This window comes from Pongo pygmaeus, chromosome 13 (genome assembly GCF_028885625.2).
Source record: "Pongo pygmaeus isolate AG05252 chromosome 13, NHGRI_mPonPyg2-v2.0_pri, whole genome shotgun sequence".
Classification (NCBI taxonomy): Eukaryota; Metazoa; Chordata; class Mammalia; order Primates; family Hominidae; genus Pongo; species Pongo pygmaeus.
The window spans coordinates 71,238,948-71,383,126 of record NC_072386.2 but is presented as its reverse complement, the minus strand read 5'-3'; the positions used below and the strand labels follow the sequence as shown (position 1 = coordinate 71,383,126).

Below are 144,179 nucleotides of genomic sequence, written 5' to 3'. Positions count from 1 at the left end.
TGAGCCGAGATCGCGCCATTGCACTCCAGCTGGGCAACAGGGCAAGACTCTGTCTAGGAAAAAAAAAAAAAATCCGTGGTTTAAAAAAAAAAAGAAAAAGAAAAGCTAACTAACACAAACAAACAGGACAAGAGACATATCTAAATAGACAAGTAACAGAATTCCCAAATTCCCATGCCTCTGCACGCAGGACCTTGCTAATAAACCTCCCATTTGGAGTCCTACACCTCAAGGAAGATTACTAAGAACTCAACTTCAAAAGAGCTTGGAGTGCTCACTTTGGCAGCACGTATACTAAAACTGGAACAATACAGAGGAGATTAGCATGCCCCCTGCGTAAGGATGACATGCAAATCTGTGAAGCATTCCTTTTTCTTTTTTTTTTTTTTTTTTTGAGACAGAGTCTGGCTCTGTCACTCAGGCTGGAGTGCAGTGGCGCGACCGCCACCACGCTCAGCTAATTTTTTGTATTTTTAGTAGAGACGGGGTTTCACCGTGTTGGCCAGGATGGTCTTGATCTCCTGACCTCGTGATCCACCCACCTCAGCCTCCCAAAGTGCTGGGATTAGGGCATAAGCCACCGCGCCTGGCCCATATTTTTTTAAGAAAGTTTTTTTAAAGAAAAATAAAAAAATGAAACAGCTTGGAAAACATCAGAGAAAGCCAGCAGACGATACAGGCCACTGGATCCTATTCAGCCAAGCCTGGGATCCTGCCCCTGTGCAGCTGTGTGCCTGGGCCTGCAGCTCAGCAGGAGAGGGACCTTGCAGGACTCACACCTTGGCCTGAGAGGGCAGAGTAATAAAATTAGGATTATTTATGATGCAGAAGTGATTTAATAACATTTTTCAAGAACCTGAAGGATTTATGTAGAGGAACTGCTGTTCTACTAACTAAACTCTTTTGGGTGGACTCCAAGATAAACCAGGTTTGTTTAGCTTCCGCCCTGAGCCCCTCCACTTCTTCCAGTTGCTCTTGGCAAATAATCTCTTCCACTTTACTGGAGGGTGATGGTCAAGGAGATGACCTTCTTGGCTGCTTTATCTACTCTCCTCCCCACCTCAAAATATCTCTCAATATCTCTCTTTGTTCCTTCACTTCACAAAGGAAGAATCAAAGGAGGAGGGAGCTAACATTTATTGACTGCCTGCTATGTGCCAGCAGCTTGCAGAAACATCACCTCATTTAATTCCCACAAACACCCTGTGAGGTAGGCATAATTATCCCTGTTTTGCTTGTTAGAGAATGGAGGAAATCATATTCTTTTAGTAGCTGGTATGAGAATTTCTCTTGGGGGCGAGGCATGGTGGCTCAGGGCTGTAATCCCAGCACTTTGGGAGGCCGAGGCAGGTGGATGACTTGAGGTCAAGAGTTTGAGACCAGCCTGGACAACATGGCAAAACCCATCTCTACTAAAAATACAAAAAATTAGCCAGGTGTGGTGGTGCACGCCTGTAATCCCAGCTTCTCAGGAGGCTGAGGCATGAGAATAGCTTGAGCCCAGGAGGCAGAAATTGCAGTCTGCACTCCAGCCTGGGTGACAGAGCAAGACTGTCTAAAAAAAAAAAAAAAAAAAATTTATCTTGGGGAGAGAATCATCTTCATGGGAAAATGCCTTGATCAGCCTCTTTGGACAATGTGGGGGGAGGGGAGAGAGATGAGGAAATATGTGTGGAATGGGCAGGGTGAGGGGATGGTGGGCTCCTCACTCAGAAAGAAGAGGGGAGGGGCAGAGGCAAGAAAAGAGCAGGAGCTTTAGAGAAAGGCTTTGTGTGGCACAATATGCCCCTACCCTCAAAAGCATAAGTCTTAAAATCTCAAGTAAATTTACTAAGCTCATGAAATGCTGAAAGAGAATTTTTGAATGGGCTTTCTGGCATAGGGTGAAACAGAAGCCACATGTGTTTCACCTGAGATGGTGACAGGCAGTACCATAAAGGAAGTACATTTCCTAAATTCAAGAGCAGGAAGGCCCCCCACCCCCACCCCTTGACATCTGAGTTCCATAGAGAGGGGAAAACCGAGGTTCAGAAGTTAATCAACTTTACTAAATTCACACAGCATCACTAACAAAGGGAATTGATCCCAGGTCTGTTTATCTCGAATGCCTATTGTTTTTACTCTATTCCACGTGCTGCTCGAAGAAAGATAGCTTTTTCCTCTCCCAGGCCAACTCTTCCTCTGTTGTACTCCATCTAATCATAGTAATTAATAGCAGTGAATATTTATTGAGTGTCTACCATATGCCAGACATTGTTGATGCATTAGCTCATTTGCTCCTCACAACGACACTATATATTTGACCATATAATTATTCACATTTTATTATATGGAAACTGCTGCTCAGAGAGGTTAAGACACTTGCTCAAGGTCCCACTGCTATAAGTGGTGAAATCAACATTTGAATCAGAGCCCATGGTCTTAACTCCATTGCGTTCTCTCATCTCATCCCTTTTCACCTCTTGAAAGAATAGTTCCTCAAATTAACCCATCTAATTAACCTGTTCTCTCCCTACCGCTCGTAGGATAGGACCTGATGGGGTTTGCAGAGGTCACGCAACACTGAACAGGGAAGGTGTTCTGATGGGCTTGGGTCAAAGCCACTGTCACAGCTCAGACTAATAGTATAACTTGGGGGTTGGTAAATTTTTTCTGTAAAGGGCCAGACAGTAAATATTTCAGGCTTACGGGCCATATGGTCTCTGTAGCCAACTACTCAACTGTGCTGTTGTAACATGAAAGTAGCCATAGTCATAAGTGAATGGGCAGGACTGTGTTCCAATAAAGCTTTATTGATGGACACTGACATTTGAATTTCCTAAAATTTTTATGTGTCACAAAATACTATTCTTCTTTTGTTTTTTTCTCCAATCATATAAAAAGGTAAAAACCATGCTTAGTGTAAAAGTTACATAAAAACTGGAAGCAGGCTGGATTTGGCCTGCAGGTGACAGTTTGCTGACTCTAGTTTTACCAAACCTTCCCTTCTTTTGGATTCTACATCCAGCTGGGCCAACTCCAGACTAAACAGCTTCTAGGCCGGGCTTTGAGCCTGCTCTCCTTTGCCTGCTCCTCTCACCTACGAAACCACACAGGTCCAGTCCACAAGCCTCTGCTCATCACTGCCCCATCAGGAGCTCTCCTCCAGTCTTCCAGCATCTCCTGACCAACCACAAGCAGTTGTTCTGCTGTCCCTGCAGAAGGTGGCCATAAAGAAAGATGGAACTGCCATCATTTAGACGACCCTGGTGAAGCAAAGCCCCAAGGACAGGTTAAAAGGGCATCACCCAAACACTATGACAAGGCTTGCAAATAATATGCTTCAAATAGACTGAACATCATAAAAGGAAATCTCTAGGAAAGGTGGAGAAGACATTGCTAACAATCTGGGTCCAAGGAAGGAGTCCTGAAGACAGAAATGGAAATGCCTTTCTCCTCCAGGAGTCCAAGGCCAGAGGACAAGATATGGAAGACAGGAGTACACCAGGGTCAGAGGACAGTTTAGGTCTAGTACCACAGAGAGGACTAAAAAGCACTTGACAGCTGGTCGTGGTGGCTCACGCCTGTAATCCCAGCACTGTGGGAGGCCGAGGCGGGTGGATCACCTGAGGTCAGGAGTTCGAGACCAGCCTGGCCAACATGGCAAAACCGCATCTCTACTAGAAATACGAAAATTAGCCAGGCATGGTGGCACATGCCTGTAATCCCAGCTACTCAGGAGGGAGGCTGAGACAGGAGAATCGCTTGAACCCAGGAGGCAGAGGTACAGTGAGCTGAGATTGCGCCACTGCATTCCAGCCTGGGTGACAGAGCAAGACTCTGTCTCAAAAAAAAAAAAAAAAAAAAAGAGGCCAGGCGCGGTGGCTCACGCCTGTAATCCCAGCACTTTGGGAGGCCGAGGTGGGTGGATCATGAGGTCAGGAGTTCAAGACCAGCCTGGCCAAGATGGTGAAACCCTCGTCTCTACTAAAAATACAAAAAATTAGCCAGGCGTGGTGGCGGGCACCTGTAATCCCAGCTACTCAGGAGGCTGAGGCAGAGAATTGCTTGAACCTGGGAGGTGCAGGTTGCAGTGAACCAAGATCGTGCCACTGCACTCCAGCCTTGGCGAGAGACCGAGACTCCGTCTCAAAAAAAAAAAAAAACAAAAAAGCACTGACTAAGGAAAGGCTGAGAATAACAACACAACAACAAACTGCTAACATTTATTTTTTATTAAACACCTACTGTGTTCTAGGCATACGTTGCCGGTTTTTAAAAAATAATACTCTCATTTAACTCTTTCAACACTCTGGCAAAATAGTCATTTAAAAAATCTTCTTGCATTCACTTTTTTAAAATAAATATTGTGCATCTTTTATGTGGCAGACACTATGCTAGATGCTGAGGATAAGCAAGTAAGCAAAAATAGACCTTGTGCTTGCTTTCATGGAGATTATACAGGGATTGGCAATTTTTTTTCCATAAAGGACCAGATTGTAAGTATTTTAGGTTTTGTGGGCCATAAGGCCTCTGCTGCAACTACTCAACTCTGCCACTGTAGTGAAAAAGCAACCACATACAATATGTAAAAAAGTAGGTGTGGCTGCATGCCAATAAAACTTTTTTATAAAAACAGGCTTCAGGCCAAAATTGGCTATGGTTTGCTGACCCCTGTTCTAGTAGGAGACAAACATTAAGCAAATAATTACACAAAAAGCAATCATTAAGTGACATCAGGTAGAAGTTCCTGATGCTAAAAAACACTATAATCAGAGAGATTTAACCTATTCAAGGAGATCAGAGGTTTCCCTGAAGGAGTAGGTCTTAGATCTAATGTAGTAGTTAATTAGTGAGGTGAGGGCAAGACTATTGCAGACAAAGGAAACAGCGTGTGCAAAGGCCTGGGGCAGAAAGGAGCACAGTAAACCCAAGTTAAAAGAGGTTTATAGGCCGGGTGCGGTGGCTCACGCCTGTAATCCCAACATTTTGGGAGGCTGAGGCGGGTGGATCACAAGGTCAGGAGTTCAAGACCAGCCTGGCAAAGATGGTAAAACCCCGTCTCTACTAAAAATACAAAAATTAGCTGAGCGTGGTGGCGGGTGCCTGTAATTCCAGCTACTCCAGAGGCTGAGCGAGAGAAGTGCTTGAACCCAGGAGGCAGAGGCTGCAGTGAGCCGAGATCTTGCCACTGCACTTCAGGCTGGGTGGCAGAGTGAGACTCCGTCTCAAATAAATAAATAAATAAATAAATAAAAGAGGTTTATGTAGTTGGGGCAGAAAGAGTCAGTGAGTGTGAGCTCAGGCTGAAAACAGCAGGGAGTGCCGGGCCCTATAAGATCTTGTGGGTCTTGTTAGGGGATAAGGTCCCTATTTAAATACAGAGACAGCTGCACACGGAGTTAAGTAACATGCTCAAGGCCATGTAGCCTGCAAAAGGTAGAGCTAGGAGCCTTATCTCTAGACCCATGTATTCTCTTAGTGTTCACATTTTGGTTCTGTGTTTGCCCAGTGTCTTTACAAATTTCCCTCTATGAAATTCCCAAATCATTCAACGAAATTAAAAGGAAAGAGAAAGCCGAGTCCTGCACCTAGGCTAGGAGGCTAGCAGGGCCCTGGTACCAGCGGGAAACCAAAGTGAACTGGGCAGATAAGTCCTACCATGGAGGACCTAGAGGTCTGGGGAGAGCTGTGTTCCTGCTTCTCCTTTTTTCTCTGATGACCCCTTATATGGAGTCTTAGCAAAGATTCCTCTGTCCTCAATGTCAAAGAAGCCTTCAGAATATCACCCAGACTCCTCCCCCTGCGTTGCCATGCTCTCTGGATTTCGCCCTGCCCACCTCTGCACCCTGTCCTCACTGCCTCACTTGCATGCTCCCCTTGGGGACACTTGCACGGCTTGCTGCTCTGTGAATACTCCACATCCCCTCCTCAGTTCCACGCTGTTCTGCTGCTGGAAGAGCACATGCCTCGCCTCGCCCTTTGTCTGGAAACCTTCTCTTCTTGAAAAATCCACAAAAATGTGACACATATACACAATGGAATACTATGCAGCCATAAAAAAGGATGAGTTCATGTCCTTTGCAGGGACATGGATGAAGCTGGAAATCATCATTCTCAGCAAACCAGCACAGGAACAGAAAACCAAACACCGCATGTTCTCACTCATAAGTGGGAGCTGAACAATGAGAACACATGGACACAGGGAGGGGAACATCACACACTGGGGCCTGTGTGGGGGTGGGTAGGGGGCTAGGGGAGGGATAGCATTAGGAGAAATACCTAATGTAGATGATGGGTTGATGGGTGCAGCAAACCACCATGGCACGTGTATACCTATGTAACAAACCTGTACATTTTGCACATGTATCCCAGAACTTAAAGTATAATAAAACAAAACAAAACAACCTTCAAAGAGGAATCTCCAAAAGCAAAAAAAAGCAAAAAAAAAAAAAAAAAAAAAAAAAGAATCCACCCAGGAGGCCGGGCTCAGTGGCTCACACCTGTAATCTCAGCACTTTGGGAGAGAGGTAGGTGGCAGGTGTCTGTAATCCCAGCTATTTGGGAGGCTGAAGCAGGAGAATTGCTTGAACCCAGGAGGTGGAGGTTGCAGTGAGCCGAGATCGTGCCACTGCACTCCAGCCTTGGCGACAAGAGCAAAACTCCATCTCAAAAAACCAAAACCAAAAACAAAACAAAACAAACAAACAAATTCACCCAGGAATGGTTCTGATGCTTCCAGGTCTGCAGGAAGCTGTGCTCCCCTTCAATGCCCGCACAGTTCTTGGTGTGAATGGCTAACATCCTAAACTACTGTTCACGTCGGCCTCCCACACTGCACCTTGAGCTAGCAAAGGGCTTATGTGATGGGCGTTTGGCACTTTCCATATGGAGGTTAACCCGTTTACTTGTTAACTCCACTTATTCCCACCTCTTAGGCATCTGCATATTTCTATCCTTCAGATTTCCTAGCACTGATAGCAGCAGTTCTCGAAGTGGGGTCCCCAGACCAACAGCATCGGCATCACCTGGGAACTCTCTAGAAATGCAAATTCTAGAGCCCTCCTTGGACCTCTGAGATCGGAAACTGGGGGCGTGCAGCGATCTGTGCTTTCATAAGCCCTCCAGGTGACGCTGATGCAGGCTAACATTTGAGAACCACGGCCTCACCAGAAGTTATTGCTCATTAAATTGTTGATTCCCTGAGGATGGTAACTGGTTATTTTCAGCCTAGAAAAGAAAAAGAGTAACTGAGAAAATGACAAGAAAAGCTTTTACTAGGCTGGGTTTTTAGAAAAGAAATTTTCTGACATGGTATTTCAAATATGGGACTTTCAAAGAAGGCTCTGCTTTGTAAGCATTGAAAAACAAGATAGAGTCTCCTCTGTCTGGTTTGGGTGTGGTCTTGCTGAAGGGCAGGGGTTTGGATGAGATAACCTTGCCACATGCCCTCCACTGCTCAGATTCTCTGCTTCTGGATATTCCATGCTCTAGGAAAGAAATATAAGTTAGGGAGCAGGGCATTATTGCTAGGGGACTTTGGGCTTTCCGCCCACAAGGAAGTATATACATTTTTCCTCTTCTAAGGTGAGTCTTTGCCAGTCTATACTCATAAAAAGAGATGACCAGGACTTTTGAGAAAGGTAATTGTTTGTTTTTAGGTCATAAAAATGAATCCTTGCTTTGTTTTCAAAGGAACATGCTCTTCATGCAATCTATACAATCTGAATGACAAGTAGGTGAGGTCCAAGATTGGAAAGATAAAACTTCATTGTTGGTTTTTGGCCTGGAGCTGAAACAATGGGACAAAGGAGTGGCTTATTGGTATAAGCTCTATAAAACACAATAATATTAGTCATGTAAACAGGAGAAAATAGGAGAGGTTTAATGAGATAAATTACACCGAGTCACCACATTAGGGATTAAAATATTCTGATTAAGCAAATGCTAAAGGTACAAAAGAAAGGATAAAGGGAAGAGTGGTAACTAGTTTTAGAAAACAATGGGTCCTTCTATCTCGGGTGCTGTTTGACAAGGGGAGCTTTCAGAGGCTGCCTGAGCCGACTGTGAGCGTCCATTAAGATCCCACTTTTCATTAAAAAAAAAAAAAAGAAATCATCCTATACTCAAACCAGGGCTCACAAAGCCAACACATTCTTCTTTTCTTCCTTATTCTTTTTTTCCCTCTTCACAATTGCAAAGCAATCTATTTTGCTAGATGAATCTGTGAAGGGAATAAAAGCACTCCAGGTTTCTGACTCTATTTGCATTCCCAGATTTGCTGGCCTAACTTCCAAAGTGTGACTGGCTGTTCTTAGGCTAAAGGGGAAAACAGCCAACTCATTGATGTTTAAGTTTGCCTGTGTACCTGTGAGAACAGCCACTTTTTCATAACTATTTTTATAAGGACATTTGAACAACTGAAGTAGAGGGTACAGATGTGTACTATTTCAACTAAGAGAGCTGCTGAGCCTTGAGTCAGTATTACATGCTCATCATGTAGCTGTATTAAAGTGCACATCTACAAATCAGAAGATATAAAACTCTGTCAAAACGTAGAACTGGGAAACTCTCACTGGTTCACACTTTCACACACTTCTTGGCAATGGTAATAAGTGCAAGGTTGCCAAAGGCCAGCGAGCCTTTATATACATGTATATTTTGAGACAGAGTCTTGCTCTGTCACCCAGGCTGGAGCGCAGTGGCACCATCTCGGCTCATTGCAACCACTGCCTCCCAGGTTCAAGCGATTCTTGTGCCTCAGCCTCCCGAGTAGCTGGGATTAGAGGTGCGTGCCACCACAACTGGCCTGGAACAATTTTTTTTTTACATAAGTGTAAAAAATAAGCTCCCAGAAGCAGAATTGCTTTCAAAGGGTAGGAATATTTTAAAATTTTTGACATTACTTACACATGCCTTTCAGAACAGTGATACTAGGCCAGGAACGGTGACTCACGCCTGTAATCGCAGCACTTTGGGAAGCCAAGGCTGGCGAATCACTGGAACCCAGGGAGTTCAAGACCAGCTGGGCAACATGGGGAAACCCCATCTCTACTAAAAATACAAAAAATTAGCCGGGTGTGGTGGTGCACACCTGTGGTCTTAGCTTTGGAGGCTGAGTTAGGAGAATCACCTGGGCCAGGGAGGTACAAGCTGCCGTGAGCCAAGATCCTAGCCTGGGAGTGCACTTCAGCCTGGGAGTGAGACCCTGTCTCAACAACAACAAAAGAAAAGTGATACCAAATTCATTTCTACTAACAGAGAATGACTTTGCTTATTTCCTTGATTTCCCTGAGCCATACTTTTTCATACAAGTATTTGCCAATCTGAGGAGCTAAAAATGACATTCCATTTTTGTTTTAATAAGTATTTCATATTCATGTTCTATATATAGAGAGAGAGAAAATTGTTTTTTCTTTTTTCTTTGGGAATTGCGTATTCATGTGTTTGCACATATTTTTTAGTGAAATAGCAGTAGTTTTCTGCACGGATTATAGAAACTTCATATATTAATGATACTACTTTACTTGCTCATATATGCTGTAGGATTTCCCTCTAATTTTTCATTTTTTTCACGGTGTTTTTGACATGCTGAAGTATTTAACATTCACGTAGTCAGATCTGGAAATGCTTTGTTTTCTTCCTTTGCTTTTAAGCTTACAAAATTCTCTACTGGCTAGGTATGGTGGCTCAAGCCTGTAATCCAGCACTTTGGGAGGCTAAGGTGAGAGGATGGCTTGAGGCCCAGAGTTCAAGACCAACCTGGGCAACATAGCGAGACCCCATCTCAAATTTTAAAAATTAAAAACTTTAAACATTAAAAATAAATAAGTAGGGCCAGGCGTGGTGGCTTACACCTGTAAAACCAACACTCTGGGAGGCTGAGACAGGAGGATCACTTGAGCCCAGGAGTTTGAGACCAGCCTGGGCAACACAGCAAAACCCTGTGTCCATGAAAAATAGAAAAATTAACCAGGTGTGGTGGCGTATGCCTGTAGTCCTAGCTACTCAGAAGGCTGAGATGGGAGGATAGCGTGAGTCCAGGCATTCAGGGTTGCTGTGGGCTATGATCATGCCACCACCCTTCAGCCTGGGCAATAGAGTGAGACTCTGTCCCTAAATAGTAAATAAAAAATAAATAGAAACAAAGTTCTCTCTCTTGTGAACAGGTGAAAAATGTACTTATATATTCTTTTTTTTGTTTGTTTTGAGACAGAGTTTCGTTCTTGTTGCCCAGGCTGGAGTGCAATGGCATAATCTCAGCTCACCGCAGCCTCCGCCTCCCAGGTTCAAGCAATTCTCCTGCCTCAGCCTCCCGAGTAGCTGGGATTACAGGCATGCACCACCACGCCCGGCTAATTTTTTGTATTTTTAGTAGAGACGGGATTTCTCCATGTTGAGGCTGGTCTCGAACTCCTGACCCCAGGTGATCTGCCTGCCTCGGCCTCCCAAAATGCTGGGATTACAGGCGTGAGCCACCGCGCCCGGCCATGTACTTATATATTCTTCTGTTATTTTACGGTTTCTCCAAATTTTTTTTTTCTTTTTTGGTTTTGTTTTGTTTCGTTTTGTGTTAAGAGATGGTGCTCTCTCTTGCTATGTTGCCCAGGCTGGAGTGCAGTGACTAGGTGACTATTCACAGGCGTGATCGTGGCCATCATGGTACACTGCAGCTTCAAACTCCTGGCCTCGAGTGATTCTACAGCCTCAGCCTCAGGAGTAGCTGGTACTACAGGAGGGCCCATCACGTGTGACTGTTGGCATTCCTTGTTACATTTATGCCCTTGTTACTTCTCCTGTCCTCTCAGTGGCACTCCACAGGGCTCTGCAGGGAAGTGCTGTTCCTTCCTGGGAAGCACAGAATGCCCTGGTTCCCTCTTCTGCTCTTGCGTCTCCAACTCTTCTCAGCTTCCCATAGTGGCTCTTGCATTTCACAATCCCTTAAATAAGTATTTATTTTTATTTATTTTTTTGAGACAGGGTCTCGCCCTGTCACCCAGGCTATAGTGCAGTGGCAGGGTCATGGCTCACTGCAGCCTCGACCTCCTGGGCTCACAAGATCCTCCCACCTTAGCCACCTAAGTAGCTGGGACTACAGGCATGTGACACCATGGTGGGTGTCTTTTGGGCTGGACGTGGTGGCTCATGTCTGCAATCTCAGCACTTTGGGAGGTTGAGGCAGGAAAATTGCTTGAGCCCAGGAGTGTGAGGCCAGCCTGGGTAACGTGTTAAAACCCCATTTCTACAAAAAATACAAAAATTAGCCAGGTGTGGTGGTACACACCTGTAATCCCAGCTATTCAGAGGCTGAGGTGGGAGGATCGTGTGAGCCCAGGAAGTTGAGGCTGCTGTGAGCCATGATCCTGCCACTGCACTGCACCTGGGTGACAGGGTGAGACCCTGTCTCAAAAAAAGATTTAAAAAAGAAAAGTAAGTATTTCTTAAGCTAATGTGTGCTTTAAAAAGTCACTTGGAGGCCGGGCGCGGTGGCTCACGCCTGTAATCCCAGCACTTTGGGAGGCCGAGACCGGCGGATCATAATGTCAGGAGATCGAGACCATCCTGGCTAACACGGTGAAACCCCATCTCTACTAAAAATACAAAAGAATTAGCCTGGCGTAGTGGCGGGCGCCTGTAGTCCCAGCTACTCGGGAGGCTGAGGCAGGAGAATGGCATGAACCCAGGAGGTGGAGCTTGCAGTGAGCCGAGATCACGCCACTGCACTCCAGCCTGGGCAACTGAGCAAGACTCTGTCTCCAAAAAAAAGTCACTTGGAGGCTGGGCACGGTGGCTCACACCTGTAATCCCAGCACTTTGGGAGGCCAAGGCGGGTGGATCACCTGAGGTCAGGAGTTTGAGACCAGCCTCACCAATATGGTGAAACCCTGTCTCTACTAAAAATACAAAAATTAGCTGGGCGCGGTGGCAGGTGCCTGTAACCCCAACTACTTGGGAGGCTGAGACAGGAGAATCGCTTGAACCCGGTAGGCAGAGGTTGCAGTGAGCCAAGATCACGCCACTGCACTCCAGCCTGGGCAACAGAGCAAGACTCCGTCTGAAGAAAAAAAAAAGTCACTTGGAGAACATCAGAACATCTTTAAAATGCAATTGCCTCGTCCTCTGAGGTGGGACCTAGAAATCTGCATTTTCACCAAGCATCAGAGAGAATTCTGCAAGGTGGCACAAGAAAATTTTCAACATTGATTATCTGATTTGATACATAGGTATAAATCGACATCCACATCTGTATAGTACCACTGATCATCTCCAGCTGTACATCTCCCTGGTACCTACAGCTCAATCCAAAACAGAATTCAACACCTCTCTACCCAAAACTGTTCCTCCTCTAAGTATCATTTTCCTTTCTGACACACACCATGAGGTTTCCTTGCCCCAGATCTGAATCAGCCATGTCTCCAAGGAGCTCTGGTACCTTCTCATGGGTAATGGCATTCAGATACTAAGATATTGGCACTAGGAATCATTAGAATTCTCTTGTCTTAATTTGAATTGTTTTCTCAGGATGCAGTTCCAACAGTGGGATTATTGAATTAGGAAAGGTAAAATATTTTATGGCTCTTAATTCAATATTGACAAAGGTACAGCCAGTCCACTGTTGGGCTCTGTTGGGACTGTATTCCTTTGTCTCTCCTTCGCCTATTAGTGTCAGTCGCTAATATTAAAGCAGTAGCATTGGCTGACAGTGTCCTCAAATATGAGAGATTCAGAGAAGAGTTCTGATGCACAGCTCCTGTCATTCCCTTCTCTGGTCCTCTAGGGATCTTTGCTGAAGAGAGGCATTCTGAACTAGAGCCAGAGGGAAAGAAAGAACTAGCTTGGTAAGTGTATAAACAGCTCGACTTCTACCTCCTCCCCAAATTAGTGCAGCTCTGGTTAATTTTGTGTGTGTGTGTGTTGAGATAGAGTCTCACATTGTCACCCAGGCTGGAGTGCAGTGGCCTGATCTAGGCTCACCGCAACCTCTGCCTTCCGGTTTCAAGCAATTCTCCTGCCTCAGCCTCCTGAGTAACTGAGATTATAGGCACCCACCACCACGCCTGGCTAATTTTTGTATTTTTAGTAGAGACAGCATTTCACCATGTTGGCCAAGCTGGTCTCGAACTTCTGACCTCGTGATCCGTCCGCCTCAGCCTCCCAAACTTCTGGGATTACAGGCATGAGCCACTGCGCCCGGCCAACTCTGGTTAATTTTTAGGAGAAGATATGGCCAAGGCCGGAACTCCTGAGCAGGGCATTCCACTTCTGTTTCTTTCCTGAGTCTAAGCAGCATCAGAATGTACAAGGAAGGCTAGTCTGATCCTTTGGGGTGGCAGGAGGTAAGAAAAAGTAAAATGGAATGTGGTTTCTCAACTTTAACGAACAGTAATGACACAGGCTGATAAATGTGGCCCAGATTAGTATACTGAGGGGAATGCAGGGTCGTGAGGGAGTAGTCAAGAGGAAGGTACAAAGGGGACAGAAGTATGAGGGCAAAGAGGGCTCTGCTACAGCCATTTTAGATGTGCAGGAGAAGAAATTCCCTCTCCCAAATCTACTGCCAGGCATACCCTCCAGCCATGTTTACCTCTCCCTTCCGGTAAAGCCCACCGAAACTAACTCCAAAAGAGACTGAGAACCCTAGAAAGAACAGGTCTTGCTTCAAGCTGTTTCAATATCTTTTTCCTTTTTTTTGAGAAGGAGTCTGGCTCTGTCGCCCAGGCTGGAGTATATGTTGCAATCTTGGCTCACTGCAAACTCCACCTCCCAGGTTCAAGCAATTCTCTGCCTCAGTCTCCCGAGTAGCTGGGATTACAGGCGCCCACCACCACGCCCGGCTAATTTTTGTTTTAGTAGAGACGAGGTTTCACCATCTTGACCAGGCTGGTCTTGACCTCCTGACCTTGTGATCTACCCACCTTGGCCTCCCAAAGTGCTGGGGTTACAGGCGTGAGCCACCACACCGGGCCTGTTTCAACATCTTTAAGGACTAGAAGTGAAGAAAAAGATGTTAGGTAAGAACCAGAGCATATATTGTTCAACTTGACAAATCTTGTACTTATCTAAAATGTGCTAATACTATGTTGCTTCTACTGTCTGTGAGCTCAAGAGAGAGAGTGCTTCCTTCACAGGCTTTTCTGGTGCTCCTGGATAATAGAGATCCTAATATCTTCTGATTGACCTTCTCTTTTAATTCTATTTATTTATTTATAATCTAATTTTAGAGACAGGGTCTCACTTTGTCTACAACCTTGAACTCCTGGGCTCAAGCCATCTTCCTGTGTTAGCCTCCCAAGTAGCTAGAAATATAGGCGTGTGCCACCAAACTCAGCTAATTTTTTTTTTCTTTGTGTAGAGATGAGTGTCTCACTCTATTATTGTCCAGGCTGGTCTTGAACTCCTGGCCTCAAGTGATCCTCCAGCCTTGGCCTCCCAAAGTGTTGGGATTACAAGTGTGAGCCACCTCACCTGGCCCAAATTAGGTTAACAAATAGAAATTTTAAATTTAAATTTTCATGCCATAAGTTTTTATACCTTTAGTGCTAATAAGTATTTGGAAAGAATTAATACGTAGAAAACAAGTATTATTGGAAAAGTTCAGAAACAGTTGCTTAGGCCTAGCACAACGGCCAGATTATTTTTCATGAAGATGTCCGTGGCTTTTATTTTAGACTGCGTAGATAGGAGAGCCATTTTCCACGAGTAAAATTGTCTTCATCTGGTTGTGCTCTTCCAGGAGCACAGCATCAAGACTCAGTGACACTCGTGACACCATTTCAAGTCACATGGCCTCACTAGTTCATCCAGCGCTCTCTGAAGCTAACCCTTATTTGAGTCATAGCATATATTCTGTGATAGTCTTTTACTATTACTTATAATTTAAAGTATGAGTTTTGGATTCCAAGCTATCCTGTATGTTTTGAGAGAAGAATTAACATTTACGTAATAGTTCCTTATGTCCTCAATACCTAGAAGAGAACTGTATTTTTTGGTAGATCTAAATAAACATATTGGCTGATAACTTGTTACCTGGAACAGATTATGCTTGAAAACTAACTTTCATTAACGCACACATGCCCATCCTTGAAAGTGGATATGGGGCAGCTAAATCTTGATAAGTAAGGGATTAGACAATGTCCACCTACTAAGGACCAACAGCCCAAGAGTTTGAATTCTATGAGGACCATGAGAGGTGTACAGCTGGACTTTGATGAGAAGGCCATTAGCCCCTAAAAGAATTGTCATAGCTTTTGGGGAGAAAATGCTTCACCAAAGAAATTCTATTTATTTTATGACGAGATCGGGCGCATTCAGGATGGTATGGACTATTTATTCTATTTATTTTAAAGGCTTGCTGGAAGCCATCTAGCCACTAGCAAACTGCAAACTATTTGCACTTTTCTGGGTCCCAAAGCCAACTTAAGAAGAGGCTGCTTCCCTACCATTCCTTTTACCTGTGAAAGAACTGTTTTTTTTTTTCTATACAGACCTCTGAGCTAAACTCAGTGAAACTAATTCCAACTTGGGATTCTTACTAACTATCTGTTGAGATTGTAGAACTAGGCAGTGTCCTATCAGAGTATTTTTCAAGAACTGAGAATGATAGTATTCACAAAACACATCAGGCTCTTTTTGCAATGGAAATAACAATTCTCAACATTAATCCCTTCCACCTGCCACCACTACCACCATCACTACCTTCCCACCTTTTCCTAATACCATCTTGGCTGCTATCTTCAACCCAAAAGGATGATGGGAAGAGAATATTCCCTCCTTATGAAAGAGCTTCCTAGGTCTGGGTGCAGTGGCTCATACCTGTAATCCCACCACTTTAGGAAGCTGAGGTATGAGGATCACTTGAGCCCAGAAGTTCAAAACCAACATAAGCAATATAGTGAGACTTCATCTCTCCAAAAACTTTAAAAATTAGGCCGGGTACAGTGGCTCTACACCTGTAATCCCAGCATTTTGAGAGGCCAAGGTGGGTGGATTGCTTGAGTTCAAGAGTTTGAGACCAGCCTGGACAACATGATGAAACCTCGTCTCTACAAAAAATACAAAAATTAAGCTGGGCGCGGTGGCGCATGCCTGTAATCCCAGCACTTTGGGAGGCTGAAGTGGGAGGATCACGAGGTCAGGAGTTCAAGACCAGCCTGGCCAACATAGTGAAACCCTGTCTCTACTAAAAATACAAAAATTAGCTGGGCGTAGTGGCACGTGCCTGTAGTCCCAGCTACTCAGGAGGCTGAGGTAGGGGAATTGCTTGAACCCTGGAGGCGGAGGTTGCAATGAGCCAAGATGGTACCACTGCACTCCAGCCTGGGCTACAGAGTGAGACTCTAACAACAACAAAAAAAATTAGCCAGGCATGGTGGTACACACGTGTGGTCCCAGCTACTTGGGAGGCTGAGGTGTGAGGATCGCTTGAGCCCAGGAGGTCGAGGCTGCAGTGAGCCATGATTGTGCTACTGCACTCCAGTCTGGGTGACAGAGCAAGACCCTGTATATATATTTAAAAAGTAGGCTGGGCATGGTGGTTCATGCCTGTAATCCCAGCACTTTGGGAGGTCGAGGCGGGCAGATCACAAAGTCAAGAGATAAAGACCATCCTGGCCAACATGGTGAAATGACATCTCTACTAAAAATACAAAAATTAGCTGGGTGTGGTGGTGCGTGCCTGTAATCCCAGCTACTTGGGAGGCTCAGGCAGGAGAATTGCTTAAACCTGGGAGGCGGAGGTTGCAGTGAGCCAAGATTGTGCCACTGCACTCCAGCCTGGTGACAGAGCAAGATTCTGTCTCAAAAATAAATAAATAAATAAATAAAATAAAAATAATAAATAATAAATAAAATAAATAAAAAAAGTTTCCTAGTTCTAGCCTGGTACAATCGTGGACCTTCCAGTCCATGCTGTTCCTAATGCCTGCTAATGTATTATTATGTGAATATACATATTGAAAAAAAAGGAATATATTCCAAAGAATGTATCTGAAAACACTGGATAACATTTAACAAACTGCAAATCCTAAGGATGCCTCCCTATTTGACACTGAAGAAATTCTTAGTAAGTGAAATTTAAGAAGAAACTAAATACCACCTTTTCCTCCTCCTTGTTCATTATTCCTTTCTCTTCTCCCCTCCTCCAGCTCTGAGAGCTGGGCGCTGCTTACAGCATAAAGATAGGCTTTGTTCTGTCTTCCCAAATAGAACTTTTCTTAAATGGCTGCAATGGGGAAGGAGAGTAATAGCAATGTAAAAGCTGGTAGAATTCGTCTAGGGATACAGCAGTGCTAAGTAATCTATGGTTTTTGTTTGTTTTGTTTTTTGCTTGAACTGTGTAGCCAAGATTGATTACCTGATGGTCTAATATTTCCTTACTGAAAAAAAGCTAAATCTAGAGAGAAAAATCCCTTCTCCTTTTCTTTCATTTTTCACAAATGAAGGTTTTGTATTTTGATTTTTTTTTTTTTTTTGTCTTTCTAAAGTAGGCCTGATTTCAAAGGAAAGATTTCAAATGAAAAAAGACACATAGAAGAGGTTCTAGGAGTCTCCTGGTAGACAGAGAATTGTTAAATTAAAAGATAATTGGGTTAGGCCAGGCGTGGTGGCTCACACGTATAATCCTAGCACTTTGGGAGGCTGAGGCAGGTGGATCACTTGAGGCCAGGAGTTCAAGACCAGCCTGGCCAACATGGCAAAACCACATCTATACTAAAAATACAAAAATTAATCGGGCGTGGTGGTGCATGCCTGTAATCCCAGCTACTTGAGAGGCTGAGGCAAGAGAATTGCTTGAACCAGGAGGAGGAGGTTTGAGTGAGCTGAGATCCCACCGCTGCACCCCAGCCTAGGTGACAGAGAGAGACTTTGTCTCAAAAAAAAAAAAAAAAAGATAATTGAGTTTGACTTCTACCACATAGCAGCAACCCATAGCCATTAGAATTCTTATTTAACCGGGGCTCATCAATTCTCACTAAACCTTATCCACAGATTTGAGAGACCTCAGCCATCACTAATAAAATTGATGTGAAAGGAAAGTCTCCAGGAGGAAAAATGGAAGTTCCCAGTTCAAAACTAATACTAGACCAAATCATATTCCTTTTTTTTTTTTTTTTTGAGACAGGGTCTCGCTCTGTCACCCAGGCTGGAGTGCAGTGGCGCGATCTCGGCTCACTGCAAACTCTGCCTCCTGGGTTCATGCCATTCTCCTGCCTCAGCCTCCCGAGTAGCTGGGACTACAGGCGCCCACCACCACGCTCCGCTAATTTTTTGTATTTTTTGTAGAGACGGGGTTTCACCGTGTTAGCCAGGATGGTCTCGATCTCCTGACCTCGTGATCCGCCCACCTTGGCCTCCCAAAGTGCTGAGATTACAGGCGTAAGCCACCATGCCCGGCCTCAGATCATATTCCTGAAAAGAATCCAGCTGATATCTCATTGACTTCCTAATTTCTATATGTGTTTCTCAAGGTCTTTCTAACATACAACTTCACATTCCTTGGGTGACATTCATTGGATGGCCAATATTCACTGGATGGCATGACATTCAAGGAGAGCATATGTGAGACCTGATTCCATTAACCTCTCACCGATTAGCACCATTTTGTTCTTATTATTTAAATGGGCAACTCAGGGCAGTGGCCACCAAAAACAGCTGATGTATATTGTTCATTATTTGTTTTCATAGCCCTCTCACCCAAAGTTTGAAAGTTTGCATTTCTAGTTCCAAAAAGATATGTTAGTGCTGCTTTTTCTTTTTCTTTCTTTTTTCTTCTTTTTCTTTTCTTTTTTTTTTTTTGAGACACGGTCTTGGCTCTGTCGCCTTGGCTGGAGTACAGTGGCACGATCTCGGCTCACTGCAACCTCCGCCTCCTGGGTTCAAGCAATTCTCCAGCCTCAGCCTCCTAAGTAGCTGGGACTATAGGCATGCACCACCACGCTCAGCTAATTTTTGTATTTTTAGTAGGACAGGGTTTCGCCTGTTGGCCAGGCTGGTCTCCAACTCCTGACCTCAAGTGATCCACCCACCTCGGCCTCCCAAAGTACTGGGATTATAGGCGTGAGCTACCGCGCCTGGCCTCTAGTGCTGTTTTTTCATGAGTATGAAACAGTCGATGAATGGGTAGGGGGTGGGAGGGCATTCAAGGTCATTGGCTCCTGCCTTTCCCTGAGATCCATTTATCCTGCCCCCTAGAAATACCATGATGATGTCTTTCTTGGACCCTGGAGTTTTGGGCCATGACTGGACTAGAGTTTCACAGAACATTTGGAGTCCATGCTGCCCTGTGATTGTCCAGGATGCATCTCCAGTCAGGGTGTTATTTTCCCAGCACCTGCTGACCTCAGACAGGGCCTTCAACATGCCTCAGGCAAAAAAGGGAAAGGGAACAATGTTCACAAAGTTAAAACACTGTGTTAATTACTTTACTACCCTATCTCAGTTATCCTCTTTCAGTCCAAGAAACCACCTTGAGAGACTGTGTTATTATCCTCATTTTATAAGTGAGGAAACTGAGGCCCAGAGAGCAGCAGTGGTTTGCCCATGGTCAATCTAGTAAGGGGTAGGGAGGAATTCCCTTCAGGACCCTCTGTCTCCAAGCCTGGTTCTCTGTTTTTGGACCACTCTAGGCTTGGGGTGAGTAGATGGGCAGGGAGGCAGCTGAGAGATGCCATGAGATGTGGCAGACAGGATAGGGGTGCTGAGATTGGGGGTTCAGGTGGGGGCCTCAAGGCAGAAAAGAGCCAGCAGGGAAGGGAGCGACTACAGAGTTATTCAGAAATTCTCTGAAGAGCTTTGAATCCTACTGATTTGGAATTTAAGGTTAACTTCACCAAAGGCAGGGTTTACGACTTCTCATTGCAAAAGGGATAAAGGAAAGAAAAATCTGTTCTGACATTATTGAGCAGACTATGTTGCCATTTTTCATGAGAACATGGTTTTGAGGACAATAACTTTCCAAGCTAGAGGGTTAATAATCAAATTGAAAAATCCTATAGCATAATTTAAAGCAATGTTTTAAAACTGTGTGTTGCAACCTGTGTGTGTATATGTGCACAAGACTTGTTTGAGATGTTTAAAATGTACTTTTTTTTTTGACACTAAGTCTGGCTCTGTCACCCAGGCTGGAGTGCAATGGTGTGATCTCGGCTCACTGCAACCCCTGCCTCCCCAGTTCAAGCAATTTTCCTCAGCCTCCGGAGTAGCTGAGATTACAGGCACCTGCCATTATGCCCGGCTAGTTTTTGTATTTTTTGTAGAGACAGGGTTTCACCATGTTGGCCAGGCTGGTCTTGAACTCCTGACCTCAGGTGATCCGCCCGCCTCGGCCTCCCAAAGTGTTGGGATTACAGGAGTGAGCCACCGTGCCCAGCCTAAAATTTACTTCTTACTACAGTTCATGGTTAAAGATCTTTAAAACTATTGATTTAAATAGGGCATTGCAGGCTAGAAACACATCCATTGACATCTAGCAGACCAAATGTTTCCAAATGTGACATTAGTACTCAGACTACATGTCTACTATTACCAAGATCATCCCAAACCATTGTTAATTACAGAACTTTAGATAGAGATAGATAGATAGATAGATAGATAGATAGATAGATAGATGACAGATAATCTTCTGCTTTTCCCCCCTTAATTGTAGCATTTACCAAGTTGTAAATCAGCCTTCCTTTCTTTGTGGAACTGCAATTTAGGGGATGAATTGGATGTTGCCAGAAAGCACACAACTGAAGGTGGCCATGTTTTTCCACTGGCAGACACAGTTCTAGAGCCCTGAGGCAGCTGTTAGTTCTATTTGCAGGAATATGAATTCTTAAAGTATCAACTTCACCTCAAAAGTACCAAGAGAAATCCTATGAAGCTTGTGGGCAAAATACATATACACATTTTTCTATCAGTAGATCCATAGGGAATGTGAGAACAGAGGAAGAAATGGCACTGGAAGAATAGCTAAGAAGTCAGCTGTGGCTACTGGCTGCTAGTGAACTCTCTAGAGCACCAGGATGGGACACCCAGCTCTCCTGCTTGTGACTCTAACAAAAGTACTGGGCCCCACATGCCTTTTCAGTGAAATAGGGAATGATAACAGTGCCTACCTAATAGAAATGATGTGGGAATTGAACAATGAGAACACTTGGACACAGGATGGGGAACATCACACACCGGGGCCTGTTGGGGGGTGGGGGGAAGAGGGAGGGATAGCATTAGGAGATATACCTAATGTTAAATGACAAGTTAATGGGTGCAGCACACCAACATGGCACATGTATACATATGTTAACAAACCTGCACATTGTGCATATGTACCCTAAAACTTAAAGTATAATAAAAAAAATGATGTGTACAGTAAATTACATCACATTAACATGTAAACTACTTAGAACGGCATCTGGCACATAGTAAGTGCCCAGTAAAAAATTATAGGCCAGGGGCTGGGCATGATGGCTCATGCCTGTAAACCTAGCACTTTGGGAAGCTGAGGCAGGAGGACCACTTGAAGCCAGGAGTTTCAGATCAGCCTGGGCAACTCAGAGAAAACCTATCTCTACAAAAACAAAACAAAACAAGATAAAATAAAATAAATCTTTTAAAAATGTCATGCAGGCCCGGCACAGTGGTTCACGCCTGTAATCCCAGCACTTTGGGAGGCCAAGGCGGGCGGATCACCTGAGGTCAGGAGTTCGAGACCAGCCTGACCAACATGGAGAAACCCTGTCTCTACTAAAAATACAAAATTAGCCACCATGGTGGTGCACGCCTGTAATCCCAGCTACTCGGGAGGCTGAGGCAGGAGAATCGCTCGAACCCAGGAGACGGAGATTGCGCCAAGCTGAGATCATGCCATTGCACTCCAGCCTGGGCAACAAGAGCGAAACTCCATCTCGAAAAAAAAAAAAAAAGTCATGCCATGCATAAGTTTAGAAAATGAATAGGGGCCGGGAACAGTGGCTCACACCTGCAATCCCAGCACTTCGGGAGGCCGAGGCAGGTGGATCACTTGTCAGGAGTTCGAGACCAGCCTGGCCAACATGGTGAAACCCCGTCTCTACTAAAACTACAAAAAATAAGCCAGGCATGGTAGCATGTGCCTATAATCCCAGCTACTCAGGAGGATGAGACAGGAGAATTGCTTAAACCCAGGAGGCAGAGGTTGCAGTGAGCCGAGATCATGCCACTGCACAGTCTGGGTGACAGAGTGAGACGTTTCAAAAATAAATAAATAAATAAATAAATAAATAAAATAAAAAAGAATTGGATGAGAATCCAAAATAAAACTGGCACATGAAAAAAGGAATCCAATTTTTTTTTTTTTTTTTTTTTTAGATTGTGGTAAAATATAGATAACATAAAATTTACCATCTCACTTTTTTTTTTTTTTTTTTTTTTGAGATGGAGTTTTGGTTTTGTTGCCCAGGCTGGAGAGCAATGGCGTGATATTGGCTCACTGCAACCTCTGCCCCCTGGGTTCAAGTGATTCTCCTGCCTCAGCCTCCCGCGTAGCTGAGACTACAGGCATGCGCCACCATGCCAGGCTAATTTTTGTACTTTTAGTAGAGACAGGGTTTCACTACGTTGGCCAGGCTGGTATTCAATTCCCGACCTCGTGATCCGCCCACCTCGGCCCCCCAAAGTGCTGGGATTACAGGCGTGAGCCACCGCGCCCAGCCTAATTTAGCATCTTACTAATTTTTTTTTTTTTTTTTTAAAGACATCTCATTTTGTCATCCAGGCTGGAGTGCAGCAGTGTGATCTGGGCTCACTGCAACCTCTGCCTCCCGGGCATGAGCAATTCTCCCACCTCAGCCTTCCCGAGTGAGTAGCTGGGACCATGCACAGCCAATTTTTGTATTTTTTTTTTTTTTTTTTTTGTAGAGACGGGTTTTCGCCATGTTGGCCAGGCTGGTCTCGACCTCCTGGTCTCAAGTGATCGTGCCTCGGCCTCCCAAAGTGCTGGATTACAGGTGTGAGCCACCGCGCCCGGCCATCTTACCCATTTTCAAGCATACAATTCGGTGCCACTGAGTGCATTTACGTTGTTGTGCAACCATCACTGCCATCCATCCACAGAACTGTTTCACCCGGCAAAGCTGAAGCTCCATACCCATTAAACAAGAACCCTCCGTTACCCCCTACTCCCAGCCTTGGGCAACCACCATTCTACTGTTGCCTCCAAGAATGTATTACTGTAGGCCCCTCATGTAAGTGGCAGCATTTGGCATTTTCTTTTTGTGACTGGCTTATTTAACTTAGCATAATGTCCTCAAGGTTCATCCATGTTGTAGCATGTGTCAGAATTTCCTTCATTTTTTGGGCCTATTGACTTTTAATCTGTCAATTCTTTTTTCAAATTTTCAGAAAGTTAAGATGTAAATATGATAATCCTCTCTTCTCTCCAGCAAAGGCAAAAATCACTTCTCTTCAAACACGCACTGCATTTACCTGCACATAGAAATGCGAATTGAAAACTGCTTTTCTTAAGAAAGGTATCATTCCTTGAGGCAGGCTGTTTACATTAATCAACGTTTCTCTAATACTTGTCAGTGTTTTGTAACGCTTTTTCAAGTGCCAATTGCAACTTGCTAGTTCTTCTGAAGTGTGGAGGCTGCAAATGGGGGAAACCAGGATGGGAACTCTGTTCCCCTGGGGCATCTACTGCCATGGAGAAGCATCAATTCTTTTCATGGTTTCGTTTTACATAATAATTAGTTATGTGGATGGTGGCTCGAAGTATTGGATGGCTGGATTATCACCGTGTGTGAAAAGTCCTGGTTTCCCAGTATTTTCATATTTGCCTCCCTAAACACTCAAATTTTACATCACAAATAGAGGATTTAATCTGTTCACTCGCTAACTAGAATCTTGTTTACTAATGTCGCAGAAAGTTTTCCCTTCAATAAACATAACAGTGATAGGAAAAACACAACATACTAAATAGTTATGATTAAAGGAAAAAAAATCAATAGATGGGATATCCCAGCTGTCATCTCCCAGATTATGCCTTGTCGTTTTTCACAACTTTTCTGCAAAACTGCTTATTTATTAGCACATCATGAATATGTGTCCTTGTGATTCTGCATGAGCACAACTTCAGTGTCCAAGATTTAGTGCTATTTTCATTTCTTTTCTTTTTTTGAGACAGAGTCTCGCTCTGTTGCCCAGGCTGGAGTGCAGTGGCGCCATCTCTGCTCACTGCAACCTCCGCCTCCCAGGTTCATGCCATTCTCCTGTCTCAGCCTCCCAAGTAGCTGGGACTACAGGCGCCCAACACCACACCCGGCTAATTTTTTGTATTTTTAGTAGAGACGGGGTTTCACCATGTTAGCCAGGATGGTCTCAATCTCCTGACCTCGTGATCCACCCGCCTCGGCCTCCCGAAGTGCTGGGATTACAGGCATGAGCCACTGCGCCTGGCCATTTTCATTTCTTTTCATGAGTAATATTTAAAGCTTGGTACACACAATATCTGCATTGGCATTACATTTCAAAATATTAAGGAACTTTAAAAATCAAACTAACAATTTCTAAGTTTCACTGCTAGGTCAAATGATGAAAAGGCTAGCAAAACAATTATTCATAATAGAAATAAAGGGGCTGGGTGCGGTGGCTCATGCCTGTAATCCCAGCACTTTGGGAGGCCGAGGCGGGCAGATCACCTGAGGTTGGGAGTTCGAGACCAGCCTGACCAAAATGGAAAAAGCCCGTCTCTACTAAAAATACAAAATTAGCCGGGTGTGGTGGCGCACACCTGTAATCCCAGCTACTCAGGAGGCTGAGGCAGGAGAATCACTTGAACCCGGGAGGAGGAGGTTGCAATGATGGTGCCATTGCACTCCAGCTTGGGCAACAAGAACAAAACTCCATCTCAAAAAAAAAAAAAGCCGGGCGTGGTGGCTCACGCCTGTAATCCCAGCACTTTGGGAAGCCAAGATGGGTGGATCATCTGAGGTCAGGAGTTCAAGACCAGCCTGACCAACATGGTGAAACCCCGTCTCTACTAAAAATAGAAAATTAGCTGGGTGTGGTGGCACATGCCTGTAATCCCAGCTACTTGGGAGGCTGAGGCAGGAGAATTGCTTGAAACCAGGAGGCAGAGGTTTTTGCCGAGATCACACCATTGCACTCCAGCCTGGGCAACAAACAAGAGTGAAACTCAGTCTCAAAAAAAAAAAAAAAAAAAAAAGAAAGAAAGAAAAGAATAAAGGAATTAACATTTATTTGCTGTTGCCTTATTCTTAACATAAAACAGTTTTTCTCTTTATTTTATAATAGATTTTCTAGTGATTCTGAGATTTATGGATCATAAAACAATGCTTTAGAGGATTATTAATGTAATAACCTAATGTATTTAAAGATTTTCATTTTATATTAATTGGTAACTAATGGACATTTGGGACTCCTGAAGAAAACCAAACAAAAATAAAATATCATAAATAATAAAATAAAACTACTAAAAGATCCAGAGCAAAAACACTGGGTAATACTTTGGTTATTAGTATGACAGCTTTCCCATGATCAGGGGAAAAAATCATTTTTTCATACATATGTATATATATATATATATATATTTTTTTTTTTTTTTTTTCCGAGACGGAGTCTTGCTCTGGCTCTGTCACCCAGGCTGGAGTGCAGTAGCACGATCTCAGCTCACTGCAACCTCTACCTCCTGGGTTCAAGCAATTCTTCTGCCTCAGCTGTCGAGTAGCTGGGATTACAGGCACCCGCCACCACATCCGGCTAATTTTTTGTACTTTTAGTAGTGATGGGGTTTCACCATGTTGGCCAGGCTGGTCTCAAACTCCTGACTTCGTGATCCACCAGCCTCGACCTCCCAAGTGCTGAGATTACAGGTGTGAGCCACTGCGGCTGGCCTCATACTTTTTTTTTACTAGAAACATTACAAGTAAATCTTTTAACTATGAAGTGAATTCCATTATAATACACGAAAAAAAGAGATGTAGACAATGAACCTAGAATTGTTTTCCCAGACTTTTCATCATGAAAAATTTTCAAACATAGAAATATTGAAAGAATAGTGTAAAATGAATAGCTATAGACATTATCCTGAAATTCTGTAATGGTTAACACATTGCCAAATTCGCTTTCTTTTTCTCTCTCTATATACACTTTTTATTTGCAGTTGCAGGTGTTATTTGAAGTTGTATGCTTCACCATCTATCTTCTCAGAATAACATCCTCCAAATAACCACAATATTCTAACATCAAAAAAAAGAGAACCATAATTCTATACTATCTATAAATATCCAGTCCAAATTAAAGTTCCCCAAGACATCTTGCGTGTTTTTTTTTTTTAATCCAGGAGCCAATAAAGATTTACACATTGCATTTTCATTATATATCTTTGTTTTTAAGGAATAATCCTTCCCCACTTCTCTCCTCTCTGTCTCTCTCGACATTAACTTTTTAAATAGCTCAGGCTAGCTGTCTTGTAGAATGTCCCAACATTCTGTATTTATTCTATTTAACTTGCTCATCTAGACTTAAACTTTCTATTCTGGAAACGTGAAGGTATCTGGAACATACACTTGCACTCTAGTCCCCTTCCCATCCCGAGAGTTCACCTGCCTTCAGCTCTGAAGAACATCTAGAGATCATCAATTAGTTGAACTCAAGCTTTAACTCTTCAATGATATGGCTGGCTTCAGGAACAAAAGTTATTTAAATGATACTGCCAAAGTGAAAGCTTTTAAAGGAAAAGGAAAGATGTCTCAGTTTAAAGTTGATTTCCTAGCAAGTCTTTGGCCTGCAGCAAAGGTGGCTCAAACAGAGAACATTAAGGAGCCCAGGTCTGCTCTTGTTATGTGAATATGTAGGAAAGAGCATCAAAGGTGCTTCCTTTACTTTTTTCTTTTTTCTACCAAATGCTCTTCAGCTTCAGTCGAGCTAAATGCTAAACTGAATGAATTTTTTGAAAAAGTGTATGATCCCAACTTTTCTCAGACTTTAGAACTGGTTTAAAAAATAAAAAGAAGGCCGGGCACGGTGGCTCACGCCTGTAATCCCAGCACTTTGGAAGGCTGAGGCGGGTGGATCACGAGGTCAGGAGATCGAGACCATCCTGGCTAACACGGTGAAACCCTGCCTTGACTAAAAATACAAAAAATTAGCCAGGTGTGGTGGCGGGCGCCTGTAATTCCAGCTACTCGGGAGGCTGAGGCAGGAGAACGGTGTGAACGCAGGAGGCGGAGGTTGCAGTGAGCCGAGATCGCGCCACTGCACTCCAGCCTGGGCGACAGAGCGAGACTCCGTCTCAAAGAGGGGGAGGACAAACTTCACTGAGATCTTTTATTATGGTCTGAACTCCAGGCAGTGTTTCATCAAGCCCCAAAATACTGTTCTTGCTTTTCCGGGGCATCTCGCTGGCAGACAGGGAAAGCTCTGGCAGAAAGGCCCTCTGCTTGAACTACTTCAAAGAAACTAATCATGAATATATACTATTGGTGTGAAAATCCCAAATTAATCAGGTAACATTAACACATAGGAGTGTGCCGTACATGTGCATTAGTTGTAAACAGACTTAGTCGGGTGTGGTGGCTCACGTCTGTAATCCCAGCACTTTGGGAGGCCGAGGCAGGCGGATCATGAGGTCAGGAGTTCGAGACCAGTCTGGCCAACACGGTGAAACCCCGTCTCCACTAAAAATACAAACATTAGTCGGATGTGGTGGTGGGCGCCTGTAATCCCAGCTACTCGGGAGGCTGAGGTAGGAGAATTGCTTGAACCTGGGAGGCGGAGGTTGCAGTGAGCTGAGATCGCACCACTGCACTCCAGCCTGGGTGACAGAGCGAGACTCCATCGTGGGGGGAGGGGAAAAAAAGATGTAAACAGACTTAAAAGAGGCATTAACAGGCAGAAGAACGTGGTACAATGGGATTTATATCTGCACTGCTATGATTGCTTATAAACACATGCTATTTTGGACTGATATCTTTCTCGAAATATAGACTTAAATAAACAAAAGTTCGGCCGCAGCTGAGGTGGTGTTCTTCTGCAGGCCTCAGACACAGTCAAGCGTTTTTAAAAAAGTGATTGGTGGGCTAAGAAGTTTATCCACCTGGTTCCTCAAATTCCCAAACAGTTTATTTGAATACTGAGTGAATAGCTAATCTTGTACAAGTTCTGGGGCTTTAACAAGGTAAACTAATGGGTGGGCTGTGAAAGTAAACACTGCATTTCCTCCCAGGCTCACCCTAGCTTCCAAAATTCCTCTCCCTCACTCCTTTCACTCTCCCCAGCCTTCTAGTTCCCAAGCTTGTTCTCTCGTATCCTGTAAAAGTACTGAAATTGCAAAGGAGACATTTTTAATTAGAAGTACTACAGTAATGAATTCAAGTACACTCGTTTATCATAAAGGGCTTTCCCATCTGTCTCTAAAGTATACTTAAAAATGCTGTGTATTTGATAACATTAGCACCAAGCATCTTCCACATGTTAATATCCAGCGTTTTAGATGTTCGCTCCCCCCACCTCAAAAGACCGCACAGTGCTGGTTCCAGAAAGAGCACATTTATCTCTCCGTGTTTGGGAGTGCCTGTGTGGTCTCTTCCTAATTTATTTGCACTCCAATCCTTGGGGATCTCATCGCAATCCCCTTAGGCAAAGGGAGATTAGGGAATAGGGCTGTCTGCTTCTCCCCACTCTGACAGAGAAGGGAAAACAACTTCCCCAAGTCCCTCAAGTTCTTCTGGCCACTGTACAAATTGTTCTTGAGCATGGAGGGTTTCCAAAAGCCCTAATTAGCAACTCACAGCAAACATTTCTTTGCATTAGCTAATGATCCGGCTGCACTTGTAAGCAAACAGAACCAACATATCTAATCAATGCTGAAAAACCAACCAAATGCCTATTAAACATCTGGATGTAATTTTCTAGTTAGAACAAAATGAAAACATATGCAGGTTCCTTTGATCTTCGTCTTAACAAAGAAATTGTTGATAAAAAAGCATACTGGTCAGTCAATGTGTCATTTTCATAAAGTCTGCTCATTTCTCTTCAAATGCTGCCAGTTTAATTTAGTTGGTTTCCTGCAATCTCTAATTTTACCATATTGTGTGAAACTGCAAGAGATTCTTTGGAAGTGATTTTATTTGAGGTTTTACTGCTGCATGGATCTGCTACTGATTTTTTTTTCCTTCTCTGCCTTCTTCCCTTCACCTCCACATCCATCTCGCCCTTTTCTTTGGTAAAGGAGTGGGGGAGAAAAAGATTACAAAGCAATGCTGGGAAAAATTCTTCTGGACCCTACATTCTTAGGTTTAAGAAAACTCTCAATTTAAAAAAAAAAACAAAAAAGGTGGGGCGGGGTGGCTCACGCCTGTAATCCCGGCACTTTGGGAGGCCAAGGCAGTTGGATCACCTGATGTTAGAAGTTTGAGACCAGCCTGGCCAACATGGTGAAACCCTGTCTCTGCTAAAAATACAAAAATTAGCCGGGCGTGGTGGTACACGCCTGTTATCCCAGCTGCTCAGGAGACTGAGGCACATGAATCGCTTGAACCTCGGAGGCGGAGGTTGCAATGAGCTGAGATTGCACCACTGCACTCCAGCTTGGGCGACAGAGCGAGACTCTGACTCAAAAAAAAAAAAAAAAAAAAAGTCAAATGAGGAAATGTATGAGCAATAATTCTCAGCTAAAAGGAAGAGAACACAACAAAAGTGGTCTGTTAAAAACTATAATTATTGGCCAGGCGTGGTGGCTCATGCCTGTAATCCCAGCACTTTGGGAGGCTGAGGAGGGCGGATCATGAGGTCAGGAGTTCGAGACCAGCCTGGCCAACAAGGCGAAGCGCCATCTATACTAAAAATATAAAAATTAGCCGGGTGTGGTGGCACACGCCTGTAGTCCCAGCTACTGGGGAGGCTGAGGCAGGAGAATCTTGAACCGAAGAGGCAGAGGTTGCAGTGAGCTGAGATGGCACTATTGCACTTCAGCCTGGGGGACAGAGTGAGACTCCATCTCCAAAAAAAAAAAAAAAAAAAAAAAAAAATTACAATTATTATTTCAAATAAAAAAGTAATAGATTTAAAAGATGTCTAGTTGCTACGGTCAGCATCCATAAGTTTTCCTTTTTTGTTTAGTATCTGTACTAGATAATATCTAGCTTTTGTAATTACTTAGGCCATTGCTGAGTTGAAAATTTGATAATCAGCAACAAATGAATGGGAATATACCCACATATGCATCAAAAGAAAATGAACAAGCTGACAATCTTTCTGTTTCTCTGCAGAGCATAAAAAAGGTACTGTGTTTTTCAGAGAAAATTTCCAGTGGAAGCATCGTACATTTCACGTAAAAACATCATTGACATATGAATGTTAAAGGTAAAGAAGATTATGGTTAACAGGCTTTAAATGGAAGACCAAAATTATAGATTTCATGAGGAGGACTATTTTCTTTTAAACAGGCTGTAGGCAATCTGCACATATATTATTTATTTAAAACATAAGATTAAAGCTACTTGACTGTTTAAACACCATCATTTGTAATGCAGTTTGATGAGAGTTTTGTAGTATAATTATTACAGCATGACAATCATGGAGAAAATATGACCTTGAAAAGGGCAGAGCCTTCTCCCACTCTGACAGATGATGCTCTAAATGGGGAAAAAAAGGCTTCAAAAACCAAAACCAACCATTTTTATGCACACAATTAAAGGCCTTTCAATTTTAAATTCATAATGCTCTGTAGATAATATAGATACTACGTTATAAGGAAATCAGAAGGCCTGGTGTTTCAAACTCTATTGGCAAGGAAAGACTAGTTAAAAGAGAATTTCTAGTGTTTACTCATGGCAAACTGGGAAATATGGTGAGCAGACACATTGTCTGTGAGTAGTTATATTAGAGAACATTTAAAGATGCCTTAGAACTGATTTTGAGGGCAGCGGGGTGGGGAAAGAAGAGAAGTAGCAACACTTTTGCCCCGTCTCAAAGCATATTTTAATGGCTCTGTTTAAACTTAACGGGAGTGTGCCAGTTATTCAAGATACAGGCACCACGTAAAGCCTGGGTAAGCCGGGGAGGAGTATCAGTTGCTCCAGTTGTCACAGCATGTATACAAGCATACTTGTGGCATCCAAGCACTTTCTATCCAGTCCTGGAGCTGATTATGGGATGAACTGGCCGCAGACTGGTATATGTGGCTCAATCACTAGATGATTTCAAGGAAAACAGGTTGCTAAGGCCCTGGGATCCTATGATTCCAAAAAGTCCTGTATGTCGAGCAAAACTCTCATCATCACCAAATTTAACCAAGGAAAGTGAGGCAGTGCTTTCTTCTTCTTTGTTCTCCATGTTAGCAAAATGAATAATACAGCCGCCTTCCCAACTGTACTTAATGAGAACACCACAAAGCTACAATGCCCAACTTGTTTAAGAATTTACTATGGCTTCGTACAGACTGGCTAAAATCGCTTTTTTATTTTTTCATTTATAATTGATATTTGGGAGTGATGCAATTATAGACAAATCAATATCATACATATTTAAAAACAACTCCAACACTGAAATGTATTGTCTAAAACGACTTATAAAACTATTTCAAGAAAAAGATCTCTGTAAAAGCACATCTTTAAATAAAATGTATGTCTGTTGAAATAAGCTCCTTCCCGTAAGTCTCTTGAAGGTAAAATAATAAAATAGTAACGTGGGGGTTATTAATACCAAAAACTTAACTAGTTTCCAACATAAGATAAATACTTGTCCAAGATGTGCCCTTGTGGAAGAAGTTACCACCGTTTGGCTAAACCAGCATTATTCACTCACTGCTCATGTGGAAGTGTTCTTCAAACAAAAGTATAAATGCGGCAATACTGACGGTTTTCTGCTGTGTATTTAGAGACATACACAAAAACCGAAGACTCTCAGCATTAATTATACAGCATGTCTTGATTATTACAATCTCAAAATCCCTTTTAACTCAAGTTCCACTTCATAAGAACCTTAGCCACGTCATTTACCTAACTCTTCCCATTTAGCTCTTCACACAGCTCAGCTCAGGAGTACCACCCAGACTACGGGGGTGGGGTGTGCGGGACAGGTTTTTCAGGTCTCAGTGCTGGTTTATTACATTGTCTCTCTTTGTTCCCAGGAATTGGAAACAGACTCGTGGTCTTGCAGCTGAGAGGCTCCTAAAAACCTCAGCCGCTCCCCTCCTCTCCCAACACAGCGAAGTCAGGACTTTCAAGACGAAGACCTGGGATTTCGCGCCCCGGGCAAAACGTCTCATCAGCGGACACGCGTGCCTTGTTCTGGCAGCACCCTGGGAATCCTTCCCGCCAAACGGGACAGGACGATCTTTTTGAAAAGTGGCTTGAAATCCTGCAATAAAAATCAAATCCTACCACTTTGGGTGCAAAGGGGGTGGGTGCGGTGGGAGGAAATCATAGTCGTCTTTGCTGGTGTACCTACGCCAACCGTGGCGTTGCTCATTTGCGCATTTCCACCTAAGTGCACAGTCCATTCCCTCTCGTAAATCCGTAAAAAGGCAGCTCAAGGAAAAACAAACCTCAGATAAATTTTTGAATGTGGCCTCACTTTTAGAGTAGCATCAAACAAGGGGTCCAACACTGAAAAACACATTTGCTCGAATTGCCAAAAGCCCCCCTCCACCTCCAATAAGAAACTCCGCAGCTAGTCTTTGAGTTACTTTCACTTAGATCTGAGGATTTTCATTAAAGGGAAAAGTGAGCAAGTGTCAGGATTTTTGCTAACTCGAGCCCCCAGCTTCCTCGGCTGCACGCTCGCCAGTCCCTCCCGCTAGCGCGCGCCCGCGCGCTCTCTAGCCAGCCCCACGTTACTTTGATTGACAGCCCAGCCCCGCCGCTCTCCTTCCCACCGACCTTCCCATCATCAGTGCCAATCTCCGCGAATCGCCGCTTCCCATTGGCTGGTTTTGGCGTCCCGCGGCTCCTCCAGGAACAGTTCCTCACCAAGCCCGGGAGGACGCGGCTGGCGGAGGAGGGGCCGGGGTGGGAGGGGAGACCGAGGAGACGGCGGAGATGGAAGCAAGAGGAGGGGGGAGGGAGAACGCCCCGTCCGGCGCTGCGCTACCATAGGCTCCGGGGAAGAGCGCGTCAGTGCCCCACGTTGGTTGCAGCGCACGCGATTGGCTGATGTGGGCCTCCTGCCCACCCCTCCCCCCCCACCAACCTCCCGGGCCCACGTCCCCCGCCGGCTCCGCGCTCGCGCCCCCCGCCCGAGCCGGGGCTGGGCGGGGCCGGCGCTGGTTAGCTCCGGAGTGTGAAACCGCGTGTTAATGTAACCGGCGCGAGAGGCGCGGGCGGCGGCGGCGGTGGGAGCGGCGGCTGCAGAAGCAGCAGCAGCAGAAGCAGCGGCGGGTATTCTGTGCCCCGCGTCCCGGAGGCAGCCGACTGCGCCACCCCACCCTCGCACGGCCGGGCGGGACCCGCGCCACCAGCCCGGACCTCCGTCGTCCCGCGGCGACCAAAACCCCCGCTAGCCCCACCGCTGTGACTACTCCGGACTCGCCCGCAGAGTTTGCCCGCTGGGGAGGGTGGCCGATTGGCGGAGCGCACTCCTGCTGTTTTCCCCACCATCTCGTGGATGTCGTCCCTCGGATGGTGAGAGAACTTTGCAGTGGGCTGGAGCGCCTTTTCAGGAGAAGCACACGAAGGTGAAGGAAGGAAAGAAAGAAGACCCAGGAGAAAGGGGCTTGGAAGAAGGGTCCGGAGCGGCCGGGCCGGCCGTGCAGGGCGAGTGCGCGCGAGGCGCGGCGCCCTGATGCTCCCCGGGCTCGAGGAGCAGCGGGCACTTGCGGGACTGCTCTCGGTGGAGTAGCCCCGTCGGGCCCGGAGGGTTTGTGCAACCGCGGAGAACACCGAGTGCTGGTCGCACGGGGCGTGCCGAGCCGCCTCCCGGCGCGCCCTCCGCAGTTTCCCCGCCTCGTCATCCCTCGCTCCCCGGCCAGGAGCCTCCGCCGTGTCTTCAACCTCGCTCCCCTTTGCGTCCCGGGAGCCTGCGAGCACCCGGCCGAAGGCGCAGCCGAATCTTGCGGGAGTCGCCCCGAAAGCGTCGGGTTTGTGTGGGGTTAGCGGGGGCCGCCGCGCCACCTGCACCTCGCCCGCCGCCGCCTCGGGGAAAACCCGAAGAGGAGGCGGACCAGGAGAAGAGCAAAGAAAAGCAGCCCGTCTGGATTTGTTTGCCCAGGACTGGCGCCGCGCACGCGGATCGCCGAGGGGAGTGCGGTCGGAGTCACCGCGCCCCCGCCTCCCTGCCCGGGCGGCTGAGGCCGGGGGGTTGGAGTGCTGCCCCCGCGCGCAGTCCCCGAGCGCCCGACGTCTCCGCGCAGGTTCTTGAAGCAGCTGGGCCTGGGGCGCCCACTAATGTGGCCCTGAGGGCCGGAGCCCGCACCGACGGGAGCGGGAGCCGGAGCAGCTGCGGACGCCGAGTGGCCAGTGCGCCCGGCCGAGCGCGCCTGCGTGCGTGGCCAGCGCGCTCGCCGCTTCTGCTTGGCTTTCCGGCTTAATTTTCCTCGGCGGGATTAAAGTTGGAAATTGACCGAAGAATTGAGTTGCCGGGGAACAGAGCCCCGGCCGCCGCCAGAGCGATGTTCCCGCAGAGCCGGCACCCGGTGAGGCGCGGCTGGGTGGTGGGGGGGCAGGACCGTTGGGGAGGCGCTTCTCCCGGGCGGTAGGGAGACTGGTGGCTTCTGCGGCCGGGCGGACCCTCTCGCCCTCAGCGGTGTAAGGTTGGGGAGGTTTGGGGCCCTCTCTTCCTGGGGTGAGGAGTGGGCCGAAACTCTTAATTTTCTCCCTCCCTTTGGGCTCCTTCCTACTTGACGTCTATACCGAGAGGACAGGGGCGCTGGGGAAGGCTGGGGTTTCTCTCCTGCAGCCATATCCCCCCGACCTTCCCCGAGTGGGGGCAGGGCGCCCCCCCCTTTGTTTCTCCTCTCGCCTATTTACATGTCAATGCGGCCCCGGTTCCGGTGCGTCTGGAGGTGGCCTCGGCGACTCTGGGAATGGGGAGCTTAAAGGAGTTGTTTTTCTCCTCTGGTCCCCGGGGTCATTATCGCCCCCGTGGGGGAAGGGGCGGCGACACCGACAATCTGGCCTGGTCTTCCCTGGCCGCCGGGGAGCCCCCTTCCCTTTGGCCTGGTGACCCGGGCGCACTTAGCGCAATCCGCCCTGGAGACTGTGAAGAGCTTCCGAGCCTCTTTAGAAGCCGGGGCCCGGGGAGGGTCCACTTTCCCCCTCCCCAAAGTGAAGGGCAAACTCGAGTTTGGGGCCTCGTTTTCAGCCACTTCTAACTTTATTTTTTGTTTATGTCACACCCGTTCTTGCCTTCTCTCACTTACTGCTTTATTCATCCGCCCGCATTCCCGTCCCTCGGTCCCCCTCGCTGGTCGCCCCCAGACGCCGCACCAGGCTGCAGGCCAGCCCTTCAAGTTCACTATCCCGGAGTCCCTGGACCGGATTAAAGAGGAATTCCAGTTCCTGCAGGCGCAGTATCACAGGTGCGTGTCCGGCCGCGCCAGGCGAGTGGTCGCGGGCGTCCAGGTGCCCCTTGCACCCAGCCGGGTGGCGGCGGCGCCTGTACTTAGTTCTTGCGTCCAGGCGGTGGCGTGTGGAGTCTCAGTTAAGACCTGTCATTCAAGTTACCCCCTTTCCTGGTTCTTCCCGGGCCGCCTCTTCTCTTGTCTCCTCCTCCTCCCATTGTTTCCCTTTTGCCGGTTTGCACTGTTCCAGGGAGTCCTTTTTCATGTCTTTGGGAGTTGCATGAGAATCGTCAATATTTGCACTTCATGTATTTATTTTTCAACAGACTGAGCTGAAACATTGGTTCAATCGATGTCTCAGTCCTGGAGTGTGGGTTCAGGGAAGCAAAGCCATGTTGAAATCGCTGTTTGCCATACTAGAAAATTGGGTTTTCTGAGGCAAAGTCCATTAAGGATGCTTATAACATTGCCTATCATTGGTGATGGTGAGGGAGGTGGGTATAATAGTATGCAGAAGGAAGCTCACCTGCTTTGGCGTCATTTCGGATTGGTTTGGGTAGGATGAGAGAGTGGAGTCACATTTATATCCATCTCAGTCTTAGTTTCTTCAAGTAGTGAGACTTACCTTCAAAGGACTTATAAATTTTTGTAAAATACTCTGCCAATAGTGAACTTCCCAGAAAGGTTAGTTTCTTTCCCTTGCTCCTATGAAGTTTTACCTGATTCTAACTCAGAAATAACTGTATTGACATATTTTGCTTTTGTCATGCTTGAGAAAAAGCACACAGATGAGGCGAAGTGGCTTGGGTGTGAATTTTCTTACTTTGTCAGGGGCTTTCTCATTATTGACCTTTTGTCTACTTGTAGATAATATCTCTGCAGCTTGAGGCATACTTGCACACACGGTGTTTACCCAGCAGGGAGAACTTCAACCCACTTTATTGCAGTAGCGACTTGACATATTTTGGCAGGGATTTAAAAACCAAAGGTTTTGAAAGGGACCAGCAATTGTAGGAGTAACTTAACAGATAGGATTTTCAAACCTAGAGACTGTTTGAGTTGGCAAAGATGGCACAGCCTATGCCTAAGAGTGAAGATTGTGCAAGGGCCGGATTTTGGTGGAGTCCAGAGAAACAAACTGATGGAGGAAGGTAGGGAGCAGATGACCATGAGGAGGAATCAGTTAGAGGTCTGACAGATTTTTTTCATTCTTGTCATCTAACCAGATAGGCACCAAGAAGAATGGTAGCTGAATGGACACCTTGTATTGTTCACATTATTCCTTTTCCCTATTAAATGCAGGGACAAAGCTTTTGGGTGTTTACCTAGATAGTTTATGGCTTTTCCAAATTGGTCTGTGTTTTTACTTGAAGTGCAAATATGTGAGGCAGATGTTAAAACAAGTGACATAATGTTTACATTAAGTTGCCTGTTTTGTTTTCGTAGCCTTAAATTGGAATGTGAGAAACTGGCAAGTGAAAAGACAGAAATGCAGAGGCACTATGTGATGGTAGGTATCAAAGATTGGACTTTTTCCTTTTTCATATGATATTAGCAAACGTATTAGAGTATAAAAAACATGAGTTAATGAAATGCTTGATTCTTTTTTCTCTTTACAGTATTATGAAATGTCATATGGATTAAACATTGAAATGCACAAACAGGTAAGCTTTAGTTGAACTTCAAGCTGAAATGAGACATCCGTTCATATGATTTAATAATACTGGCTTTGTTCTCAGTGGTGGGCTCTAGGGGTGGGGGTTTGTATGCTATTTTTCTGCCTTGGTTTCCTGTCCTGTGGATTGATGGTAGTATTCTGTAGCAAGGGTTGCTTCTTGATAATTACAAGTGTTTAAATGACTAGGAGAGGGAGAGGTGTTTTGGAAATATAAACTAGCCTGTTTATTGGCAGATAGGAATTAAGACTTGAGTTTACTTTTCCACCTGTGTAGATTTATCCTCTTGAAAGGGCTGGGTATTTTCTAGAGTTGCTGAAGTTTAGAATAGTTAATGTTTTTATGCTGTTTTGCAAGGAAGTGTGGACCTGTTGAGGGGAAAGAAGGGTATTCAGGAGTTTTTTTTAATCATAGTAATCAAGGTATATGACTATCTTTGGAGTATTCTTTATGCTTTGGGGCTGCATGAAGCAACAGTCAGGATTAGTGGCTTATTAGCAAACAAATTTTTGAAAAATTTCTCAATTGTTGCAGGTTTGGATGTGAAAAAAGCATCTTTTTATGGCCAGAGCATATGTTGGGAGTTGCTTCAGTCGTAGTGGTTTTAAAAGCATGAAAAGATTAGTGACTGGAAAGCTCTAGCAATGACTATGAGTTTGCAAGTTCCCATAAAATTCACACTTATGGCTACTATAATGGTGTATAAAAAGAGTATTGAGCTGGAACAAGGCACTAAGGACCTCATAAGAGAAGAAAAGCTAAATGATTGCTCAGCCCAAAGGACCCTCGATTGAGTAGTCATTGTCTGCCAAAGAAAGCATTAATGGCAGGGTGTAAGTATTCTGGAGATATGCTGACATTCACTTTTTCATCAGGACGCTGGTACAATAAGTCTTTTAAAAATCGATTGCCTCTTAAAAAATTATCATCAGATGAAGTTGCACAGTTGGACACATTTCAAAGTGCAACAATACAATTCTTACTTGATGTATATGTGCTATTTCATCTCAAACCCTTGTTTCATTAAATTAAAGAGCATGGCTGACCGGCTGGGGCACAGTGGAGAAATTGATTAGTTCAGCCTTCAGATCTTCCTTATATTCAAAGACTTTCATTAAGCAAGTGTGTTTCAGAGTTGAATTCTGCTTTTGTAACTCTGCAGTCTTTGATTTTTAATTCATCATAGATTTCATAATGTTAAGTTATCGTGTAAATTAGATCTGTTCTCAGATTTGTGTTTGGAAAGAGATTGTGATGTTCAGGGCCTTTTATTAATAATGTAATTGGGCCTTGAAAAATGCAGATTTTACTATGATTTACAAAGTTGGTAGCCTACTTTATGTTGGGTTTGTGCCTTTGTTTTTGTGTGTTTCTCAATGGCTAGTGCCTTATTCAGGCACTTGTAACTTGTTGATAGTAAATGTGCTAGAAGATCTATGGCTAACATCTATCGTCATTTAAGTGAATTATGCAAATAAACTTGGCCTAGGCGGTTTAATCTTTTTTTTTTTTTTTTTTAAAGTTACTCTGAAGGGCACTTTTTTTTGGATAACAGATATTATGGAAGAGTAAGAGGAGACTGAGCTTTTTCTTAAACCCAGAAACTCAAAGGATTTAATAACCTCATTGACTCTTTTACAAGGGAACACCACCTCAGTGTGATGCTATATGCTGGTGCTGGGTTTATTGGAGGAGCTAAAAGAGGTGTGTAATTCTTCTGGGTTCCTGTAGGTTATGTGGCGGGATGACCTCTTCTTTATCATGTAGGGAGAAGGGGTGACGTGGGTCAGTAGCACCATGGTGTGAGAATAGTTTTCTAATGAGTTTCTATACAGCATGAGGCATTTGTGGCTATATACTGTCTGTCCGTGAGCCTGTATGCATTAATAATATGCTGTGTGTAATTGGCTTAGCAATTTGAAAAACGTGAAAAGCTGAGAGACACCATGTTCTTCATAGTAGGGTACTGAGCTTCCTGAAATTTAGTTGATATTGGAAATGCTGACAGACCCTTAACTAAAGTGCTGTGCAAAGTAGTGCTATAATTCAGTTTAAAGTGGCCTTACATTTGAAAAACATCCTTCTGAATGTCACACATTAATAATAAGTTCTGAGGAGGCATTTGGTGCAGCTAGTAATCATAATTCTTATTAAAACTGGTGACGTCTGGCCCCCAGGGTGTAGCCAAGCTCAAATTGATGCTTTTTGCCGCCTGATCACCAGCATGGCCTAAGTGCTCATTATATTGTAGAGAGGGCCTTTGGAGCTCTCATTAGATTTGACAGGAATACTCTCTAGGGGGAAACTGGGCATTAGCGAGACTCCTGACAGGCTGAAATTATTCCTGCTTTATGGCTTATAACCAAATGCTAGCAAGGCATCATCAGGGGACACAAAAAATTGTCATTTCTGACAACATCTTTGTTACTAAAAAAAAAAAAAAAAAAAAAAAAAAAATGCAGTGATGGGGAAACTTTCCGTACAGAGAGCTTTAATGCTGTTAAGATTTGTCTCCAGTGTGATGACCACTCTCCCTTCCCACCTTTCAACGGGTTTGTCGAAGGAGTGAGTTCTAGAGATTTCAGTGTCAAATCTCACTGCTGACTTTCCTGTCTGGAAGTTTTAAAGTGAAAGTGCATCCAAATCAAGAATGGTATAATTGTGGTTTCCTTCCCTGGTGTGGTGCCCACAGCCCGTATTTAGGTTGTGTCAACACTTCCTGATAAGCCTTCCCCTTAACTTTCTCTGCTCCCGTTTGTGGCGGGTTACCGAAAAGGCAATGAAACAGAAATGGTAATAGATACTTAAGTCTTTCATGGTAGCACTAACAATATTTTTTTCTTAGAGCATTTTATAGATCCTTGCCTGCCCGTCTTTATCTGTGTGGATGGTAAACTCTAGATATCTCTATACAGTAGAGGTAGACAGTGTCTCATGGAAAATTGAGGCAGTTCTGATACCATCAGAGTGTTAGGGTGCATTAAAAAACAGAAAGTTGATGTGAGCCTGGTGGTTTGCATAGCTGTGCCTAGTGTGTGTGGTGGCGTGATCTTTAAATGTTTTTGTCTGTCATATGGTTTGATATTACCTCATTTGATATTTTTGGGAACAAGATGTACTGTAAATGCACACATAAGCCTTATTTTAGCCCACTCATGTTATCTTTTCAGCATGCTGATGAAGCCATGCTATAAATTGTCATTGGTGGCTTTAATTTGCACAGTAATGAACAAGTTTTCAATGTGGTTTGTCTTCTGTGACCTCCATAGGCATCCTCCAGAGTAGATTGGGTAGGTGTTTTGCTCTACCCACAGCTGTGTGCACGTGTTCAGAGTCTGGGACTTGCTCAAGGCCACGCATCTATTGAAGCTTGAGTTGGGTTGCCTCCTCCAGGGTTGTCTGTGCTGCTGCTGCTGCTTTTTTTTTTCTTTTTCTTTTTTTTTTTTTTTTTTTTTGAGATGGAATCTTGCTCTGTGCCCCAGGCTGGAGTGCAGTGGTACGATCTCTGCATACTGCAACCTTTGCCTCCTGGGTTCAAGCAATTCTCCTGCCTCAGCCTCCTGAGTAGCTGGGATTACAGGTGTCCGCCAGCATGCCCGGCTAACTTTTTTTTTTTTTTTTTTTTTTAAGTATTTTTAGTAGAGAGAGGGTTTCACCCATGTTCGCCAGGCTGGTTTCGAACTCCTGACCTCAAGTGATGCACCCGCCTTGGCTTCCCAAAGTGCTAGGATTACAGGCATGAGCCACCACACCCAGCCTGTCTGTGCTTCTTCCTGTCCCCTCATGCTGCCATCAGGAAGATGAGGTGGACCATGTCTCCCTAGTACCTGCCTCTTCAGTTCTGACTCTTCGTGCTGATGAACTTCATGATTTATAAAACATGTCAGGGCTGGATGTATGTTCTAAAAGTTAGGAAAATCAGCAGTGCCGCTGACTGGTCTTTTTGGGGAGAGGAGAGTCACAGGCCATGGGTAGGTAAAACTACTGAGCAGTACTGTCCTCAGGTTAAAGTATGTTTAAGAAGAAACAAGTCAGGAATCCTGGTGGAGACCCAGTGATGGGGAGGGAGTTTGATCAGTCACTCTGTGCCTGTGTTCTGCTGAAGAGTGGGCAGAGTGAGAGCACTGGGCTCTCCAGGATGGTGAAGAATTTTTTTTTTTTTTTTTTTTTGCACGACGGAATCTCGTTCTGTCACCCAGTGTGGTGGTGCAATCTCGGCTCACTGCAACCTCCGCCTCCCAGGTACAAGCAATTCTCCTGCCTCAGCCTCCCGAGTAGCTGGGACTACAGGAGTCCACCACCACGCCTGGCTAATTTTTGTATTTTTAGTAGAGACTGGGTTTCACTATGTTGGCTAGGCTGGTCTCGAACTCCTGACCTCAAGTGATCCCCTCACCTTGGCTTCGCAAAGTGCTGGGATTACAGGCGTAAACCACTGCACCTGGCCGATGGCGAAGCATTTAAAAATAAATGAAAGGACTAGCTCTGAAAGGAAGGATGATATATTCTGCAATCCTGGTTTGGGAAGGGGAAAGAGCTCCATGTGATATTTCAGCAAGCAACGTCTCAGGCCATGTAAATATTGGAGTGAAACTGCTTTTACAGTTTTGATGTGTGCTTTAAAATTTCTCTTAGAAAAATGCGTTGTTCTTTAGTGGGTTTTTAAAAAAGTATTTAGATGGGACTGTTAGGGACTCACCTGTGGGATATTTCCTTAGATGTGATTCTTTTACTCTTTTGCAAATTTTACCTTAGTGTTTTTTTGTTTTTTTTTTTAAACCATGTGTGTTTTTGTCTACAGTTTCTCACTTTGAGATTTTTTTCCCCCTAAGTCAACATCTCACACAGGGAAATGACTAGCTAGAGTATAGGCACTTAGAGTTAAGCTCCAGCAGGTGTTAATAATCTTGTCATACAAAGAGGGTAGCTGTCAATCAAGATTGGAGTGGTCCCCAACTTCATTAGCCAGGCCTGTTCTTTGCAAGCATAAGTTAAAAGAGATAAAGCTCTCTGCATTTAGAGCCTAGATTCCTAGGTGCAAGATTAGCCTTTGTTTCTTATCAGCAAGCAGGACTGATCTCTCACCTCTCAGTCACCTTCCCCACCCTTCAGCAGTGGGCCAGTGGCCTGTTTTTGTCCTGGACTTGCACTGGAGTAAGGCAAGGGAGGCCCTGGGCATGGATTTTAAGGGGGCACCATCAGAAAACATAGTTATCATGATCAATATTTTGAAAATTCAAACGGAATGCCCCCCAAATCTTCAAGGAACAAAATGTCCAAATTTTGTATTAGGGCAGGATCCAACAGGGGGAGTTGGGAATAGGGTGAGGACAGGAGGTAGAGTCAGGCCATTGCAGAGCCACGGCGCCTCCCTTGCCTCCCCCTCTTTCTGCCTTTGGTTACCTGTCCTGTGGGGAGTGGCCATGAACTATAGGCTCTGACTTGGTTCCGTTGTAGTTCACTGAAGTCATTTAATTGGGGATTTCCATTCGGGACTGGGCAAGTCATGAACACGTTCCCTGGCTTCAGTTCCCCTCTCTGTATAATGAGGGTTAGACTAGACAAAAGTCTGTTTGTTCCCTCACATGGTGGGAGCCATCCCAGCATACACCCGCAGAACCCAGCACCTCGTGCGTGCAAATTGAGGAGCGTCCTTCGCCAGAGGGCTTAAGATGTTCTCCCAAATACTGTTTATTAAGAAACAGAAAGAAAATCTGTTTCTTTAGTAAATATTTAAATAAATCATCTTGAGTGGTAGTTAAACTAAAAATATATTCAGTTACTGGCTCATGGAACCCATTTTAAGTTTCCATGGATCTGAGTCTTTGCTGTTTTATTATTAAACCTTTTGTGGTCTCCAGAAGTGGATTAAAGGGGAGGAAACTGAGAAACTTACTGCTTTCCTCAAAGCTTTGATTGATTCCGTTTCCTACCCTCTCCCCTCCCCATTGCTTATTGTTGCCTCTGATTTTTAAAAATGGAAATTCTCACAACTGGTACCTTTACTGCAGGGTATTTAGTATAGTGGTTTTTAAGTAAATTTTAGACAGCTGTTTTTGTCGGTGGGCTTATTTGACGAGACTAGGCATCTGTACCTTCAAAATACTCCTCACCAGAGGATTGTTCTGTGAATACAGTGTGATGTTTTAAGTGGAGCTAGGATGCGCAGGTGTGGGCAGGGGGAGAGAGGTTTTCTGATTTTTTTTCCCCCCTGAGGTGTGGTTTGATCTGAACAGTGAAATACATTTGCACTGAAATTTTAACATAAATTAAGATATTCATGTATTGCCATTCAGTTGATTTAACAAAAGTATGGTTTCTAAAATTGTTTGCAAAGGAATGATTTCAGAATTGCTGCTTGTGTTTCTTCCTGAGCAGGGTCCACAGGGGGAAAAAAAAGAAAAAAATTGGAGAAAAATTTTTAAAATTACTGTTTGTAGACTACCCAGTCACCATAATATTTTTTAATGAAAATCCAGGAAGTGTTGATACATGATTTTATCAGATAACCTGTGATTTAGCAAAATTACATGTTTCATTATTTAACATTTAATTTTTTTTCGTTTTTTGTTTTTTTAATGGAGATAGAGTCTTAATCTGTCGCCCAGACTGGAGTACAGTAGCGCAATCTTGGTTCACTGCAGCCTCCGCCTCCTGGGTTCAAGTGATTCTCCTGCCTCAGCCTCTGGAGTAGCTGGGATTACAGGCGTGCACCACCACACCTGGTTAATTTTTTTTTAAATTATTTTTTGGTAGAGATGGGGTTTCTCCGTGTAGTCCAGGCTGGTCTCAAACTCCTGGCCTCAAGTGATCCACCTTCCTCAGCCTCCCAAAGTGTTGGCATTACAGGTGTGAGACACTGGTCCCAGCCCCTAATTTTTTTTTTTCTTTGAGATGGAGTCTTGCTCTGTCATCCAGGCTGGAGTGCAGTGGCTCGATCTCGGCTCACTGCAACCTCTACCTCCCTGAGTAGCCAGGATTACAGGTGTGTGGGTTCAAGTGATTCCCCTGCCTCAGCCTTCCAAGTGTCCGGGATTACAGGCACGTGCCACCACACCCAGCTAATTTTTGTGTTTTTAGTATAGACGGAGTTTTGCCATGTTGGCCAGGCTGGTATTGAACTTGTGGTTTCAAGTGAGCCACGTGCCTCAGCCTCCCAAAGTGCTGGAATTAACAGGCGTGAGCCACTGCTCCCAGCCCCTAAATTTTTAATAATTACTAAGTTGCAAGCCAGGCATGTGGCTCATGCCTATAATCCCAGCTCCAGAGGATCACTTGAGCCCAGGAGTTAGAGACCAGCCTGGTCAGCATAGCGAGACCCTAGCTCTACAATAAAAGATTAAAAAAAAAATTAATTGGGCCTGGTGGTACAGACCTGTAGTACTAGCTAGTACTAGTGCTGAGTGAGGCAGGAGGATCTTTTGATCCCAGGAGTGGGGAGGTTATAGTGAGCTATAATCACACCTCTGTACTCTAGACTGGATGACACAAACAAGACCCTGTCTCAGAACACGCAATAAATTGTATTCTATTTACCTTCTTTGAAGCAATATAAAAATCATAATGGTGGGCACAGTTGTTTATCCCCTCCCCTGTAAGCTCTCATAGTAGGTATAAAAAACAGCTATTTATTTTAGTTTTTCTTGTAGTAGTATTTGCTACTTAGTCATTCTTTGACCACAAAATAGCAGAAAAAGAGTAGGATACAAGTCACTTTTGGTAGAAGGAAAAAGCTGGGAGGAAAAAACAAATTCTGAAAATTCTATCCGTTGAATTAACTTTTTCATCTTCCAAACAGAGAAAAAACTAAGTGTGCTAGATATATATACCACTGTATGCTGGAAGGGATAGAGTTGTATATGTAGCTTGCTGATCATCCCTGAAATCTATTCCCAGTGTACTAATGGGGAGGATATTTGTTATCCATTAGATGAAGTGGAATCAGTCTTTGAGACTGCAGGTGTGTTTGAACTTGCACGTCCAAATCTTGCAGTTTGTCAAACTACTGAAATACATGTACCATGAGACTGGGTTTGGTATTAGCACCATGACTGATCCAAGTAGGTTACTAGTCTATGATACTAGTCTAGGTATATGTACAACCTCTTGGTAAAAAGCTTGAGTGCGTTTACCTGAGTTGTTTCCTTTTTTTTTTTTTTTTTTTTTGAGATGGAGTCTCGCTCTGGTTACCCAGGCTGGAGTGCAGTGGCGTGATCTCAGCTCACTGCAAGCTCCGCCTCCCAGGTTCACACCATTCTCCTGCCTCAGCCTCCCGAGTAGCTGGGATTACAGGCGTCTGCCACCACGCCCGGCTAATTTTTTGTATTTTTAGTAGAGACGGGGTTTCATCGTGTTAGCCAGGATGGTCTCGATCTCCTGACCTCATGATCCGCCCACCTCAGCCTCCCAAAGTGCTGGGATTACAGGTGTGAGCCACCGCGCCTGGCCTGAGTTGTTTACTTTTAAATTTGTAAGGTCTTTTTTTTGCGGGGGGAGACGAGTCTTGTTCTGTCTCCCAGGCTGGAGTGCAGTGGCACAATCTCAGCTCACTGCAACCTCTGCCTCTGGGGTTCAAACTATTCTCCTGCCTCAGTCTTGCGAGTAGCTGGGACTACAGGCACGTGTCACCACGGACCCAGCTAATTGTTACATTTTGGTAGAGATGGGGTTTCTCCATGTTGTCCAGGCTGGTCTTGAACTCCTGGCCTCAAGTGATCTGTCCACTTTGGCCTCCCAAAGTGTTGGGATTATAGGCGTGAGCCACCACACCCGGCCAAATTTGTAAGTTATATACATACATTGTTGTATTACACTGTTGTATACATTTAAAATAAATGAACATTTTAAACAGTGGTAAAATGAAATGTTCCTATTCCCAGCACACATTCCATTGGCTTGCCCAGTGTCCCCACTGCTCAGAGACTGCTAGCCCATATTTCAAACCTGGCCGCACCCTGGGAACTCCAGCCCTGGAAAGGGAGCATCTTTAAGATAGCAGATGCAAATTGTCTTCAGGGTCTTGGGATTACATCCATCCTATCCTGCATATGTGTTCTTTTAAATTTTGACTTCCCCCTGTGATGATCTCTTTGTCCCTCATAGCCTGCTGTGTCTACCCGTGAGTACTTTCCCTTCCTGTCTTGGCCACTGCCTCTTTCTCTTCCTGCATTTCCTTTTATCCTGCCAAATAGGCCTCTTCTTGCTGAAAGTATGTTTTGGGTTTTCCTGTTTTCTTTATAAAAAGTCCAGGCTTTTGTATCAACCTTCAGATGGCCTTCCTCAGTCTCCTTCAAGTCCCAGTTCAAACACCACCACCTGTTTACTTCAAGGCGGCCGGGGACTGCCCGGTGGCAGGCTGTCACAGCACTTGTTTTGCTCAGTGTCCTGTAATAATGGTTTTTCATGTGCTTCTTTCCTTACTCCAACTAGGTTGCAGTCTGCTTGAAGCTGAGTTAGGGACTTCCATCTACCCTTCCCAATGAGTTATCCAGAGTAGGCATTGATTGTATTGTGTTTTGGGTACTCCTTATGTGTAGTGGTAGTTGTATCCATTTTGGGCCCTGAACATTTGAAAATCAGGTGAAAGCTACTTTGCAAGAAAAGTTTGTGCATGTTTTTACACACAAATACCCAGGATAGCTTTGCCCAACAATTTTGGCTGTTTGTGTGCATCTCAAGATCCTTCAACAAGTCCATGGAATTCAGATTAAAAACTCGAATCAAGAAAACCAGTGTGGGTTGGCCTGGTGTGGTGGCTCACGCCCGTAATCCCAGCACTTTGGGAGGCCGAGGCGGGCGGATCACGAGGTCAGGAGATCGAGACCATCCTGGCCAACATGGTGAAACCCTGTCTCTACTGAAAATACAAAAATTAGCTGGGCGTGGTGGCAGGCACCTGTCATCCCAGCTACTCATGAGGCTGAGGCAGGAAAATCACTTGAACCAGGGGGTTGGAGGTTGTGGTGAGCTGAGATCGTGCCACTGCACTCCAGCCTGGCAACAGAGCGAGACTCCGTCTCAAAAAAGAAAAAAAAAAGAAAACTCGTGTGAGTCCTTATGCTAAAATTAAAAATGAAACCTTTTCAGTTCTAATAACATTATCTAACCAGTTTTGCTCAGTTTTTCTTTTGGAAGAGTGATCTGTAGTCAGTAACCACTGAGACTTTTTAGTGAGGAGTTTTATTATAGTAATATGTTTGGGTTTGGACTGAAAAAGAGAGATAAACAAAACTAGCACGTTGCTGGGGCCTAGGTTTGGTGTGAATTGAGCATGTGCAGGCATTACTGTCCCTGGAACTTCAGCTGCCAGTAGATGTAGATGAATTGCATGACAAGCGTCTCTCAAGGCATTAAACTTGACTTGTCACCAGATTTCTTAGTAATAATGAGTATAACCATTGATTATTTACTTAGTCTTTACATAGTGTCTTCCATTCTCCCAAACATTTTATTATGAAAAATTTCAAATTACAGAATAAAAGAGAAATACACAGCAATACCCATATTATACCCATCTGTATGATACCTGGAGTCTATAAATTAACATTTTATAATATCTACCTGTGATATATCTTCCATAGGCTCCTCCTTCCCCCAAAATCAAGAAATAAATTAATTATATGGGGAATTTGGAAGGACTTGATAGAGGATCAGGCCTTTCTTTAGCTACCGACCTTGGTTTAGACTGATAACATGAAGCAGGGATTTCCATGTACTTTTTTAAAAATTTATTTTTTGATTTTTTTCAGTAGAGATGAGGTCTCACTATGTTGTCCAGGATGGTCTCGAATTCCTGGACTCAAGTGATCCTCCCACCTCAGCCTCCCAAAGGGCTGGGATTACAGGTGTGAACCACCACACCTGGCGTCCATGTACATTTTAAGAATTCTGTCTTCACCTGTTTTTATCCTCCTAGACTTGCCCTTTGTACTTTTGGCGTGGTTGTATTAGGTGATCCACCATTACATGGTTTTTAGGTGATTTCTTTCTCAGCTGTCACTTGAGATTTTATTTAACGCAGAAAAGCTGGACTCCCCTTACCAAGTCCTCCTCTCTTCGTTCTGACCCCTTAATGAAACTTGACTTATACTTTACCTTTAAGATGTAACCAGTATATTTGCTGGGGGAAATATTGTTAGCAATGATAGGTAGGAAAATAGAAATAATTTTGCAGAAGGACTCTGATCTTGAACTTTGTGTGTATGGAATTGTCATGATGGAGATTTTCAGTTGGCCTCAGGGACCCTGGGTGGTAAGGGGGTGTAAAGGACCAGAAACAAAACCTCATTGAGGGCCCCAGTGTGTGGAACCAGGCCGTTCAATGCTGTGGCCTTCCGGTTGCTCCTCAGGAGCACAGTCTTTGTTTCCTCTCGGTGCCCTCTTGATGCCTTGAGCAAACAGCTGGTCAGAGCTTCTTATAAGTACAGTGGCCAGCCAGTGTATTGACACGCACAGACACAATAGAAAACTGAATTAGAAGGCAAGGCATTGGGATTTGCAGTAAATATATTACAGAACACAAGTGACTTGCCAATACTGCTTGTTTAGCAGTTTGCAAGGGCAATGGCAGTATGGATTTTTGAATTAGAAGGGAAGGGCTGTTCTTTCTCTGTGTAGGAACATCTAGTTGATGGCTGGGGAGAAAATTGATTTATAGAACAAAATGCAGCCGCCGTTATTTGTGCCATTTGAAAGGCCTCTATGGATTAGTGAGTGAAAATAAAAAGGTTGCTTTCGGTTTAGGAAAGAGGGTCTTAACATTGATCTGCGTCTTGGTCTGGTATGGAGAGAATAAAGGATGGACCACCAGATGGAGAAAGGGCATCCAGTCCCCATGCAGCCTGCAGATATAGGTGCACACTCCATTCTCACATAGTTATCTTTCTCTGCTCTTTGGCTTTCAGAATTCGGCTTTTTGGGTTTATTATTACAGTAAGCTTTTCCAATGACAACATTAGAGTTGTCATAGCCCCCATCCATGGAGCTCCCATATGCCCTAGGAATTGTTCCGCCAGGAGCCCCCCGTCAACCTTCCCAGCCTCCCTTTGTGTGGATACTAATTATTCCACCTTGAAAAAGAGAAAACAGGCCAGTGGGATTAGGGGATGACAGTAGCACCTACCCCATAGGGTAGTTACCAAGATTAAGTGAGTTACCATATGCAGGAGCAGTTGCATAGTTTCCTGGCGTGGGGGCACTCTGAGGGATAGCTGTGATCTAAATAGCAGTCCTTTTAAAACTCTACCCCTGCTCTTGGACTTCTAGGCCGTGCTTCACTGATACTTCCATTTTGTTTTTGCAAACCCAGCTTCCTTCCTACCTCTGAGTTGATTTTCCCATTACAGTGTTTTATTTATTTCTTTTTAAGATCATAAGCATTTATGTTTAGGCTTAAAAGGAGAAAAAAAAAAAAGGACTTGTTGGCAGTCTTTTTTTTTTTTTGAAATGAAGTCTCGCTCTTGTCCCCCAGGCTGGAGTGCAATGGCACAATCTCGGTTTACTGCAACCTCCACCTCCCAGGTTCAAGCGATTCTCTTGCCTCAGCCTCCCAAGTAGCTGGGATTACAGGCGTGCGCCACCATGCCCTACTAATTTTTGTATTTTTAGTAGAGTCGGGATTTCACCATGTTGGCCAGGCTGGTCACAAACTCCTGACCTCAAGTAATCTGCCTGCCTCAGCCTCCCAAAGTGCTGGGATTACAGGCGTGAGCCACTGCGCCCGGCCTTGTTGGCAGTCTTTATTGTCTATGTAAAATGTCTTTAGCCAAACAGCAGAATGTGTCCTTGGAAGGCAAGAGCTTTAAGCAGTGTAACAGTGAGAGTAAAGTTGTGTTGAGTTTTTTCATTTAAAGAGATGGAAGAACAACAAAGGACTTGGTTCATTCTATCAAAGTAAGTTTTGGCAGAATAAGGACTAGGAGGTATATTTCAGAGTTTTTCTTTCTAATGTAACATGGAAAATTTGTCATTTTGAAAACAAGCAGGGTATGGAATTAGAGGGTCAAGTTGTTGCTTGGTTACGGAAAGAAAGAATTTCATTTTGATGAGGGATATGTACACCTGTGGGGAGCGTGTGCATGTAGTTTTCTTTTTGCTCTGTAAAGTACTGCACAAAAGTTGTGAGTAGAGTAGTTGTGGTGCTGTCTTTCTCCATCTACTCCATGGGCTTGAGATTTTTGTTGACAGTCAAGGTTCACAGCTGCTGCTTATGTACTAATATTTGGGGAAGCAAAAAAAAAAAAAAAAAAATTGTTGGGAGGCTGAGGCGGGAGAATCACTTGAACCTGGGAGGCGGGGGTTGCAGTGAGCCAAGATCGCACCATCACACTCCAGCCTGGGCAAAAAGAGTGAAACTCCATCTCAAATAATAATAATAATAATAATAATAATAATACTTTATTGCAAGGGAGAAAAGCAGAGCCATTGGGATTGGTCAAACTGGAGGTTTAGGCTGTTTACTCTTAATCCCAAGCACAATGCAGTAGAAACTTCTTGTGTGTCTTTGTAAGTATTTGAGATAAAGCAGGGCACAGTTCAGACAAGTTGTGCTAGTACCTGCTCTCAAACAAGCTCCAAAGTTGGCTGCCTTCTGATCTGGGTGTGCTGAGAAGCTCCGCGTTCATGGCTCTTTCTGCTTAGCTTGAGAAGTGGCCCTGACACCCTGAAGATCTGTAGGGGAAGCACTAGGTTCTTGACAAACCCCTAGCCTGCCAGTTGGCCTGGGTCCCAGAACCTTTTCCATTTGTAAGTGGGCTGACTCTTTTACAGTGCCTGAGCCATGAGCTCCCTGAGCCAATGTCTGTGCACAGCTACTGAGGAGATTGGAATTGGACCATTGAAATGTATCCAACTTCTGTACTTTTTAGCTGACCAAAGGCCAAAATCATACCACTAACTTAGGAGGGGAACTGCTGACATTTGAATCTTGTAAGAAATCTATCTGTATTTTATAATCGACTACCCTAGATGCTATGATATTTATGAATTAAATGGAAGTATAAGGAGGTTTCAAATACTGACTGGATTTTTCTGAGTATATAGTTTTTTTTTTCTTTTTTTTTTTTTTGAGACAGAGTCTAGCTCTGTCGCCCAGGTTGGAGTGTAGTGGCGCAATCTTGGCTCACTGCAAGCTTCGCCTCCCGGGTTCAAGCGATTCTCCTGCCTTGGCCTCTCGAGTAGCTGGGATTACAGGTACATGCCACCACGCCCTGCTAATTTTTGTATTTTTAGTAGAGGTGGGGTTTCACCATGTCGGTCAGGCTGGTCTTGAACTCCTGACCTTGTGATCCGCCCGCATTGGCCTCCCAAAGTGCTAGGATTACAGGTATGAGCCACTGCGCCTGGCCTTCATTTTTCTTAAATAGAGACGGGGTTTCGCCATGTTGCCCAGGCTGGTCTTGAACTCCAGGGCTCAAGCAATCTGCCCGCTTCAGCCTTCCAAAGTGTTGGGATTACAGGCGTATGCCACCATGCCTAGCCTAAGAATACATTAGTTTTGAACTGGTTGTTAAATCTGTATTCATCCTTGTTTCTTTTTTGTTTTGAGACAGAGTCTCACTCTGTTGCTCAGGCTGGAGTGCAGTGGCGTGATCTCAGTTCACTGCAGTCATTGCCTCCCAGGTTCAAGCTATTCTCCTGTCTCAGCCTTCCAAGTAGCTGGGATTACAGGTGCTCGCCACCATGCCCAGCTTAGTAGAGATGGGGTTTTGCCATGTTGGTCAGGCTGGTCTCGAACTCCTGACCTCAGGTGATCCATCTGCCTCGGCCTCCAAAAGTGCTGGGATTACCAGCATGAGCCACGGCACCCAGCCCATCCTTATTTATTGACTAATTTATTAAGTATGGCTTACCTACCGAAAGGGTCCCAGACAGATCAGTGTCAGTGTATCACTGGTCTTATGCAGCCATTGTTTGGGTTATTATTTTATCGCAAGATCAAATACCCAAAAAAAGCTGTGATTTTTTTTTTTTAATTTTTTTTTTTTTTTTTTTTTCTGATTAGCTTCTGGAACTCTCAAAGTGCCGCAATTGCTCAAAGTTAATAAGGAATAAGTAACAATTGTTGCTTCTTAAATTAAAGCAATATAAAAGGTGGCCATGCCTGCAATCCCAGCACTTTGGGAGGCTGAGGTGGGCAGATCACGAGGTGTCAGGAGGGTCAGGAATTCGAGACCAGTCTGGCCAATATGGTGAAACCCCGTCTCTACTAAAAATACAAAAATAAGCTGGGCATAGTGGCGCACGCCTGTAGTCCCAGCTACTTGGGAGGCTGAGGCAGAAGAATCACTTGAGCCCGGGAGGCAGAGGTTTCAGTGAGCCAAGATTGCCCCACTGCACTCCAGCCTGGGCGACACAGCCAGACTCTGTCTCAAAAAAAAAGAAAAAGGGAAGGGACTTTTGTGTAGACTTTACATTGTGAGAATATTGGTATTGACACCATTTATAATTTGGAGTAGAGTTTGAAGACCAGATTCTACTGTTTGTTGCATACTGGTTAATATGGCTGTAAAGAGGAGATGAATGTGGCTACTTTTCCAAGTCTATTACTCAGGAGGACTGTAAATTTGATTGGCTGTTACAATTCTAGCAGAATCATTCGATTTGAGAGCAATAGAAAGATAAGATATCCAATTACCCAAATGATTTGCAGGGTTGGCCAACGTTGTCATGGAGACACGAGTTGGAACAAATTAAATTTTAAGCAATAAAATAATCTTAAAGCCCGTCTGGGAACAAGAAAATTTGGCAGTGGCACTTACCTGAATTGAATCTTAGCTTGACACGATGTTGTTTGACATTGATATACTGTGGGGGCCTAAACTTATATGTGGCACAACATTATCTTTAAAAAGTAGCTCGGCCAGACCAGCAAAGGGGAGTATTGGTATAAAGTCAGGGATATTAACATTTATTTATTCTATGGCTTAAATGATGATTAGATTCTGGGTTCCCAAGAATATTTTGTATCTAAGGATTGAAATGCCTAAATAATGATTAAGCAGCTTTAATTGGACACTTGGGGAAAAAAAGATTTATTTAGCAGCAATACGCAGTTTTTGGAACTGCCCTTCCTCTTTGTGTGCATGTCTTTTGGTGGGGGGGGCGGGGCGGGGTGGAGGTGTAAGCATGCATATATTTACATGTACAAGTGAGGAGATTTTGGCACATGCCCCTACACTGCAGATGATTCTCTGTATTAGTTAAAATTTCTACTTTGCAGTACTGCTTACAGACTGGAAAATTGCATTCCAAACTTCAGCTGATGATCTAAAACCTGAATAAGCATTAGTCTGTGGCTTAGAAGGTTATTTCCCCTCATTAATATATTGTTTAACTGGTTCCTGGCTTGTGCCACAGATTTGAAAACAGCCGAGTGGCCCAGAAGGAGGGAGGGCTTTTTATCCACATGTCTATTAGACAGATGGAGATGAAAATTGGTCTGAGGTCAAGCCATTTGCAGCGTTCTCACAGCCTTCGATTTTCCTCTCATCCTCACCACAGATCATCTCAAATGATTCAGTAATGACCAAAAGTGCAACATTGACCTTTATTCCCTGGTGGATTACTGTGTTTCACAGTCCAAATGGCAGGAAGTCTATTCTGTTCTTCCAGAAGGAGTGCAGCATTATTGAGCCAGCCCAGCCCTGTGGGAACCACACAAGTGCAGGCCAGTGTAACGGAATACGTGGGTTAAATTTGGTTTCTGGTGCTCTGGGAAACGAGAATTGACATGTCCTGGAACCCACATAATTAATGGAAGAATATCTAGGATGTTTTCTAAAAACACACAGGAGCATATAAATTGATTTGTCCACTTGTAAAATAGCTTGTGAATTACAGGAGTGGTAACTTCTGGTGGCCCCTGGTTTATAAATTGTTCTTGTTTCCACTATCTTCAGTTCCTCTCTCCTTATTTAATGCTTCCCTAGTATATCTTAGACAATACTGTAAGGCTTTATAATTTTAAAATTATAAATTGACATGACTGAGCATAAGGGGATGAAGGCCTTTTTTTTGGCATACTTTTAATTATGTGTATTTTTGGTCAGTCCCTGTAACCCTGAATAGATTCTGTCCCATACGACATTTTTTTTCTCATCCTGAAAGTAGGTTGATTGTTATCTTGGAGGAATGGTGATTATTTTTCTCTTACTTAGATTCCTCTGTGGATTGTATAATGATGCAGTGATTGGGGTTTTTTTTGGTAAAGAAGTAATTTGTATTTAAAATGTTATTCCTGTTTGTCTCCACATGCATGGCTGAGTCAATATTCTGTGAATCCATACACCATGGCACCTGTCATCTAGGATCCTTTTGCTTACTCTTCTAAATACTTAAAATAATCTTTTCCAAAGGTTATGCTTTGAAAAATTTAGCTAGCATCCCAGATTTCATTTTAATCATGACTAAAATGCTTTTGAGAAAATAAAACTTCTTGACTGTTAACTGTTCACAGGTTCTTTTTCTGCCTCAGTGGCTCCAAATTTTAATCCCTACCCTTGCCCACCACAACTTCCAACTTCCTTTACATATCCTTCTTTTTTTTTTTTTTTTTCCGAGATGCAGTCTTGTTCTGTTGCCCAGGCTGCTGGAGTGCAGTGGCGCGATGTCGGCTCATTGCGACCTCCGCCTCCTGAGTTCGAGCAATTCTTGTGCCTCAGCCTCCTGATGTAGCTGGGATTATAGGCATGTGCCACCACGCCCGGCTAATTTTTGTAATTTTAATAGAGACAGGGTTTCACCATGTTGGCCAGGCTGATCTTGAACTCCTGGCCTCAGGCAATCCACCCGCCTCAGCCTCCCAAAATGCTGGGGTTACAGGTGTGAGCCACCACACCTGGTCTGAGTATCCTTCTGGCTACTTTGAGAGTAAGTTGCGGAGCATTGCAGGTTTTTTGGCATGTGATATTGATTAAAAACATAATTCCAGGTTCCATCTGGGAAGGCAGCAACCTTATCTTCCTTCCCAAAGGACCACCTCTCCCCAGCAGCTCAGCTTGGGGGAGCAGGAATACAGCTTAAGGGCTGGGACTTCCCCGCTGAAGTTTCAGCACTGAGTTTGAGGGGCCAGGAATGGCTTTGATACATATATCAAACTTGGAGGCATTATGTGGCATTGGGGGCCTAGATCTCCTTGTAGAGAGCTGTTTTCCTTAAGAAGTTGCTCAGAAAGGAGAGTGGCAGCTGTTACTCATGTATGTGGGTCATTCAGCTGTAGCATGGCCCATGTGCAGAAAGTTCCTTTTCTACCATCTAGATTGGCTGAAGATTTCAGTGTATTAGGGAAACATTCAGAGGTAACTTGATTTTTGCTTTTTTTTTTTTTTTTTTGAGACAGTCTCTCTCTGTCGCCCAGGCTGGAGTGATGTCTCGGTTCACTGCAACTTCTGCCACCCGGGTTCAAGCGATTCTTGTACATCAGCCTTCTGAGTAGCTGGGATTACAGGTGTGCACCACTACACCCAGCTAATTTTTGTATTTTTAGCCATGTTGGCCAGGCTGGTCTCAAACTCCTGACCTAAAGTGATCCACCTGCCTCGGCCTCCCAAAGTGCTGGAATTATAGGTGTGAGCCACTGTGCCCGGCTGATTTTTACATATTTTTATCTCACTCTGTTGCCCAGGCTGAAGTGCAGTGGCTTAATCATAACTCCAAACTCCAAACCAAGGATTACTCCGAACAAGTGATCCTTTGCCTAAGCATCCCCAGTAGCTAGGACTATAGGCCACACCACCACACCCGGCTAATTTTTAAAATTTTTCTGTAGAAATGAGGTCTCACTGTGTTGCCCAGGCTGGTCTTGAACTCCTGCTCTCCAGTGATCCTCCTACGTTGCTCTCAAAAGTGCTGATAGATGTGAGCCAGTGCTTCAGGCCTTTGTCTTTATTTACACAGGCTTATTTTATTTTATTTGCTTATTTATTTATTTAGTGAGACGAGTCTCGCTCTGTTGCCCAGGCTGGAGTGCAGTGGTGTGATCTTGGCTCATTGCAACCTCCGCTTCCCGGGTTCAAGCGATTCTCCTGCCTCAGCCCCCTGAGTAGCTGGAATTACAGGCGTGCACCACCACGCCTGGCTAATTTTTGTATTTTTAGTAGAGACTGCTTTTCGTCATGTTAGTCAGGCTGGTCTTGAACTCCTGACCTCATAATCCACCTGCCTCGGCCTCCCAAAATGCTGGGATTACAGGTGTGAGCCACCACGCCCGGCTACACAGGCATATTTTAGTTTCTTAATTGTAATTTCAACCTTCAACCAATGATGATGATGATGTAGTCTGCTTTTCCTCCCACTAATCCTGCCATTGTATGGTATTACCTAATTTCTTATGAGCTCTCTAATGACTAAGATCTGTGAAGAGGTTTAAAGGTATTGGCTTGCTTGGGGTGTGGCCCAGGGAGAGAGGCTTGCTTGCTTTCCACAGGAGAGTAGGTGATGACTTCACGGTGAGGATCTGTGATTCACTCTGCAGAGTTTGGAGAAAGGTTTCTTTCTCCACCACAGAGTGCATTTTCCTTTAAGCCCACCAAAAGCTGTCCTTTTTCCATCCTGGGACAAGTCAATACAATTTCCTGTGAACAGGCCATTTCTGAACTCCATAACAAGGGTTTCTGAATAATGGAAATGTGCTATTTAGGAACTAAAACAGCTGTGATGCTTTTGTCAAAGATGCATCTTTACCAAAATGACAAATTAAAGCCCAAATGCTCTGCTTGGCAACAGTTGGGTCAAAACATTTAAGTCATTAATTAGAAGGAACTGAAGGGGGAAAAATTTACACAAACAGCATTGCAGACTCAACTTCATCTTGGAAAATGCAACTGAATTCTTTAAAAAAAAAAAAAAAAAAGAGGGCAGCTCTCAAGTGGGGCCTGGCAAGCTTGTCATTTGCAAATAAATCAAAAGACCATCATTGCAGGAAGGAGAACCAATGAATAGAGTTGCTTTGTCATTCTTTGATGGGCCCCACACTCAAGCCTGCTATTAAAAATGAATGCATTCAAGAGCCTCTGCATTAAGAACATAAACAATTAAGGGCACTTGAGTTGCTCTGCTGAGAGCTGCTGCGAAGATAGGAGAGCTTTCTCCGGAGATGCAGGCCCCTGCAATCTGCCTCACGAGGAGCTAGAGAATGGGAGCAATTAGTGTTGCTATCTCTGCCCGAGCAGCCTTCAGCACGGTTTTTTTTTTCTTCCTTCCTTTCTTTTAACCCCTCCTTGTTTTCAGAGAACTGCGGGTGTGAAAGATGAGGAGTGAAAGGATAGTATCTGGGCCCGGTTGGAGAGAGCTCAGATTTAGAATGCTGCAGGAGCTGCCAAGTGAGGGGGAGATAGAACATAAAAGTTATTATCTGCCAGTAATTGGTGACTTGTGTTCTGATTAGTTGAGCCACTAAAGGGTTTCTGTCATCTGGTACTCTTTGTTTTTGTTTTAATCACAGGCTTGAAGAAGGGGTGAGATTACATTGCCATGGGTGGAATAACTTAAGTGAATATTGTGCGAGGTTTTCCACAGAAGACAAATGTGTTCCTACACCCCCGGTTTGTGTTCTTGCCTCAGTGTTTTGTAAAAATGTGTGAGAGGGCAGCTTTCATGTTGCTGCAAGGCTCTGGAGAGAGACAGGCCTGACCTCTCCTCTCCACTGTCTTGTTCTGACCTTAGGCAAGTTATTTTAACCTTTTAGTCTGTTCTCCCAGGGGACCTGGTGTCCACATGAAGATTAGAGAGTGGGTGTCAGAGCACCTGGCAGGTGCTAAGCAGTAGATGCTGCTGAAATAGATGGCAGTGCTTCTCAAAACGTGTTCCCCAGTCCAAGAGCCTCAGGATCACCTGGGAACTTGTTAGAAATGAATATTCTCAGGCCTAGACTCCAACAGGAACTCTGCAGGTGGGCCTAGTCATCTGTGTATTAACAAGCACAAGACCATCCTAGTGTACGCTGGAGTTTGAGAACCACTGATAACCTTACTAACCATTATAAGATCAACTTAAAGGTACCTCACTTTTTTTTTTTTAATTAAAAGAGAGATTGAGTTTCCATGTGTTGCCCAGGCTGGTCTCAAACTCCTGGGCTCAAGGGATCCACCTGCCTCGGCCCCCCAAAAGTGCTGGAATTGTAGGTGTGAGCCACTGTGCCCGACCTCCCCACATTTTTAAAATTTGGATTTCCCCAAAATGTGATTAGTCATTTTATCGGTGTAATTATATTTTAAACAAAAGCTACTCAGACACATTAGATTTAAAGATGAATTTACCTTTTCATGAGCTATTGGTGAGCAACGCACTGTGATGGGAGAAATCTTAAGACTCTGAGTAGCAGATATCCTGAAGGAGGCCTCTTGGCAAAGAACTCTTCCTCTCCTATGAAGGGAAAGGGAGTATTGGAAGATTATTTGCAGTGTTTTGTGTGTATCATTTTTGGTACACAGTTTTTATTCATGTATCCCTAATTAAGTTTTTTTTTTCTTCTGGTAGAGGCAGTGTCTTGCTGTGTTGCTCAGGCTGGTCTCAAACTCCTGGCCTCAAGTGATCCATCCCGCCCAAAATGGTGGGATTATAGGCATGAGCCACCACGCCTGGCTCCTAACTTTCTTTAGGTATAAAAATAAGACGTCATCTTCAGGAACTAGAGATGTGTTTGTGGATTTTGTTCTACTGGTAGGCCAGATGGTCTGATGTTAGGGTTGATGCATCATTCTTTCTGCCTGTGAAGAAGAATATTAAAGTGGAGTTTGGCTGCAACTCATTTACTTAAGGTTTGCAATTTATAATTGAGGTCCCTTATAAAATGTCTATTCTGGCTGGGCGTGGTGGCTCACACCTGTAATCCCAGCACTTTGGGAGGCTGAGGTGGGTGGATCACGAGGTCAGGAGATCGAGACCATCCTGGCCAACACGGTGAAACCCCGTCTCTACTAAAAATACAAAAATTAGCCGGGCGTGGTGGCGGGTGCCTGTAGTCCCAGCTACTCGGGAGGCTGAGGCAGGAGAATGGCGTCAACCCAGGAGGCAGAGCTTGCAGTGAGCCGAGATTGTGCCACTGCACTCCAGCCTGGGCGACAGAGCGAGACTCCGTCTCAAAAAAAAAAAAAAAAAAATGTCTATTCTGTGCAGATACCTCTGCTAGGGTAGCAAGGGCACGGTGACCCTGTCATTGACAGATGAGAGGCACTTTCTGTAGTCCCTTTGTTGTCTGAGGGATCATGCGGACTTGTCCTTGTGCTGCAGCAGCCCTGTTTGGGCTGTATGGCCTTTCAGCAGCTGCGTTGCTTTGCAGACAGGGCCGAGTTCATCAGCTCTTTCTTGTTTTATCTCCCAATTCTCAACTTCTGCTTTCTGGAGAAAGAACTAGGCAGGGAATATGTGGCTTCTAATCTTGCTTTATGATCTTGGACAAATCATTTCCTTTAGACCTCTGTTTCTCTACGTGTGATTTGAGGATTGTAAGAGGGCTGGGTGCCCAAATGGTTCCAGGTTTGCCAGCATTGTTGTGTCTCAGCACCACTGTTGATTGCAAACGTGGTGAGCCTGATGGCGCTTATCTCCCTTCCTGATGAAATATTAAATTTAAACAGTAAATTGGTCAGGTGCAATGGCTTGTGCCTGTAATCCCAGCACTTTGGGGGGCCGAGGCGTGTGGATAATTTGAGGTAAGGAGTTTGAGACCAGCCTGGCCAATATGGTGAAACCCCATCTACTAAAAATGCAAAAATTAGCTGCACGTGGTGGTGCACGCCTGTAGTCCCAGCTACTCGGGAGGCTGAGGCATGAGAATCGCTTAAGCCCAAGAAGCGAGGTTGCAGTGAGCTGAGATCATGCCACTGCACTCCAGCCTGGGCGACAGGATGAGACCCTGTCTCAAAACAACAACAAAAACATTTAAACAGTAAATCAAGGGCAATGATTCCAAGTCACTGGAGGGAGGAAAAAAAGGTCACTAAAAGCCCTACCACCTCAGCATAATTATTCTTAATTTTGGATATCAACTTATGGTGCTTGGCCACTTTCCAAATTTTTTTTTTTTTTTTTTTTGATACGGAGTTTCACTTTTGTCGCCCAGGCTGGAGTGCAATGGTGCGATCTTGGCTCACTGCAACCTCCGCCTCATGGGTTCAAGCTATTCTACCACCTCAGCTCCTCACGTAGCTGGGATACAGGCATGCACCACCATGCCCTGCTAATTCTTTTTGTATTTTTAGTAGAGACAGGGTTTCACCATGTTGGCCAGGATGGTCTCGAACTCCTGACCTCAGATGATCCGCCCACCTCGGCCCCCCAGTGTTGGGATTACAGGCGTGAGCCACAGCGCCTGGCCCTTTAAAACACACATACACACACACACACACACACACACAAAACAGGCACACTAATACTAACACCGTGTCTTTGTTTCTTCCCCTCCTGCATCATCTAGTGAATGTCTTGGTCATTTTAGCATCATTATCAAAGTACGACTTTAATGGCTACTTGCCATGCCTGTGGGTTGGTGTGTAGTGTATGTAACTGTTCTCTTAGTATTAGACAACTGATTTATTAGGAGGGCAAATGTTAACTTTCTCAAAAACTTGGTAGATGGTTGTGATGTGTTGAATTGCTGTTAAATCTTTACCTGGCTTTTTCTCTTTTCGCTTTGAAACTAGTGCTGCAGTGAACAGCTTCATGCATGGAATGCTTTTCATTTGAACTATTTCCTTAGGATAAATTCTTAGCTGTAGGAAGCCTTACCAAAGGGTTTGAATAATTTCATGCTCTTGAAACACATTGCCCAGTTGCCTTCCAAGACAGAGCTACCAATTTAATGTCATCAGTAACGTATGATTGTTCCACTTTCCCTGAGGATGCTTCATCACTGGATTTTGTTAATTTTTTAAAAACTGCCTTAACTTTCTGAATGACCTACCTTACTTACAACAAAATTTACATTTTTGTTTGGTTGCTGGTGAGGTTTCTGTGTACATTTTTTTGGGGGGGGGATTTAAGGTTGTCATTTCACAGACTCAGAAACTTCTAGTCAGAAGGGATTTAGAGGTTATCTGTTTATTTCCTTTGTTTGCTTTGTTTTCATGTTCTTGCCCATGTATCTGTTGCCAGACACTTCTTACCAACACTCCACTGTGTTTTTATCTTGGCTTCCCACTTGGTTCAAAGAAACCAGAAGATCAGTTTGCCAGCCCTCAGCATAAGCACAATTTTTTTATGATCCATCAATTTGCAATTTAATGCTGGTGGAGTTTTCCCTCCCTAAGCTGACTTTGGGCAAGGTGCCATTGGATTGCTTTGAGGCCCATGGGCAATTACTCTTAAGCAGTCCTCACCCTGTTTTGAGCTTCAAACAGCATTCATTAGGCACTACTGTATGTGTAGTGGGGAAGTGTGCGGGCGCTGAGGAGTGGGCTCTTCCGTATTGCGGTTAGACAAAGTGTGAGAAGTAGGAAAGGTGGTTTTAGGAATTATAGAACCCTAAACTCTTAAATTCAGCTACTCAGAAGACCATATCTTGAAAATACGTATATATATATATATATATATATATATATATACACACACACACATATACATATATATTTTATATATATTTATATTTATATATGTATTTTATATATTGTATATATATTTTATATATATGTATTTATATATATTGTATATATATTTTATATATATGTATTTATATATAATATATATATATTATATATATTTTTATATATATATATTATATATATTTTTATATATATATATTATATATATTTTTATATATATATATATTTTTGAGACGGAGTCTCACTCTGCCGGGCTGGAGTGCAGTGGCGCCATCTCAGCTCGCTGCAACCTCTGCCTCCCAGGTTCAAGCAATTCTCCTGCCTCAGCCTTCTGAGTAGCTGGGACTACAGGCGTGTGCCACCACGCCAGGCCAATTTTTTTTTTTTTTTTTTTTTTTGTATTTTTAGTAGAGATGGGGTTTCACTGTGTTAGCCAGAATGGTCTCGACCTCCTGATCTCGTGATCCTCCTGCATCAGCCTCCCAAAGTGCTGGGATTACAGGCGTGAGCCACCACGCCCGGCCATATCTTGAATTTAAAAGTCGCAGAATACACTAGAGTTTGATTGATTGCTTGTCTCTGAGGTCCTTGGCCGTATTTCCGCTCAGTTAAAACATACATGTAGCTGGGCATGGTGGCTCTGCCTATAATCCCAGCACTTTGGGTGGCTGAGACTGGCGAATCACGAGGTCAGGAGTTGGAGACCATCCTGGCTAACACGGTGAAACCCTGTCTCTACTAAAAATACAAAAAAATTAGCTGGGCGTGGTGGCACGCGCCTGTAGTCCCAGCTACTCAGGAGGCTGAAGCAGGAGAATGGCATGAACCCAGGAGGCAGAGCTTGCAGTGAGCTGAGATCGCACCGCTGCACTCCAGCCTGGGCAACAGAGCGAGACTCTGTCTCAAAAAATAATAATAATAAAATTTAAAAAAAAACCATACATGTGCATGAATTGTATACTTACCAACGTATGATTTTGTTTTTATTTTTTTGTGAACAGCCTTTCTGTAGCACTGTTTAGTAATGGTTTATCTGGTTGCACCTTGGCCATTGAATTTACGGGCTATTGAATTTAGGAGATTAAGTTTTGGTTCATTGAGGCATGACTCTGAAAGTATATTAAATATGTACCCTGGCATCAGTTTTAGTAGGGGAGGTACAGCAAAGAAATATGTCACAGTATTTAGTAGGAGTCGTGTTCTCCTAATGCTTCCCATCTTGTTGTGTTGAGAAGGCTTTTATGTAGAAAGCTGTTAAGAAACTGTATGGAAGCTTTCTTTGTATGACATGGTGATTTTTAAGCACATAGGTTTAGTTTACCAAATGACAGTAAGTGCTGTGGAGGATCTTGAAGGGCCTAGAGAAGAGTGTGTTTATTGGTGTTATGGGGGAAAGGCAGCTTCTCAGTGAATTTGAGGCAGGCCTTGAAGGATTGGGAAGATCTCTCATATTTGTACAGCATTTTGGAATAGTATACCTTACCTTACATACCAGCTCATCAGCTCACTCGATTTTGATGAAACTCTGAAGTAGATTGGTGGTAATCCTGTTAAGTAAGAGACCTGGTTGGGACCCAGTGGTTTAATTGACTTAACATAGAACACCTAGCAGTAGTTTGCCAAGATGCAAACCTAATTTTTGGATGATGAGGGCTAATTGTATTACCATATGCAAATCAGTGAGAGTTGGCATAGGTAAGGAGAATGAAAGACTGTTGTAGACAGGTAATTTGGACTCCTGCTTCCTGCTGCCTCAGTAGGCGGTAGCCATCCATGAAGAAAGGCTTGTTGCTGGAGCCTTCATCCTGCTGCTTACATTTCTGGGTGGAGGGTTTCATGCAGATTTGGTTTGTGGATAGCTCTTGAATGCAGATTTATTGTTGTTGCCTTACACAGTATCAAAAATCTAGGCACAGGGAAAGTTTATAAGCATTATGACTTAGTGGGTACCAAATAGGTATTCATCATTGGGTAGGAAAATGATTTCTAGGTGGGAAATACAGTTAGCCCTCAGTTTTTCACTGGAGTTGTCTAGCCTTTGCAAGAGGTAGAAGGCAGCAGGGTCAAATACCCAGGTTAACCTGCCAGCACACTCCAATCAAGAATAGAAGCATGGGTAGGAGTCACTACGAGAGGCCAGGCGCGATGGCTTACGCCTGTAATCCCACCACTTTGGGAGGCTGAGGTGGGCGGATCACGAGGATCAGGAGATCGAGACCATCCTGGCCAACGTGGTGAAACCCCATCTCTACTAAAAATAGAAAAATTAGCCGAGTGTGGTGGCGTGTGCCTGCCATCCCAGCTACTCGGGAGGCTGAGGAAGGAGAATTGCTTGAACCAGGGAGTCGGAGGTTGCAGTGAGCTAAGATGGCTCCACTATACTCCAGCCTGGTGACAGAGCAAGACTCCATCTAAAAATAAATAAATAAATAAATAAATAGATAAATAAATACATACATAAAATAAAGTCACTACGAGGCTTGTTAATTTGTGCTAAATTAAGAATCTTACCAGAATACCCTTTTGTTGAAGCAAGAGATAATACTAAGAATTATTGCCAGTTTGTATGCTGCTGCAATCCAGACTATTTGAAGGGAAGATGTTCATGAAGTCCTCTTGGGGAGCTAGTGATGTTTTAGGACTCACAGAGCATTGTTGGGTAAGCTTGTACCCTCACCTGCCAGGAGGTAGGTTGTGCAGGTGAAGGAGCCAGGGTATTTCAGAGGACGTCAGCACCTTTTCTGGGGTAAACCAGCTTGTTAGTAGAACAGTCCAAGACTTGGATTTAGATTTTCTGGGTCAAAAGTCAAGCTGGCTTGTCAGGATAGTTTAAGATTAGGGTTTAGAGACCTGGCAGATGGAGGGGAAGTCTTGGATAAGACTCTCCTCTATTGCTCCTATTTGCTTCTTCTCCAGACCATTTATGTAGAATTTCCAGAACATACGGTATGGCTTTTGATGTTTTTCATCAGGTTGAGCTTTGATTTCTAACTTTTCTCCTCCTGTTTCAGGCTTATCCAGTCTAACCCAACTTACATAGTACAGTCGGCCCTTTGTATCTGTGGGTTCCGCATCTGTAAATTCAGCTAACCATGGTTTGAAAATACTTTTTTTTTTTTTAAAAAAACATTGTGTCGGCTGGGCACAGTGGCTCATGCTAGGATTATAAATCCTAGCACTTTGGGAGGCTGAGGCAGGTGGATCACTTGAGGTCAGGAGTTTAAAATCAGCCTGTTCAACATGGTGAAACCCCGTCTTTACTAAAAATACAAAAAATTAGCCAGGCGTGGTGGCTCATGCCTGTAATCCCAGCTACTTGGGAGGCTGAGACAGGAGAGTTCCTTAAAACCCGGGAGGTGGAGGTTGCAGTGAGCCAAGATTGTGCCACTGCACTCCAGCCTAGGTGACAGAGCAAGACTCTGTCTCAAAAAAAAAAAAAAAACAAAAAAAAAATTGTGTCTGTAGTGAACATGTACAGACTTTTTTCTTGTCATTATTTCCTAAATAATACAACAACCATTTACCTAGGATTTACATTGTATTAGATATTTTAAGTAATCTGGAGATGATTTAAAGTGTATGGATAGATGTGCTTAGGTTATATGCAAATATACCATTTTATATAAAGGACTTGAGCATCCTTAGATTTTGGTTTCCATGGGGGATTCTGAACCAATCCCTCACAGATACCGAGAGACCACTGTATTCATTGCCTTTGCTTTCATATGTCTTTCTTTTCTTTATTTTATTTTTGATAACTTCAGTATTATTAAAGGTTTACAAGTTCATTTCATTCAGACTGGATCTTAACTGTCCTCTGACCATGTTCAAGTCTACTTTGATGCCATTCTAGGTAGTAACACATAGTTGCTATCATAGTTAAAGATGAGGGCATCTTTTCTTAAACCAAAATAAATTCCACTTAAATCAAATAGTTAAGTATAAAAAGTGCAGCCATAGCACACTAGAAGAAAAGTAAGAATGGCTTTTATGATATTGGTGTGTTCTAATCTTTACCTAAAGGCCAGGAGCGTAGGAAGAAAATGCTTTCGTTTGACCACATAAAGACTTAAAGTTCTATACAGCAAAAAATTCATATTAAGCAAGGTTGAAAGACAAGTGGCAAGCTGAGCAAACTCTGATAAAGGGTTAATATTTGTCCCATTCAAGGAAGCACCACCAAAGGACAAAAATGATTAAACAACAATGGAAGAATGGAGAAGGGAAACATAGAGTGGAGCAATAAATACATGAAAAGATGTTTAACTAGAGGAAGAATTCAAGTAATGCAAATAAAAATGAGGTCATTTTTTAATCCGTTAGATGGATGAAGATTAAAGAAAGGTTAACAAAACCCAATATTGACACTGGGTGGGAGAGCAGGAACCCTCCTAAACTCACAATAATTGGTACAGCTTTTCTGCTGGGCAGTTTGGCAGCATGCATTGCAACTTAAAATATGCATTCACTTTGACCCAGCAGTTTCACATCTAGGGATTCCTTTTAGAGATCTGTGTGGAGGCTTATTTGACACAGAGTTGTTAATTGTGCAAAATTAAATGAAACATAAATATTCACTGGTGTCAATAGTACTTAAACATCTATATGCTTGTATGGTGGAATATTTCAAGGTACTTGTTAATCTGTATTGACTGGGATGGTGTCCATGACACATGTTTGATTAACAAATTATAGAAAGGCAGGGTACTTAACGAAAACCCCTTGGTATTAAAATGTGTCTCTCTCACTCTGGGCTTCTGTGCACATAAGTGAGAACCTGGAATGATGGTATCCTAAAATCACCAATATGTTACCCATGCTTATCCTTGGATGATGGGCTCAGGGTTATTTTAACTTTCTTTTATATTTCTGTATGTACATCTGTGTGCATGTGTATGAGTTTAAAGTGAGCATACATCTGTGTGCATGTGTATGAGTTCAAAGTGAGCATATATCTTTTTTAAAATTGGAAACCTTCAACGTGAATTTCCGAGAAGAGGAATGTACAGAATGTTGCAGGAATGTGTGGTAGGTAGGGAGTTGGGAGCAAGGACCTAAGTAGGATACCTACCAAAGGCATCTCTACTGCTTTACATGCACTCAAATAGATAGTGCAGAACCCTGTTGCAAAGGAAAGCCTTGCCCATGCTTTCGAGGAGAGCCATGACCTTGAGGTAGCTTGAGTGGGTGGCTGTGATCAAATGAACTGGGTGGGGCTGACCCAGTTCTGTTTTTGTACCTGGTACAGCTGCACCCTTTTTGCATATATCTGCCTCGCTGGCTAAAGCAAGGTCATGCATGGGCTTCCTCTCTCTACCAGTCATTTCCCCTTCTAGTACATTTTGTCCAAGGCATGGTCTGTCTGTAACCTTGTCTCATTGGTGGTCAGGGAGAATTGGGTTGGGTCAGACTAAATCCAATCTTATAAAACCGAAGACTTTGCTTAGTTAATTCAAATCGTCTTAGAAGATACAAGGCTGCTGTTTTTTATATGCTTGATTGTAAAGTTCCTGGGATTTTGTTCTTTTTTTTTTTTTTTTTTTTTGAGACAGGGTCTTGCTCTTGTCGCCTTGGCTGGAGTATAGTGGCGCGATCTCAGCTCACCGCAGGTTCGACTTTGTTCCTGGGGTTTCTACTTTGTCTTTTTCCGTTCTCTATTTCTCAAGGTCATGGACTGCTTGCTTTCAAGTTTTTTTCTTGTGATCCTTTTCGTTGCTTAATTCAGTAATATAGGTGGCATTTAGTAAGCATCGACAAAATGATGAAATAAATAAGGTCAAGGATGGGCCTTTTTACAGATGACTTTTTTTTTTTTCTTTTTTAAAAAAAGCAGAACTGGTTCTTCCCAGGTAGAGGAAAGCAGAACTGCTTTGCATTGCTGTAGGGTGTTGGAGGTGCTGCAGGTGGACCCTCCCCTAGGCTAGAAGTAGAGTACCCTCTGTTCCCTCTCTTGCCAGTTTTTGTCCCTTGTAGCAGAGGGACTGCTGTGGATGTGGAGCGGAGCAAAGGTTTTTCCAGCCTTCTTTATTTTTTTTATTTTTTGAGATGGAGTCTCACTCTGTCGCACAGGCTGGAGTGCAGTGGCGTGATCTCAGCTCACTGCAGCCTGCACCTCACTGGTTCAAGCAGTTCTCTGCCGCAGCCTCCCGAGTAGCTGGGATTACAGGAGTCCACCATCACGCCTGGCTAATTTTTGTATTTTGAGTAGAGACGGGGTTTCACCATCTTGGCTAGGCTGGTCTTGAACTCCTGACCTCATAATCCACCCGCCTTGGCCTCAGAAAGTGCTGGGATTACAGGCGTGAGCCACCGTACCCGGCCTTTCCTGCCTTCTTTAAAACAGCCTGTGCTATAGACAATGAGGACAGCTTTTATTATGTTCAGCTGACCCCTGGGCCCTGTTGGTGAGGTCTTTGAGTTTGATACTGAACTGTGGCGAAACTTTCAGAATACTCAGGATATCATGACTTGACCATCACCCTCTAGACTGGAATGTTTTTAGTCATGTTTTCTTAGTTTGTTTGAAAGTTTGAGACTTAGGGAAGCCTATGAACAATAAAATCCTTTTTCAGTGGGACAAGAGCTGGGACAAGTGGCAAAGAGGTCAGCAGGCCTTTCTTCTACTCCATCAGCTTAGGCCTCATCTTTGAAAGGTGGACTGCTTTGACAGTGCTGCAGCTGCAGTGGCTTCTGACACCCACTTGAATGAACTTGCAATAATGACATAAATGTGTCATGGTGTGTCATCATTGAAAAACTACACTTGGCCGGGCGCAGTGGCTCACCCCTGTAATCCCAGTACTTTGGGAGGCCGAGGTGGGTGGATCACGAGGTCAGGAGATCGAGACCATCCTGGCTAACATGGTGAAACCCCGTCTCCACTAAAAATACAAAAAAATTAGCCGGGCGTGGTGGCGGGCGCCTGTAGTCCCAGCTACTTGGGAGGCTGAGGCAGGAGAAGAGCATGAAGCCGAGAGGCAGAGCTTGCGGTGAGCCGAGATCGTGCCACTGCACTCCAGCCTGGGCGACAGAGCAAGACTCTGTCTCAAAAAAATATATATATATGTATATATATATATATATATAGTCACCATATTAAATGATCATGTAGCCTTAAACCACCTAGATTTTCCAACTCAATCAAACTACTCATCTCTTATTACAATGAAGTGTGCAGTTGTGGCTTACTTTGCAAGTGGGATTAATATCTACTGTTTATTTCAAGATAAGTATTAGTAACATAACCTGGGGAAACCATTTTATACACATTTCCAGAGCAAGGGAGAGGAGGACTGAAGTGTTAGAGGTATGAAGTTTTACCTTTCTGAACTGATTGTGAAGTATTCTAAACATTTGTATGGCTTTGTCTTTATAGACTGAAATCGCCAAGAGATTGAATACGATTTGTGCACAAGTCATCCCATTTCTGTCTCAGGAAGTAAGTAAAACTGTTCAGCTGTTAAAGTGCAATTATGTTGCTTCTCTGTTTGCAAATTAGCTAGTTTTAAGATGTTAATTTTATCACAAGGAACAAGTGTGAAGAACATCTGTTACAGCTGAAGTGTGTAACCTCCCTGCTAGTCTATCCAACACATCTGAGGGGCACACTTTAGAAATGGTGACAATAGCTCAACCCCCAAATTAATTTTTTTTTTCCTGTGGAAAACTGCAAAATTACTATCCAATGTACAGCTTTTGCTTTAAGTAGCATAAGCTTGAGAGCTACTGAAAATTCAGGTGTCTTTTATATCTTTTAAATAGAAAGCTGTTCTCATACTGACTTTTACAAATGGTTCCATCAAGGTGAACTTTACTATGGAAGCAGATAGTTCTTTTGTACTTATGTATCAAGGCAGTTGTCTTAATGCTGTCCTTGAAGGGGTGGATGATAATAGTCCAAAATACATTAACTTACTGAGTCATATGCATGTATAAGCTATTTTGTCTAGTTACAAAGTCATAGAGGTTTAATCTTAACATTCTTTGAGGGGGGAATCTCTTTATATGAGTAATCTATGAAATTGACTCAAGACTATTGTATTTTAGCTTTGCCTTGAAAAGTTTACCTTCCTTCTGGATATAAGCTAGTAAATTCTGTAATGTGTTCTAAGTGTGCACGGGATGAATGCATCTTCACGCAGGGTGGAAAGCTTATTGGCCTAGGAGATGGAATACTGGGTATCCTGGTTGGCACCTGTTGCTCCATGACAGATGGTCACCATCTCATTATTGTTGTAACAGCTTCTTCCAGCATAACCTTTGTCTGTCCGATATGACAATAGGTTTGTCTGCCTTTTGAATGTATTAGTAGTTGTTAGACTTCAGTGATCCAGGGCTCTATGTTACATTCTCATGCCTCCCAAAGTAAATTTATGGCTTTGTTTTTATTTGTGGGTGGAGTTGGGAGTTGGGAGGTGTGGGGTGAATTTCCATCTCTGAACTGAGGCTGGAGTCCTTCCTTTGCCTTGAGGAGGATAAAGAATCAAAAGGCTATAAAAGAATGAGAGGAATTCCAGGAGTTTCCGAAAATGACTGGTGGGTCAAGATTGGTTGATCAGACAAGTGATCAACAGATTTAATGTTAAAGTTTTAGGTATTAAAATGGGTATTTTATTTATTTATTTATTTTAAAAATAGAGACAGGGTTTTGCCATGTTGCCCACGCTGGTCTTGAACTCCTGGGCTCACCCCGTCTTGGCCTCCCAAAGTGCTGGGATTACAGGCATGAGCCACTGCACCTGGCTGTAAAATGAATATTTTAAAATTGTTGTAAACTTGTGAACCCCTTTTGTGAACAAGGGCGATCTTCCAAATTCTGTTCTATTTATTTTTTAAGGTCCTATGTTATCATTCTTTATGTCCCTTTTTGTTTTCTACCATTCCAAGCCGAAATTTACAGTCAGAAGTAGTGACTGGTGTTGTTTAGAAATAAAGGACAGCGCCATTCTCAGTTTTTCTTTCCCTATCTATGTTCTGTGAAAATAAAGTGTGGTTGAGAAATTCTGCATTTAAACCCTTCTACTTCAGCCTGCATTGCACACAGCATTTGACTTTTTGTTGTTAGAATATACAGTGAAGTTCTTGGCTGTTGCTAATGCCGTTTCTTCTCCTTGTTTTCAAAGCATCAACAACAGGTGGCCCAGGCTGTCGAACGTGCCAAACAGGTGACCATGGCAGAGTTGAATGCCATCATCGGGGTACGTGGCCTACCAGGTCTACCTCCTACAGTGTGTATAACCAGCTTTCATTTCTTATTAATTTGATGGCTTTACGTGTGTGTGTGTGTGTGTGTGTGTGTATCTTAACGTTGACCTATTTGATAAGGGTGGGAGGAAGAGGCTTGGGGTGTGCTAAGGTATATGGAGGAAGAGGGCTTAGCATAAGGAAGATGACAGGAGAAGCATTTTAGGAGGAGACAAAAAATAAATCTATTAATTAAAAAAATTCTTTTTATACAGACCGGGGTCTTGGTATTTTGCCTAGTCTGGCCTGGAACTCAAGTGATCCTCCTGCCTTAGCCTCTTGAGTAGCTGGGTCCAAAGGCAAGCACCCCCTTGCCCGGCCCTAAATCTACTTTTAAGTAGGAAAATAAATGTGGTTCATCCTGTGACACCTAAACCACCCTTGCTTCATTAGTCTAGTAAAAGCTTTAGGTTAGAATTTTAAATACTTTCCTCACTTCTGTCTTACAATGTTAGATCATAGTGAGGTCAAAATGGGTCTCTGAATTATCATTTCATTTAGTTATCCTTGCTTTTTGCCTTTTGCTTTCTGGGGTATTCGAACCTATGTAACTGTTGGCTCTTCTTTCTTGTGCCTCTTTCATGAATTTTTAAGTCACACACCAATGAAAAGAGCGCTCTCTTGCCATGGAAGAAGTGTTCATTGCTGCCCTAGTGCTCCCTGGCCTTTCACCGGGGTTCTGCTCTCCTCTGTTGAGTTCAGTTAGTGCTCCGTGCTGGCCACTGGTTGTCAATCACAAGTCATTTGCTCTGCATTAATGAATCTGGTGAACCGTGCATTCCATCCCCTGCATGAGTTCATCCCCCGCCCCCCACTGCAGGACCTGGGATGGTTCTCATGTGTTCGTCCCCTTCCAGACTAAGCCAAAGAAGGAGCTGAAACAAGGGACCGTCCTTTCTGATTTTATTCATATGTGAGTGCCTTGAGCAGATTCAAATCACTCATTTATCAATTTATGTTAATTGCTTGTGAGATGATGCCCTGCTGGTCTTTATAGTTCGCTCAGACACTTTGTAATGATAATTAGACATGCTGCTGTACGGATTAAGAGTGCCATAGTCCAATGACGGCCACAGACAATGGAACCAGTTAATCCATCAGGGCTTAAAATTACATCCCAACTGGAGATGGAGAAAAAACATAAGAGCCAAGGAGGATTAAAGAATGAGCCTCAGCTTGAAAACTCTCCTTTCATCAGTTTCTCAATTGCAGATCTGCAGTTGAGTTGTCTGTGGTAAGCTATTGGCAGTCAATTAGGTGAAATAAACTAGGAGGGTGACCTTCATTTCCTTTTAATAGCTTTTTCCTCCCTGAAATGGGGAGCTTCAGTGGATTTTCAGCTTAAATTTTATTCAAGCTGCTTTATTACACTTGACAGCTTAGCTCTGCATAAACAATTCTCCCTCCTCTTCCCCTCAGATCCAGGCACTGCCTTTCCCCTCCTTCAGTATCACATTTTTGACTGTTACTTAGTGGGCTCTCTAATCACATTCAACAAAAAACACAATTACATCTGCATTTGTCTGCTGCCTTCTGTACCCTTTTCTTGTGTAATGAATTGCTTTATTTCAGAGATCAAATCAAATATTCACTGGTACTTTCGCATGTACTGTGTTTGATTAGCAAAGACTAATAGTGAATTGTACTTGTAGCTCAAGCACAGAATTTTTTCACCGAAATGAGTGAGGATGGAAAAGCCTGTTTTGATTAAAGGAAAACATATGCAAAGCAGTTCTCAAGTACCCAGTTAAACTTTGTGGAACATGTTTGTTTTCTGATAGACTCTACATTACAACATATAATTTCTTGATGGTAAAACTCTGACGTTTAAATTCTCAAAGGCACCGCCCAGCTCTTGTGAATCTCCTTTGCACCTACACTTTACGAAGGAGGCAATTGCATTAACCAGATGTTCATAGGTAATACCCATTTTGAGCTGAATCGGAGAATAAAAATAGCAGATCTTTTTAGAAGGGCAAATGAATTTCTAATTTTACGAATGGTTTTAGTCCAGGAAAAATGTTGTGGAGGTTATTATAAAGGCAGGTTAGCTCTGGATGCCTTGGCAACAGTAAACCAAAGTGGTGAATCAGGCGCAATGCAAGCGAGGCTTACGCCCATTGTGTGTCTTGGGCATACTGGCATGTGCGGTTTTTATCATTGTAATTTTTGGATTAGTATATGAATTTATGTCCGAAGACTCTTTTCAAGTTTGTAGTGATCAATAATTATCCCACACCTTAAGTTTCATGCTGTGGCATATGCTTGATTTTTGCCTGAAAGGAATTGTGTGCGTCCTGGAAAATCGAAGTAGCATAAAATTGGGTTGACAATTCAGTGGACCTTTGCACCCCTTCATTGAACATGCAGTGTGTCAACCTGTCTCCCCAGAGGGGAGGAGGTACCGGGAGACTGTCTGTTCCTACAAGCAGCAGCTGCGCGCAGAGTAAATGCAGCCTGGTTTGATAGCAGCTGTCAGTATTGTTCAGGGGCCGACTTAGGGTAAAGAACAATGGGAGAGGCCACGCTCTTAGTCTGCATCCACTTTCAGGCTAAGAAAAGAAATAGTAATTTAACGGTTTAGACATCTATTACAAGTGTGAAAGATCATGAAAGAGTACTCTTTAAAATGCAAATGAGCCGAAACATTCTCATTCCCTTTAAGGTACAATCAAGGAGCTTTACTGCTTGCTTGCTGCTTGCTTGACAAGCTAAAGATATTTCTCTTTATCAAACCTGGAAAAAGTAAATCTTCTCAAGGACATCCAGCTTCTAGGTTAGTTCAAGGTGTGTCTTGGGCCTGTGGGTGCTCTTTGAGGAGGCAGAGAGAGGTTGTATTTTTTCTGTGCTTGTTGAGTGAATTAACAGTCCCCATTTCTCACCAGCATAGAAATTGTAGTTCTCCTGTCTGGCAGAAAATACTGAATTTTAATTCTTCCTCACCATAACACCTGCCTTCAACTTACATAGAGTATCGGTATTGAAGAAAAATAAGCTTCTTAGGTATTTGATACTGGAGAGACTATTGAAATATTTTTGTAGACTTTTTTTAAACAGCTTTGACAGCAAATTTGATGACTGGCAGAATAATAACTACAGCCCTACTTTTTGAATTTTGCTTCTTACCAATTCTTTTCCTATTAAATGTGTTGTAGTCTTGTCACAATGAAAAGGATAATTTATAATGCAAAGGTGTACAAAATATGTACAAGGTTTATTTGGTTTGACACACAGCTCACTTAGGCCTTAGAAAACAAGTCGCATTGTGGGAAGGGAACTTACTCATTTGAGACCTTGAGTTTTTTTTTTTTTTTTTTTTTTTTTTTTTTTCTTTTATTATTATTATTATTATACTTTAGGTTTTATGGTACATGTGCACAATGTGCAGGTAAGTTACATATGTATACATGTGCCATGCTGGTGCGCTGCACCCACCAACTCGTCATCTAGCATTAGGTATATCTCCCAATGCTATCCCTCCCCCCTCCCCCCACCCCACAACAGTCCCCGAAGTGTGATGTTCCCCTTCCTGTGTCCATGTGTTCTCATTGTTCAATTCCCACCTATGAGTGAGAATATGCGGTGTTTGGTTTTTTGTTCTTGCGATAGTTTACTGAGAATGATGATTTCCAATTTCATCCATGTCCCTACAAAGGACGTGAACTCATCATTTTTTATGGCTGCATAGTATTCCATGGTGTATATGTGCCACATTTTCTTAATCCAGTCTATCATTGTTGGACATTTGGGTTGGTTCCAAGTCTTTGCTATTGTGAATAATGCGGCAATAAACATACGTGTGCATGTGTCTTTATAGCAGCATGATTTATTGTCCTTTGGGTATATACCCAGTAATGGGATGGCTGGGTCGAATGGAATTTCTAGTTCTAGATCCCTGAGGCATCGCCACACTGACTTCCACAAGGGTTGAACTAGTTTACAGTCCCACCAACAGTGTAAAAGTGTTCCTATTTCTCCACATCCTCTCCAGCACCTGTTGTTTCCTGACTTTTTAATGATTGCCATTCTAACTGGTGTGAGATGGTATCTCATTGTGGTTTTGATTTGCATTTCTCTGATAGCCAGTGATGGTGAGCATTTTTTCATGTGTTTTTTGGCTGCATCAATGTCTTCTTTTGAGAAGTGTCTGTTCATGTCCTTTGCCCACTTTTTGATGGGGTTGTTTGTTTTTTTCTTGTAAATTTGTTGGAGTTCATTGTAGATTCTGGATATTAGCCCTTTGTCAGATGAGTAGGTTGCGAAAATTTTCTCCCATTTTGTAGGTTGCCTGTTCACTCTGATGGTAGTTTCTTTTGCTGTGCAGAAGCTCTTGAGTTTAATTAGATCCCATTTGTCAATTTTGGCTTTTGTTGCCATTGCTTTTGGTGTTTTAGACATGAAGTCCTTGCCCATGCCTATGTCCTGAATGGTAATGCCTAGGTTTTCTTCTAGGGTTTTTATGGTTTTAGGTCTAACATTTAAGTCTTTAATCCATCTTGAATTGATTTTTGTATAAGGTGTAAGGAAGGGATCCAGTTTCAGCTTTCTACATATGGCTAGCCAGTTTTCCCAGCACCATTTATTAAATAGGGAATCCTTTCCCCATTTCTTGTTTTTGTCAGGTTTGTCAAAGATCAGATACTTGTAGATATGTGGCATTATTTCTGACGGCTCTGTTCTGTTCCATTGATCTATATCTCTGTTTTGGTACCAGTACCATGCTGTTTTGGTTACTGTAGCCTTGTAGTATAGTTTGAAGTCAGGTAGTGTGATGCCTCCAGCTTTGTTCTTTTGGCTTAGGATTGACTTGGCGATGCGGGCTCTTTTTTGGTTCCATATGAACTTTAAAGTAGTTTTTTCCAATTCTGTGAAGAAAGTCATTGGTAGTTTGATGGGGATGGCATTGAATCTGTAAATTACCTTGGGAAGGATGGCCATTTTCATGATATTGATTCTTCCTACCCATGAGCATGGAATGTTCTTCCATTTGTTTGTATCCTCTTTTATTTCCTTGAGCAGTGGTTTGTAGTTCTCCTTGAAGAGGTCTTTCACATCCCTTGTAAGTTGGATTCCTAGGTATTTTATTCTCTTTGAAGCAATTGTGAATGGGAGTTCACTCATGATTTGGCTCTCTGTTTGTCTGTTATTGATGTATAAGAACGCTTGTGATTTTTGCACATTGATTTTGTATCCTGAGACTTTGCTGAAGTTGCTTATCAGCTTAAGGAGATTTTGGGCTGAGACAATGGGGTTTTCTAGATATACTATCATGTCATCTGCAAACAGGGACAATTTGACTTCCTCTTTTCCTAATTGAATACCCTTGATTTCCTTCTCCTGCCTAATTGCCCTGGCCAGAACTTCCAACACTATGTTGAATAGAAGTGGTGAGAGAGGGCATCCCTGTCTTGTGCCAGAGACCTTGAGTTTTTAGATCAGGATCGTTTTTACACCATAAGCAACATTTTTGTTTTTTAAAATTTCTATTAAGAATGATCAAAACAAAATTGGTTATTAAATGTTGTAACATCTTCTTTGTGGAATGGCTGATGGCTGCCTGAATGCAGGGATAATTGAAAGACTCTTCAAAACCACTTCTCCACTTTATTATTTGGGGAGTTTGGAACTAAAAGCTCTCTTCTACCTGCTCTGATAGATATTGAATAATTGATTTCAGTTGGGATTGGGATTTTAAATAATTAGTGTTCTCTTTACATCACAGATAATCGAGGGATAATATAGAGAGATACATATCTGTACACACATATATTTGTTTTTTTCAGTTGATGTATAATTGTAATATAGTGAAATGCACAGCTTGATTTTTGATACCTGTGTATACCTGGTAACCCACATTCCACAATAAGGGGGTGGTTTCCAGAACCCCAGTGAATTCCATTATTCTTACAGTTTTTCCCCTTCTCCTGAAGAAAGATGTTTGCTTTTTTTTTTTTTTTTTTTTTTTTCCTTTCTTTTGGCATGTGAAAGAAGAGCTAAAGATGCTTGGGGTTTTTTTTTTTTTGGAGACAGAGTGTCACTCTGTAACCCAGGCTGGAGTGCAGTGATGTGATCTCGGCTCACTGCAACCTCTGTCTCCCAGGTTCAAGCGATTCTCCTGCCTCAGCCGCCCGAGTAGCTGGGATTACAGGCATGCGCCGCCATACCCAGCTAATTTTTGTATTTTTAGTAGAGACAGGGTTTCACCATGTTGGCCAGGCTGGTCTTGAACTCCCAAACTTAGGTGATCCACCCGCCTCAGCCTCCCAAAGTGTTGGGATTACAGGTGCAAGCCACCGTGCCTGCCCATAAAGATGGTTGTTTTTTTAACTGAAAAGTTAAAAAAGAATCAGCTAATTGCATTTTAAAAAATATTAATAGTAAACAATGGCACAGTTGTATATTTTATTTCTAACCACCTGTTGCTCCATTTCATGGTGTTTTTGGTAATCCACATAGGAATATTTACATTGTGTTGCCTTGGACAAAGCATGGGCCTTGGGATCAGATGGACTTGGGGAGGATGCTTAGCTGCCATCTATTAGCTTTATGACCTCATATAGTCAGTTAACCTCTATCAATGTCCCCCATCTGTAGATGATAATACATCTACCTTCCCGGCCTTTGTGGAGATAAGACCCTGGCTGGCAGCCTTCCCTGAACATGTGGTCCTGACTCCTTGAACTGCAGTTTTGTCTGCCTGGTTTCCCTAAGTGCTTGTAGCAGATCTGTGGGTCCAGTTGGTCAAGCCCTGGTCGGTGGTGGTTGCACCAAGCAGCAGTGCACCTCCTCCTTTGTCTTTAGTGGTTACAGGGATGTGGGTGTTTGAGATTAGACCCAGCCAGATGCTTTGCTCCTGCCATTAAGTTGTTGTGCATGAATGACTCTTAATAAGGAAACAATAGTGAAAAAGGATGGCCATTTAGCTTTTGATGTGCAAACTTAGAAGTTCAAAACCACAAGAAAAAAGTTAAGTTTGGGGAACAGATGGAGACAGAATTGAGAGCAAAAATGTGAAGACATCATTGGCTTCCTTACCTAACACAAATAATAAAGCAGATAGTGTCATTGTTGGCCCAAGAGGTTATAGGAATCATTCTGATAAAATTGGGAGGGAAGAGAGAGTTAGAAGACATGGTCAGGTGACCAGTGGGGACTGTCCTTCCCGTCCACAAAATGCCAGGTTTCTATTTGTGGCCTCAGAGCTGACAGTTGGGTGCAAGAAAGTTTGAGCAGTTTCCCATAGTAATGCCTGTGAACTTTAGGAGATCAAGAAATTTGAGTTTGTTTACATATAACCTATGCACAAGAGAAAAAAAAACATGAAATTCGGGTTTAGGCAACCTCATTTTTCTTTCTCACTTATTTGGATGTAGTCTGACTTATTTTTCATGAACATAACCTTGGTCAAGGCATATGGGGCTTATATGGGAATCTGTTTATTGGTCAGATTTCTATATTCCTTCTCCATAGGCAAATATCTGATTCTGTATATTTTAGAACAACTTAGTATAAAATTAAAAATAAGTCTAGGGTATTTTGTGATGTCTGACTAGATGTTTTTGTGTAGGCGATGGCTGTGAATTCAAACTCCTAAAACATTTGTAGAAGGAGCCTGTCTGTCCCTAAGAGATTGAGTTGTAGACCTAAAGGGCTCTCCACTGTTGCATGAGATGATTGGTTTAAGGATTAGTAAAATGTTGGATTATTTTTCTCCTTTGGCTATAGCTGTCAGCTATCTATGGGATTGTAGTGTGTGAAGTTTAAGAGGATGAGGTTAGCCTCTTATTCTTATGAGTATGCAGTTAATCCCTGGAAAGCCGTCAGTAACCCAGCTGTAAGTTTCTTTATAAAACAAATTCTCCCTAGGAGAATAATGCATATCCTGCTACCGAGAGAAGACTAAATAGCTACAACAAACATGGATCTTCTAGCTCTACTAACTTGTATTTAGTGACGTACTCTCTACTTAAATTCCAACAGTCTAGCCCTTTTATTAAATTTCCAAAGGGAAAGAGCAATATTGCAAAGAAGTCTTCGCAGCCCATTTCTCCTTTGGTTAGGTTGGTTTGTTTGTTTTTACTGAGAGCACAACTAGGCGCCTGACAAATGCAGAACTTTTCCTCAGTGTCTGGATTATTGTCATCGTGCTTTATAGTTATTAGAAAAGTGTTGAAGCATTTACTTTTTAATTTCCCCACATATTTCTTTCCTTTTTTAAAAAAATTTTAATTTAAGTTCTGGGATACATGTACAGGATGTGCAGGTTTGTTTCATAGGTAAACGTGTGCCGTGATGGCTGCACCTATCAACCCACCCACATAGTTTCCAGTGATTTTTACTTGATTCCCTGGAATAAAGCATTATATATTCTTCTTTTTTCCAGAAGGAGAAAAAAGCTTCAGAATAGAAAATAGAGTACCCCATTATAGGAGTTACACCTGTGTGTTTTTAAATTTTTTATTTTTGTGTGTACATACTAGGTGTATATATTTATGAGGTACAGGAGATGTTTTGATGCAGGCATGCAGTGTTTAATAAACACATCATAAAGAATGGGGTATCTATCCCCTCAAGCATTTATTTTTATTTTATTATGTTTTATTTTTTGGAGACAGAGTTTCACTCTTGTTGCCCAGGCCGGAGTGCAGTGGCTTGATCTCAGCTCACCGCAGCCTCTGCCTCCCGGGTTCAAGTGATTCTCCTGCCTCAGCCTCCTAAGTAGCTTGGATTACAGGCATGTGCCACCATGCCTGGCTAATTTTGTATTTTTAGTAGAGACGAGGTTTCTCCATGTTGGCCAGGCTGGTCTAGAACTCCTGACCTCAGGTGATCCACCCATCTTGGCTTCTCAAAGTGCTGGGATTATAGGTGTGAGCCACCACACCCGGCAAGCATTTATCTTTTGTGTTACAATCTAATGACACTCTTTTAGTTATTTTAAAATTACAATTAAATTATTATTATTATTATTATTATTTTTTTTTTTTTGGAGACGACGTTTCTCTCTTGTTGCCCAGGCTGGAGTGCAATGGCGCGATCTTGGCGCTCACCGCAACCTCTGCCTCCCGGGTTAAGCGATTCTTCTACCTCAGCCTCCCCTCCCAAGTAGCTGGGATTACAGGCATGCACCACCATGCCCGGCTAATTTTGTATTTTTAGTAGAGACAGGGTTTCTCCATGTTGGTCAGGCTGGTCTGGAACTCCTGACCTCAGGTGATCCACCTGCCTTGGCCTCCCAAAGTGCTGGGATTACTGACGTGAGGCAGCACACCCAGCCTATTGTGTGTTATTTTTAAAATTGAGATATGATACGTATACCATCAAATTCACCTTTTTTTTTTTTTTTGAGACAGTGTCTCACTCTATCACCCAGGCTGGAGTGCAGTGTGCAATGGTGTGATCTCGGCTCACTGCAACCTCCGCTTCCTGGGTTCAAACGATTCTCCTGCCTCAGCCTCCTGAGTAATTGGGATTACAGGCACACACCACCACGCCTGGCTAATTTTTGCATTTTTAATAGAGATGGGGTTTCACCATATTGGCCAGGCTGTTCTCAAACTCCTGACCTCAGGTGATTCACCTGTCTTTGCCTCCCAAAGTGCTGGGATTACAGGCATGAGTCACTGCACCTGGCCAAATTCACCTTTTTTAAAGCATACACTTCTGTGGTTTTTAGCATATTCACATTGCTGTACAACCATCACGACTATAAAATTTTTCTAGAACATTTTTGTCACCCTGTAAAGAAACTCCATATTCATTACCATTTATTCTTCATGCCTCCTCCCCTAACCTCTGGCTGCTACCAATGTGCTTATCCATCTCTATGAATTTGCCTATTCTGGACATTTCATATGAATGGAATCATATAATATGTAGCCTTGTATGCCTGGCTTCTTTTACTTAGCATGTTTTCAAGGTTTATCCATGTTGTCGTATGCACCAGTATTTTAGTCCTTTTTATTGACAATTAACATTTCATCAATATACTACAGTTGCTTATTCATTCATAAGTTGATGGATATTTAGGTTATTTCCGCTGATTGGCTATTATGAATAATGCTGCTATGAACATTTGTGCATAGGTTTTTGTGTGGGCATGTTTTCTCTTGGATTTGTCTCTGGGAATAGAATCACTGGGTCTATGGTAACTTTTTGAGCAACAGCCAGACTGTTTTCCAAAGCGGCTGCATCATTTTACATTCCCACAATAGCGTATGAGAATTCCAATTTCTCTACGTGATCTCTGGCATTTACTGTCCATCTTTTTTATTCTACGCATCCTAATGGGTGTGAGGCACCATCTCCTGTTTTTTCCTGTTAAAATGCATCTCCTGTTGCATTTTCCTGTTGGCTGATGATGTTGAACATCTTTTCAACCAAAACCTGTATAGTTTTTGTAGTGGGTCCACCTTCACATGGCTTGTCATAGCCTTAATGGCCTTCCAGGGAAATGGGATGAGCAAGGCAGTGGTCATGCAGGAGGAGTTGGCCTGTGTGGATTAGCCGAAATGGAGAAAGAATAAAGACAGGCCAGGCATGGTGGCTCACACATGTAATCCCAGCACTTTGGGAGGCCAAGGCAGGAGGACTGCTTGAGCTCAGGCGTTGGACACCAGCCTGGGCAACATAGCAAGACTTTTTTTCCACTAAAAATAAAAAAAATTAGCTGAGTGTGATGGTGCGTGCCTGTAGTCCCAGCTACTGACGAAATTGAGGTGGGAGGATTGCTTGAGTCTGGGACTTCAAGGCTGCAATGAGATAAAATCACACCACTGTATCCCACCTGGGTGACCAAATGAGACCCTGTCTCTAACAAAACAAAACAAAGGGCCGGGCGCGGTGGCTCATGCCTGTAATTCCAGCACTTTGGGAGGCTGAGGCGGGCGGATCACCTGAGGTTGGGAGTTCCAGACCAGCCTGACCAACATGGAGAAACCCCATCTCTACTAAAAATACAAAATTAGCCTGGCGTGGTGGCACATGCCTGTAACCCCAGCTACTCAGGAGGCTGAGGCAGGAGAATCGCTTGAACCCAGGAGGTGGAGGTTGCCGTGAGCCGAGATCGCACCATTGCACTCCAGCCTGGGCAACAAGAGCGAAACTCCATCAAAAAAAACAAAAAACAAACAAAACAAAACACCACAACGTACCATTTTAGCAAATTTCAAGTATACAATACAGTATTATTAACTATAGTCACCGTGTTGTACCTTGGAAATCCAGATCTTCTTTATCTTGGGTAACTGAAACCTTGTACGCTTTGACCAATTGCTCCTCATTTTCCTGTACCCCGCAAGGCAGCCACCATTCTACTCTCTGCTTCTGTGAGTTGTACTCTTAGATTCCACATAGAAGGGAGATTATGCATTATTTGTCTTTCTGAATCTGCTTATTTTGCTTAGCCTACTGTCCTGCGGATTTGCCCATGTTGTCGTAAGTGGTAGGATTTTCTTCTTTTTCAAGGCTGAATGGTATTCCATTGTGTTTATATGTACCACATTTTCTTTATCTGTTCATCCATCAACAGACATTTGGGTTGTTTGGTATCTTGGCTCTCGTGAATAGCACTGCAGTGGTCATGGATTGCAGATGTATCTTTGATATACTGATTTCATTTTCTCTCCCTTTCTTTCTTTCCTTTCTTTCTTTCATTTTTTGAGGTGGAGTCTCACTCTGTCACCCAGGCTGGAGTGCAGTGGCACTGTGTTGGCTCACTGCAACCTCCATCTCTTGGGTTCAAGCAGTTCTCCTGCCTCAGCCTCCTGAGTAGCTGGGATTATAGGCACCCACCACCATGCCTGGCTAATTTTTTTTTTTTTAAGTAGAGACAAGGTTTCACCACGTTGGCCAGGCTGGTCTCGAACTCCTGACCTCAGGTGATCCACCTGCCTCGGCCTCCCAAAGGCTGGGATTACAGGCATGAGCCACTGCACCCGGACCCCGGACCCCAATTTCATTTTCTTTAGATATATACCCGGAAGTGGGATTGCTGGATCATGTACAGACTGAGCAGCGCTAATTCTCAGCCAGTAAGAATATTGCAAATATTTAAAAATCTGAAAAAAATCCAGAATCCAAACATTGCTGGTCTCAAGCACTTCAGAAAAGGGATACTTAACCTTTTTGAGAAAGTAGTTCTATTTTTAACTTTTTGAGAAACCTCTATACTGTTGTTTTGCATCAGGGCTGTACCAGTTTACATTCCTAAGAACAGTGTACAAAGGTTTCCTTTTCTCCACACCATCACTAACACATATCTTGTCTTTTTGTTACCCACCATCTCAGTGGGTTTGAGGTGATATTTCTCTTTCTTTCTTTTTTTTTTGGAGATGGAGTTTTGCTCTTGTTGCCCAGGCTGGAGTGCAATGGCGCGATCTCCACTTACTGCAACCTCTGCCTCCCAGGTTCAAGCAATTGTCCTGCCTCAACCTCCTGAGTAGCTGGGATTGCAGGCATGCGCCACCACACCCGGCTAATTTTGTATTTTTAGTAGACACTGGGTTTCTCCATGTTGGTTGGGCTGGTCTCAAACTCTCAAACTCAGGTGATCGTCCACCTCAGCCTCCCAAAGTGCTGGGATTACAGGCGTGAGCCGCTGTGCCCAGCCTGAGGTGATATTTCATTGTAGCTCTGATTTGCGTTTCCTTCATGATTAATGATATTGAGCATTTTTTTGTATATCTGTTGGCCATTTGTATGTCTTCTTTGAGAAATGTCTGTTCGGGAGGTCCTTTGCCCATTTTTAAATTAGGATACTTTTTTTTTTATTTTTGTACTATTGAGTTTTTTGGATGTTAACCTCTGATTTGAGGTATGGTTTGCAAATATTTCCTCCCATTCCTTAGGTTGCCCATGCATCATTTTCTGTGTGCTCCTGCATTGAGATGGGGCCTTTAGTGGATTGTTATTTTAGTTTTTGTTATTGTCTTCAAGTGGCTGGAGAATTCTTGGCCCCATAAGCAGTTTCTCCCTGTTTATCACCCTTGCTCCTCTTTACGTGAGAGGCCATTCACATAATGGGAGGTTTTGCGATAACTCCTGCAGTAGTGTCCTTGATGTTTTCTGCTGCCAGACAGCTCTTTTCCACGTGTTTACGTAGCATACCAGTTTTCTTCTTCTTTATTTTTATTTATTTATTTATTTATTTTGCTGTCTCCCAGGATAGGAATTGAGTGTTTTAAAGAACAGGGAAATAGCAGAAATGAAGGAAGAGTGATTTGGAGAGAACTGTCAACAAATGCTCCTTTTCACGTTTTTGTCCCCTTAAAAAAAGTGTTTAAATACCGGGTGCTATAAATGCCACTTACTGTCACTCTTAGCATCAGAGGTGCCGTTTAGGGGCATGGTTTTAGTTTGGGTTGGGTTAAGTCTGTGATTTTTATGACATAGTTTTTCTTGGGGTTACAAAGCAGGTGAAGTTTCAGAAATTAAAGTTGATTCCATGGTTGGTGGTAAGGAGCTTAGCTTCCGGTCAGGAGAAGGTGGGCATTGGCCTGTGTTTTCATACTGGGTGTCCTTCCCAGTTGTTAGAGGCTACAACAACATGGTGATAAGCCATGTGCTGTGACTGTGTGTAGAAACTATACCATTACAGTAACACTCTGAATGTAAACAGCAAAGTCAGTTTCATTATAGTAATATAATTGACCCAAGCTGCACTAAGTAAAATGTGAATTAAAATTCTCAATGCGTGGCTGTTGTTTGACATGGATGAGGTCGCTTTATTCCTTGTGGGTTTTCAGTATCATTAACTCAGGGTTTGGCATTTGTTTTATTTGTCTCACTCTCAGCCTATTCAAATGATTTTGGTTAGAACAAGTGCAATGATCTCTTTATCCCCAAATCTGAACGTTTGTCATTCCCTTTAGGGCCCCAGAACACCAGTATGTAAAATTTCCCAATGTAGTCCTTTCTCAGATTGCTTTGTAAAATACAAGGCTTTTTTTTTTTTTTAATTTTTGAAATTGTTAGTGGAATCAGCTTAAGAAAGCAGATGTTCATTTTTTTGTGTTGTGACAGTGTACTCAGATGGCGATGAAGGGACAGTGAATGTGATTGAATGTTGAATAGTATTTTTATTTTTTAAACAAGAATTTGGCAAGTCACTTAGCATACAAGAACATGAATTCTAATTAATGGCACAGAATCTCAGCTTAGGTCTAAATTCAAGTTAGTGAACCTTAGCACTGTTGACATTTTGGGCAGGATAATTCTCTGTGGTGAGGGCTGTCCTGTGCATTGTAGGATGTTCACAGCATCCTTGGCCTTCACCCACTAGATGCACCAGTAGCATTCTTTTCCCTCCCCCGCAGTGACCTCCACACATGGCCATATGTCCCTGAAGCAGGGAGGGGAGGGGTGTCAAAATTGGTTCTGCTTGAGAACCAGTGGTCTAGAATCATAGCCTGAGAAACCAGCTATATTGCTAGAAACTGTCATTGCTTATCAAAAATGTTTTTCTCGGCTGGGCGCGGTGGTTCATGCCTATAATCCCAGCACTTTGGGAGGCCGAGGTGGGCTGATCACTCGAAGCCAGGAGTTCGAGACTAGCCTGGCCAACATGGCAAAAACCCATCTCTATTAAAAATACAAAAATTAGCTGGGTGTGTTGGTGCTCACCTGTAATCCCAGCTACTATGGAGGCTGAGGCACAAGAATAGCTTGAACCTGGGAGGTGGAGGTTGCAGTGAGCCGAGCCTGCACCACTACACTCCAGCCTGGGCGACAGAGCGAGACTGTCTCAAAAAAAAAAAAACCTTTTACTAATCACTTTAAGAACTTTTGCATGTGTGTTCTATGTTGTATAAATCTACAAGCATTTTGACTTTTAAACAAATTTCCTAATTACTATAAACTAATGCCTAGATAGAAGAATAAATTTCTTCATCCTTCCTGTCATGTTGAAAAAAACATCTTGCAGTTTTCCAAATGATAGGGGCAGGTTTTGGTTAGAGAGGAGAGATGCAGGCCAGCTATGGTAGCTTATGCTTGTAATCTAGCACTTTGGAAGGCTGAGGCAGGAGGATTGCTTGAAGCCAGGAGTTCTAGACCAGCCTGGGCAACATGGTGAGACCCCATCTCTGTAAAAAAAAATTAGCCAAGTCATGACCAGGCACAGTGGCCCACACCTGTAATCCCAGCACTTTGGGAGGCTGAGGCAGGAGGATTGCTTGAAAACAGGAGTTCCAGACCAGCCTGGGCAACATGGTGAGATCCCATCTCTATAAAAAAAATTAGCCAAGTGTAGTGGTGCACACCTGTAGTCCCAGCTAAGTATGTACTTAGGAGGCTGAGGTGGGAGGATTGCTTGAGCCCAGGCATTTGAGCTGCAGTGAGCCATGATTGCACTGCTGCACTCCAGCCTGGGTGACACAGTGAGACTTTGCCTCAAAAAAAATGCATGTATCGGCTGGTGTGGTGGCGCACGCTTGTAATCTCAGCACTTTGGGAGGCCGAAGTGGGAGGATCACTTGAGGTCAGGAGTTCCAGACCAGCCTGGCCAATGTGGTAAAACTTCATCTCTACTAAAAATACAAAAATTAGCTGGGTGTGGTGGTGTGCACCTGGAATCCCAGGTATTTGGGTGGCTGAGGCAGGAGAATCGCTTGAACCCAGAAGGAGGAGATTGTAGTGAGCCAAGATTGCGCCACTGTACTCCAGCCTGGGCGACAGTGAAGACTGTCTCAAAAAAAAAAAAAAGTGTGCGTAAATTCTCCTGATTGGCAGAGCTATTGGGTTTTGGCTATATAGTAGTATCAGTATCACTTTTTCCTAAAATATATTCAAGTAGCATCCATACTTTTTCCTTTTGTTGAAGGTGATAAGTACAAGATTGTCTCAGGTAAGCCTTGTTGAGAGAAAATGGGCTTCCAAAGACAGATGGGACAGAGGAGCACTGTCCTTTTGGAGATAGCTGTTTTATTCTTCTAGATTTGGCCCCTCTACTCATTTAAATATATATTTTATCTTAGGAATGACACTTTATAATGTTAAGCATCTACTTCTGAGAAAAGCCAGAGCCGACACTGTTAGGCGTGATTCTTCTTAACATGCTTCTTTGGAAGAGAGCTGGGGGCAAGGGATAGTGTCCTTTTGCAGATATAGGACAGGCATTGAGAAGGGGGGACAGGAGATGGTACTCAACGCAGTCTAAGCGTAGACTGCCCCATCACTGCCATTAGGCCTGTTGGTGAGGGTGGATTTGTCTCTGTGTATGTAGTATCAGGCGTTCTCAAGAGCATTTGGTTAGCTGAGCAGTGGGGGAAATGCGAAGTCTTCAGTAGAGAACGACTTTGCCCTTTTCCTTTCCTATTCTGGAGAACATGATTGAGCTGCTGGGGTTACAGGAGAAATGTCCTAGGAAACAAAAGGTTTGTAGCCCTCATTCTGGCTCTGAGCCCCGTAGCAAGCCTCTTGGTTTTGAGCCAGTATCATCTGTGAAATGGGTAGGTATCATGATACCTACCCTTCCTGCCTCAGATGTGTTCCAAGCTTGTGCCAGACGATGGACACTTAGATATTATCTAGGAGCACTGCCCTGCAGAAACAAGAAGTCAAATATGAGGTGGAATGGCCACATTTCCTAGAATCACGACATCTTCAGCAGTTGTGGTCCATTTGATTGTTACTTAGTACTCCTTTCAATTTGATAGGATTTTGCTTAATAAAAAAAAAGAAGCTTTCATTGTAGCCAAGCAATGGATGGAAGAACCCAGTTACCTCTAATAACAGACAGTGAGCTGTTTGTTCAGGGGACCTAGAAGGTCAGATTAGGGTAGAGGTGGAAGTTACCCATGGCCAGTTAGGCTGTTGAATGTTGCTGTTGATAGATATTAGTCAAACTGTTGGGTTTAACCACAAAAGTTTACTTCACAGCTGTGGCAAAGCCCCATTATGCAAGCCAACACCTCTTCACAATAAGATATCAGAATCTGCTCCCAGTTCATCTTTTTTTTTTTTTTTGGAGACCGAGTCTCACTCTTGTCACCCAGGCTGGAGTGCAGTGGCACGATCTCAGCTCACTACAGCCTCTGCTTTCCAGGTTCAAGCGATTCTCCCACCTCAGCCTTTCAAGTAGCTGGGATTACAGGCATGCACCACCACGCCCGGCTAATTTGTTTATTTTTAGTAGAGACAGGGTTTCACCATGTTGGTCAGGCTGGTCTCAAACTCCTGACCTCAAGTGATCCACCTGCCTCAGCTTCCCAAAGTGCTGGGATTACAGACATGACCCACCTTCCCCAGTTCATCTTTCTGAAAGCTAGCTTGGATTTATGGGAGGGGAAATCTTTTTTTTTCTTTTCTTTTTTTTTTGAGACAGAGTCTCACTCTGTCGTCCAGGCTGTAGTACAGTGGCGTGATCTCAGCTGACTGCAACCTCTGCCACTCGGGTTCAAGTGATTCTCCTGCCTCAGCCTCCCGAGTAGCTGGGATTACAGGCATCCGCCACCACACCTGGCTAATTTTTGTATTTTTAGTAGAGACAGGGTTTCACCATCTTGGCCAGGCTGGTCTTGAACTCCTGACCTCGTGATCCACTCGCCTTGGGCTCCCAAAGTGTTGGGATTATGGGGGTGAGCCACTGTGCCTGGCCGGAAATCTTTACTTTCTTAGTATCTAAATATTACCAGAGTATGTTTGGTCTGACATAAGAATCCCACCTCTGAAGTCATCTTCTGGTGACTCCATTCTAGATTTTTAGGGGAGTGGGGGAAGCAGGGAGAGGGGTGAGAGGGTGGCATCCTCCACCCTGTAGTTAGATTCCTTCCCCTCTGCTTAGCCTCTCTCATCTTCTTTTAATTAGTGCTGTGCTTAATTACCCACTGCACTTGCTTGTGTATGCATCATTGCATTTCCCCCCCCAGAAGCCGGACATAGCTCTTACTCTCCAAGTAATGATAGTAATTGCTGGTAGGGCAGTCCTGTTCCTCATCCTTCTCCAAGCACATTTCTTATGGCAGGTGTCTAGTTCCTAATTAAGTGCTAATGAGCATGCCTAGTGGACCGTGATGCCACTGCAAGCTCCTTCAGTTTTATGTCTCACTATTGCCAAGCTCTTAAAAGGTGACAGAGCAAGAATTAGTGTCTTTGGGATGACAGGAAGGTGATTTTATGCATAAAGAAATTATTATGATCTCAAATGGTGAATGAGTAGTTTATACTTTCCAAGAATGCTATGAATGCTGCCTGTTCTGACCTCACCCCCTTTTCCATTTTGCTTCTAATTAGAACTGTGCTCTCTTTGAAAAGAATGAAAGTTTATAAAGATGGTTGGCTAGCTCTTAGACATTTTTATGTATTTATTTTTAAATAGAGATGGAATCTCCCTATGTTGCCCAGGCTGGTCTCAAACTCTTGGGCTGCAGTGGTCTTCCTGCCTTGGCCTCCGAAGTGTTGGGATTATAGGATTATAGTGAGCCACTGTGCCTGACCCTAAACATTTTTAGAAAGATTGGAGTGCTTGAAAATTCATTGTAAAATTTCCACAGACACTGATTTCTGGCCTTAAGATGGTGTTTTCTCTAACTTTTGAGGCTAGGAACTGTGTTTGGGATTCCGTTAAAAATCAGTGGGCTGGGTAGAAATGACTGAAGATCTGGCATGAAGATTTAATATATTCAGTGCACGCAAAGGGATAATAAATAAAATGAGTAATTGAGTCCCAAGGAAGTGAGCACAAATCAGAATCTGAAGAATTTTCTAACATTACACCTTAGAAATTGAGCCTTAATCGTTTTTACTGTCTCATCAAAAATAAGTTTTATATTGGACAGCTGAAATGTGGCCAGATTCATGGTGCAGGGGCCATTTCTTGGACACTTTTTCATTTCATACAATGTGCTTTTAAATATAATGTATAAGAGCAATGATACTGTGTAATGAGAACAGACTTAGAACTTCTGGAATGGGCTAAGTGATGGGGGCAAAGTGCAGTCATGGAAAAGGCATTTGGGAACGGGGGCTTGGCTCACTGGCTGGAGTCCCACACATAAGTGCTTTCCTCATCCACGGTCCTACCCATTCTAGGTCTCAGTATTTTCATCAGTCACAATGAAAGAGTGGGTTTGAGGTGTGGAGCTTGGTAGGAAGGAAAGGATAAACGGAGTTTCGTCTCTAATGTTTCTTCCAGCAGCCACAAGCCTGGCTCCCTGAGATCCTCTCCCCTGTCTATGGCGGCATGGTAAACAGCAGTCTTAAGAGTTGCTCCTGTACTGACTGCAGTCCCCTGTCGCCTAGGGAGAGAGTTTCAGCAATTTAGTCAATGCCTTTGAGCCTTCATTCCTTCTGGGAAATGGGAGTTGCCATACTTCCTCACAGTACTGAGAGGGATTGATGGAATAAGGGGGCACAAGTGCCTTGGTGGTGCATGAAACACCCACCCAGATTACTGTGTCTTCCTTTCCAAATTCTGTTCCTTAGTGATAGTATTTTGGTTTTGTCTCATCATACTACTGTTGGTAAGTCAATGCAAGGGTGTAGGGTGAAATGGAGTTACCTGGTGACAGGTTGAGAGTATGGCTACTATATTGTGGGATGCATCCCCACCCCCATTTTAAACCCTCTGAAAACAGCGTGAGTTTGAAAATCTGTGGCATCTTACATTCAGTGACATGCTGGATCTCATCCCTGGAGGCGCATGAAGACAGAACTAGCTCATGTTTACTTACTGATGTAGCCAGCCTTGCTTAATAATAAACAGCTCCCCTCTTGGGGTGAGTAATACCAGAAAGTGACAGTGTAGATGTGAGGATTATATTTTGGGAAGATGGGAGAGGTAATTGAGCAGGTGAAAGCTTTTGATGAACTGAAAGCACTAATTGCATTTTTTTCCCTTTCCTCTCTTTCTTGGCTCCTTTTGTGTGTTTGTTGAACCTCCTGTTCTGTTTCCGCCTTCCCCTCCTGTCATGTCTGTTTTCCCCTGGATGCCGCCTCCATCGCCATCACTGTCACCACTACCTCCTCCTCCTCCTCCTTTTTCTCTCTCATCACCACCAACAGCAGCAGCAGTTGCAAGCTCAGCATCTTTCTCATGGCCACGGACCCCCAGTTCCCCTTACGCCTCACCCTTCGGGACTTCAGCCTCCTGGAATCCCGCCCCTCGGGGGCAGTGCCGGCCTTCTTGCACTGTCTAGTGCTCTGAGTGGGCAGTCTCACTTGGCAATAAAAGATGACAAGAAGCACCACGATGCAGAGCACCACAGAGGTGAGAGGCCGGGCAAGCCAGATTAGGACTTTGTCCTCATACTCTTACAGTGCTGCAAAGTTGTGTGCATCGCTAAAGAGAGCCCCAACCTATACAGAGAGCAAACAATGAGATAAGAGGAACTGTCGCAAAGCTTTCCACTGAAACACAGGTCACCCTGGAAGTTTGCAGGGTTTGCTGTGGGCATCTGTAGATTTCTCGATCTCGTTAGATTGCAGGCATCTTGACATCTTGGCAACTGCCTAGTTAATGCCAGTGGCCTGTACCATATTATGGAAAACTGTTAACTGCTTAATTGGGTAATTTTCAAAGAAAGTAATGTTGTTAAATGGGGCGAAATAAGAAGTTAAATTTGAAAGTGAATGTGTTCAAATGAAAGGTTTGATAATTGCATCTGTTACTACTTAGTTTCATAGGCTTTAATTCTAGTATGCATTAAATATTGGGCAAAATTGCACTTGACTAATTTTTTGAAGAAAAGTAATTTATTCTGTCAAGAAATAAAAAAATAGGCTTTGTGTATGGTTAAACTGTAAATCTTATGTTTACAAAATACTGTAATTTTCAGGAAATCACTGTATTAGGAATGTGCAATGACTTATATAAATAAAAGCCATTTTTAAAACTGTTTGGGGCTTGTGTTCTAATTATTCCCCCCTTTTTTTTATTTCTGTTCTTGCCTCTGTGTCTGAACGGGCATGTCTGTGCGTTTCTTGGTAACCTCGGGAGCAGACAGAGAGCCGGGCACAGTAAGTACTCAAACGCCTGCTGCACACACACACACACACACGCCCATATGGTCCCCTTCTGACAACACTTCTTCACACAGGCACAGACAGACATGCATACTCTCCCTGTCTCTCTCAGTGACCTGGCTTTTTTCTTTTACTTTTTTTCCTGTAAAATTTCTTTTTCTTATATGACTGTTTGCTCTGCTCTTGTCTTTTTATAAAACTTGCATCAGACAAGAGGGGCATAATTTGGAGGCAACACTATTTGCTGTGATTACTTACTTGGAAATACACTTTGATCTGTATATTCCCCTGCCTTTAAAAGTGTTAATGGTTGCATTCTAAGTCTGGTTGGCTGTGGTTTAAAAGAATATTCATTTTTATATCTTAAATCAGTTTTAGAGGCAAGAGATCACAATCCCTTTGTCAAGTTGGTTAGTAATGTACTATTTCTACTTAAACCAGTCATTATCCTCTGCGGATGCATCTTGGTTGCTAGGTTTCCATATCTTGTTTTCTTTGCATAATTGTCCTTGGAATGTGAACTTGATCTTATGTCTATTTTAGACATAAGAACTGAGCGTACCAGTAAGCTCTTAAAAAGAAGGAAATTCAGTGGACAGGGCTGTGTGCATAGAGTTCATGTTTTCACCAGCCTAAGTCACACTCATTTTTCATGTGTACATTTGATCCGTACATGCATCTGCCAGTTAGCTCTGGAGAGACCTGTACTTAAAGTGTGTCTCAAATGTTGTGTAGCAAATAGAATTCAGCCCCTTTTCAGCTGGGATAGCCTACAGGTTTTGCCTCCTTTCCTTCTTTGTGAACATAGCAGTATTTTGACCGTGTTTAATATGGTAAAAAACAAAACAAAACAAAAAAAACACCGGGATACTGAACATTTAAATAATTCTGATAACTTTTTTGGTATAAGTTTTGGGGGGAAGATAAAAGTTCAGGGGTTTTTTTTCCCCCTCTTCTGTGTAGAATAGTAGCTACTTTTAAAATTGTCTTTGAGACAGATCTTGGTATATTTCATGTATCTGGATGTGCTTGGAGGAGTGGGGAGTGGTTGAAGGAAAAGGTAGCTAGTTTTAAAATTCTTGTCCTATAAATTGCTCTGGAAAATGTTGAGAGGGGGTTGGGGGGACAAAAAATTATAGCTAGGAAATAAAATATTCTACACACAGAGTACAGATAAGTAAACTGGCTTTAGTTTATGGAGGAAGCCTTATTGTTTTGCCATTCCAGGGTTCCTATACATAGTCTTTTTTTTTTGAGATGGAGTCTTCGCTCTGTCATCCAGGCTGGAGTGCAGTAGCACTATCTTGGCTCGCTGCAACCTCCGCCTCCTGGGTTCAAGCGACTTTTCCGCCTCAGCTGGGATTACAGGCCTGTGCCACCACACCTGGCTAATTTTGTATTTTTAGTAGAGACGGGGTTTCTCCATGTTGGTCAGGCTGGTCTGGAACTCCCAACCTCAGGTGATCCGTCTGCCTCAGCCTCCCAACGTGCTGGGATTGCAGGCCTGAGCCACCATGCCCGGTGAGATAGTCATCTTTTATGTCTGTTCAGTAGAGTGTCAAATTAAAAAACCTAACCCTGGATGAAATCACAGAAGAAATTTGGGGAAACCCCATGCCCTTTAGGCTGTTATGTGTTCTAAATCTATTGAACTTATTCTAGCTTTGGGACTTCAATTTAACATGTTTTCTTCAGTACTCTTGTTCCACCTTAAATGGCTATGTTCATTGAGTGCATACCATATATGTAAGGCATTATGGGACACGCATCTGCAATTCGAGGTATGTAAGCATGCAACAAAGCCCTTTCCCAGAGAATCGAGGAGGAGTGAGTGACACAATTACTAAAAGAAGCAAGACTGGAGAAAGTTTCAGCAAAAGTTCTATAACTTACTGGTATCAGAATTGTGGAAGTGATACCACATGGTATGTGCCTCTCTGAAATGCCAGGGGTGTGAATAGGCAGAGGTTTGTATGCTTAAGCTAGTAGAGATGTATTTTATACCTCTGTGTCTTTCTGAATTTCCGAATGTGTCCGATAACCTCCTGTTGGTATTTTTGACAGAAAAATATATGCAAGTACTTAATTCATGGGTTCATTGGAGTGGGTGGAGGGAGGGTTATTGGTTGCCCCTTCAAGAAGTATGAAGCAGTTCTTGAGTTACAGGCAACTGTGGGTTATTTTTAAGTCTATAAGTTAGGGTTAGCAGTCAACGAACTTTCTAGTTCAAATGTGGATTTATGTGTTTTGGACATGTATCCTTTTTTATATCAAATTTTTAACAAGTTCTAATCATTTCAATGAATATTTTCAGAACAAGTATATATGCTGTGTTTCCTGCCTAATTACTGCAGAAAACTGTTGGGCAGTGATTAAAATGGGAAAACTACACTAATTGTAACCTAAACATTTAATTCAGTCCATAGAGAGGAATTAAATTGTTCACTGTCGACATAAGTGGGATTTTGCTACAGTTATATAAAATTAAGTAGCTCTTCAAACTTTGTATAAAAATGAGTATGAAAAGCAGTGGATAATGAGATGATGTGTACTATTAGTGCCTAAAATACTATAGTACTTATCTATTTAATAAAGTGGGTTGAATTAGAAAGTCTAATTTTACTTGGCAGATTAAGTCAGCCAATTGCTGTTTGCTGCTGTTTTTTAATCCAGTGAAAGGTTAAGGATGGTTGCTACAGGCCAGTGATTTTCAAAGCCTTATGGCCTCATGATCTTGATACCCTTGAAATCAAATTATTGAGGACCCTGAAGAACTTTTTGTTTATCTGGGTTATATTTTGATATTTACTGGGTTAATATTTTGATTTTTGATATTTACTGGGTAAGAAATAAAAAAAAGTAAATCACTTAAACAGATGAAGAGCTACTTAATTTAAATTGTGTTAATACAAATAACATTATTAGTGAAAAATAACTTTTCCAAAGCAAAAAAAATTATAGTGGGAAGAGTGGCATTGTTATGTATGTCTACAAATGTCTTGAATGCCTTGTAGTTTATTATAAAGTTTTAAAGAGGATAGCTGGATTCTCATCTTCTGCATTCGCTCTTTTGTGGTATTTAGTTGACGTTTAGGAAGAAAATCTGCCCTCATAGATTTGCGAGGGTCTCTGGGACCCTTAAGGGAGCCTTGGACCAAAGTCTAAGAACCTTGGCCATAAATAAGACAAACTCCTTACTGTTTTTTTTTTTTCTTCTTCTTTGTCTTTCTATATTGAACATATTATTTATACCAAGTGCAGAAATCAGAGACTGATGGGATCCACAGAGAATGTGGGTGTGTATGGATTTTTATCTGTGAGCTTAAAACTGGTTGGTAGGTAGTTTGTTTATTTTTAGTGGCAGAAATTAATTTGCTAGTTAAAGATTTTATGGTAGGAAAACAAATGAGCCTTAAATAAGCAATCTGTTTTAATGTGAAGCCTAGGAAATAGAAGTGCAATCAGTGCACTGCATAACAACACTTCCGTCAACAGTGGAATGCATATATAATGGTGGTCCCATAAGTGTATAACACCGTATTTTTACTGTACCTTTTCTATGTTTAGGTGTGTTTAGATACACAAATACTTACATTGTGTTGTAGCTGCCTGTAATATTCAGGACAGTAACATGTACAGGTTTGTAGCCTAGGAGCAGTAGCCTAGGTGTGTAGTAGGCTATACCACCCAGGTTTGTGTAAACACACTATTCGATATTTGCACAATGATGAAATTGCCTGACATGGCTTTCTTACAAAGTATCCCTGTTGTTTAGTGACACGTGGCTGTTCTAAGAGTGAAAGTTCTTATGGAAACTACCTTAAAGTTTCTTATTTCTGAAAGGGATGAATGATAAAGCTAGCAACTTTATAGAGGTTTGGCTTTGGTTTAAAAAATTATTTTGGCTGTTTTAAAATTTTGATATCTGTTTTTTCTTATATAAGTGCAGCTCTTGAGCAGAGAAATATGAAATGACCTAAGAAAGGCCATTATTTCTTAGTAGCATTCAGTAGTAATAAAAACATAACTTTAGATATTTTAATTAATTTAAGGATAAATTACATTAAATTTTGGCTGAAGGGAATGCTATTTTTATCTGCTTGAAAGAATTGACAAAAAGTTGTATGGTTTAAAAAAATTTATAATAGGGCATGCTTTTAAATACTTTGAGTCGTTTGACAAATATTTGTTGAGCCCTGACTATGTGCCCAAGTACTGTTTGAGGTACTGCGTATGTTTGCTATCATTTTTCAGTGATCCGTTTTATGTCACAGTTAAACATATGTTGAATGTAAGGCACTGAAATACCTAGCTAGTGTGATCACTGTTTGGAAAAGGGAGGAGACTCTGGGGGAGACTCCAGAGCAGACGGTGTGTAGACCTACGCAGTGGTATTCATGGATGGACTGGGTGGGTCTGTGCTCATTTGCAGAATTCTGGGGAGAGATTATAACTCATCAAATTCTCAAAAAGGGGTTCCTAACTCAGAACAGTCTAAGCACCACTCATCTGTCTTTCAGGTCACATGGCACAGCACCATGGTTTTATCAAGGAGGCTGGGTGCATCCGGTCACATAGTTACTTAGTTAACAGAGATTGAGAGTTAGTAATCTGAGGGACCATGTTGTCACTCTGTAATTGACTTCTAAAATCACCAGGAGTTTGTATTTAGAACTTGCCTAGAGATAATTATCACAAACATCACCTTGTTTTATATAAAGTGGTTTCTTTCTTTTGTTACTCTTCTCTAGCTGTTCTTGACTAGTTAATTTTGTCAGAGGCAGGACCAAATCCTAGTTAGGACCACCCATCCATCACTTTTTCTCAAAATGACAACATTATAGAAGGCAAGGAGGAGTTCAGATGTGAGACTTGCTTTGGAAAAGAATACTGTTGGTCTTTTTCTGGAAAAAAAAAGAAAAATCACATTCATTCCCAGAGGCCCATGGGAACCATGGTGGCATCAGGGATGGTAGAATGAACATGAGTTTTGTACAAAGGCAGACTTCAGTGGAATTCTGGCTACACAGGCAAGGCTTTTTCATCCTTTTGTGCCTTCCTAGTCCCATCTATAAATGGTGATAGTAGTGGTTGCCTCACAGGGAGGGGGTTAGGAGGCCTCAGGTGGGAGGGTAGCAGACAGCATAGAAGGTGCTTAGGGAATGCCCTCCTCCCACTGCCGTTTGCAGAGTAGCACGACAGCAGTGAATGCATCATTCATTACACTCAATGCAGTTACTTCTGGGTTTCTCTCCTATTTGTTTTTTAAATTAAAACAATTTTCTTTTAATTTTTGTACAGTCAGAGTCTCAGTATGTTTCCTAGGCTGGTCTCAAATTCCTGGCTTCAAGTGATTCTCCCACCTTGGTCTCCCAAAGTGCTGAGATTACAGGCATGAGTCACCGCACCCAGCCTTGGTTTTCTCTTCCTTTTTAAAATACACATTACACAGGCAGTTATGGAAATAAGGGTCCACGAACCAAGGTGGCAGTTACTGATGGTTCTCAGCATGTCAGCACCGTGAAACTGATCTCAGCTGCTTGTTAACGTGATCACTTTCCTGATAATCAAATTTCTCAAAAGTAGACACAGCCTAGGAGGTGCTGTTTTTGCCTAAATATTTATGAATTAATCTTGACCTGACATGTTAAGAGATTGCCTGGAAATAAAGGCTAAAACTGAGATGAGTCACCTAAAATTTCAATTTTTGGGCACAATGGAAAACACTTAAGTTTTCTTAAGCAGTCTCCTGGGCAGGTTTCCCTTCTGGCCAAGTTTAAAACTGCTTAAAAAAATGGTTCTTCTTTGAGAAAGTTGGCATCACTGCTGTGAGTAGGGTGAACCCTTGAAAGCCCCAGTGGTTTCTAGATTGTCAGGAGCCTGTACCAGGTAGAGGTGTCTGTTTACTGTGGTTGCAATAAGTCAGGTGGATATCAGGGCCTTGGTGGGACTGGATTAACGTTCAGGTTTTATCTCACTGTGATTACGGTGAAAATAGGGCATCTTTAAAAAAAAAAAAAAAAAAATTTTCCCTCCAAAACCTCTTTTTGACTTGAGTTTGTGCTCTGTAATTAGAAAACCTACAATTGTGAGCAGGTTTTTTTCTTTTGTCCCTATAATCTTTTTATCATTTCCTCACTGGGACATGGGTGGACAAAAACTCTGTGTCCTCATCTGAGATGAGGAGGTATAAATTGTAAGTGCTGTCAGATACACAAGATGACTTAGTCAAGCTCTGATCTAATGGTTTTTTAGTTTCAGGGCCATTTCTTGCATTAGCAAGTATCTCAAAAGGGGCTGGAGAGCAAAGAGGCACAGAAACAGCTAAGCAGCTCTTAGAAACCATGCTTTCAAAAAAGCTTTGACATAGAGATTTTGTTTTTGCTGTGATTAGGTCCTGAGTTGGGGAATGGCAGTGTCATGAGGTTATTTAAAAATTAATTTTAAATAATTGTATTTATTGTCTGCTCCAGAGTTTGTTTTGCTTTGCCTGGAGGAGGGAGAAGGGCCAGCTACAAATGAGAGGGTGGTGACGAAGGCATCGTGGTTTTAGCACCCTGTCCAGCCTCAACATTAACCGGCCCTGTATGTCACCTGCACGGCTATCTTTCCATGAGTCCTCCTGACTGAGTCACCCACCTGCATTCTACAGTGATGAGTTGCAAAATCGAGTTGCAGGAATGCGCTGGTTCTTTCCCATAGTTTGCATTTAAACTGTGTGAAACATCAATGTGTGCCCTTCAGACTGGCTGCACAGGCAGGGTTCTGAGATATGATATGGTTGCCAGTGGACAGATTTTCAACTTTGTCCATGTTGTTAACAAGTGGGGATCTCATTAGTTTTATGGGTTAAAAATACATTAGTCGAAGTGTTAGGCAGAGTACGTGAATGACCAATTGGACCGTAGCAAAGAGTACAGCGCAGGGTGATGGCTTAATTGACACCAGGTGTAGATGGAGAAGGCACACAGATGTGATGGGGTGTGTCGTTACCTAATTGTTTTAATGTTCACCGAGAAGTTAATTGTCAGTGTGGAGTGTGCTAGTAAATTAGGTTCCTACTGCCTTAGTGTAACTGAGGATAAATGAGGTGTCACGAGTTTCCAATCTGTACCTCTGACACAAACACTTTTCCTGCGGGGAGGAGGAAGTTCCCAAGGGGAATCAGCATGGCAGCTAAAAAAATCCATTTGAATAATGTGCTTTATTTTTGCATTAGGGAAACCTGTCTTGCTTTTGCTGTATGCATGAATGGGTTTTCTTTTCCATTTTGCTGCTGGTGGTTTCAGGGTTCGAACTTGCTGGCAGAGAAGTTGCTTGGAGGTCTTAGGATTCATGAAGGCCTCTGTAACTAGTGTTTGATAGCATTGACAGGGCAGCATTTTATTAAAGTTGCTTTTTTTTTTTTTCCCATAGTTTATGGTGATACTAGATAGTTCATAGTAGATGTGAACAACCATTACTGTTAAATTGCTAAAGAAAAGTCAAATTCTTGGAACAAGACTATAAAGACCAGTTTTTATCCTTATTGAAGTGGCTGGGTCTTTGCTGCCTTGGTCTTGAATAGGTGTTTGGAGCATGAAATAGACACATCACTTGTGTTGAATGGTCAGGATAAAGTAATACAGAGTCCCAATCTTAACATTTTCTTTTGATGCCACTGGGTGCTCTCTGAGGTTCAGTCAACACACCTACTTACATTGTAAGTTCTTACATGAAGGTATGGTTTCATAATTGTGTTGGAATGTTTAGTTTTTTTTTATTTTAAAAGAATATATTGGCCTCTCACATCCAGGAAATTCAAACACTTCGCCAATTATCTGGTTACCTTGAGGCCATTGAGCTACCACAGGGAAAGATCCTGGTGTGTGTTTAATAAAACATGGTTCCCACAGTTAGGAAATTGTGCTCAGAATTTGTCTCAGAATGCACACAGGGTGTAATATCAGAAGATCTGCCATTCCTCTTTTCTTCTGACCAGCTCTTTTGCTGTCATAGCCATTCTATTCTGTCATCCTATCAGTGCAAGTTAGATGTAACCCTTAGGAAGCATATATTAATAAATAGCAATTTGCTTGTTGCCAGTGAAGATGCCCTCTTGAGATCTGGTGTTCTCACAGAATTCCAGATTTTCGTGAGAGAGAGAGTCTCTTCTTATGGAGTATATGGTTTCTCTGTTCTTGCACCTCATCTAATCATCTCAAGTACTTTCTATATAAAAGTTATGCCAGTTCTGCCCATTTTTGGACCCTCTTTATGTTTCTGATACTGAGCATTCTAGGAGGATCTTTTCTTTTAGACTTCTCAGATATGCTTCTCCCTTTATGTACAGGGTACTTGACCCTGTACCCACAAGTGTATGCCACACGTAGGTGTAGAAAATTATTTGGTTTTAGAATTTTAGTTTGTTTTGAACAGTGTGTTTTCAGCTGATTTGCCCAGGTTTGTAATGTCCTCCGTGGGCTGTATTACTCCTATTTTGAGTTTCTGTAGAAGACGTAAATAAGGTGATTTTGTTTATTTTCTAATTTTAAATAAAGGAAAACTTACATACAGTCTAGAAACCTCAGTCCTTGGGACACTTGTAATAGAAGTCTGTCCAACATTTACAGTCTTTAAAAAAATCCTGGCAGATATTTACATTTTACCAGCTGCAAGGTGAAATAAAACATTGGGTTTCTTGGCTGGAATTAGAGTATATCAGTCAGTATAGTAACACTGGTTCTCATGTTGATCAAAAAGCTGATTCTCGATTAAATATTTATTTGGCAAATAAATATTTGAAAAATGAATTCTACTTGATGAATCCTATTTGGTAGATTAAAATCTCTCAAAATGTAGACTCTACGAAGAGGTGTCTGCAGTGGCAAATAGGTCTGTAGGATGATTACCTGTGGTGACTGGCATGCCATGAAGCCTGTGTGTACCTGGGCTGCTTTGTCACTCTCTGCTGAGGCCTTTTTCAGTGTTAATTTTGGGTTCTGAGTGTCAAGGCAGGAATTTGGGACTATTCCTGGTTCATTTTAAAGTAGACTTTAAAATGTTCATTTAAAAATTACACGTTTCTATTTTTGGTATGGAAGGTATCTAACCTGATTAAAGCAAGGCATTCTGTTGGTTAGGAGGTGGGTCAGAGAAACCATGCGTCAGGTATTACGTCACATTAGAATGTTAAGTGCAGTAGTTGAAAGAGCCAGGGTGGATTTCAAATAAATTTTTGGGTACAAGTGTTCCATGTATGTAAACTTGAGTTTAAAAATCACTCTTCTGAGAGGGGAGGCACTTTGGCTGTAATAGGAATCAGCAGGTGGTGGACAGAGCCGCTTGGCCTCAGGCAAATCACCTCTGTCTCTGGACATCCTAGTCCTCCAGATTAAAGGAGCAGGAGGAGGAGGAGGAACGAAATGTCTCAATGGTTGCTTTGGCCTCTTCTCAGGTTTGATTCCAGTTATTTTCTGTGTTTAGAATGCATGACCATTTTTATTTTTTTGATTTTTATTTTTCATTTTATTATTTTTTTGAGGCAGAGTCTCACTCTGTCACCCAGGCTGGAGTGCGGTGGCACGATCTCTGCTCATTGCAACCTCCACCTCCCAGGTTCAAGCGATTCTCGTGCTGCAGCCTCTTGAGTATCTGGGATTACAGGTGTCTGCCACCACCCGGCTAAATTTTTTTTTTTTTTTTTTTTAGTACAGATGGTTTCACCATGTTGGCCAGGCCGGTCTCGAACTCCTGTCCTCAGGCGATCCGCCTGCCTCGGCCTCCCTAAGTGCTGGGATTACAGGCATGAGCCACTGTGCCCGGCCTCATGACCATTTTTAAATAGCTTAATGCAAAGCAACCTCTGTTTCATTCTTCTGCAAATGGTGTCCTCATAAATGTTGCCTCGATTTGTTAGACTTGGACCCAGACAACATAGCTTTCAAAATTTTGGAGGATCAAAATGACAATTTAGTCAATACCCAGGTTTAATCTCTGAATTCTCAAAATATGTATAAAGTACCTCTTAATGGCCATCAAAATGACTGTATTCTACCCTGGAGCCATAAGCAACACACAGTAGTGGGTGCACGAGGAGAAATCACAACATGAGGGAAAAACACCTCAAGAAATGCAGTACCCACAAAGTCAATTTTAGGTTTCTGGGAACAAATGAGGGAATCATGAAGGTAAGGGTCCCCCAGGCAGTAGTTTAAAAACCAGAATGTTTGCTGTTGCTGCCAGTGAAGCTCATTAGGCTGGAACTGTTTGCTCATATCAAGAACAACAATGAAAGCGGCGTCAGGGCTGGAAGAAGTCAGGGGCAATTATACACAGAAAACTGGGTTCATGGGAGCAAGAGTAAAAGGAAGCGGTCTGTTTTTGGTGGGGTAGCCTTTAGGTAGAAAGCCTGCCGGGCGTCCGGCAGCTGTGTGGGCCAGGGATCCCTGGGTCTGAGTGTGGCGTTTCTGGGCCTTTCCAGCCCACACTCTGCTGCCTTGAGTCAGTTTTACAGCATCAAAGGTATGATGAGGCATCTTGTTTTGTAACTTGTTGAAGTCTGCTGTTAATGGGGCCCATTTTCAGATAAGCAGGGGTGCTAATTACTAGCCCTGTCCACCACATTTGGAGGAACTTTCAGAGCTTTTCAAAACCTATTCAGATTATAAGCTTCATTTAAGCCGCTCAAGTGGAAATTACAGTAGTAACTTTGAACACATAGACACAGAGGCCTCAAAGCTTGACAGTCTTAAAGGTCCAGCCACGGAAAGGTTATTGTTTCTAACAGAAATTGTATTGTTTCTAACAGAAGTGTAGTTTACTTTTACGTTCACAGTACCGCTTGACATCATTAAACAACAACAAAAAAAACAAGACATTAAGAAGCTGTCTTGGAATGGCCCTGTGGCGTGGATGCGCAGTGCTGATGACAGCAGGAGGGCTTGGAAGGCTGGGGAGAGAGACTTGAACTTAAAACTGGTCAGCACACACAGACTCTGTGCCCCATTTTGCTGGGCACTTGGGCGGATTTAAAGTTGAATAAGATACAGCCCTGCCCTGGATGCTGCTCAGAGTCTGGAGGAGGAGATCTTGGGTCTGAAGTAAACTAGGAGGGGTGTATTTAAACACGTTTCCCATGTGTGAACAAGCAGCTGCTGCCCCGGCCCAGCTTTTCAGAGGGCGTGTTAGCACTTTGCAAGAGTTAGGTCTCCTGCAGCCTTGTCAGCTGTGGGTCTGGGTTGGAGGGGTTAGCTTTTAGCGGACATGTATCTAGGTAATTAGTTCAGGGATCCAGCCGGCTCACCTTTCAGCCCCAAACACTGTGGTAAAGACATTACTTTGAGCTTCTCTATATTGAATTGCATTGGTCCCTCCCAGCTGCTTTTATCTAAGCCTCCTGGCATTTGTGTAGCTTGAACAGTCATGAATAAAAGAGCCCAGCTCCTTTAGAGTCAGTCCCTGAGGCGGGCCAAGAGGCTTGGGATTGCCTTCTGGTCCCCAGTTTTGATTTCCTCCTGCATATAGTTGAGCTGGGAACAATCCTCCCATGGTGGGGTCCATGGTTTTCAGGGGAGCTTTGAGGGCTGGCCACCTGGCTGATTACCTCTGGCTGGTTAGGAATGAAACTCACGGCTTTTAAAAAGGTACCATAAAATATTTGCTCCTGTTGTATACTGTTGCATTAGATGTGGTCTAACTTAAAGGTATCCCCCAGCCCCTTCTATTTTAAATTGCGGCAGAGAAAGGTAACATAATTGTCTGTTGGCCCTGGAGACTGTCCTCTTAGTTCTCAAACATCTTTCAGAGATTGGGGTTATCTGGGCTTTGTGAAAGGAGGTTTTTGCACAGCTCATTCAACATTGTTCAGGGCAGTAACACATCACTGAACAAATTGCCCCCTTGCATATGCTAATCCCACACTTAAAAGAACTCATTGTAACATGTTCTGATGCTTTAGCCTGAGGGGAGATGGGAATTGAAGAGATGTCAGATCATGTCATGTGACCCCAAAATATCTAAAATGCCTGTTTTCTTTGGGTCAACAGTTCCTACTCGGCATATGCGAATGAAAGTATCCTGTGTGGTTTGTGGAAAAGATTAGTCCTTGTTCCTGCTTTTGTGTGTGGGAGCTGGCCTTGCTATTGAAGATTCACTGGCTGAAATTCCCCCCTTGGGTCTTAAATTTCAGTACTATTGGCGAGGAACACCAAGTCTTATTTTCAACAATAAATTAAAAGAATTCAAAAGAGTTCCTTCATTGTTGCTGTGGAAAATGTGATTTGCCTTTTAGGAAACCATGCTGTTAATCCCACCGCTTCCTTTGTGCCTTTTTAGAGTGGTACACATTGACTCTTACAGTTAAAGAATATGTCTAATAGAGTAATCTCAAGATTTGCTCATAGGCCATTCATATTCCTGACCAGGAAGTCGCAGTGGGAAAGAATAAAAACACATCCACATACAACACAGCAAGCTCCTATTTCTCAAACAGTAAATAGAACAGAAGCACATTTCCAAGGAGGCCTGAAGAATCCACCTAGCTTTGGATGGTTTGATTGCAAAGTCAGGGTCTCCCTTTTAAGTGTGTAAACCTGTAGATACGTTTGCCATCAAAGTCTTTAGATGAGATGAATTAAATGGAATGAAAGGCTGTGTAGGTATCACCTTTCAAAAATAGTTCTCACATCGAGGTTGGGTTTTCATGTGTACAAAGAGGCTTGGGAAGAAATCTTTGATTAATTTTTTTGTCTTGCAGAGTAATTCCCTCCTGGTCCCAGACAGTCTAAGAGGCACAGATAAACGCAGAAATGGGCCTGAATTCTCCAATGACATCAAGAAAAGGAAGGTGGATGATAAGGACTCCAGCCACTATGTAAGTAATTGAAGGACTTGAAATAATATTTGTTTGCTTACTGCTCACCTGAGTATCCAAGTGTACTCTAAGATCTTAGTGATAATTCCATGTCCTTAAAAATAATACTGTAAAGAGGAGAGGTTCTTACATTGTAGGATAGTATTCCCTTTGGGGCTGTAAATTATGCTTCTGCCGGGCTCAGTGTTAAGCTTTAGACTTCCTGCCTTTGTTACTCAAAAGGGAATATGAAAATGCAGGGCTGGCTTTGTGGGCTGTGCGGTTGCTCAGGGCCCTGCTCTTGTTAGGAGTCCCCCCGGCCCCCCTCCTCCCTTGGTGTAATGCTCTGATCTCACCATCTTTGCGTTCTCAATTTGTGAATAAGGTCTCTGCATTTTTCATTTTGTCCTGGACTCTGTGAATTTAGTAGCCACTCCTGCTAAAATAGAGTAAAAATTATAGTGTCACAAAAGCTTTGTGGATGCTGTTCTGATAATATAGGCTCATGCTACTTCTCAAGGCAGAGCTCAGTGTCTTCCATAGTGAGCATTCTAGTGATCTAAGTTCATGGTCAAAATGGAAGAAACCCCAGAGGCATCTCGTTTAAATTCTGTAGATGAGATCACTCTACTGGTTGATGGAGTGAGGGCTCTTGTCACAGATCCAGCTAAAACCACATTCCAAAAGGAAACCAAACCAAGCCAGATGGCCATTGGCTCTGTTCTCAGGGTTATAAACATTGCAGCCGATGTATGACTTGGAGTTGCCTGTGTGTCACTGAGTGTCTGTTTCAGGATGGTTGCATTCTCAGGAACAGTATGAAAGTAAAGTTGCTGAATTGGGGCTACGTCCCTGATGCCCTTGGAGGAAGAGGTGTCTACTGTGCAGGCTATGTGGAGGTCTAAACACTACACAGAGGATAGTGTCTCCTGCTGGCTGGCCCAAGCCTGTAGCTGACGATAGGTACATCTTTTTGAGTACCACCTGGAGTTAGTGCCAGGTACCTTGTGATTTTTACATGGATTATTTCATTTAACTCTTATAACATCCCAGTGATTTGCTGGAGCCAGCTGTAGTATCTCTGCTCTTCGGCACTATGCTAAGATGCCCAAACCCAGCTCCAGTATTGGATTATTTTACCAGAGATCCTCAAATTGGTTCACACTTTGCACTATGCTTTAATAACATACTAAGAAACAAAGCTGTTGGTTCTCCCCACCCTAGCCCAACACTTTTTAGCACATATCATTCTCCCCTTGCCTGTTGCCCAGAGGTGATGTCCCATGCATGTACTTTCATTGTGTACTTTCAGTGTTAATAAGAAAGTTGGAAGGTTTATGACATGCAGAGATTTGCTGATGTAGAATTCTGAATTGCCCTTCATGAGGCTGTTGTGTATAGTAAGTTATTTAGTAATGAGTGCTCTAGATTCCATAAAGCTTGGCATGGCAGTTTTGTAACCTGCATGTACTAGGTTTGTCTGGTTGGATAGATGGTTAGGGACCATGTGTGGAGAGTATGTTGGAGAATCTGGAACGAAGGCCTCAGACTTTAGATCACTGATGATAGACATGTACTGTCCTGTGAAGGTTTATATTTGCAGAAGGGTCCAGTACAAAGCTAAGATTTAAATTACAGTAAACTCACTTCAGAGTTCCATTGTAACAAAGGAATAGTTTGCTACTTTTTGCTAGTTCCTTCTGTGTACTAAATTAGCCATTTTCATAATTTTCTTTTTAGAAGAGAAACTCTTTTAGTTTATATTTTTTCACCACCACCACCCTTAATACCTGGAAACATTTGTGCTTTGCTGTGGGCTTTACCAAGAGAAAACAAATTTTCGTTAGTATTAGTTTTGTTCTTTATTGCATGAAAATATTTATTTCAGTAGACTGTTATTTAGGATTACCCAGGCTTCCTCATTCGTTGTAATTTGAAGTTGTTACTAGTGAATTGCATGGTCCTGTAACCATGGCTAAAATATATCTTGTAACACACTATTGAAGAAAATAAATTGGGTCTCCCATGTGTAGTGCTCTGGGTATGATTAGGAAACAAATCATTGAAGACCTGAATTTAGAGTTGAGGGTAAACTTTCTAGACTAGATTTGTGGGCCTACTTCAGAAGGCCAATGTGGATAATATTTGCACTTGTTTGTACTAATATTTTTCAGGTATTATTTCTATATTCTTCACTGACAACAACATCAGTAAAAGAATTGTTTAGATCATAAATTCAAGACCTCTTCCTTTCCAAGAATTCGAACCCATTGAGATGTCCTGCTTTTTCCATATGCCTACATTGTATAATGTATTACTCTGCCCTAAAGGACATGAGACGTTTTGGCTAAGAAGGTAGACTTTTTCAGCCTGCCTCAAACTTGATGTAGGGATGATGGCATCATTGAATTGTTTTTGTTGTTGTTGTTGTTGTTTTGAGACAGAGTCTTGCTCTTGTCACTCAAGCTGGAGTGCAAGGGCACAATCTCGGGTCACTGCAACCTCCGCCTCCCAGGTTCAAGCGATTCTCCTGCCTCAGCCTCCCGAGTAGCTGGGATTAACAGATGCACACCACTAAACCCAGCTAATTTTTGTATTTTTAGTGGAGACAGGGTTTCACCATGTTGTCCAGGCTGGTCTCGAGCTCCTGACCTCGTGATCCACCTGCCTCGGCCTCCCAAAGTGCTGGGATTATAGGCTTGGGCCACCACACCCAGCCCGCATCATTAAATTGAACAGTCTTTATTTATTTTTTTGCGACAGAGTCTTGCTCTGTCGGCTAGGCCAGAGTGCAGTGGCACGATCTCAACTCACTGCAACCTGCACCTCCTGGGTTCAAATGATCCTTGTGCCTCAGCCACCTGAATAGCTATAACTGCAGGCATGCACCACCACGCCTGGCTAATTTTTGTATTTTTAGTAGAGACAGGGTTTCACCATGTTGGCCAGGCTGGTCTTGAACTCCTGGCCTCAAGCGATCCATCTGCCCGCCTCGGCCTCCCAAAGTGCTGGGATTACAGGCGTGAGCCACCATGCCTGGCTGAACAGCTTTTCCGAATCTTTTCCAAACCCAGTGCTACCTTGGAGTTTCCTCTGATTAGTAAATATCATAGCTTTATGAAGGGACAATGAGAGCCCTATTGCAGAATGCCAGTGCCCTTCAAATATTGCCATCTATTATCTTTCCAAAAATACTTCAAGCTGATTGCTAAAAAGGTTTATTTTTAATTTACTTTTTTGTTACTTAAGAGAAAAAGATTGGATTTTGTTTGCTTATTCGATCCACCAGCTAGCTTTGCGTGATTCTTTTTTTTTTTTTTTTGCATTAACTAGTAATCCCATGGGAAAATGGTTTCCCTTGAAATCATATGGAAAAACTCTGATACGAGGGTGTGCAGATCTCAAATTAGAGATTTCAGCCCTCAAGAGAAATTCAGCTGTTGCAACCATTTACTGAGCTCTTACAATCTGCCAAGTATTTGCAACTTGCCGTCACCTGTAAACAAGTTGTGATTGGATAGTTGGTTTGCTACTGCTACAGAATTCCTGCCTGAAGCTTTGCCTAGCCCCAGGTCAGATGAGAAGAGGGGGAAGATGATGATAATTACTAGGGCTGGCAAACTGATAGAGAGCCTGCAGGCCTGTCCCAGGTAGTTTTTTTAGTCTGTCTGCTACCAAGAACTATAGGAAGAAATCTAACTGTGCCTCAAACCTATTCTTAGCTTTTAGTAAATGGCGTTAATGTTTCTTTTTTCCAGGACAGTGATGGTGACAAAAGCGATGACAACTTAGTTGTGGATGTGTCTAATGAGGTAACCATTCTTTTCATCAAAGTTTATCTTCAGAATGATTTGAATAATGTTATGAAAAAAACTAACAGTGAATGAAGGAAGTAGAGCCCCTCGGTGGGGGGACCTCTTGCAACTTTTTACATTAAGAAGTCAATGGTTGCTCATGTATGGAGCAATAATGGTCTAACTGACATAAAGTTTTATTTCCTTTAAAAAAAGATATTTCTCTAGACATTTTGAATGCCTAAGTTGGATGTTTGGCTCCCCTTTCCTTCCAGTGCCCTCTAGGCAAAGTTCTTAAGCCTGAGGCACAAAGAGGGATATGACTGTGGTGTTGTTTTCTATGGCATGTTTGCAGGTATGTTTGTAGACACCATATTGCTCGTTTATAACATGGTGTTGGTCACCTTGTACAACCCCAACCCGAAGGACTTTCAGCTCTGTCCTTAAATTTAGAGAATGAGTGTGGAAGGAGAAAAGTCTGTCTGTTACAAGCTAAATCACGAAAACTTTTGATTATGCTTGTTGAGGACCCTTCTTCTCCGCGAGCAAGCCCTGCCCACTCGCCCCGGGAAAATGGAATCGACAAAAATCGCCTGCTAAAGAAGGATGCTTCTAGCAGTCCAGCTTCCACTGCCTCCTCGGCAAGTTCCACTTCTTTGAAATCCAAAGAAATGAGCTTGGTAGGTAAAGAAAACGGACACTTGCCTGTTTGGCAGTGTGTTTTTCATTGTGGACTGGAGGACCCTGAAGTATTGGAAATGTGGGGGTTTTGCTGCTTGAGGGTTGTATTTTTAAGAGTTTAATAGTGAAACTCATCCTTCTGTTCTTTGTCACCATTCAGGGTTTACTTTTTCTCCTCTCGGTCGTCTCTGTTCGGCCATGATTAGAAGGTGTACACGCATCCATGTTCGTTGCCTTCTTCTTCTTCTTCTTTTTTAATTTTATTTATTTATTTTTTTTGAGATGGAGTCTCACTCTGTCACCCAGGCTGGAGTGCAGTGGTGCAATCTCAGCTCACTGCAGCCTCTGCCTCCTGGGTTCAAGCGATTCTCCTGCCTCAGCCTCCTGAGTAGCTGGGATTACAGGCACGCACCACCATGCCCAGCTAATTTTTTTTTTTTTTTTTGTATTTTTAGTAGAGATGGGGTTTCACCATGTTTGTCAGGCTGGTCTGGAACTCCTGACCTCTTTGATCCACCCGCCTCAACCTCCCAAAGTGTTGGGATTACAAGCCCAGCCTCATTGCCTTCTTACTTGGGGGATATGTTCTTGCCACACAGCTCTCTGAAACTTCCCAGTTGACAAATAGTTCAAACTTCTGAGATTCTTTTTTTTTTTTTTCTGAGACGGAGTCTCACTCTGTTGCCCAGGCTGGAGTGCAGTGGTGTGATCTCGGCACACTGGCACCTCCACCTCCCAGGTTCAAACAATTCTCCTGCCTCAGCCTCCTCAGTAGCTGGGATTACAGGCACTCACCACCACGCCTGGTACTACCACACATTAGAGAGGGTGTACACGCATCCATGTTCATTGCCTTCTTCTTCTTTTTTTTTTTTTTTTTTTTTGAGATGGAGTCTCACTCTGTCACCCAGGCTGGAGTGCAGTGGTGCAGTCTTGGCTTATAACAGGGTTTCATATTGGCCATGCTGGTCTTGAACTCCTGACCTCAGGCAATCTGCCCGCCTCGGCCTCCCAAAGTGCTGGGATTACAGGTGTGAGCCACCGCACCTGGCCTCAAACTTCCGAGATTCTTAAGTCTTCATTTTCTTAGGCTGGCCATTTACCTGGTAGACTGATCCCTAATATCGGGGCATGTCGTAGAGCATGCCCCGATATTATGGAGCTCATCAGATCAGTGATGCACAAGGGAGGCTCCAGGGGAAGCCAGGAACTGGTGCATCAGAACCCACTCATGTGGTCACTCATTCAATCAAACTTTGTGGACTGCGTCATCTTTTAACAATAACATTTCATAACAACCCTGCAGTTAATCCTTACCTGGTCCCGGTAGGCATTATCCTATTTTACCGGTTGTGGGGAATGAATAACTTAACAAGGCTACACAGCCGTGGCTCATGATCCAAGGTCAGAAAGAGTTCTCTTTAGCCTGTGCTCTTTGCCACACTGTAGTGGTTCTTGGACTGTATTGTAAAGCACATGAAAGGTTGAAAGGCCAGAGAAGGTGCCCTGTAACCCTGTTACTGTCTGGACTCCGAAAGGCCCCATGCTGGTGTTCAGTCTCTGGTCTGCACTGGTGGGTCCACTTTGGTTATGTAGGCAAGTGGGCAGTGACACTTAACTCCAAAGTGGTGTTCTTTTTAGGCGTATTGGTAAGGTTAGCCCTGGGGCTTTTGTCTCTGAGATACTGGCCCCACTCTCACCATTTGTTTCAATCCCAGGCCTACCTAAAAAGGAGACTTGAAAAGGGGTCTTCTGGCTGGGCGCGGTGGCTCAGGCCTGTAATCTCAGCACTTTGGGAGGCCAAGGCGGGTAGATCACGAGGTCAGGAGATCGAGACCATCCTGGCTAACATGGTGAAACCCCGTCTCCACTAAAAATACAAAAAATTAGCTGGGCGTGGTGGCAGGCGCCTGTAGTCCCAGCTACTCAGGAGGCAGAGGCAGGAGAATGGCGTGAACCCGGGAGGCGGAGCTTGCAATGAGCTGAGATTGTGCCACTGCACTCCAGCTTGGGTGACAGAGCGAGACTCCATCTCAAAAAAAAAAAAGAAAAGAAAAGGGGTCTTCCTTGGACTTTCTTGGCGGCCAGGGCATGTGTTTCTGAGTGCCTGGGAAATATTCTCTGGGTGGTCATCTTTCTAACTTGGCGTAGACCCAAAGTCCACAAGGCTAATGGAAAATACTTTTAAAATAAAATCTGCGGAGGAAGAAGTGTGATCATGTTCTGTGTCTCTAGCTCGAGTTTTAATTCTGGCAGGAAGAGGAAAGGTCAACATTTCTCGCTCACAAGTTAATGCTGTCAACATTGTGTGGATTTATGAAAATTGGCTGAGGGAGTAGCTAGAAGGTGCCCAGTGCCCCAGCTGCTGTTGTGATAAATTGTGTAATATGGCTTGGATTAAAAATAATACTCATTTAATTTGTTTAATGACACCAGCATGAAAAAGCCAGCACGCCTGTTCTGAAATCCAGCACACCAACCCCTCGGAGCGACATGCCAACGCCGGGCACCAGCGCCACTCCAGGCCTCCGTCCAGGCCTCGGCAAGCCTCCAGCCATAGACCCCCTCGTTAACCAAGCGGGTACAGCATCGCCTCTTGTTGTGCTTTGTTTGGTTTCTCCCATTCCCAGCTTGATTTGTTGTCTGTTAATGTTGTGACGCAATTGCCCTACAAATATGAAATGTACTTAGGGCCACCCTCCTTCCTATCCCTGAAAAAGCCATGATAAGAAACAGATGTTTGTCCTTGGGTTTCAGCAGCTGCACTCTGTTCAGTCTCCAACTGTTTACATTCAGCTTGCTTTTTTTTTTTCTTTGAGACGAAGTCTCGCTCTTGTCCCCCCAGGCTGGAATGCAATGGCACGATCTCAGCTCACTGCAACCTCTGCCTCCTGGGCTTTGAGACGAAAGTCTTGCTCTTGTCCCCCCAGGCTGGAATGCAATGGCGGGATCTCAGCTCACTGCAACCTCTGCCTCCTGGGTTCAAGCGATTCTCTTGCCTCAGCCTCCTAAAGAGCTGGGATTACAGGCGCCTGCCACCACGCCTGGCTAATTTTTGTATTTTTAGTAGAGACGGGTTTTCACCGTGTTGGCCAGGCTGGTCTCAAACTCCTGACCTCAGGTGATCTGCCCATCTTGGCCTCCCAAAGTGCTGGGATTACAGGCGTGAGCTACCTTGCCCAGCCTTCTTTTAGTTTTAAATAATTCAAATCCTAGGGACTTCGGTAAAGTTTCTGATAATTATTTTGAACACAAGCCTCCCTACCTAACTAGCATTGTGCGTCTGACTTTGCTAATACTCGCTGAAATAGCGGTTTGGCCGGCCCAGCCATGCTCCTTGCAGACTATAGTTTACTGGTTTTCTGCTAGGGGAGGCTTCAGGAATCAGTGGTCTCTCCTTCAGTAGAAATTAGGAGGGTTTCTCTGTGACTCCAGCCCTTAAAAAACTTGTAATTTGCAACCTGACATTCCCCAGTGGGAAAGGAAAAAAGCAACAACCTGGGCCCAAAGGAAAATGGGCAACAGAATATTCCTCCTAAACCCGTGCTTTGGTTTACGTAAATCCAGGATTGGGTTTTCATTTGGAATTGGTACCAGGGAATGGAAAGTTTGGACTGAAAGAGAAATCTTGGATTTTATCGAGAAAATCTTCTTCTGAGATTAAGTCAGGTAAACACTTAGTGGCTGTGCCTTGGTTTGCCCTCTGTAAATTGGGTATGGAATACGCTTAATTCCCCTGGCTTCCCAGTGCTGCCATTTACACGAATGAAAAAATGTGTGGGTTGTGCTTCCCCTGGAGTCTTTTTCTTTCCTGGAGATGAATTCGCTCTGGGGAAGGAGGGATCCAGTGTATAAATTGGAGGTGATTTCTCCCCTCCCATAGAAGCCTTACCTCTTTCTCTCTCCCCATGAGTGACACTAACAAATGATGAGGCCAGACTTGCTGGTCAGGTTTGAGGGAGTGGGTCAGTTGAGTGATGTGCGGCTTGTGTTTCCTTTCAGCAGCTGGCTTGAGGACACCCCTGGCAGTGCCCGGCCCATACCCTGCTCCTTTTGGGATGGTCCCCCACGCTGGCATGAATGGCGAGCTGACCAGCCCAGGCGCTGCCTATGCCAGTTTACACAACATGTCGCCCCAGATGAGCGCCGCAGCTGCCGCAGCCGCCGTGGTGGCCTACGGGCGCTCCCCCATGGTAGGCCGCTGTCGGGTGGGCTGTGGTTGGGGTAGGAACGCTGCATGCTCCATTGAGCACTGTCAGGTTTGGGGCCAGGCCTCTCTGTGCTGCGTGGGCAGGAGCAGCCAGCCCCACACACCTCGGAGACAAAGACGCCCAGTGTCCCAGCCACACACTCGCCTTCCTCTTGTCAGCTTTCATCAGCATGCTGCTTCATTAAGTGAGGGCCAAACGTTTTTTGTTTTACTGTTTTTGTGGATGAAAAAGGCAGTGTTTAGAAGCTCCTTCAGTGGTTCAGGGGACATCTGGTTTTCTCCCACCAAAGTCGACTTTTTTTTATTTGAAGGCGATGAAATGATTCAAGTGGCTCACAGAAGCCTTTTCATTCATTTTCTTGAACTTTTTTTTTTCTCATTAAACCTTAGGAAAAAATGTCTGAGAAGCCATCGCTTTCTCTTTCTATGCGTATGTTACACTTTAAACCCAATAGCATGACTTATATATAAGCAGCGGTCTCTGTAAACAGGTAGAATTCTGGACAGATTGAACCACGGGGGCAGGCTGTCTCTCGTCTGTTTGCCCTGCCTCTTGCCACTGTGCAAATGATCTAATTTTTGACCAAGAAGAAACAAAACTGCATTTGAAGGGTACAATTGGCTCTGTGATCGTTGATTGCATTAAGGGTATAAAGTCCCACCGTCATTTCTCTTGGCTGTTTGAAAAATGTCCGCTACCTTTCTCTCTTGTCCCCTCTTCACATAGCATTACCTCTACTAGTTTGCAGTGACATTAAGATTCATTTGTTTTTCCTGATATTGCACTTGTAGGAGAGGCTGTGCAGTGGCGGGCAAAGTGTTGAAAGTAAGGTGGTCAGCTGAGAGACTGCATGCTGTCCTTACACTGCACAAAGTAGGGAATCCATGTGTGAACCCTTAAGCGTTAAATTAGACCCATGGTATGCAACTGGGGATGATTTTGTCCCTTGAGGACATTTGATAATATCTGGAGACACTTTTGATTATCATAACTGGGGGTGGGAGGGGGGCAGGTGTGGATTCCTCTTGGCACATGAACAGTAGGGGCCAGGAATGCTGTTCAGCATCCCTCAACTCCCAGGATGGCCCCTAACAAAGAAAAGAACTGTTTGGCCCCAAATGTCAGTAGTGCTGAGGTTGAGAAATCCTAATACAACATACTGCTCTGTGAACTTGCTTGCAAGTCTGAGGGAAGTATTTACCATGGGGAAGTGGTTCTCAGTGCACAAATAGATCACATCTCCTCTCTACCTCCCAAAAAGGAAGTGGGTCTTGTGGCGTTCAGGGTGCTTATATTACCTCTTGCATAGTAATTAAAAAGAAAAATACTAGGCCATGTTACTGTTCCCATTTATGTTGCTTTGGGGATCTGTGAGTTTCTAATGAACGGTACTGATGTTCACAAAGTGCCTGCTGCAATAAACTGAGTCTGCAATGCCTTATTTTTGTTTCCAGGTGGGGTTTGATCCTCCCCCTCACATGAGAGTACCTACCATTCCTCCAAACCTGGCAGGAATCCCTGGGGGGAAACCGTAAGTACCTCAAAGACCTTGGTTTTGTTTTAAAGGTGGTTACTCAGTCATTGGTATTAGCAGACTAGAATTCCAAAGGGAGTACAGGCTTGGGCGTTTCCAAGGAGATTTCTGGTGTCTTTTCCTGAGGAGTGTTAACACTTTCTATAAATAGGCAGCTTGTAGGTGTCATGCCTCTGTCTTCTCCCTGGGGGTGATCTCCTAAGTTTAGTTATTTCTGGAGAGAAACTGTCGGAGATGAGGACGAGGTGGGAGGAAAGCGCTGGAGGTGGCTGGCCCTCTTTGCCGGACCCCTCAGAAAGCTGCTCTGCTCTGCCATTTGGTTAGAGGGCAGCTGCTGGAGATTCCCAACAGTGCTGTGCTGTGGGCAGTCAGCTGTCACGAACTCTTGCAGGCTTAGACGCTTTTTTGAAATGTGTCATCTCTTTAACCAGCTCTGTGCCACCTTTTTCTTATTTTGGTGGAAACAAGAGTTATTTGAAGGGTAGGTTGTGTTGGATGCCAGCACCCCGGGTTTACCCCCAAGTAAAGTTTTGATGAGTGCTCCAAGAGATCTAGAATTATAAAAAGCAAAGTGGCTTCGTGGGGAAGCAGGAAAAGTTAATGTTCATTTTGTGTCCAGTGCACAAAAGAATTGGAATTAAAAAAAACTCAATTGGCTGTTCTTCCTGGGTCACTTTAAAAATTGCCTCATTTTCATAATGTTAGTAATTAGAAGTGTGATTTCAAAGAATTGCTAAAGTTCTCAAATTTTTTAAACAGCAGAATTGAAATGTGAAGGTCTGTTTTGCTTAGCAGCAAAACTCTGCCTTCTCCTAAGACAGAAAATAGCAGAGGCCAGGCGCAGTGGCTCACGCCTATAATCCTAGCACTTTGGGAGGCTGAGGCGGGTGGATCACCTAAGGTCGGGGGTTCGAGACCAGCCTGGCCAACGTGGCGAAACCCCGTCTCTACTAAAAATACAAAAATTAGCTGGGCGTGGTGGTATGTGCCTGTAATCCCAGCTACTTGGGAGGCTGAGACCGGAGAATCACTTGAACCTGGGTGGCGGAGGTTGCAGTGAGTGAAGATCATGCCACTGCACTCCAGCCTGGGTGACAGAAGGAGACTCTGTCTCAAAAAGGAAAGGACAGGAGAGGAGAGGAAAGGGGAGGGAAGGGGAGGGGGCAGGTCTTTGCAAATGTTGTTTTTTTTCTTTTTCTTTTTCTTTAAGGCAGCAGGTCTTTGCAAATGTTGTTGCTTTTTTTCTTTTTCTTTTTTCTTTTTTTTTTTTTTGAGACAGAGTGTCATTCGTTGCTGAGGCTGGAGTGCAGTGGTGCGATCTCGGCTCACTGCAACCTCTGCCTCCCGGGTTCAAGCAATTCTCCTGTCTCAGCCTCTCGAGTAGCTGGGATTACGGGTGCATGCCACTATGCCTGGCTAATTTTTGTATTTTTAGTAGAGATGGGGTTTCATCATATTGGTCAGGCTGGTCTTGAACTCCTGACCTCAGCTGATCTGCCCGGCTCAGCCTCCCAAAGTGTTGGGATTACAGGCATGAGCCACAGTGCCCAGCTGATTTTTTTTCAATAAAGGTACTGGTGCTACATGTCTTAGGCCTTCAGTTTGTTTTTGTCATACCCTTGCCTTCATGTGGTTGCTTTCAGCTTTTATCAGTACGTCACTTGCATGTCACATTAGTGAGTTTTTTATTTTTAGAAACAGGGTCTTGCTCTGTTGCCCAGGCTGAAATGCAGTGGCACAATCACAGCTCACTGCAGCCTCGACCTCCTGGGCTCCAGCCATCCTCCTGCCTTGGCTTCCTGAGTAGCTAAGACTACAGGCGTGTGTCACCATATCTGGCCAATTTTTAAATTTATTTTTGTAATGACAGGGTCTCCCTATGTTGCCCAGGCTGGTCGTTGGGGCACTTGTGAGCATTTCCTATCTGTGGTTGCCAGCGGTGTTGTAGCTATTGTATTCTGCTGATTGGTGAGTGGATAAAGGGCAAACCAGTAAAGTTGTGAGGACCTGGCTTCACACAGTCCTCTTGCCTTGGCCTCCCAAAGTGCTTGGATTACAGGCATGAGCCACCACGCCCAGCATGGTGAATTATTTTGAGCAGTCCACTCAGCTGCCCGGTCATCCTTGTGTGGTTTTGATAAGAGCCTTGTTTCAAATAAACCACCAGCATGAGATAAAATTGAATTTCTTACCCTGTCACCTGCTTTTTAGGAAAGCTGATTCCCATTGCTCAACTTTTCATATATTATAATATCTCTTTCACAATAATTTGATTGATTATGAAATGAGGTTTTTGTCTACACTAGGAATCAGTAGCGATGTTACGAATTTATGATGACATCTGTGCCCAATGAAGGGAGTCAGGGGTAGTATTGCTTAATGTTCACTTAGCTGGTGGTTCTCTTCCAGTTGAGTACCCATGAACTAGTTACTACCTGGTATGTTTTCTTGGGAATTTGGGAATGCCCCCCTGCTTCCAGCCTGGGAGGTCCTTGGGGCACTTGTGAGCATTTCCTATCTGTGGTTGCCAGCGGTGTTATAGCTGTTGTGTTCTACTGATTGGTGAGTGGATAAACAGCAAACCAGTAAAGTTGTGATGAGAAGCAGTAATACCAGTAACCAATGAACCTTTGGTGGAATAATAGGCAAATAAGGCCAAGTTCAGCTGACCCTTAGGGAAAAAGCTAGCTTCAAGAGTTAGAGGTACGGGGCATGTGTTCAGCTGCTAAGCCCCCACCTTGGGTGTAATAGAAGATGCAGAGGAGGAAGGCGGGTGAGCAGAGCTGTGAGCTGTGATGCTAGGGTGGAAGGCTGGTGGGTGGGCACAGTTAAATTGGACCCTGTTCCTTATATGTGTGTGTGTGTATTAACAGGGTCAGTTGTAAGACAGAAGTAATATCATGCTTATTAGAGTTAAGCATTCATGTCCTTGGCTTGTGAGCACCTTGCATTTCTTTGTGTTCAAAGCCGTGCAAACTAGAATCACAATGTGCCTAAGGACAAGGACAGTGGACACAGTGGCCAATGCTGTGATACTATGTCAGGGTACTTTTCTCATCTTGGTCAAAATCGCCATTGGCCTTTGGCAATCATTGCTCTCTCTAAAATAATTAAAATCTCTCTCTCTCTTTTTTTTTTTTTTTTTTTAAGAGACAGTGGGTCTCCCTGGGTTGCCTAGGCTGGTTTCGAACTCCTGGGCTCAAGTGATCCTCTTGCCATGGCCTCCCAAAGTGCTGGGACTACAGGCATGAGCCACCATGCCCGGCCTAAAATATATTTTTTAGGATTCTCTTTCATGTTTGAGCCATATTATGTGAGGAAGATAGACTTAATATCAGAAGGAAAAATGAACTTTGCCATTGTTGCCAGGATCTGGGTTATATACAATCTTACTGCCTCTCTCTCTATATATGTTTTTTTATTATTATACTTTAAGTTCTAGGGTACATGTGTGCAATGTGCAGGTTTGTTACATAGGTATACATGTGCCATGTTGGTTTTCTGCACCCATCAACTTGTTATTTACATTAGGTATTTCTCCTAATGCTATCCCTCCCCCAGTCCCCCACCTGCTGACAGGCTCCAGTGTGTGATGTTCCCCACCTGTGTCCAAGTGCTCTCATTGTTCAGCTCCCACCTGTGAGTGAAAACATGCGGTGTTTGGTTTTCTGTCCTTGTGCTTGTGATAGTTTGCTGAGAATGATGGTTTCCAGCTTCATCCAGGTCCCTGCAAAGGACATGAACTCATCCTTTTTTATGGCTGCATAGTATTCCATGGTGTATATGTGCCACATTTTCTTAATCCAGTCTATCATTGATGGACATTTGGGTTGGTTCCAAGTCTTTGCTATTTTGAATAGTGCTACAATAAACATATGTGTGCATGTGTCTTTATAGCAGCATGATTTATAATCCTTTGGGTATACACCCAGTAATGGGATGGCTGGGTCAAATGGTATTTCTAGTTCTAGATCCTTGAGGAATTGCCACACTGTCTTCCACAATGGTTGAACTAGTTTACAGTCCCATCAACAGTGTAAAAGTGTTCCTGTTTCTCCACATCCTCTCCAGCATCTGTTGTCTCCTGACTTTTTAATGATCACCATTCTAACTGGCATGAGATGGTATCTCATTGTGGTTTTGATTTGCATTTCCCTGATGGCCAGTGATGATGAGGATTTTTTCATGTGTCTGTTGGCTGCATAAATGTCTTCTTTTGAGAAGTGTCTGTTCATATCCTTTGCCCACTTTTTGATGGGGTTGTTTGTTTTTTTCTTGTAAATTTGTTTAAGGTCTTTGTAGATTCTGGATATTAGCCCTTTGTCAGATGGGTAGATTGCAAAATTTTTCTCCCATTCTGTAGGTTGCCTGTTCACTCTGATGGTAGTTTTTTTTTTTTTGCCGTGCAGAAACTCTAGTTTAATTAGATCCCATTTGTCTATTTTGGCTTTTGTTGCCATTGCTTTTGGTGTTTTAGACATGAAGTCTTTGCCCATGCCTATGTCCTGAATGGTATTGCCTAGGTTTTCTTCTAGGGTTTTTATGGTTTTAGGTGTAATATTTAAATCTTTAATCCATCTTGAATTAATTTTTGTATAAGGTGTAAGGAAGGGATTCAGTTTCAGCTTTCTACATATGACTGCCCATATTTATCTATTAATTAGTATGAAAGGACTTGTTCTTACTATTTAGTAAAGTAATATTGCCTGAGGCAGTGCTGCTCAAACTATTTATGGTGACAGACCAGTTCCCGGACCCCCCAGTAAGTCAAAGATAGATACATTTGTAACATACAATACAAATGAATAGGAGGTAAAAGATACAAAATCCAAGTCCGTTTTTTGTTGTTACAAGAGTCAACAGCCCTAAGTCCTCAGGTTGCTGTTGCTCACTCTTGATGACTGCACTCATCTCACTGCAAACAGTAGCCAGTGTTTGCTGACCACACGTTGAGTAGGGCTGGTCTGAGGCACTTAAGAGAAATGAGGGCAAACTCATGTGTCCAGGGTAGAGTGAACAAGGCACTAAAAGTTATACAAATAATTCTCTGAAAAATACCCATGGAAAGAATGCTTGGGTGAGGCAGACGGAAGGCACAGTTGCCATTCATAGACTGAGTGTGAACTGTCAGGCTTTGTGTGCGATGCCAGGCGTGCTCCAGGAAAGAGGGTGCTCTCAGCCTTCTCTGCCCGTGGGGGCTTGATGATGTCATTAAAAGAAAAGTAAATATCCTAGTTTAACTTGTGATATGTGCTCTTGAGGCAGAGCAGTGGGTGGTAGGGAGACATGTAAAGAAGTGACCAAAATTAGGGTCAGAAAGACTTCGTGGGGTGAAGCTGAAGCGCATGCGGGAGGGAATAAGTTTCCCAGGGAACTGGGGAGGCACAGTCTGTGTCATGCACAGAGAGAGAGCTTGAGGGATCCATGTGCAGGTGGATGAGTGCCTCCTGAGTGTTACAGCCAGAAGAGTTCAGTTGGGGCAGGAGGGACCTTAATGTCCCTTTAGTATAAATGCTCATCCATGGTTCAAGTCTGCTAAGATAGCCTTGTGCAGTGACTGTGTGCCTCTGACCATGCGTGTCCAAGGATGGGGGACCCACTGCTGCCCAGAACAATGCATTTTCCATGACTGTGTGAAAACTCTTCTAGCCCTTGAGCTGAATCTGTCTCCCTGGAACTTTGACTCATCAATCCTGGCTCTTTCCTACCCGCTGAGACCACACAGCACACTGCTAATCTATCATCCTCATGGCAGCTTTTCAGTGTTTGGAGACCTCCACACCACCCTGAGGCTTCTCTTCTGGCTAGAATTTGTCTGTCGCTTCAGCCCTCTCTTGTGGGCCATGGTTTAGGGTTCCCACATCACCTGCTCACTGAGATCCAGACCCTGTCACTTCCTTTCCATCCACACTTTCACAGATTTTATTGAGACCTCCTGCATAGGCATAGGGGACCCCACTGGGAGCTCACAGCCTAGGATGGGGTGCAGGGACAGAAAAATTCTCCTTTGCCCTCTCAGAGTCTGCTGCTGGGCCTGAGAATCAAAGTGACATAAGATAGATTAACAGGAGAAATGCAGGCAAGTCTTATTAAGAATTTAGGTGTACATGGGAGTCTTCACAAGGAAATGAAGACCCGAAGAAGTGACCAGAGCAGACAGCTTGTATCACCTTTTTGTTTTGTTTTGTTTTGTTTTTTTGAGACAAAGTCTCGTTCTGTCATCCAGGCTGAAGTGTAGTGGCCCAATCTCGGCTCACTGCAACCTCTACCTCCTGGGTTCAAGCGATTCTCCTGCCTCAGCCTCCCGAGTAGCTGGGATTACAAGCGTACACCACCATGTCTGGCTAATTTTTGTATTTTTAGTAGAGACGGGGTTTCACCATGTTGGCCAGGCTGGTCTTGAATTCATAACCTCAGGTGATCCACCCGCCTTGGCCTCCCAAAGTGCTGGGATTACAGGCATGAGCCACCACGCCTGACCTTGTATCACTTTTATACAAAGAAATGACAAATTTGTGAAGACATGACAAGAAAAAGAGTTTTGGGCTGGAGGCAGTAAATTGTGGGGAAGTAACTAAGAGATAGATATATTGGGGGAAAACTTGTGGGAGACAAAGGTTATTTTGGTAAGTTTATTTGTGGACATCCCTTTTAGTGTTGATTCCCAGACTCTGGTGATAAGGCTGTTCTTCTGTTTCTAATACAGGGAGGGCACCTTTCTCATGGGAAATTTCATGGCCTGTTTTTGTATAGAAAGAGAGAGGTCAGAAAGTCTTTCCTGGATCTCTCATTTCTCAAGTGTTTTCAGCTCAATATAACCAGTATACTGAAAGGGCATATTTGGTGTGGCATATCCCGAACAGGATCCTTCAAGGGGAACATGAGTTAAATAATCACGAAATCCAAGGCAGAATTGTAGACCCTGAGGCTACCACAGAGCTATTACAGAGGAACAGTGTCCTAGAAAGCCTATGACACGGCATGGGGGACTGATCCCATTGGGAAGGGTCAAGCAGGGATTCCCTGCAGAAGGGTTTTCAGAGCTGCACTAACCCAATAGGGGAAGAGGCTGAACCTCTAGGTGGAGAGTCCAGCATGGGCAAAGGCCCGGTGGCTTCACACTGTTGTCAATCAGAGTGGAACAGAGCAAGATGACTTGTAGTGCTACCATTCCACACTCCTGTTTCCGGTGTTAAGATGACAAGATGGGTTTCCCAACCACCCTGGTCACCTTCCCTCCTCTCTCATACCCATTCCAGCCTCCCCAAACTTCTTCTCTTTGTTAAAGCATCATTCCCGTTCCCTCTGACATCTGAGCCCAAACTTTAGTGTTAGATTCTTCCCCATTTAACTCGTTTTTTCTTTTCAACAGTCTTATTCTTTGTTAAAATTCTCACCTTTCTCATGCCCAGTTTTGTCAGTAAGGTCCTAGCTGAGTGTTGTCTTCCTTCCTCATCAAATTGCTGTCAGTGTATTCTTTATTGTAAAGCACTTATCAGGTCCGTGTGTTGCACAGAGATCTTCAAAAGTTGAATACAGATTGAGCATCTTAACTTGAAAATTCAAAACCCAAAATGCTTCAAAATCTGAAACTTTTTGAGTACCGACATGATGCCACACATGGAAAATTCCACACCTGACCTCATGTGACAAGGTGCGGTCAAAACACAAAACACACAGTTTATTTGGCATCCCCAAGGGAAAACTAAAATCACCTTCAGGCTAAGTGCATAAGATCTGTATGAAACAGAAACGGATTTTGTGTTTAGTCTGGGTCCCATCCCCAAGATAACTCATTTATATATATGTAAATATTCTGAAGTCTGAAAAAAATCCGAGATCAGAAACACTTCTGGTCCTGAAGCCTTTTGGATAAGGGATGTTCGACCTGTATAAACCGACGTGCCCCTCAAGGCCGCGCTGGTAATATCCCCCCAGCCTGCTTTTCCGGTGCCATGTCCTGTGTGCTTTACATCCTGTGCTAACCCAGTGGGATGAGCCTCTGTTCCCTGATGACTCCAGCAGCCCCTGCTCCCTGGAGCAGCTTCCCTTCTCACTGGTCTCTTCCTGTTGAAGTATTTTCTGTCCTTCAAAGCCCACTTGAGTTGCTGCCTCCTTCATGAAGCCTTCATGGATGCCTTCCCATCTATGGTCTCCCTCCAGTTGCACTGTGAAACATCTTATGACACTTCTCACACTTTGAGAGCTTGGATTATAGTCGTGTACAAGCCGTGTTTCTATCTGCTTCCTCCCCAGGAGGATGGAAGTTCCCGAAGTCTTGTCCCTTGAGCATTGACACCCAGGAAACAAATGTTCATTGCCTTGAATAGGTGGGAGACAGGTCCAGGATTGTGTAAGACCCCGTGATTCATTCTTTTCTAAAGGAGATCTTGGTTCGCATTTTCGAATTATTAAGTAGTGTTGGTTTATAAGAGGTAACCCTGAGCTTGTTTTCACACCCTCAAGGCTGGATTTAATTGGTATTGTTTAGTTCAGCATAACTTGAATTCAGTTTTAGTTTTAGGACATTTATTCCCCTGAGCTCTGTGGAGATCATTGGTAAGAGAAATTCCAAAGTTTAGTTAGTCTTTTTTTTTTTTTTTTTTCTGGCACTGTAGCACTCCTGTTCTCCCTATAAATACCTGGGGGCTGTGCTCTACCTGCCTTATATATTAGCACCTAGAGGTCAGTAATAACTCAGGCTAATAATAGTTTGGCTTAAGAGTCTAAGGTAGTTACAGGTCCTTTCACCCTATGTTTTAATGCCAGACATGTAATTTAGAAATCTTCTACTCACTTGTTTAGTGTTTAAATAAATCTTTAAAGTACCTTTTTGGTTTAGAGCCTAAAGGGAAAAGAAAAATCTTAACTATATTTGGGGTAAAATTGCCTCATAGGAAAACACTTGCAGCAGTGATTAGAGACCCTTTCCAGGCTTTTAGCCAAGAAAAAGTTTCAGTGGCCAGGGGCTTCTCCCTTTCACCCCACTTTTTCTGTTTCTGATCTTCTGGTTTCTCTGTTTTTGTCTAGATTCCACAGCTCGCTTATTTAGTGAACTTGAAAATTGATTCAGCCTTCTTTTTATTTGATGGGGTTGTATGACTCTGGGTTCTCCAGAGAAACAGAACCAATAAACTATAGATACGGATATGGAGAAGGAGTTATTTGGAGGGATTGGCTCACATGACTGTGTAGACTGAGAAATCCCATGATTTATTGTCTGCAAGCTGGAGGCCCGGGAAAGCTGGAGTAGTTCTACTCCAAGCTGAGGCCCGAGAACCAGTAGCACTGATAATCGAGAGCAGCAGGTAGATGTTCCAGCTCAAGCGAAGAGCACATTTGCCCCTCCTCTAACTTTCTGTCCTGTCCAGGCCTTCAGTGATACCCACCTGCATTGGTGAGGGGACCTTCTTTACTCAGGTTACCTATTCAAATGCTAATCTCTTCTAGAAACAGCCTCAGAGGCACACCTAGAAATAGTTTTATCAGCCACCCTGGTGTCCCTTAGTTGATTTAATCAAGTTAACATATAAAATTGACCATCACAGTGATATTTAGGTAGTTTTTTTTTTTTTTTTGGTCTATTAAATGCTAAAAATAACATGCCAGTTTTGTTCCTTATTATTGCCATATGGGTATTAGTTTAATTTCCGTTTTTCTACCTTCTGATATAGGAATATGTAGCTTAATTTTTTGAAATTAAGTTGAGGTGAGGCCCTTCCTTTTTAAAAAGAAAAATGAGATGGGAATCTCCAGGGTGACCTCGAACTCCTGAGCTCAGGGGATCCTCCTGCCTCAGCCTCCTGAGTAGGTGGGAGGACCTTCCTTTTGATGTCAGTTGTGTTTAGCTATAATAATTCCTCACTTTACTTCTCTCTCTCCGTCTTCACCTTGTCAGAAATGACTTTTGGTTTATGGGATATAAATATAGTGTGTATATTTCTTGCTTGGATAATGCTCATTTTTGTCTGTAGTGATAGTTCCTTTGCTGGAATTTTTTAGTTTAGCTTTGAAATAGCAATATATTAAGCCTCTTTTTGTTTTACTTTCCATCCAAGAATTTCTCCATTTGTATCTTTGTCCTGTTTAGGAGCCTTGTTCCTGCCCCAGCACACTGAGAAGTTTGGAAACGTGTAATTGATAGAGGAAGTTAGGTCCTAGAACTCAGAATCTTAAGTGTTGACTTTGGCTGGAATACTTCCTCATTTATCAACTTAGGTCATCTGTTTCTTGTTTTCTTTGCTTGTAACTTCTTTTACACATCCATTTTAAGAAGTTTTGTATTTGCCTTTAAAAAAAATAAATGAAAATAGAGTGTATGCATCTAAATAAGGAAACAAAGAGTCTCCCAACTTAATGCTTTGAAGTTTACTACTTTCAAGTTAGTTGTTAATAAAGCCCTCCGTTAACGCAGAAATGCTGTCTTCCAAATAAGGTGGGAATTATACCCTGTTCTGCATATTTTCTATTTGGAAGAATACGCGAATGGCCAAACTGGAAAAATTTTGTAGATGTTATGGGTTAGATGTGCAGACCCTTAAAAAAAATTGACAGAGGAAGGTTTTACCCATAGCAAGTAAATTATACTTTCTTCTAAAATCTTAGAATAATAAGACTGATTTTCTTATGAGCCCCATGTCACTATTCCTCCCAGCCACCACCTTTATTAGTTTTCAGGCTAAGAGTATCCTCCGGAATCATAAATTACATTATTCTCATCCATTCTATAAGGAGCCCGGTTCCCCCAGCCCCCACAGTCACACTCACGATGTCGACATGCCTTATGTTGCTCACGATGTGTGGGGTAGGTGTCTTTGTCCTGGTGGGTCCCACGATATCCCTCTTGAGGGGATAACGTCACAGGTAGTGCTGATGTGGAAGCTAAAGTAAAGATTAACAGCTCCACTTTTGCAGCTGGGCTGAGCTGGAGTTGGTCTGCAGCTTACTAGCTGTGGTTATGGGTGAGTTACTTAGCCTCTCCTATGCCACCTTCCCTCATCTCTAAACAGTAAGGGATAGTGAGCCCCCTCCTGTGACGTGGCAAACAAAGGTTGACTATATTGCGCTTCATAGTTTTCTTGAAGTACTTTCCCATGTGGCTTCATTACTTCACACCTCAGCAGTCCTGTTCATAGGCTAAGTTTTGTCAGGGCACATTGTAAAAATGGGGAAATGAGGCTCAAGTTAGTTAGGCTTGGTGCCCACGTATTACTGGTCATTAAACTGAAGCAATTGCTTGTGCCTTCTGACTTCTTGCACTTGACTGTGTGGGTCCTGCTTTCCAGGGCCCAGATGCAGGATGGAGCTTGTTCCATGTGACCTCTGGTTGCTTCTGCCACAGCTTGCTTGGGAAGGGCCCAGCATCCACTGGATTTAGCTGGCTTAGGGGAAAGCTGTGGATTTCACTTCATTATTGTCATTGCTTTCATTGTCTTTTTTGTGGTCTAAGTCAGCTCTCTAGAGACTGCCTTTCCCCCTTAGGAAAACTGCTACCATCTCTTAGTGACATTTGGTATAATTGCTAGACGTTGCCTGGGAAAAGTTGGCTGGCATAACCCAGGGGCTTAGAGAGGAATGCCCACCTTATTTTAGCAGATTTTCCTTACCAGGGCAACTTTTCCTCAATATGTAAGTGATTAGGTAACAGTAGACAGCTTGTGGTGTTCTGATCCTTTGATGGAATGCCGGCTGGTGAAACCTTCTGCCTGCCCCTGAAGAACTCTGGAATGGAAAAGACATAAATGTTCACCATATGAGAAATACTATTAGAGAGGTTAATAGGAAAGGTTAGGACCCTGGGAAAGAATCATCAAGGCTGGGGAGTTCGTGGCAGGCAGAGGGAGGGAGGAAGCGGTGTGTACTTGGGAGGGAGGCGGTGCTGTTCTGGCAGGAGGGAACAGTTTGTGCGCAACTTGGAGATGTGACAGCATGTGATATTTTAGGGGACTGGCCTGTTGTCCTGTGTGGCTGGGAGTTTAAGGTCACATGAAGTAAGACTTGTTGGCACTAAATTGTAAAGGGCTTCATGAGCCCTAAAGGGCTTGAAGAGCAAATGAAGGTTTTTGACACGATCGGATTTTTGATCCTTGTTAATATAGCTAACAATTTCACATCCAGAGTGCCAAGTCCATAGGCAGCGGGGCTTGACCGCAGCTGTCATCTCTGGGGTCTGTGGTTCTTCATTATTGTTTACTTGATTCTGCCACTGCAGTTCCTATTTCCAGGAAACCAACAACCCTGTAAACACCTGTTTTCCTTTGACCACAGAACACAGCATAGTTTTATTAACAGGAGCCTGGTCTGCTAGGAAAAAACAACCTGCCCCCTTGGAACACAGTCTTGTTTTCCAGTTCACCGCAGCTGCGAAGGAGCCCGGTGGGGACTCTTTGCTTTTAGTTCCTTCACCTCTACTGTGTGCCCAGTAAATGAAAAGCCCCTTGCTCTTAATAGGTTTTTCTTTCATTCACGTTTTACATCTGTGAAGTCGAGTGGGCTTTATTCTTTTCAATTCTGACACCAGACTTCAGAAGCAGAAGCGATCCTGATCTGTAGGAGCTTGATTCAGAAAGCTAGGTGGGGGCTGGGGCTCAGTTCTGAGGCTTTCTGAGATGCAGGTGGGCTTCGCTGTATGGCCCCTAAGGAGGGATCCAGGACTGACTTTCTGCCCCGCAGTTTGCCATGATTCTTTCCAAACATCCATCTCTACTCTTTGGGCGTTTGTTCTAGTCTTTGCCGAGTGCCATTTCCCCCACTCTCACCTTTGATGACTTAAGAATTTTGTGTTTTTTGTTGCCTCGTCACTGCCCTTGTGCTTTCCTGATCCCCACCCTGCGTCTTCCTCCCTTTCCGCATTCCCTGACCCACATACTTGTCCACTGGTTGAGATAAAGCCCTCAATTCAACGTATCTTCACTTGGCTTTTTTTTTAAGTCGTGGTGGTGCGATAACAATACTGTCATTTCCTGAAGACTCACTGCAGGTGTCAAGTGCTGTGTTAACTGTTTTGCAGCTGTTACCACTTTAATCCTTACAGCAACCCCTGCGACCTCTATGTTTTATTATTATTCCTGTCTTATGGATCACGAAACGGACACATTCTAGACTGCAGGCTGGCTGATTGGCAAGACTGCAGTTGATGTGGCCAGAGAACCAGAGAGAGGTTCATTTAACAGCAAAGTTTGGGCACTTGATTTGGCTGTGGACCTAATCTAATGTGTTAACTGGTTAAGAGCCTTCCCCTCAACTTTCTCTTGAATAAGTAAATGAATCTAAACTTTAAATATTGGAATACCATACACATACAGAAAAGTGCATGAATCATACGTGTCTAGCTCAGTGACTTTTCACCAAAGGCAGCCACCTGTGTAACCAGCCCTTAGATCAAGGAACAGAGCAGGATCATTGCCCAGAAACCCCTCCCATGCCCCTTGCAGTCACCAAGGTTAACCACCACCTTGACTTTCAATACTGCAGATGAATTTTGCCTGTGTTCAAAATTCTAGAAATGCAGTCATTTCCATGTCCATTATTTTGTATCTGGCTTCATTCTGAATTCAGGTGTGAGCGATATTCATGAATGCTCACTATCTGTTTATACATTCCTCTTTCTGATTGGTTTTACTTTTCCTAGTTCCTCAACCAGTAGAGAAAGTTAAGTTTCCTTCTGGGATCCCTTCACCATTGTCATGATGAGCCCTCAGTGTGGCCTTTTATTGAAAAAGCTCTGTTATTATTGTAGGTGAATAATTTCCTCCCTTGGTTTTTTCCTTCCAGTTGATCCCTCCTAAAGACCCACCCGCCCTTTGTGTTGCTCTGGTGTGTTCATTTGATTTGGCTCTCCAGCACAGTGGGCAGCACCAGCTTCCTGCGAGGCCCCCTTTGACTGATGTATTAACATCCATATGGGTTTCCCGTGGGACGGATGAGTGTTCACAGCTTCTGACAGCAGCTCGCTGCATTGTGAATCAATTTTAAATTGCCTCCGTATGATGATCGCAGGCCTCCTGTGCAGTTTAAAGAAGAGGACACCTGGGAGAGAAGTGGGTGTCTTCCAAAGATCAGCAGACAGATCTCCCGTCTGTTACTCGGTGCATCTATTTAATCTGGAACATTTAACTCTATGATAAGCAGGCTTCCAGTTGGAGGAAGATAAAATTTCCTTTCTCTGAAAAATCTGAGATTGCTGAAAGGGTGCCTCATGAAAACCTGGCCTTACCTGGAGGCGCCCAGCTTGATTTGTGGTACACAGAGAAAAACTAATCCTCACATGTGTCATTTCTCTCATAGCACCGAGATCTTTGAGAAGCAGTTTTTCCATCTTAACCACCATCCTTATAAATCATGTGCAACTCAATTGTTTTACTTTTTTTTAAAAATTATTATTATTTTTTGAGACAGAGTCTCTGTTGCCCAGGCTGGAGTGCAGTGGCACGATCTTGGCTCACTGCAAGCTGCAAGCTCCGCCTCCCGGGTTCACGCCATTCTCCTGCCTCAGCCTCCTGAGTAGCTGGGACTACAGGCGCCCGCCACCACACCCGGCTAATTTTTTTGTATTTTTAGTAGAGATGGGGTTTCACTCTGTTAGCCAGGATGGTTTTGATCTCCTGATCTCGTGATCCACCCACCTTGGCCTCCCAGAGTGCTGGGATTACAGGCATGAGCCACCGCGCCCAGCCTCAATTGTTTAATTTTATGGAAATTTACTTGTCATTTCTTCAGTATCACCTGGCTATTTTTTTGTTGTTTTTGGACCCAGAGCATGGAGCCTGATTCTGAGTCATAGAACTTGGCTACTGGACTTTGTTCGTTGAGTATTCTTCAAAGCCTAGAATTCTTGTAGGATATGAATAGACTTAAACTCCCATAGTTCTGTGGCAGTCTTCAAGGGCAACAAAATGCTATTTGATTATGACTCCAAATATCCCATAATAAGTGTCATAGGTTCCTGTTCAACTAACTATAATGTGCATGTTGAAATATCATGTGGACCCGATATATTGCTAAGGACACCAAATAATCCTGTTGGATAAAAAATGAGATTGAGTGGTTTGGTGATGTGAGAGCTTTGAGCTGTGTTGTTTTTATATGTGTATTTATTTCCCAGGACTGTCTCCATGGTTCCCATTATATGTGCTTATTCATTCAAATTAAGAGTAACATTAAGGATTTGGGCCAAAAAGCTATTTACTATTAGTTACTGGAACCAATTTGCCAGCAGATAACAGATTGAGATTGTGTCCTGTGGTTGAGTGGAGGGGAAGTTTAAAAGTCTTCATGTGTCTGATGTTTTGCTTTTATGGAGGGAAGATAATAGCATGCATTTTATTTTCAAGCAAATGTATGTGGGTTTAAAGTGCAGGGTGGTAGAGACCTGGCATAATCGGTTTTCAGTTTTGTGCTTGCTAAGTTACTTTACAAAATTTGAGTTTGTATTAAAATGAAAATTTAAGCTCTGTGTTAGTACTCATGGTGTTTACATTATATTTAAAGCTGCCAATGACAAGCTCCAGAAAGGGCCCAGACTTTCTCGAGGGTAATGGGAAGGAGGAAGCAGTGCGTACTTCACTTATTGTTTATGGTTTGAACTTCTAGCTCTCCTAGTGATTTCAAGTTAAGAAAGTGGAAGTAGTGGTCTTCAAAGTAGAATGTGCATAATTTTTTTTTTTTTAAGACGGAGTCTCGCTCTTGTCGCCTGGGCTAGAGTGCAGTGGCACGATCTCATTGTTCTCATTGTCTAACTCCCATTTATGAGTGAGAACATGCAGGATTTGGTTTTCTGTTCCTGTGTTAGTTTGCTGGGAATGATGGTTTCCAGTTTCATCCATGTCCCTGCAAGGGACATGGACTCATCCTTTTTTTTTTTTTTTATGGCTGCATAGTATTCTATGGTGTATATGTGCCACATTTTCTTTATCCAGTCTGTCATTGATGGGCATTTGGGTTAATTCCAAGTCTTTGCTATCCAGCAATTGATTTCTGTCTTTGAAATCAACTTGTGGCCCAGAGGGGCCATAGGAGTACCAGTCGTCTTGCTCTTAGCTCAGGCAGTGGGAAGGAAGAAGAGAAGAGGGCATGTATGCTCTCTCCCTATTTATTTTTTTAGAGCAGTTACAGGTTCTTGGCAAAATAGAGTGGAAAGTTACAGAGAGTTCCCATATCCCCCATCCCTCTCCCCTCTTTCAAGTTCAGAACTTCCTCAAAATGCCATCCAACAGCTTCTTCTTACACCTCATTGGTCAGAACATAGGCAGGCCAGGCTAAAGGAGACCAGGGAAGAGTAGTTTTTTAGCTGGGCACTTTGCTGTTTTATATGATGGCGTTCCTGACCAAGGTAGTCAAGGAAGATTGTTGAGTAGGAAACCTAGAATCTCTGTTTAAAGCCATATAAGATAATATCTTATTTTCTCTTCCTTAAGCAGAAGAAAGTTGAAGTCCAAACCATAAACTGGTATTTTTAGAAAGCTGTTTTATGGGGGGTTGTTTTTGCTGTTGAAATACACTATCTACTCTGTTTAGTTATTATTAGTTCATCTTTAGCAGGGAAAGTAATCATTTAAAATTATACTAAGAAATCATACAATTACACAAGATACATGGAAGGAGGTATTTTATGTTCATTTGGAAGTACATTAAGTGTCTTATAATGAGATTTGAGGGAATGCTTTACAGAATGGGTAAGAACAATTTAAAACCCTTAAAAAAATTTTAAATACAGTTCAATATATATGTCATTTGGTACACGCTAGATTTCTGCTATTAATTATTTTAAATTTACACCATCAGTAAATACTTCAATTTGTATTGATTTCAAAGGAAACTATACAAGAAAATCTTTCCTTTTTCTCATCTTTTTCATAGTTGTAGCACATTGCCGAGATAATGACTGCTTCCTCTGTAAATGTGTTTTCTGTCTTCTCTCCAATCATTTTTCCAAAAGTGCATACTCCTTCCACGTTACTGCAGACGGTCAGATGCAGCCTGTCCCTTTTCCCCCCGACGCCCTCATCGGACCCGGAATCCCCCGGCATGCTCGCCAGATCAACACCCTCAACCATGGGGAGGTGGTGTGCGCAGTGACCATCAGCAACCCCACGAGACACGTGTACACGGGCGGGAAGGGCTGCGTCAAGGTCTGGGACATCAGCCACCCTGGCAATAAGAGTCCTGTCTCCCAGCTTGACTGTCTGGTGAGTGAACAGGAACTGGTGCACAAGGGCAATTTCTCCCTGGAGATTCAATAAGGAAATAGCTGTGTGGGCCTGGGTTTTATTCCCATTATAAGGAAATAGAAGCCCCTTCTGTTTCCTGTGTTGGGTATTTAACCCCCTCGGCTTCCCATTTAAATGCGAAGGTTTCATTTGTTGTACTGGCTAAATCCCAGAGTTGATGGATTTCTTTTTAAAAAATAGTTTACAGTGGTTTACAGAGGCTCTCCTCATGTATGGATGTGTATTACAAAAGAGAGTTTCCCATTTAATGGACAAAAGCACACCTTGACCTGAACTCTGATCTCTGCCATCCACTCGGTTTTTAATTGACCTATAGCCTTTAGATAAATATAGAATAGTAAATATTTGATAACATGGCATAAAAACCATTCTGAACAGGGTCTGTGTTTTTAAGGGAGACCTGAGAGAGCTGGTTAGGTTTTATGACCTTAACTTCAGGAAAGGGTTAAAGGCTGTCACTGCAAAGACCCGGGGCAGCCATCAACGAAAGAGAGCAGTGAGAAGGCTTTCCCAGAGTACCTAAGCCACGTCCGCTCAGAGCCTGAGAATACCATTTAGCATTTTTCAGGGACATAAAACATGTTGGGACATGTTCCGATCTCTCTCTTTTTTTTTTTTTTTTTTTTTTTTGAGATGGAGTCTCGCTCTGTCGCCCAGGCTGGAGTGCAGTGGCCAGATCTCGGCTCACTGCAGGCTCCGCCTCCCGTGTTTACGCCATTCTCCTGCCTCAGCCTCCCGAGTAGCTGGGACTACAGGCACCCACCACCACGCCCGGCTAATTTTTTGTATTTTTAGTAGAGATGGGGTTTCACCGTGTTAGCCAGGATGGTCTCGATCTCCTGACCTTGTGATCCGCCCACCTCGGCCTCCCAAAGTGCTGGGATTATAGGCGTGAACCACTGCGCCCGGCCATGTTCCGATCTCTAAACCATAACCCCAGGATTTACAGAGCACATACTACTGGCCTTAAGCAGACTCTGAGCTGCCCTGCCCTGCCCTGCCCTGGCGTGGTGTCTGCCTGCACTCTGCTGTTGCAGATGGTGCCACGTACCCACTGCCTGCCTGGAAAATTGTAAGGATTCCGGAGAAAGTGTTTCCAAAAAGCAGAGTGGCAGTGTTTTTGAAACACAGATTTTTTTAGAGTAGTTATTAGCGCATTTTTAAAAAAAACCAAATAACTTCAAAATATCTTCATTCATGAAATTCGTATTTAAATATGGCCCAATATTCTATAGCAGTAGGAGTATCCTTTGTTGAAGTGACGTGCTTAAAGTTTCTTTAATCTTTGAAAGATAGTCCATCATTAAAAGCATGTAAGCAAACTTCAGCCATATCTGCATCTTTCAGGGGTTGATCATATGAGGGCCCCCCACCCCTAGCCCCTTCATATGTGTTGGTTTTGATGGAAAGATGCCTGCTTTTATCAGGTTCTTTGGCCTTTGCATTGAGGGGCTTAAATATAACAGCAGCCACGTGACAACTTGAGAAAGCAGCTCTGGTAAATTCTTAGCAAGAATCCTTCTGACTAATGAGGTAATGTGCTCAGCATAACGAAGACCGAAACATAGAGGGTGGGCCTGCAGTTTCCAAGCAGTAAATAATGCAGGGCGATGAGGTAGATTTATAAAGTAGCTTGGAAAAGTGGTTTCTTCTCAGGGAACTATGTGTACACCTGTACCTCATACCTAGATGGTTTCAGCTCTGTGATGCAGAACACCAGAAGCAGTTACCTAAGCTCCTGTGAATTTGTTTTGTTTACTATTTTGAAGGAGACAGTTGTACTTGGACTCCAATCTTGACTAGAGAACTCTTGCTCTGTTAGAGTGTCCATGAAACGCCACTCTTAACTCAAAAAACCAAGACAGCCATTAGAGAACATGGTGCTATGATTGCTTGGTAATTCCTTATAGCAATGAATTATGTTTATTTTGCAGAACAGAGACAATTATATCCGTTCCTGTAAATTGCTACCTGATGGCTGCACTCTCATAGTGGGAGGGGAAGCCAGTACTTTGTCCATTTGGGACCTGGCGGCTCCGACCCCGCGCATCAAGGCGGAGCTGACGTCCTCGGCCCCCGCCTGCTACGCCCTGGCCATCAGCCCCGATTCCAAGGTCTGCTTCTCATGCTGCAGCGACGGCAACATCGCTGTGTGGGATCTGCACAACCAGACACTAGTGAGGTGAGCAGAGATGGTCGTCTAAGGAGGGGTTCGCTTCTTTAGCAGCTGGGCCTATCACCTCTGCTTCTCTCTGGCTGCCCGCAGCCCACACAGTAAGAGCCTCTTGAATGCCAGGCATGGGGCTAGGTAATGAGGGAACAAAGACAACTGTGTTGCTGCCTTTGGGGGGCTTACAGTCTTATTACTATGCCTGGTGTCACCAGAGACTTTCTATCTTGTTAATGTGCCAATTCTTCAGCCCACATACAGACTCCAAACTTGTTCCAAAAATATTTCTGGCTTTTGCCAAGGGGTGGCCTAATGTGGATTACACAGCAGCACAAAAGGTCCTTGATACTAGATGTTTTGGGCTTTGGCTAGAACTTGGTGCAGACAAGAGCCAGCTGATAAAAGATAACAGAAAATCAACAAAGGGACATGAGAAGAGGAGATTCTATGAATTTTGCCCACAAAATGGTTTTAAAGTATCTCAATAATGAAATAGGAGACCTGCCCAGCGGTGGTTCCACCCAGGAGCCCGCAGGCCTCTGCCTGGCGTCCTGGCATCGGCCCCATCACCATAGCAGCAGCTGCAGTTCTGGTACCCTTGTGTCTCTCCTCAGCTCCCCCACCAAATGCCCCCTTCAGAAGTCATTGCTCACACCAGAGCTGTTCTCAAAAAGTCTTTTTAAAGTAAGCACGAATGAAACATGAAAGGTAAAATGAGCATGTGTTTTACTCTTGTTTCATCTTCGCTGGGAAGCCATCCTTGCAGATGGCGCAGTTTGGGGTCTGTGGCTTGTTTGGTAAGTCCCCTCTCATGCTGCACAGAGAAGGGACGGGCTCCAGAAGTCATCATGACAGCTCACTCTCTTCAAACCTCTGCTGTAGAAATCCATTAAGTGTCATTGAGCCGGGCCTGGTCCCTGCGTGTGGGTGACAATGCGGCAGTTACTTTCCTCTTCTGTTTGCTGGGTAGTGTAGGTGAGCAAAATGGAATAATGGAGCCAGAGCCGAACGCCCTCTCAACCTCTTATCCTAGCAAGTTACTTGTTTTTTTCTTTTTTTTAAACTCCATAAGTAGCATTTTCAAAATATCAATTCTAAGCACTTTTCAAATATTCCTCCACTTAGTCCTCATAACATCTGCCCTGCTATTTGCCCCATTTTGTAGATGAAGTGCCTGAGGCTCAGAGAGGGTAAGTTACTGGCTTCAGGTCACACAGTCAGATGTGGTGGAGCCAAGTCGAGGCCCAGGCGTTCTGCTCTCTTGTCTGTGCTCTGAACGCTTGCTCCATGCCGGCTCCTGGGGAGTAAATACCTGTTGGATAGAATGGGGTAGCGTCTTACAAATCTTTCTCTGGACCACCCACAGGTGGCTAGTGGCTGCTGCATGTAACAGGGCCATGTACAGCCTATTGAATGTCTTTGTATCCACTGTAACCCAGCATGTTCTGAACAGTCATAGGATGTGCCTGAGAGTAATGCTGAAGTATATGGATGGAAAGAGGGCAGAGGGATGGGGGAGCAGCCCCCACGTACTTTATGTCAGCAGAGGAAGGTGTTTTCAGTCAAGGAGGAACAGCATTTAATGAGTTAGAAAGGTCAAAAGAAGTCAGAGGGTCACTGGATTTCCAGAGCTGTTTGAAGGGAAGAAAAGCAACACTTTGACCAAGTGAAGCAGGGACTGCTCCAGGCCTGGGTGTTCTGTGGGGACATCTGGGAAGCAAGCAGAAACACTGGAGGTCCACCTGCATGGCCGCAGGAGAGGATTCAACCTGGATCCTAAAGTGCAGAAGTTGGGGATGGCTTGCAGAAAGAAGATTTTAAAAGTGATGGTTCACGTCTTGGCTTAGAATTTAGGGCAGTGTGGTGCTTTTTCCTTCCCTTGCACTCTTTAAAATCCAAGCTCAGATTAAAAGTTTGGAGCTGTACAGGAATGATAAGGTGTGGGCATCCTGGTGGAAGAAGCAGCATGGTAACTTTCTTCTCGTTGTTGAAATTCCCACACAGTTCTTTACTGGATCCCGCCTGGTTCTGAGGGTGGGTCTAGACTTTGCTCGCCTTTTCTGGCCGCTCCCCCACCAGCTCCCTCTCAGTATGCAGAACTGAGTCCACCAGTCACCGTTCCTCCTGGGGCATACACTGACCTCCCCTCAGCAGCTCTGTTTGTTGCCTTGCACAGCATCTGTGCTCAGCAGATCCCTGTTGGCTGATCGTTTCTGGTGGCAATTTTTGAATGAAGCACAAGGTTCTTTAAAGAACAGCCTTGTGCTCCGCTGGAGGCAGAGTCTTGCTGAGGTGCCCATGGGTCTGCCTGAGCAATTACCTCTGTCTCTGCCCAATGCCTCTGAGGTCAGGAGGCCGGCATGCGTGACCCTTTGTCTCTGGGGGTCCAGATTTCCTAATGCAGGGCTCTTTCTAACACAGAAAGCAAGGTTGAGTAAATACATGAGCTCATGCTCTGTTGGCACGTAGGGCATTGCTGTGTTGATTCACTCATGGAAACAGGAATGCTTCTGTACACCCTGTGCTTGTAACGTCCCCATTTCTTTCTCTCACAGACTCAGGCCTGCACGATTAAAGAAAAGACCTTTATCTTCCCATAAGGAATACAATTGGGATTTTGTGTGTTTGTCTTTTATTTTCTATTTAACAATTAAACACTTTTCCAGACCTGGGGAAGAATTTTACCTTCCAGACGGATTTGTCAGAGTAGCATATTTAAGTTCTGGGTAGTGACCTGCAGTGGCATTCCATTTCTTTAGCACTTGGATCGTGAAAAAAGGGAAAGACAATCGCAGGTGCTGTTTCCCCTCCTCCTCAGGGGAAGGTTAGTTTGATCTTGCACATCAGCAGACACTGGCGGGATGACACACACACACACACACACACACACACACACACACGGTCCAAAACTAACAACACAACAGTGTTTACCTTGAGCTCTGGCAGGAAATCATTATTCAATCTGGTTTGTTTTATCAGGCAATTCCAGGGCCACACAGACGGAGCCAGCTGTATTGACATTTCTAATGATGGCACCAAGCTCTGGACGGGCGGTTTGGACAACACAGTCAGGTCCTGGGACCTGCGCGAGGGGCGGCAGCTGCAGCAGCACGACTTCACCTCCCAGGTGACTGAGTGGCTTCTGCCTGCCCTGGAGTCTGGGAGGTGGCTGGGGTGTGTCTTCCTCCTCACAACCCTCCCTCCTTACCCTGGGATGGTAGTGGCTGGACAAACAGATCAGGGCTGAATTTGAGATAACTAATTTAAAACAATGACCACCACCTCCTCCTCCTTCACAACCCTCCCCCTACCTTCCCCAAAACTCCTAGAGTGGTTTTTAGAATCCTGTAGGTTAAGGCGTGTTCTCTGTTATATTTACATATGAGTTTGTTTAAGGGATTTGTACGTTGAAGAATGTATAGTTTTCCTTCAGCAGTGTTTGATCTGTGGCACATATTCTCACCATCTAATGCAGGAGTAGGAGATGATTTTTTGATTCCCAAATAAATAGAACTTGAGAAATCTGCAGAATGTCACTAAGAGTAGAGAAAAGTCACAGCTCCTCTGAAAGTTCATTTATTTACCCTGCACCAGAGAGCTCAAAAAAAATGCACAGATACCTCAGTGATACCCGTTTTATTCCTCATCCTTTAGAAAATGAACTGGTGGCTGACTAGGTTTGCAGACTTTTGGAATAATATATAAATGGCAGCTTTGTAGATTGTGAAAAGTATTTTGATGTCCAATGTCTGAATGTAGACTTGTTTTGGAAAAAACAGTGTTTGCCATTTCAAATGCTTTCTGGTGGTAGAATTGTTCTTTTGATCATGACTTGGCATTTATTTTTTACCTTGTTTTGTAATAAAAATAATTCTACTCAGAAAACTAGGACAGAAACAGAAAACAAGCATATATACTTCTAAATTTCATATTCCTGTTAACATTTTGTTGAGTTTCTTAGTCTTGCTGTTTTCACTCTTTCCCAACATAAGCAGGATACAATTTTTGTTCTGCCTTTTTTTTTAAACTTCTTAGAGAAATTCTCAAATACGTATGAGTACAGCAAATGTCCAAGCATTTATGAAAGTACAGAGAATTGTACAATAAATGCCACATGCCCATCGCTCAGCTTTAAGTTATTTGGCCATATGATAACTCTCATTCCCACCCCAAACACTGGATTATTTTAAAATAAACTCCAGCAGCATATCATTTTATCCATAAGCACAGTCATGCACCATATAACCTTTTAGCCAAGGGCAGACCGCATATGTGACAGTGGTCCCTTAAGATTATAATACCATATTTTTACTGTACCTTTTCAATGTTTAGATGTATCTGGATGTACAAATACTTCCCATTATGCTACAGTTGCCTACAGTACTCAGTACAGTAACATGCTGTGCAGGGTTGTAGCCTAGCCTACGAGTGATAGGCTCCACTTTCTAGGTGTGTGTAAGTGCACTCTCTGAAGTTCACACAATGAAGTCACCTAACGAGGCCAGCCACGGTGGCTCATGCCTGTAATCCCAGCACTTTGGGAGGCTGAGGCAGGCGGATCATGAGGTCAGATTGAGACCATCCTGGCCAACATGGTGAAACCCCGTCTCTACTAAAAATATAAAAACTTAGCCGGGCATGGTGGCAGGCGCCTGTAGTCCCAGCTACTCGGGAGGCTGAGGCAGGAGAATGGCGTGAACCCGAGAGGCGGAGCTTGCAGTGAGCCGAGATCATGCCGCTTCACTCCAGCCTGGGCGACAGAGCGAGACTCCGTCTCAAAAAAAAAAAAAAAAAAAAAAGTCACCTAACGACACGTTTCTCAGAACGTATCCCCCTTGATAGGTGATATATGATCATATTTCAGTTAGTGTCTCTAAAAGGTAAAACCTCCTTTAAAATGTACAGATGAATGCCATTATTATTAGGAATCATTTCTTAATTTTATCCCAAAGGACAGAGGGGTTCAGATGTTTCCAGTTTCCTAAAGGTTTTGACACTTGGTTCATCTGCATTAGATCACTTGCCCTGTGGACCTCCCCACGGTCTGGACTTGGCTGATTACTTCCCCCCATTCTTGCTATTTCCCCACTTTTCACATTGCATCTTCCCTTCCTAAGTGTATCAGGCGGAATCATGAGTGAGCCTGTCTTGCTCCTTGTAGATCTTCTCCCTGGGGTACTGCCCCACCGGGGAGTGGCTGGCGGTGGGCATGGAGAGCAGCAATGTGGAGGTGCTGCACGTGAACAAGCCTGACAAGTACCAGCTGCACCTGCACGAGAGCTGCGTGCTGTCCCTGAAATTTGCTTACTGTGGTGAGTTCAGCCAAAAGGAAACTGGAGGCCGTTGATGGCCCAAATGGAAAATGCTTCTTAAAAAAATATGGTAGAGATCATAATCTGGAAAAAATGTTGTTCTCCGAGCAGCTGGATGCAATAATTCTATTGTTTTAATATGCCCTTCAGAGCACAGCAATGTCTGTTTCAGTCTGTTTTGCTAATTTGAGAAAAGTCAGCAGGCAATGTGATTGCCTAATACACAGTTTGGACACAAGTTTGTTTTGGGGGGGGGGGTTGGGAGACGACAATGAGTTTCTACTCTGAAGAGGGGTGGGTGGGGATTTATTGAAGAATGGAGCATGGGCAGTGGAAGTCATTATGAGCTGGCCATGATGAGGAATCCAGGGTTAGAGAAGTCGATATTTAGGTATACGCAGACACTTAGTTATACTCTACAGTGAGGATGAAGAGGGAAGAAGTTCATGTGGAGACCCTTCTTGTGTGCTGCAGATGGGCAGATACCTGTTCACAGTATGCATAGATGGATGGATGGATGGATGGATGGGTGGATGAGTGCCTATCACTTATTGAGCATTTTTCTTCATGCTATATATGATGTGACTGGCATTTTACTTAAGTTGGATGTTTAATCCTTTAATTCTCATTAAAGATGGGAATCTTTAATCCCATTTTATCATGAGGAGACTGACTAAAATAGAACACATTCTTCATTGATTTCTATATTTGAGGGTTACCATGTGTTGGATGTGATGCTACTAGTCCTGTATCCAGTGACTAAGGAGGCTGATACCTCTTAGATTATACCCAAGATCACTGATAAATCACTGAGGAGCCCAGATTAAAACCTCTGTTCATATCATGGACCAGTCCTTAGGGCATGATAGTTCATATATTAAAAATGTTCTTAGTTTGATTAAGTCCAAGTTGCTAATTGTATAGTAGGAATTTTAACCTTGTGAAAACTAGATATTCCTTTGCTAATTCTAGGTAAATGGTTTGTGAGTACTGGAAAAGATAACCTCCTCAATGCTTGGCGGACCCCCTACGGAGCCAGCATATTCCAGGTGAGTAAGTACTCCTCACCTAGATCCCCAGTTTGACCACAGTGTCGCCTCTGAAGCCAGGAGTGAAGGTGCCTCCGAGGGAGCAGGGCCTCTGAGTACCGTTGTTCCACGTTAAACACATGTCCATTGTTTTCTCTTCCAGTCCAAAGAGTCCTCGTCAGTGCTTAGCTGTGACATCTCTGTGGATGATAAGTACATAGTCACTGGCTCAGGGGACAAGAAGGCTACAGTCTATGAAGTCATCTACTGAAAACATTATGTGGTTTAACGTTTATAGTTGAATTGGGCCAAAATGTTTTGAATTTGTAGAAATAGAAAAGTTGTAACTTTAAAAGAGAAAAAAAATTACAAACACCTGTTTCCAAACCTTGACACAAAACTACTTTGAGTCTACAAAGAGGAGGCGACAAGTCCATCAGCAGAAAGTCACCTGTCTACATAGACCAAATGGAGCACCAAGGCCAAGCGGACAGAGGGGCCATGGGTTGTAGGATTGAGGAACGGAATCTGCTGACTCACGTGACAGCCCATTCTTTCTTTCTGGGTGATCTGGGGATCACGCCTTGCCCAAGTGTGAGATTACCTTTCTGTTCCTTGCAGTTCACCTCACTTTCCGTCCTTTGTAGAGCAGTGGTATCTCCAATGAACTTGTTACCTGGTTTTGCATCTTGTGAAATGTTTTTTTGTATTTTTGTTGAAGGTTAAACATTTGTATAAATTGTAAATATATTTGGTTTATTACAGTAAAGGCTTTAGTACCAATAAGTGGTTTTCCTTTTCTTTCTTTATTGTTTTTTATTAAAGCTTTGGGATCATCAATGTGGGTTTTATAAGCAAAGATTATACATTTGTTAGAGGAAGTTTTGAATTGCACTGCTTATTTTATAAATATATTTGGTGGTAGGCTCCCATTGCATTAGAACCTAATCCTTCACAAGCTTGAGTTACTGGGAACTCAAGACTAGGAATTGTGAGTAATTGAAGGTTTACTAATGACAGTTTTTTTAGGAAGGTAAAATTACTTCATCAAGATTTGTTCTTTTGTTATGATACTATTGTGATTCAAGGTCACAAATTAAAGCTCTACTTTTTTCTGGTGATTCATTGGAAGGCAAAATATTCCTTTTTCTAGGAAGGCCCAATCTCCTCTTTCTTTTCCCTTTCTCTTTCCCTTTCTCTCTTTCTTTCGTTCTCTCTCTGTCTCCTTTTTTTTTTTTTGGTTGTTTTTTGTTTGTTTGTTTAAAGATTTGGGTTCACACTGTTTGTTACCCAGGTTGGAGTGCAATGGCATGATCACATCTCTCTGCAGCCTTGAACTCCTGGGCTTAAGCAATCCTCCCACCTCAGCCTCCTGAATAGCCAGGCTAATTTTTTTTTTTTTTTTTAATTTTTATTTTTTGTAGAGGCAGAGTCTCACTTTGTTGCCCAGGCTGGTCTCGACCTCCTGGCCTCAAGTGATCTTCCTGCCTTGGTCTCCTAAAGTGCTAGGATTAAAGGCATGACCCACTACATGCCAGCCTCAGTAGTTTCAAATCTGTATTCTCTTCACAAGCTTCACTTGGGTTTTGTGTTATGATCTATGATACACAGAAAGCTGCAGAGTTCATTAACCTGTAAAAGGTGGAAAGTCAGCTGGTTTTGTCTTCATTAATACTTATTTAGTCTATTATATTAATTTACTTAAGCCAACCATACCCATCACTTCTCCGCATTCTTCTCATTAAGGCCCTCCCTGCAGCTCTAGCCATTATTATCTATCATTAGTCTTTGGTCTTTATCTTTGTGGACATGCTTTTACTAATTTGATTAGATGAAATCTGTAACCCTGGGCTTTTAATAAGTTACCATCCATGTTTCCTTCTGAAAAAGCTACATGGCTTATTTTTTGTATACTATATACTATTACATAGCATTATTTTCTATTATTTTATAAAGTAATACCTAATAATTTTAAGGCAGTGTTCCTGGCTGTTTAAAAATTCCTTAGGTGCTATTTTTAATGTTCTTGTTCTCTTATGATCCAGCGAGTTGTTGGCAGTTTGTCTTAATATTTTTCATTTGTTACCAAGACCTTGTTCTTTATATATTCAAAAACATTACTTTGTTTGCTTTTTGCCGAAAAAAAAAAGTTTATGTACTGAGTTAAATATTTTCACTTCTCATTAAGTGAATGGCAAACCCCCATTACTAAAGCTGATTATGCTGTCATCCCTTCCTTGTATAACAAAGTAGGTTTCTATCCAACGGACTCAGATGGTTTGTTAATGGAGTAATGGAGTGTTTATCTTTTCTGTTCTCTCTCCCTCCCTGCTTTACTTCCCTATTTTCTCTAATACCAGCAATGAAGTAGCTTAAAGACCATTAGAGTTTGTCTCCCTCCTACCTGCAACCCAGAGACCCAGGCCCACAATGCGGCTCTGCACTTGTAAGGCCTCTCTAGTTGCCACCACTTCCAGCCAGCAGTGGGGAAAGAGCAGAAGTCCAGGGAAAGGGATGTGTTTTTAAGCAGGTGACTAGAATTTGTTCCATCACTTTTATTTGCCAGTCCATCGGCAGGGAGTTTGTCACACGGTGGCCACAAGGGAGACTGGAAATGCGATGTCTTGCTTTGCAGCCATATGCCCGTGGAGAAGGGGGACGCATGTGTGTGGGTTAAAGAGATACTCCTGTTTTCTGTTAGTGGATTTTCTCCCTTCATTTTCCCTCATACTTTATAGTTCCCAAACTTGTGACATTCTTTCTGTAACGGTATTTTTCTGAAACTTTTATCAAGTCATAGATCATCTTGAATCGATGAAGCCGCTTCTATTTGATTTTGGAAGAGGCTCTGGCTGTGTTGGTGGCAAGAGTCCTGGAGATGACTAGTGCAAGCTCAGCTGCAGAAGGGTTAGAGTCTTAGGAAATTGCCCAGACAATTGAGTGTTTCCCACTTGGAAAATGGGAACAGTAAAAATTGTATCTACCTTTCAGGGTCTGGAGGATGGCGGTAGGTATGAGAACAGGGTTGTGAGTGGTGACTGTCTCACAAATGCGAGTGCAAGTGGGAGAGCAATTTCTTCCTAAGCTGTGACCATAGGAGTCACCACTCCTGTCCCCCAGGAGACTGGAATCATGTGATTGTTGAGATCTAATAAGCCAAATATTTGTATACCTTTTGCCCTGAATATGGGTTACAAAGTAAGTTTCAACAAATTCAGATTCTTTGGTCACCATGTGCCAAGAGCTATGTGGCAGTTTCGCATATAAAAATGTCAGAAGGTGGTTATCATTATCCTCATATAACCAAGGGTCAGGGAAGCTGTGTCCCCATGGCCTCACAGGACAGACCAAATGCAGGTTCTGCCATGAGCCTTGTCTGTGTTCTTTCAGATTTCATAGAGTGGGCTGTGATTTTTATTTATTTATTTATTTTTTTGAGTTGGAGTCTTGCTTTGTCGCCCAGGCTGGAGTGCAGTGGCACGATCTTGGCTCACTGCAAGTTCTGCCTCCCGGGT

General features: G+C 43.3%; 1 protein-coding gene and 1 non-coding gene across 16 annotated transcripts; both read left to right on the top strand.

The window, feature by feature from the left end:
- The first annotated feature begins 270 nt into the window (after nt 1–270).
- LOC129044852 (U6 spliceosomal RNA) lies at nt 271–377 on the top strand. Its single transcript, XR_008504827.1, has one exon. It is a non-coding gene; the product is annotated as a U6 spliceosomal RNA (small nuclear RNA).
- Nucleotides 378–34,448: 34,071 nt separating this feature from the next.
- TLE1 (TLE family member 1, transcriptional corepressor) lies at nt 34,449–141,450 on the top strand. 15 transcript variants are annotated; one of them, XM_054500219.2, is made up of 20 exons: nt 34,449–34,591; nt 35,376–35,476; nt 36,905–36,968; nt 37,078–37,122; nt 69,046–69,108; nt 70,793–70,867; nt 90,918–91,119; nt 91,852–91,868; nt 104,611–104,727; nt 108,465–108,518; nt 109,028–109,180; nt 111,618–111,762; nt 113,184–113,374; nt 114,847–114,923; nt 131,863–132,112; nt 134,089–134,336; nt 137,304–137,451; nt 139,486–139,636; nt 140,609–140,685; nt 140,828–141,450. In XM_054500219.2, exons 1-20 carry the CDS (start codon nt 34,568–34,570, stop codon nt 140,933–140,935), a joined length of 2,310 nt encoding a protein of 769 aa, XP_054356194.1. In that variant the 5' UTR covers nt 34,449–34,567; the 3' UTR covers nt 140,936–141,450. The 15 variants fall into 15 exon arrangements, with proteins under 15 accessions (XP_054356194.1, XP_063505699.1, XP_063505693.1 ...); XM_063649629.1 differs by having other exon boundaries at nt 91,849–91,868; nt 113,187–113,374; XM_063649623.1 differs by having other exon boundaries at nt 91,849–91,868.
- The last annotated feature ends 2,729 nt before the right edge of the window (nt 141,451–144,179 follow it).

Bases quoted from the DNA above. Each gene is read 5' to 3' on its own strand.
- TLE1 (XM_063649618.1), top strand. From the start codon at position 34,568: ATGTTCCCGCAGAGCCGGCACCCG. The intron at 91,120-91,848 runs GTGAGAGGCCGG...TAACCTCGGGAG, and splicing joins CGATGCAGAGCACCACAGAG to CAGACAGAGAGCCGGGCACA. The intron at 108,519-109,027 runs GTAACCATTCTT...ATGCTTGTTGAG, and splicing joins TTGTGGATGTGTCTAATGAG to GACCCTTCTTCTCCGCGAGC.